Consider the following 142,916-nt stretch of genomic DNA (forward strand, 5'->3'; position numbering starts at 1 on the left):
GATGGACCATTGGCCTGGTGCAGCAGGCTCTTCCTATGCGCATATGTTCAGGCAGCAAAATCCTTTTGGATTTCCATACTATCCTGGCTTTTTCTCCTTTTCCTGTGCCCAAGTTAGTCTTGTGAGTTCCTCTTGTAGTCCAACCACATTAAGAGCATTCGAAGAGGAATTCTGGCATTCTACTCTTTTAGAAAAGTGCTTCTTCTTCAAGGTTGGAAGTTTTTAAGCCTCTTAAACCTCTACACTAGAGTAAGGGGATCAGCCTGGCCAGCTTTCCTGAGATGTGAATTTACAGGTCGATATTTGGGGGGAACTTAAAAACATGTAAGGTTGTTGGTTAATCTCTAGATCATCAGCCATTTCCCACAGATAGAGTTTCCTATCCGGTATATTTGAATAACTTATCTATGGCGGGCCCGTCCATTTCTAAATTACCTGCATTGCCAAGCATTTTTTCTTAAATATCATAACTCACATAGCAGCTCTTCATGCTTTCCCTTACTGGATGGATTGCAAACATTTTGCTAGTCGAAGAAAGTGTTGGTTGTGGGCTGATTATCAAGGGCCGACATTACCAGCTGCTACAGAGCCATGCAAAAACAAAAAGCTGATACTAGATAACACTCACTTGCCTATAGCTGAGAGTGCTCTCTGTCTCTTCCCACCTCCCTCTCCCTCCTTCTCCTGCAACGATTGCAGCGAGGAGGTGTGAAATATACAGGATGGTAGTTTTGAAATTGCTGTGGGGATCTTTACCTTATCTACCTCAGGTTAACGTGTCTTGTGTCAATGGGGCCAAATGCATTGGATTATATAGCTTGCTCTGAGTTGCCAGAAGAAAAGGGATGCTTCCCTAGAGTGTGTCCAAAGATTAAAATGCTACCCCTTCTAGTTTTGTATCCGTCTTAAAAATAAAGTAAAATAAAGTAGCATTGTTTCTCCCCCCCCCCCCATTTCCTTCTTAGATATTTAGTATGTGTAAATATCTTATGTAAATCTTTCTGGCTTATTTCCAGTTTTCCTTTCTGACGATTGTTTACAAACTTGAGGGTGTGGGAAATAGCCAAAGCATGTGGTGGGCATTTGCACCAGAGGGGCATAGAGGGGGGCACCCTCTTTGTACCTTGCCACTTTGCAACTTTGCCACATGAGAGCTGGTTAAGGGGTAGGGGGAATTTCCCATATCTTCCTACAACCAATGAGAGAATTGGACTTCTGAAATAACAGTGATTTATCTGCAAGCCAAGAGGAACAATGTTCGGGGGGGGGGGGATTGATTGCAGCTTCTTCCACCCACTAGTTTGCAGAATTGTTTTGGAAATTCTTTAGGTCAGTCTCCCAGGCCTTTTTTTTTTTAAATGACAAGATGGTTTCTAAAACTCTTCAGCTTGGTCTTGCAAATAAATCACTGCTTGGAATAGGCAATATCATTACCATTTTAGACAGTGATGGACACTATGCATTAGGGGCAAGCAGTGTGCATTGCAGTCAGGCTGGTGCCAAGTCTGCACTCAGGGTCACTGTGGAATAGGGAGAACTGAATGTATTGGGGGTGGGAAGGGTGGGGGGGGGGATGATGGCGACTTCTTGCGTGGCTACATGATTGTGTACTAGGAGACAAAACGAATGTAACTCCCATGTTTACTGCTAGCGACCAAAGCTTGTTTTGTGTCAAACTCTTTGACTTTTTATGAAGCGGGTGGGTGGATGGGTGGGAGAGGGTGGGGATGAGAGTGTGACTGTGTGGGGTTCTTTTTAGAGGGGGGAGGGTCATGTCTGAGCTGCAGGACTCTGTTCAAGCAAGCAGCTATCCTGCTGATTATGTCTGGTGGTGACGTCAAAAATCCCCACGACTGCATTCCCCTCCCCTCCCCAATTTTCATTTTTGTACCAGTTTTGGAAAACGATGGAAACCAATAAAGAATATGGATCATAACTTTCTGTGCATCTCTTCCTTTCAGCAAAGCATACCTTGAGGTGAAGGCAAATTATTTTAGAGAGCTAGATTGGGTTGTTCAACCTTGGATTTACTGGAGAAACTTCTGCAAGACCAATTTGTGAAAACACTGCTTGCTAGCAGAGGTGGCCCTACCTTGAGATGAGGTGAGGCAGTGACCTCAGGTGGCAGATTTGGGGTATGAACATGTCTCAGGGTAGGAGATTAGTTTAAGATTGGCCCTACTATTAAGCAAAGTGAGGCAAGGATGGGAGAGGCTCTTGTGGTATCCTGGCCTCTCACCTCCTTTGGAAAAGGCTCAGCAGTTATGACTAGGTTCAGTTTTTTTGATTAATGATCTGGACACACCATGCATCTGTACAGTACTTGCAATTACACACAGGTCCTGCTTACTAAACACAATGCATCCGTGGAAATCAGTCTTTAGACGAGCATTCACATAACGAGCCTACAATTTCCATTATTTCTCTGAAAATATTTCTAAACTGGGATTTGTCTAATCTCTCCCCCCCTCCACTTTTTTCAATGGTTTCTCCCTGAAATGGCTGCAGCCAATCAGGAAGAGAATCTGATCTCTCCTCCCTGATTTGTTTGATCTTTCCTGCTCTGCAGTGCATCCAATCTCCCCACCTTCCACCCTGGTTTCTGCATGAAAATGGCTGTCACCAGCCAGCAAAGCAGAAACAAGCAGGGAAATAAGGATGTAGGCAAACTCTGGATGTTTGGATATCTGAATCTGCAGTGTTTTTAGCAAAGCTTTGCCATAATGCATTACATTTAATTTTAGCAAAGTGAGTGGGCCAGTAGTGGGACTTGTGTACATTGAACACAATTCACAATAACGGACTGTGTTTATCATTTTTGGAAGTGGTGTTGCCTTTTTAGCCATTTACCAACCCTGACTCTGGGCAGATTCACACAACTAGCCATTGAGTGTTGGAAGTCTCTCACAGCAATGTCCACTTTGAGAATATCCGACAAGGTCCAGCTTGCAGTGGCCCCAAGGATAATGGATTGTTAGGTGATTAAGAGAGGATTTGAAGAACTTAATGGGTTTCTTTGCCATTATTTCTGATCTCCAGCTGGGGTGAAGTGTTTCTTTGCCATTCCTGAAATTTGGTACCTACAAAAGCTACTTACGGCACAATCTAAAGTGTGTCTCTCCAGAAGTAAGTCCCGTGGAATTTACCAGGACTTCTCCGTTAAGAGTGCATAGAATTGCACTGTGAGAGACTGTTTCCAAAAAAAGTCTGAGAACTGACCCATTTATAATCACTTCTTCAAAATGCAAGACACTAAAGCCCTATTCATTCAAAAGACTGCATGTGGGAAGAGACTGGAAGTCTGCCCCATACATCTGGAGTACTGATATGCCACTTTTATTGTCATGGTTTTCCCCAAATAATTTTGGGAGCTGTAGTTTCTTAAGGGTGCTGAGAGCTGTTAGGAGATCCACATTCTCAAAGAGCTGCAAATAGCAAGAGTTCCCTGCTGTGAGGAATTGACAGTTAAAGAACCCTAGGAATTGTAGCTCTGTGATGGGAATAGGGGTCTCCAAACAACTATCTTCACCCATAACAAACTACAGCTCCCAGGATTCTTTGGGGGAAGCCATGACTTTAAAGTAGTATTAGGGTTCTTTTAATTTTATGGCATGAATGTGGCCATGTTGTGCAGAGGTGGCCATGCTAGCCCCACACTTGGTGCCCTGTCTGTTCCATCCCCACCCTCAAACTTCCTTCAGTTGAGCATACAATTCTGAAGGGGAATTTTCCCCAGGTTTGTGTATTTGTGCAGAATTCCTGGTTGCGCCAAGGAGTCTAAACATGTTCAGTCAAACACATGAAGAATCTCTCCCCAGACTTTGAACCTCACTGCCTGAAAGTCTAGAGTGGAGCTAACAACTACCCAAAACAAAGAGAACATACATGCTCCAGTGGTTGCTAGTGCAAATCTATTAATGTGCATTTTGGAGTTAAAAAAACCCCACCCTTCTTTGGGAGTTTGGAATTCAAAAACATTTCATTCTTAAAATCTGACCAGAGCTAGCTGGAAAAAGTAGTAGGACCAAACAAAAGAAGTTTTTAACACCAAAACACATACAACTTTGAGTTTTTGTGTGTGTGGCCTTAATGAGTACCAGAGCCCATTCTCCTTTCTGTTTTGTATGGACCATCAGGCTAGGGCTGATGGGAGTTGTAGTTCAAAAACTTCTAGAGAGCACCAGGTTGGCAAAGGCTGCATTAAGGGCTTTAAAGGTTAATACCAGCACCTTCCTCTTGAGCCCATAAATTAACCGGTAGCTTTTCCTCAATAAGTTACCAGTGGCTGCTTTGTTTACTCTCGGCTGCCGTTGCTGGAACCTTATTATGACCTAATCCCTCAGCCACCACCTCTCAAATTCCTCAGGCACCTTCGCTCCAAAGTCCTTCCCCATCTTTCCTTGGGGGCTCTGAACGGCACGTTTGTCTCTAGGCTGCTCCTGACAAGGCGAACACTGCCCCCCTCCACCCCCCAAGTTGGAGAAATATCAGCCGGGAACTTAAAACCGCTCCCCTCTCCAGCGTAGGCCTCGGAGCCTGCCCTTGGCTTTGCTCCCAAAGCGGCACACCTGGATCTGTCAGCAGGTGTCACGCCTTTCACACCCGGATCCTCCCCAACAGGTGGGCCGCCTCCTCAGGCTGAGGGAGCGTGAAGGTGGAAAAGCAAAGCGCTTCTGGCTACAGAAAGAGCCACCCGGCTGGCCTTCGCTTGCAGGCAGGGTGTAGCGGCAGCCTCAGCCCGTCCTCCTCTAGCAGTTCATTTCCCTCAGGCCTGGAGGTCAGGACTCAGTTTGCCATCATGGCAAAGAAAGAGGGTCTGAAAAGGCGGCTTTCTCGCTTCTTCTCAAGGAGTGAGTTGAGCTTGAAGGAGCTGCAGCAGAGGCGGGAAAATGAAGATGAGGGTTCCAGGTTGGCAGGAGTGAGAGATGAAGGCGGCAGAGGGAAATGGAGGATGAGGCCTCGGAAGAAGAGAACCTCGGAAGGGTGAGTGTACTAGGATAGGCCTGGAAGTGCCCCTGGGTCAGGAGTAAGGATGCGGAGGGTGGGATCTGTCAACATGTGTTATCTTAATTTCTCCCCCCCCCCCCAGTCTTAAATTCAGTTTTTCACATTTCCACATGAATTGGAGATTATTATTTGTTAGCATCCTTGTGAAAATTCATATTTTAGTGCAATGTTCTTTGTATGCAGTTTTGGCTAATTACACATTTGCAGCATACCCTAATATATTGCATCTTTATATGTTATTTTCATGAATATTCTGTGAACCGCCCCAAGATCTTATGATGAAGAGCAGTATATAAATCTAAAAATTAAATAAATTTTATGCATTTTAATGCAAACTCCCCCCCACATTTTTGTAAACATTGGTTTGAGAGCTGCATTATGAAATTCAGTTAAATGTGCAGATGTGAAGATTCACCTTTATACCTTTGTCAGGACATAAGCTACGTACTTATTTATATACAGTAGGGTAAGGGTTTTTTTTGTTTCATTTTACAAATGTGTTCAATGAGGTGCTCAGATGTGTTTTTGAATTTATCTGCACATTTTTGTGTTGGGGGAGTATGCATAAGTTTATAACTGGGGAGAGGCCGTGGCTCAGCAGGAGAGCCAGAAGTGGCTCTCCTATTGGGAACCAGTGGCGGTAGACCCATGACTGTGCCTTCTCCAGGCAATTCTCCTCTTTTGAAGAACAGAGGAATGTATGCAATATGACATGCCCTGGCTCCATTAAACTAGCTTGCTTCTGTATAAGGAATGTGTTTGTCCTCTGCAAAATGTATTGGGACAGCCCTGCACAGAACACTTCTTTTGCATGTAAAAGGTCCCAGGTTAAGTCTCTAGGAAGGATAGGGAAAAATTCCTGGAGAGTCATTGCTAGTCATTGCAAACAATAACTGCTGGATGAACCAATAGTCTGACTTGGCATAAGTCAGCTTCCTGTACAGAGGTTTTGCAGGGAACAGCTGCAGATCAGTGATAGAATCATAGTTAGAAGGGACCACGAAGGTCATCTAGTCCAACCCCCTGCAAGGCAGGAATCTTTTGCCCAACATGGGGCTCGAACTCATGACCCTGAAATTAAGAAGTCTCATGCACTACTGAGTGAGCTATTCAGTAAAGTACATATGACAGGTGCACCTGAATGCCAACTTTTTTTTTTTTTTTTGACAAATAGACGTTTGGGTCATAATCAGCAACAAGAAGGACATTGGAGATTTGTCCAGGAGCCCTCGGCAATCCTTCCTTTCCACTCTGCAGCTTGCTGATATGCTCCTGTCCTCTGCTCTGTTTGCATTTCAACAGGAGCTGTTTCAGGAAACAGGCCACAGCTGAGTCATCCCAGGGAGCTCAGTAGGGATCATCTTTCAATGAACAATTAGCGTCAGATTCTAGTTTTGCCCTCACTTCCTCTCTCTCAGCTCAGAGCAACCACTACCTGAGCCCTCATCTGTTGACAATATTTTGAAGGACCAAATACCAAATATAAGAAAATATTACCTTTCTTGCTGGTGGCAGCAAGGACAGGCGATAGTTAAGAACAGCAAAGCATGAGTGAGGGGGCACAATTCAGGAAACCCCCCCCCCTCCAAGAGGGCATGCAGCCCTTGGGCTGTAAAAGGATCTCCACCCCTCATATAGGGAGTGGCTGGGATGGGCAAGTGCTCAATGAAAAAGGGAAGCAGAAGCAATTATTTGGCTGAGAGACAGTTAGCCTTTGTGGCCTCTTGTGTACCTTCCTTCTGGCTCCAATCCTTCTTTCTCAATTTCATTCCAGGGCAAGTGAGGAGGATGTAACCTCAGTGCAAGTGAAGCATGTTATGGAGCCCCCTAGTTGCAGTAGGTCACAGAAGCCAGCATCGAAGGTGAGCCCCACTGCTGTCAAAGAACCTGTGGAAGGGCCTTCTTTAGGGCAGGAGAGGTTGTGAGGAGTGCAAACCCAGCGGGACTTACTTCTGAGTATGTTCTGCCTCTACTGTTGGAGGTGGTATCCCTCTGTATTCCAGTTGCTGGGAATTACAAGTGGGGAAAGTGCTGCATTCTGGTTTGTTTGTTTATTTATTTAGAAAACTTATAAACCACTAGATCATAAAAATCTCCAAGCAGTGCAGAAATAAAATTATAGGTAAAGCATGGCTGAAACCCACAAACCAATTAAAAACAGGGGCTTGCATACTTTGTTCCCCAACCCTTTTCCAAGGGTGTGTCAGGGAAACAGGATCCAGTGAATCCAAAGCTTCCCTCAATCTCCCTCCAGCAACCTGGAATAAGATCCCTTTTTTTACTGTTACTGCCATTGGACAAATATGGTGAAGCAGCAATGGTGGCAGAGCTCCCTTTCCAAGGAGAGAGAGAGGGAGATTCACTCATTCATGCCTACCAAAGGACTACAGGATCGCACCTTAGTTGAGTAATCATTTATATCGATTAAAAATCCTTTGGGGTTTTTAAATGCTCCTCTAAGTATCAGATTTTCTAAATAATGGTTAATTATTCTTAAGGCAAATAATTACACATCTATGTGTGATAAGCATCTTCTGAGAAAACACACATGCATCCTACTCACACAGAAAGGCATTATTTATTCATTTATATTTAAAATGTCTATCCTGCTTTTTGTCCCCAAAGAAGCTTTCAAGTTAAAAACATAAAACATCCAATTAAAAAAACCTGCAATCAATACAAACAAGAAGCAAAGTCAGAAGTGTAAAATCCACTCAGCATTAAGGAAAGGCTCCTCTGAGGTAATGCTTGCTGTGACACCTGTGTGAAACAGGGAAATATATTTTCCGCCAGAACAACTGCAGATTTGATTGATTAAATCAGTTAAACTCATATGATCAATAAGTCAAAATTTAGTTAATCAATTGATAGGTAGTTCTCTTTAACTTGTATTTATTTAGTTTTGCTTTTAATAATATGATACACAATCACCTGAGAATTTGATCAGGCTTACTTCTAAGCATACATATGTATATAGGTGTTGGGTTGCTCTGAATATATGTATATAGGACAGCTATTTATTTATTGAAAATGCTTTAGGCCACCTATCGAAATAGAAAATACCTTTCCAAAGCAGTGTGAAAAATATACTGAAAGCGTTTTAAAACAAGCATTAGTATTCACAATCAAAACAATAGCACAGAAAGAGCAATAACAGAGCAACATACAGCAACCCAAACATTAAGCTACTCTCTTAATGGTGGTTCACTTGTGGCTGGGGGGGGGGGGCGGGCGGGAAAAATCAGCCATAAGAGGCAAGGTGCTTAACCCTTTGTCTACCCTCCAATTATGGATGGTGGAGAATAATTTTCAGTCTAACCCAACAAGGTGATTCTTAGTGGGATGGATAAGATGTGCTTTTGACACCTTCCATCTTTGTACTGTTGATTGAAGCATGTCGCATAACTCAGTCGCCTTCCCGTGACACACAGCTGATATACATTTATGTGTGCTGATTTGTGCTTGTGGTGGCCCAGCAGTTAGTCTCCTCTGTTATCACCTGTCAATCTCATCTCTATAGTTCACTGTCCCTCCAGGGCACTAAAGGCAGCAAGCACCAGGCTAGCCCATTTGATGCTCACAACCTAGAAGTAGATTAGGCTGAGAGGGAAAGGCTGGTCCATGATCACCTAGTGAAATTCAAGGATTTCAACCTGGCCTTTCCAGTCCAAGCCCAGCACCCTGCCTTCTATGTGGAAGGGCTATAGCTAGTGGCCAGTGCTCCTGCCTTGCATGCAGAAGGTCCCAGATTCAATTGCCAGGAAGGGCTGGAGTAAATCCCAGCCTGGAATGCTGGAGAACTGCTACTGGTCATTGGAGAATGTAAATAATACTGATCCAGATGGACCAATGGTTTGACTCAGTTTAAGGCAGCTTCTTATATTCCTATATTTTACACCACACTAAATCTGGAAATGACCCAGCCAGCTGTGTTTTGTGTGGGCACACAAGGGAACAGTTTGTTTTTAATATCTCAAAAAAAAGGGGGGGGGGACTTGGTCCCACAGTGCAATCTCTTTTGAGTGTTTTGGCCTGGCTGGACTGTGACCTTGAACAGAACAGAATGCACCCCTCAGCCGAAAAAGGCTCTTTCCACCTATACGCTAAGTCAGTACACATTTTGTTTAATGTATTTTGACAGCTATTCTCTCCCTCCTTTATTTCAAAATGATGTTGAGGCAAGTTAACAATAATAAATATGCCATTCAGCGATATAAAGACATGCATGTCAACCATGCATTAAAAAACAACCATGGAAGAACAGCATTAATTTAGCAAGCCGATAACACGAATAGTCAACAAAATATCTCACTTTGTAGAGCCACGAAATTTAATCTTAGGGTCATGGGTTCGAACCAAATGGTTCCTGCATTGCAAGGGGTTGGACTAGATGACCCTTGTGGTCCTTTCCAACTCTACAATTCTATAGTTCTATGACTGTCCATCGTTAAAAAGAAAAAGTTTTCAGTTATGTCAAGGCGCATACAGCTTCTTTTCCCCAAAGATAAGGATGCCCTCTGCTGGAAGCAAAGCACAACTGCATGGGCCTGTGCCTTTTGCAATAGAGTTCCTTTCAGTAAGTGTGGGCACTTCAAGGTGTCCCGTTTATTGAACTTTCATCCCAGTTGGTTTGCAGGGAAATTAGACAACATTGGCTCTTCAACAAGCATTCATTGGGATTTGTTGGGGTTTTTTTTTTGGGGGGGGGGACATTGTGCCAAAGCAAGTGTTAACTCCCCACTCTTTCCAATTCATTCCCCCACCACTTCCAGAAAGCCCACTTTTGTGGGAGAAGTGGGTTTGTTGTGCAAGAGCTCCAAAATAAGCTCAGTCGTGCAACCTGGATTTGCCAGTATGGGATTGAGGCTCACCTGAATACAGCAACAGTCTGGAAACACCTTGTGCCATGTTATCCCTCCTTACTTAGCACACTTCAACTGGTGTTTTTTTTTTGTACTCAGAATCAGAGTTCTTAAAGGGTGTGTTAAAATGAAGTATCCCGTCTCTTTCACAATGTGCTTCATTCATTCATTCATTCATTCATTCATTCATTCATTCATAGCATTATACAGTGCCTGTCTAACCAAGCAGATTGCAAACAGAATTTAAAGCATGAATTAAGACCAGCAAATTGACATTGGAGTGGAACCCTGATTTTCAAATCATGTTCACGCAAACAGTCACTTCAGTAAAACATTTAAGATTATTCCCTCTGTCTCCAACGTTCAGGCAGTGAATGCTGTTGCAAATGTAGCCAAAAGAGCGCCACACCAGCAAGCTTGGGGTTAGGTGAAGTACAAAAAACGGTAAGAAAAAATACCAAAGAGTGTGAGGAGGCAGTCCAGTGAGGATTGAACATGCTCAATGGACACATAATACTGACTTTGGGTGGAAAAACAGAAAACCAGGGAAGGGAAATGGAATGGAGACTGGAAACTAGAAGAAGCAGAATCATACACTGCAACATTTTGTTGCAGATCCGACTTGTAATTTATTTTGCCATTTTAAGACTTTGATTACATGTTTTAATCTCCAGCACCCTGCAGCAGAAGAAGACTTGCAAAGCTTGTCTTGCTTAACCTATATGTAGCCTGTGATCACGCAGTGTTTTCTGATCTAGCATCCTTCTTGGACTTGTTTGATGTAGCAGCTCAGCTCTTGCAAAGCACATCTTGCTTGCCTTTGAGTGAAGTATTATTTATAGATTTGGCTTTTGCAGAGTTCATTTTGCTTACCTTAATTGCTAACGTCTTTGAGTCTGTGCCTTTGGTTAATAAATAGTCGTTCTGAGACACCTTCAAAACAGAGGTATATCAGACACCACTCATTTTAATAGTGAACTTACCATAAGTGGATGAGTGCCAACAGCCCAATAGGATTATAGCCAACTCTGATAAGCAAGAGAAAGGCATCAGCAAGCTTAGAAAAGCTTTTGGATTTGTAGAAGTATAGAAATATATTTACGGAAAAAATCCTAAGGGGACAAAAAGGAGCATGTTGAATAACCAAGGAAATATGGGGCATGTGTGTGAGTGCATGTGTGTAGATGGTACAAACTGAGCCACAAGAACCAAAGTGTTTCACAAGCAGTTGTAGGGAAGGGGGAGCACAAAAAAAGAAGTTACTAAGTATAATCTAGAAGTGCAGCTGCTTTATATCTTGGTAAGAGTCCTGCAGTTCTGGTAAAGTCCCTTTGTTGCACACTCCAGTCTGCATGATACTCTGTTACTCCATTGAGAGAAGGGGGGGAAACGGTGTTATCCAGGGAAAGAGGAACAAGGATTTCCCCCGCTCTGGGGATTTATTAAATTAGGGGTGGGGAACCTTCAGAACCTTTTTCTCTGGCCACATCCTCCCCAACCACACCCCCTCTTCCCAGGCTGCACCTCTCATCAGCCTTGCTTCTTCAAACCCTCCTGGCATTCTTGCCTGGATGGAGTGGGCCCTTGAACTCTGGCTTGCCCACAGCAGGATGTACAAACATGTGTACAGTGGTACCTCGGGTTACATACGCTTCAGGTTACATATGCTTCAGGTTACAGACTCCGCTAACCCAGAAATAGTGCTTCAGGTTAAGAACTTTACTTCAGGATAAGAACAGAAATGGGGCTCTGGTGGCATGGCAGCAGCAGGAGGCCCCATTAGCTAAAGTGGTGCTTCAGGTTAAGAACAGTTTCAGGTTAAGAACGGACCTCCGGAACGAATTAAGTACTTAACCCAAGGTACCACCGTATTCACTATCCTACTGCACAAAAGTAAATTCCCAATGCCTAGTTGTCCTAGGGTTCTTGACGGGTATAAACAGGCCTGGAAGGTAGGATATTTTGTCCTATTAATTTAATGTGACACTCAAATTACTCAGAAGAAAAGTTTCTCCTTGGCATGTTTGTGGCAGTGTCACTGTCAACCGGTACAGGAACCTGTTGGAGTGGAGAGCTACCTTGAAGCCTCTGAGTTCTCAGGAAATGATGGCATGCTCCACTGGGAGTGAGCAGAAGGGCGAGCCACAAACTAATTCACCCAGGGGCAGAACAAAGCAACTCACCTGAAGCTTTGAGCACATCTAGCGAGCGAATACACCTGTGGCGTTTCCTCCCCCCTTCCATTACCTACACAGTTTAGAAAAGGAAATGTGTGGGCTGCAAAAATTCCCAACTGCTTCCCTTATGGTCCCTGAAGCCAGAGATGTCCACCCAGAAGAGATTCATCTGAGCTAAATGAGATCTTGCCACATAGCTTACTAGTAGGACACATGCTTAGCATGCAGAAAGTTCCCAGTTTAAGCCCTGGCATCTCCATACTGGACTGGGAACAGCTCCATTCTGAAACCCTACCAGTCAGCGTAGACAATACTGAGCTACGAAGACATATGATCTGATTTGGAAGGCAGGTTCTTGTGGGTTATATCCAGCTAAGTTCTGCTCAGTGTAGACCCAATGAACTTAGCACTCAAGTTAGTCACATGCATTGATTTTAAAGGGCCTGCTCTAGACCCATGAATCTATGATGCTTCCCCAGCACAAAATACATCTTGAACTACAGAGGAGGAAGTTGTTCTTTTGGCTATCACTCTCTCTCTCTCTCTCTCTCTCTCTCTCTCTCTCTCTCTCTCTCTGCTAGCTGTGGGTCTAGCAAGAAGCAGATGGTGTCTTCTCTAGTGCTTCCTTTGAAGATCGTAGGGTGAATCGCCCCCGTTTCAATCACAGCCATCTCTAGAGGCCAGCTTGCTTTACCTACAGTACATGGAGGTGGAGACACGTTTGGGTGGCAGCTGTAATCTCCAAAGGTGTGTGTGGAATGTGCACATTTGGCCGCTTATTATCTAGTGATTTCCTGCTACATCAGCAGCTCCTCTGGGTGGAGCACCCTTGGGCTGTTTTGCAGCAGCTGGAGCTTTGCTGTGAGGGAGGGCAGGGCCCAAATCCCAGCAGGGTTCAGCTGATACAAGTGGAACCACCCACTAGCTGGTATGTCAAGGGGGATAGTGAGGATTACATTAAGGACACAAACCGCCCTGCTGCTATGTGCCTAATCAGTATCACTACAAATAGCCAACAGTTGGCTGCAGGACTTAGGACCTGCCTCAGAAAAATCTGGCTTGGGGAGAAAAAGATACTCCAGTATAATTAGGCTTGTTGAATACAAAAAAAATATATGGATTCTTGAGAATCTCAATGCTAAATTGAAATTCCAAAAGCTATGTGGCTAGTCCTCATGGCTGTGAACCGACAACTTGAAAATAAGCGAGCAGTGTATTGGTAAAGGCTGCAAGAGATGGGACTTCTGTGCCTGGCATGGTGGCTTGTCTTGCCCTCCTTTTCGCTTTCCCATGCAGCCCTCCTGCCCTGTTTTTCTGTTCTTGCGACCAAATCTCCCTTAAAAAGTAATTGAAGCTTCTGAATATAGGGTCATACTTAAAAAGTATGGGGCTTTTTTCTAATAATTTTTATTTTCATTTCTAAATAAAAAAAGCAATAAAGAGAAAGAAAAAAGACTGAAGCAAGATAGGAAAAGGAACGGAAGGAAGGAGATGAGAAGAGAGGAGGGAATGGTAGTAATCCAGAAAACAACATTATAACTCCAGAAAATTATCTTTATTTTCAGGTAGCGTAGGGTTCGGGTATATTTTGTTAACTTTTGATTACTAATTAGCAAGTTGTTGTCGGGGTTTTTTTTAGCAGCATACATTCTATTGGTTTTATTTCAGTACAGAATTTTGAGGTTTCTTGGAACAAAAAGGGGACTTCCTATATTAGGATTCCTATAGGCCAATGTCCAAAAGTTGCCCCTCTTTTGGCTGCAGACTATTTAGTCCAGGAATTTCCCCCCCCCACAGCTAGGAATGTAAGGAGGCAGGGCTTTCCATTCCATCTTGTGTTCTTCACAGCCAGTGCTGTTTCTATTTCGCCAAAACCTACCTTGTCCATCTAGCTAGCTGCTATTCTGCTATGACCAAAACAAATGTAATTATTCCAATGGAGGGGAAATGTCAAAAACAAACAAACAATGCAGAAATCATAGTTATTATTTGCAGACTAAAAAAAACCAATAGAGAATGCCACTCACATTCCATCCTGACCCTGGACAAACACGTAAATTATGGCAATTTCTGCTCCCATTTCCGATGGAATTCTCTGACATCCCTAAATACAGCTGACTGTATAAAACTGCCCTAAGGGTCTACTCTGCAATTTAAAATCCTCTCCCAGGGGCCAGCAAAGGTTTGCTTCCCATTAGGCAAAGTGAAGCAGCTGCTTTGGGTTGCAGCTGCCAGGAGACTGAGAGAGTGCCAAGATTTTGGAGACAGAGTTGTGAGTGTCACGCGGCCTTCCCTGTGTCTCCTGAACCTGCCTTCCTCAGGCCCAATGGAAGATGCTGTCCCGTCATCAGTATTGTAGTAAGATTGGACTGCCAGCTTGCTTGCCTTTTGTATATAGAAAGAGGAGTGCTGTATTGTCCTTCTCCTCAGGCAGGAAAATATCTCGGCCATCCCTGTTCAGGGCATTTGCAGAACAGCAAAGCTAGAATTAGAGTTAATGGCTATTTGTTAGGTTAGGTTTATTGAACCAATGGGTAATTTCCCACAACAAAAAGGTCCTGAAGCAATTTACAAGACAACTAAAATATAGCAATAAAAATACATAAGCTTAATTAAAAACAGAGTAAGAACACTCAGTCTTTGGTGCTGGGAAAACAAAAGCATATTTCCCTGGCGCCAAAATGGCCACAAAGTTAGCACCAGGCAGGCCTTCCTGGGGAGAACATTCCACAGACAACAGAAACTACTACAGCAGAGGTGGGGAACCTCTTTGGCCTGGTGGGCCAAATCTTTTAACTTCTCCCACCCCACAGGCCAAAGATGGCAGGAGCGCAGGACCAGCACCTGTCAATATCTGACTTCTTATCGGCAGAATCCGAGACCAGGGAGAAGAGTCGGTGAAAGAAGACTGGAAGAAATTCAAAGACTACTTACAGAAACATTGTAAAATTAATGAATGTTAGAAGGATGTTGGATAGAAACTAAGCGGTTTCCAGCTGTAATGCTTTAAGAGATATGAAAAAAAAAGTGGTTTCACAAATGGGTAAAAGTTTAATGGGTAAGGATTTGCTGAACTAACAAATCGAACTGGAATACAAAGAAGGGAGGTATGAGGAGGTCTGAGGAAATAAGTGTATGGAAGTTATGTTATTGAAAATTAATGTGTGTTTTTAACTGTTTTTTATTTTGTATGTTTATTTTTCTTTTTTCTTGTTATATCTTAAAAACTTTTAATAAATATCTTTTAAAAAAATATATCTGACTTATCAGTGTCAGGTGATTAATAGGAGGAAAATCCCACCTGTCTGTCAAAATTGGCCAGTGAATGTGGGGGGATATAGTGACCAAGCGGGACTGAGCTCCCCATGCATCAGCTGATGGATCCAGTCAGAGGATCCAACCATGTCTAAGATAATCACCAGAGGCCCAGCTCTGAGTCCTCCATCCCACTCTAAGGTGAGCTAGGTAGTTACCAGAGACAGGGCTTTCCTGGTGGTGGCACCCCAGGTTTGGAACTTTCTTCCATTATCTTTTACTTTGTGCCAAAGTTTGTTTTTGATTGACTTTTAATGGCTTTTGGTAGTTTGAATGGCTCATGTTGTTGTTCATAAACTTGTTATAATGTGCCACCTTGAGAATTTGTGCTGAAGGGCAGTTTATAAATATTTTAATTAATAGCATAAAAACAATTTGTGGATAACTAGTTTCCATTTTTTTGTTTGATTGATGGACAAGATCAGTCTAAGTTAGACAAGTATAAGGCAAAATATTTATTATAGTTGGAAATTTTGATTCAGTGATTTTGGCTCAGTGTTTGTTCATATTGATTCTACATCTGGGATTTATGGGAGGGGGAGTTAATGCTGGTATCTATTCTTGCATTCTGTGTTTATGCATGCATTGTTTTGATAAAGACTGCAAAACTCATACTTTTTAAACAAGCATTTCCATTCAGCAAATAACATGCCGCCAAGCTTGTAAAAATACATCAGTCTAGTCACCTATGGTTCATAAAAATTGCCTCCAGGTAATCATGCTGGAAAGCTGTAGAACTGCTGGGCTTTCTCCCCTTTTAAGCCAAAAGTTAATAACACTGACAAATTCAGGGATGAAGGCTAGTAAAATATTATACAAGCTACTTACTGCTGTGGATCTTTTTGCAAAGCTGTAGGCAACTCAAACATATATAATCTTGTTCAACTGTTGCATATACAGGGTTTCTGTCCCACCCCCCTTTCATAGTCTCTGTCTTCTCACAGTTTCTTTTCCCATCCTGCAGACCCAGGCTCTCAGTTATTCGGAGCCTGATTTGTGGAGGAATGGCCTACTGCGCAAGTTTGGGAACCTCACTTGGCACAAGCGACAGAGTAGCCATTTTGAACTCTCTCAGCACCCTGGGCACCTGGCAAGCGATCCTTGGTCAATGGGGCGGCTTCAGAGACCAGCTGTTGGCAGTGACATGGATATGAGGAGCAGGGCTGATTTTTATCCTGCTGAAAATCAATCTGAAAAGCAGGAGAGACCTGAGCCTTCATCTAGGCTAAGTGAAACACACTCTCTAGGGACCAGCCCAGAACCCTCCACATCCTTTGACTCTTTGCTTTGTTGGGAAGATGGAAGCTCTTGGGAAGGGTCTTTCTCCATCAGTAATTCTTCTCTGTGCTGCCCAGCGGCTCCCGAAATGAAAGGAGAAGCCCTCAAGCTCCCATCAGTCCTGGAAGAAAGCAGCAAGGCCTCCAAGTCTGCCTCAGAGTGGACTGAAAGTGTATTTGAAGGGTATTTGACCACGGGGATGACCCACCCTGTTGTTACAGAACAGATGGAGAACCTGAGCTTCAGCAGTGGCCTTGGAGAGTCCGTCTCTGAGCATGTTGATGGTGCAGAGGATGCTAAGTCGGCCACAGCAAGCCCACCTGTTGATCAGCCTCTGGAGGTAGCAGATTCTGCCTCGGCCATTAAAATCAGCCTGGGCAAGACTGCCCCAAAGATCCGCTATGAGATAATGATTACAATGACCAAGGAGGCGGCGAGGGCTGAAGCAGAACCCACATTCAGTTGTGGTGAAAGAAGCCTGCCGTGTCACCCGTCTGGGGAGGAAACACTTTCTCTGGGGGTTGCTGAGTTAGAGAAAAGAAAGGAGCGACGTCACCAGGAACCAGCCAGACCAGCTACCCAGCTGTCAGCGAGCGAGGAATTCCAAAACTGCAGAGGGCTGCATGGGGTGGGAACCTGTAAGGTGTGCGGGCCAATACTGACTCTTGCCACTGGGAGCCCAGCTACGCTGCAGTGGGGATCGGAGACCAGCCCAGGAGTGGGTGAGGCAGACCAGAGTGAAACTGATCGACTGCACTCGGAGGATGGTGTGCTGGCGAAAGAGACAGACATCGTAGCAGTAGGATCCCCAGCCAACAGGTACGTGGGGGAACAGGTTTGGGAAGCCTCGCACTACAGCAGGTGTGCCAGCCAGCCCTGAGCTGCAGAGAATAGCTTGAGAGACATGTCTTGGCAGAGAGAAAGGGAGCCAGAGTGTCTGTTCTTTCCCCTGCATGCTTTGCTCTGCAGCAATGCGAGTGGGAAGTTTTGCATTTGAGAGAGAGAGAGAGTGGAGTCTTTGGAGCACGCTGCATGGGGGCAGGAACTTAGGGGGGTCAAAGAATGGCACTGTTAACAGCTTCTCTTGTTTGATGGTCCAGGCAGCAAAGTTCAGGGTCATGGAGAGGAAAGAGCAGGATTCAAGGCTTGGATCCTCTCTGACCTCCGTGCTTGGGCTTCCACCTTCATCTGACTGAAGGCTAGAGTAATGCCGTCATCCAGGGGATTTCTGTACCACACAACTGAAGGGGGAAAGAAAATTAATTGTGTTTAAAATGGTGAGGAAGGCTTCCTCTTTCGAAGGTTTTCATCAACAGGGAAGTTCAATGCAGCTGTGTGGCACACATTTACTCAGAAGTAACTCCCACTGAGTTCATTGAGGCTTGCTCTCTTGTAACTGTTTAGGATTATAGTCACTGGGGCAAGTTTGAAGCAACAGGTCTGCAAATGAAAGGTATGCTACTTCTTGTGAGGCTGTTGTTGTTTTTTGGAAATTGTTACTATTAAATTTTCTGTTCCGTCCTTCCTATCAAAGAAGCCCAAATACATTTAATTGGGAATGTAAATGAAAAAAGACAGGCTTTCTGTGTATTAAGTTATCATTTAAGAAAAAAAAATTACCGTATTTTTCGCTCTATAAGACGCACCAGACCATAAGACGCACCTAGTTTTTGGAGGAGGAAAACAAGAAAAAAAATATTCTGAATCTCAGAAGCCAGAACAACAAGAGGGATTGATGCGCAGCGAAAGCAGCGATCCCTCTTGCTGTTCTGGCTTCTGGGATAGCTGTGCAGCCTGCATTCATTCCATAAGACGCACACACATTTCCCCTTACCTTTTAGGAGGGAAAAAGGTGAGTCTTATAGAGCAAAAAATACGGTATTTCACAGTTCCTGAAGTAGCTTGGCAAGGCACCCACAATGAGAAGTTGGCTTCACAATATGTGAATTTATTTAACTTTAGGTTGTAATCCTATCCACCTGCTACCCTGGAAGGAAGCCCAATTGAAATGTATGGTACTTGTTCTGAGAAGACATATTCTGTATAGGATTGCACTGTTAATCACTTAAAACGTAAATACTTAAATCAGTTCAGTGTCTGTCCTGACTCCAGTCAGATTCACAAAAGCAATTATTTTGTTACAGTTTTTCACCATCTTTATTGCTTCCTCTGCCTACAAAGTAACTGGAAACTAAAGCAAGGTGAAAAGCACAGATATATTCTCCTTTTTCAGGAGAATGTGGCCCTGCTCTTTAAAAGTTTTTTCATTAGCAAGCATTTGTCATACACCCGGCAGGAGATATGAACAACATGCATGGGGAAACTTGTATTTCTGAATAACCTTTACAGGAGCACTAAAGACAATCAGGTAATTTACAACAATATAAAATACAGTGCAATATTAAAATCAGTTAAAACTGATTTCAGTCATTTCCTTAGGTGCACTCAAGCTCAAACATTCCAAATCAAGAGTAAAGGCTTTGCCTTGGGTCTTTGAAAGATGGGCAGGAAATATAGTCTGAAATAAGGACCACTTTCTCACATGACAAACACCTAATAAAGTCAGGGTCACCTGACTACAGACTCTGAGATGTAGCAATCAGTTGAAAAGTTTTTTGGGGGGGTTGTAGGTCATTTCCCCAGCTTACGCCACCAGAAGTCAGTTAAGGAAGAGACCCTGGACAAGGTGTCTTCCAGTGCCTTCTCCCAATGCCACCCTACTGACCACTTGATAGGGGCATAGGAAGCTGCCTATCCCACCTGCACAAGAGCAACATTCAGGAGCTGACCCTAAAGGCTACCGTTGCAGCTGCTAAGGATCACTGCCTTTGCTTGGAACCTGGAGTGCCTTGAATACATGCATAGATGACAACCAGAAAGCATGCCCTAGATTTTGCTAGCATGATTAACATTGCTGTGGGATGATGTTTGTTCACCCATTCCAGGTCATTGTGTTTGTTTACAGTGGCTAGGCCACTTCAAGTGAACTATATTATATATTAATTTTAAAACGTGTCACACATTATAATTTAAGTAACACTTCAAAGTTTGCCTTAAACAAACACTTCAAAGTTTATTCTTTACTAGATTTGCATCCTCCAAAAAGCTCAAGCTTCACGGTTGCCCCCGCCCCCCCATTTTATTGTCTCAGGAACCCTTTGAAGCAGATTAGGCTGAGAGTGACTGGCCAGAAAGGTTGGAAGGAATTGCCAATTTCAGTTCTCTCAGTTTCCCATTCTTAAATTCAGTTCTCCATATTTCTGCAGCAATTTACAATAGATTTGTCTTTAAATGGTGAACTGAATCAAGATTTTCCCCCCCATCCCTCCTGCCCGTGAGCTAGTCAAGAGCTCATCCACACTGGCCTTTAAAGCACTAGGGCAAAAAATAAAAAGGGCTTGGAGATGGAGTTTTAAAACGTGGACTTGTGCCTAGAAATGTGACAAAAGGAAGTCTGAATGAGCCCTCGGTGGTGATTTCAACCTTGGTCTCCTCTGTCTTAGTCTGACCCACTACATCCACAAAACAAAATGGAGGTGCCAATAATATAAAAATATCTTATTACTCCCCCCCACCATCATTACACACAGCAAGGGGAACAACACTGTGAAATACTACTTATATGCTAGCCCACATATGTTGCCTTGTGAGTACACAATATAATGCTGCCTTCCATTCTCTCTTCTCTGTACTTACGGTGCCTTCTAGTCAGTTCCTTTATTTTGCTTGCATTAGATCACAAACTGCTTTTTGGCCCAAAATGCTCCACAGCGGTGTGAATTGAGTATAATGACAATTGACTCTCAATCTAAGTTCCTAGATCGTGGAAGGACTGCATGCGGATGGTCCCTGGTTCAGGTAGTTCTAAGTAAATCTCCTGCCTGGTACCTTGGGGAGCCACTGCCAGTCAGTGGTGTCAGAATTGAGCTGTAGGGGCGAATGGGACACCTTGGTGTAAGGGAGCTTTCTATTATTGAATGGGTTTAGCTTTGCAAAAAAAGGGGGGTAGTCTAAATGGCCCCTGCGCCTCTTTCAACTCAGTGATCCTATGATATATTTAGGATGACACAGTTTACACATTGAAAAAGTCTCTGATTGCAACGAATGCCCTTCCTTTTCAGCAGGTCCTTGGCATTCTATTCACTGCTCACACCCAGCCCCACTAAATATTAATGCCTGAGCTTTCTCCCACATTAGTTAATTGCATATGTAAAAGCAGATTAACATGGGCTTCATTGCATGGCGGAGTAGGGCGTTGTAATATTGCTTGCAAACAGGCACAGAAATAGGTACCAGAGACCACGGAAATGGGATGCAGAAATTCATGGGCTACATTTTCTGCTAGCATTCCCCAAGGCCATGGAAGTATTTGCTAAAACGGTGGTTTCCAAACTGTGTCCTGTGGAGTTTGGGGACTCCTCTGAAGCTTACTGGGAGCTCCAGAGCAGACAAGCTTCCTAGGAGGATGCCTTGACTACTACTGTTAACCTTCCCTTACTTACCTCATCCATCTACAGAACAGTCTTGGCTGGGGGTGTTCCAGCTTAACACACTCAGTTCATGCAAAACAGTGGCGAGGCTCGAAAGGTCAGGACAAGGGTCTTCTATGAGCTGAGGCCTCATCTGCACTATACATTTAAAGCTGTATCATACTACTTTGAAAAGTCATCGCTTCTCCCAAATAAACCTGGGAACCATAGTTTGTTAAGAGTGCTATGTGTTGTTAGGAGACCCCTACTCTGCTCAGAGAGCCACAATTCCCAGAGTTTCTTGGGAAGAGGGATCAAAAGTTACAGCACTCTGGGAATTGTAGCTCTGTGAGGGGAATAGAGGTCTCCTCACAATGCTCAGCTCCCGTAACAAACTACAGCTCCTGGGATTCTTTGGGGGAAGCCATGACTGTTTAAAGTACTACGATTACTGCTCTAAATGTCTAGTACTGATGGGGTCTGCATGTAAGGACGAGAACATTTCTCCAGCATCCCCTGCAATGTTCTGAATGTCATGGAAGGCGTTGAGGACATAACAGCCAGGAAGCTAAACAAGAACTTAAGTACCTCTGTCCAATGAGAGCAGGTCAGACACAGGAAATACCTGACTCCACCCGGATGAAACTAATAAGTCTGGTGCCTTATTTATTATAACTGACCTGTATTACAACATTATCCATACACTTGGATAGTTTGTGAATAGCCCATTATAGTGTGTGCCTATTCAGAGGTTCCTCAGCTTCAGCTAGTGAATTCAGGGGTAACTGAAGGTAAAAAAAAAAAGAATAATTAAAGCCACAGTGCTAGAGATGGATGATATTATTTCTCCCTACTGTTTCCATATCACCTATTGATTTTTTCCACTTCACTAGCACTTCAGTATCCGGAAATCTGTAATCATCCTGATTTTGAAACATGGTTGGGCAACTTGTCTGATGCCAAAGGCCATATTAAATAGGAGACAGCAACCAGAAGTCTGTTGGCTCTATGGCATATTTTGCTTGTGCGTAATTGGCACTGACTTCATTTGGCAGGTGCCAAACTCTCAATGGCCATGCTTTTCCCCCTCTCACCACCTCCCAGCCAGCTCACAGGGCCAAGAGCTTCCATATTTCTAGCCCCCAATCTTCAGAATCATAGTATATCCTTTTTGTAAGAAAAGATTAGGGCATAAATAAGATATAGAACTAAGCAAGTGGGGGACATTCGTCCTCCAGACACTAACTATTCAGAACATAGAACCCTTGGGTGTTAAACCTTAAGGACTAGGAACCTACTTCATTTTTTTTTTAAAAAAACCAATAGCTTAGTATATATTAGTGCTTTAATTGTTCCAGTTCTTATGTCCCTCATTCCATATTTTAGACTATTGATACAAATGGGATCTGCAACAAAATGTTGCAGTGTGGACTGCTCCTGTTCAGCATTCCAACCAGCCAGATATACCCTTTTCCAGGATATGGCATTCATTCTCCCCTCTCCCCAATTATCCACACATACCATCACCATAGTCAGTCAGTATTCAGTGTCCACTGAGCATGTTCAGTTCTCACCGGGTCTTTCTGATAGAATCCTCCCTCCCGTGTTGTTTAAATGGTTGTGGTTTTCTGGTACTTCTGCAAATCTCAGGGCCCCTGAGCCTCCAGATGACCCCCTCCTGTGTGTATGTGGGGGGTGGGGGTGGCGTGCCATTTTGGCTACATATGCAACGACACCTAAATATCAGAAATGGAAGGTATGATGTAACAGAGACAAAGCAAACGTCCAAAAGGATAGCATTGATATTGTTCAACCAAGCAAGCCAGTCAAATTTTCTCCTGCAAGTAGAAAGGCTGTAGGTCACAGATATCACAGTCCTGGGAGTTACCTCTTCCTGAGACCCTGGGGACCTGGACATTCCTATGGGCTGTGTTACACATTCAACAGAATGAAGTGGCAGACTTTGACAAGGTAGTATTCTGGAGGATTAGAGGTCACATGTTCCCCACATAAACCGCTCACCTCATATAATAAGCTACCATTTCAGGGGGAAAGCTGACAGTCCCTGCATCTCATTCCTTAACGCTTGCAATTCCTCCACCACTGGAGGCAGTATGCCTCTGAATGCCAGTTGCTGGAAACTGCAGGAGGAGAAAGCACTATTGCACTCAGGTCCTGCTTTCAGGTTTCCCATTATCTGTTTGGCTATTGTGAGAACAGCATGCCGGACTAGATGAGCCACTGGCCTGACGCAGTAAGATCTCTTTTTTTGTTCTTGCATTCTTAATTAAATGGTGAATGATTTTAAACCAATGCTAGCTGAGCCTGCCACAGTCAGGTGATGAAGAACAGAAGGCTGCTCATTAAGAAGCTGGTCTTGTCCCGTGGTTTTACCTGTGGAAATGCTTTTCTGTGGCAACATTATATTTCTGTTATTATCATGTGGTTGGGCATAAGCTTTCGGTGTTGTGGGTAACTGCTGAGGTGCTACTTAGCCACGTTACACACCAATGAAGAGTGAGACATGGCAGTGGGACACCACAAGTGTTGAACCTACTTTCTTTTTGTTATTCAGAGCCACTCCAGTTTTAATGGGACAAAATGTCCTCGGGTACAGGAGCATAGGAAGCTGCCTTATGAGTCAGGCCATTGGTCCATCTAGTTCAGTTCTGTCTACACAAACTGGCAGTGACTCTCCAGAGGTTCAGAGACAAGTCTTTTCCTAGTCCTACCTGGAGATGGTGGGGATTGAAACTTCTATATGCAAAGCAGGTGATCTACTGCTGAGCTACAGCCCTTTTGCTGCCTGTGGCAAACGACAAGATGGCAGCCATGTGTAGGAGCCAGCTGGACGGGCAGTTGAATCTTACTTCAACACTGGCCATGTCCTCCACTACTCAGCTAGTGATCTTAGGGAATGAATGAAAGGCTTGTGGCGCACCCTGATATCTTTGGAATTCCCTTCCTCATGAGGCTAGACTGGCTCCCTCCGTGCCATTCTGCCAGCAGGTGAAGATTGTTTTATTCTGGCAGGCCTTTGGGAACTGGCTGCTTTTAAGGAAAGGGCTTTCAAATAGTGCTATGCTCTTTTTACTATCTCTGTTTTAACATATATACCTTGTTTTAATTCCATTGTAGTTCAATTACTGTTTAACTATTATCTTAGCATTTTTATTTTAGCCGTGATTGTTTTAATTTTTGTAAGCTGCCTTGAGTCCTGGTTCTGGGGGGAAAGGTGGAATATAATACAATATAATTAATATAATATAATATAATAATAATCTCCAACAGAGGAAAATGGCCAAAGGGCTCAGGATGAATGGCTTGGGGGCTCTCACTGCTGCCCATTAAGTTCATGCCTATTAAGTTCTGAAGGCAGACCTGCATGGGGAAGTTTTTAATGTTTAATGTTGTATTATTTTTTGTTTATGAGCCATCCAGAGTGGCTGGGGCAACCCATTCAGATGAGTGGGGTACAAATAAAAATATATATTAATTATTATGGTGGTTAGCACAGCAGAGTGCTGGGCTTCCATAACTCCAGGTACTTGAAGTAAGTTTTATTACAGGCCCAATGTGTTTCGGAACAAACCTGAGTCTTGATAGTATTCCACATGCTGGATGAAAATTGCTGATAAAAAAATGCCCCGAGGAAGAATTTGTCCCAAACACATCTGGAATAAATTGGACCTGGAATAAATCCTATTTCAAGCTCCTGGATGTTTTTCCTCCCCCAACCCTGCCAGTGGTGCTGTCCCGGTTTTGTGGTTGGTTAACATGTTGATGCTGGCCTGATATTTATACTATTTCTATTGTTAATTATTGGAATGGAAATGGAAATTACATTTCTGCTAGAGGAGGAGCAGCTGGAGGAGGCCAGAGCTGGCCTGTACGGCTTCTGATTGTTATATGTACTCTGTTTGTTATATGTATAAACAGAGGCCCTCAGCAAAACCCCTTTGGCTGAGCAGGTCAATCCAGTCAAAGGTTGATGGATCTAGGCTAGGGCAGGGCCTCCAGGGACCCAGCATCCTGGTCTGACCACTGCTTCAGGGTATCATTCCCTGCCTTTCCCAGCTGGAGCGGCATGAAAGTCCTGGAGCAGAAGGAAGGCATATGTAACATTGGGTTGCTCCAAGCAGCTTGTTCATTGACCATTCACCCTGATTTGCTTGCACAAAGCTTACATGGAGGTTAGACAATGCCTGGCCTGTACTGAGCATTTATCCTCAGTGGTGTTGTGACCGAGTGCTGTTGCCGTGGTTCAAGATGAGAGGATCCTTTCCTGCCTGCTTCTTTTTCACTGCAATATATCACCACACATTTATTACACTCGCAGAGAGAATTCCAAGGTAAACACACATCTACTGTAGAATCTCACACAGGGCAAATTACTAGCTGTTGCACTGGTCAGTAAAGATCACAGCATGTTTCCAGTTTAGGACCATATACTTTTGGAGAAGGAAGATTCATTCTTTTCTCTTTATAATAGGGCTGAGGAACACACCGCGGATTTCAAATGGCCATCCAGATTATTACAGGGAGGCTGCAAGCACCAGCATTTATGGCCCAGGGATTCTGGATAAAATCGTGGGAATTGTAGCTTTAATTAAAAGAGCAAAGCCATCCTTTCACCCTCAGGGGTACATGCAAGCATAACTGGAGTGCATACCTTAAAAACTAAGAACATAAATGAAAAGAACAAAGTGTTGTTGTTTTTTAATCATCCATTTGTAATCTAATCAGATTATTTGTGGTATCTGATTTTTGAACATTTGAGTTGTGCTGGCAACAGGTGTCTGGAGAAGAATAGTTGGTTTTCAGTGACTGTGGAGTTAGTCACAAAGAATTATTTATAAATTACACATCTGTAGCCTGCCTTTCTTCCAAAGAGCTCAGGGAAATGTATGTGGTTCTTCCCTACCATCACATCCTCACAACAGTCCTATTAGGTAGGTTAGACTGAGAGAAGGTTCCTAGAACCGTAGAATTGTACAGTTGGAAGGGACACTGAGGGTCATCTAGTCCAACCCTCTGCAGTGCAGGCATATTTTGCCCAGCGTGGGGCTTGAACCCACAACCTTGAGATTAAGAGTCTCATGCTCTACCACTGAGCTGTCCTCTTCATGAAGGTGTAGTCAAATCTGAGAACATTTGTCATAGTTTCTTCTTTACCTCCTTATAATAACTACTTCAATGTTACCATCAATCATTTTTTGTTTTTGTTGCTGAAGCAAAAGCGTTTTATGTCATGGGCATGCATACTAAGTGGATAGTGACATTACATAGTTTAGTCACTAGATGGCACTGGACTTGGCTGCTAGCTTTGTGGAGTCAGGTGTTTATCTTTTGTTCATGTTGCAGAGGGGCAATAAAGTTCTTGTTTGGGTTCCCGACAGGTCTGTCCTCAAGGGCTTCCATGATACAGTACATACTATGTACTAACAATCCCGCATTGTATAGAACCAGTGAGCCCATAAGAACAGATCCTGTGGAAAAATCACATGTGGTCTGAAACATTAGTGGGGGAATGATGTTTCCCACCCTTCCTAAGTGGAACCTCTGGCAGTGAACCATGTAGCTGCCTCAATATGTCTGTTACTTCTAAACAGACATGAACAGACATGTTCTGAAAGTGGGGAAGGCAGATACACGTAGGCCCTGAATCACTACCCCAAAAGTACCCCACAGTGCACCTGTATCCACAAGTGCCCTCTTTCAGTGTGTTTGCATGCAGAATGTAGAGGGTCACACAGGCATGCTGCCTCACCAGGCTAATAACATCTGCAGGGGTAAATAGTCCTAGGCTGCAATATTTATCCCATGCAATCCCTAGGATCCTTTGATATGGAAAGACAGCTTATAAATTAAAAACAAATAAGTTGTAATAAAATCTTGGTTCTTGCTGCAGCCTAGTGCCTGTTGAGTGAAACTCATTAGTGATTTCTTGTTATATATACATTTATGCAGCTTCGTCCATGTATATATATAAGCTTTGAAGAGTATCGTAAGCAGAAATGACAGATTTCTGCCTTGAATGAGCTTCCCATCTACATGTTGCCAGTGAGAAGATGGCAGAGGAAGGAGAAGGGGGTGTATGTTCATCTTGTATTTTAAGTTGAGGTTTGGGCTTAAATATATTCCAATAAGGAAACAAAAAGCAGGAAATTTTTTTTTGAAATTAGCCTGCAGGTGCTGTTTAGTCAAGTAGCCACCCAAACTCTTTGAAAGTGTTAACTTTGCAACTGGAAAGCGACAAAGATGTTGTGGCACCTTAAATGCTAATAAATCCATGCTGGCACAAGCCTTTGTGAACAAGGATCTAATTCTTGATGCATGAAGTGCTGTCCTCAACTGGCAGGCAATTTGTCATCTGTAACTCAGGCAAGGCACTTTATGCCTCCTTGCCTTCTGCCAAAGCACTTGGGGAATAATTAAGCAGACTTATTAAGACACTCATTACTCCGTTGCAAGTTGAATTTCAACATGCTATGCAGTGCACACTCGGTTGATGATCAGGTACGAGACACTCTGGTTGGCTGTGTTAGGTGTGTGCAGAATTCTTGCAGCTGTCAAGAAATGATATTCTTGGTCCTGTTCAAGGTATTAGTTTATCTACATCAAGCTGTCCTTAAGATTATAGCAATCTGACATTAATACTGTGTAATCTGCATTACTATTCTAACTGGCCTCAGTATACCTAAAAAGGGTCTCTCTCTCTCTCTCTCTCTCTCTCTCTCTCTCTCTCTCTCTCTCTCTCTCTCTCTCACACACACACACACACACACACACACACACACACAGTGACCAGAAGCAAAGGAAGGAAGGAATTCTGTACACTGATAGCCAGAGTGCAATAGAGGTTAGAGTGTTGGACTAGGATCAGAGAGCCCCGAGTTCAAATCCCTAGTCAACCATGAAGCTTCCTAAGGGAGCTTGGGCCTATCACTAGCTTTCAGCATAAACTACTTCCCAGGATAACTGGGGGGGGGGGGAGTCAGAAGGGTTTTATATAAGCATCAAAATGAAATTTTACATCACTTTGGAAATCTAACACACTGGGCAACACTCTCCATCCTCTCTCACCTAGAAATGTTCTTTTTGGGCCCCCGTCATGGTTTTGCTTTTTTCTGGAGCTGCCAGAAGAAGCTTTTTCTTTTCATGCTTAGAGAACGAGAGAGAGTTAAACATAGGGGAGTACAACCAGCGAAAAAAGTAAGCAACCGTATGTGCTTTCAAAATTCTCCCACGTACATTTTCTTTCCAAACTTTTGTTGAGCTATATAAGGAGTGTGCTGCTCTACCAACTCGCCATCTGAACACCACTCTCCCTGATACTGGTGGTTTCTGCCAAAGCCACAATTTTAATGAGAGTCGCTTTCATTTTATTTCTCACCTTCATGCCAGGAGCAAGGTACTTGTCAGCAAAACCACCAAAGACTTAATCACAAGAAAACAATGCAGACACCAAACTGGGGTAGCCAACCTGATGTTGCTGGACTACAACTCCCATCACTCCTGACCATTGATTACACTGGCTGGAGCTGATGGGAGTTGGGGTCCAACAACAGTTGGAGGACCACAGCTTCCTCATATCTATTAAAATTGCTCACCCCTCTGAACAACCCTGCATTAGTCATATATGGGCTAAAAAAAGACAGAGATCTAATCTTTGTCAAGCTTTTCTTCCTGGTTGCCTCGGATCCTCATATATTGTTGGACTTACAAAACCCACAATCCCTGGCTATTGGCTAAGCCATCTGGGGATGATTGGAGTTAAAATCCGAAAAATACGTGAGGATGAAAAGTTGAAGAACACTGATCTCAACTGCCCATTAAAACTCTCTTAATTCCCACTCCCACCCAGCAAATAGGCCAGGTTCTTGAGGCCATGTTACTCATTACACTTTTCAGAGAAGCAGCAATAGAATGATTTGGGGTGTTAAAAAGATAAATAGCAGGCACAGGGGACCAATCTTTATTGGAACACTTGCAGGGGAAGGAGTGTAAACACAACCACAGCCTTTCCCAGACTGCAGAGTATCTGTTGGGTGGGGAGTGTTAAAAGTACCCCCCCCCTGTTCAATGCTCCGTGTGTGTGTGTGTGTGTGTGTGTGTGTGTGTGTGTGTGTGTGGTGGGGAGTGGCTACACCTGCTCTTGACTCTTTTAAAAACAATTCACTAGGGTTGTTGAACTTTTTTTGCAAAACCGCAAAAAAGTCATTTCTGAGCTATTTTTAAAAGGAAAATCGGCAAAAACAACGTTGTCGACATGGCCTGCCATACAGCTGGATTTTCCCAGACTCCCCCCCCCCCTTCAATTTACTGGACCTATAGCAACCCTAAATTCACAAAACTGCTAACTGTCTGGTTTGGCCCTTCGACCTGACTTTCCTCAAGGCTGATACAGAAATAAGACTTAGTGCGCCACATTCTGATTCATAGGACGTGTAATGAAATTGAAAGCCATCAGATGAAATTGCACTATCACTTCTTGGGTCATCTTTGTGACAGTGACACAAATTAGTACCATCTAATTAGCATGCAACTAGTTGTCTTTGCATAAGGGAAATCTCTCTCTCTCTCTCTCTCTCTCTCTCTCTCTCTCTCTCTCTCTCTCTCACACACACACACACACACACACACACACACTCTGTTTTGGGCTGCTTCCCAGGAATGATTTGCTTCTGCTGGACCAAAGAGTCCTTATTTACCAAGCATCACCGAAGAAACTCAAATGTAACCATAGCTATGTAAATCTGATACAGATACACATTCAGATAAGGTATGTCCCATAAAAGGCTCCTTCATTCCCAAGGAGCAGTGATACTGGGCTGGGTATTCTTACTGGTTTTTAAAATTGTTATTAATCTACAGGCCAATCAAGACTTGCCCACAAAATCCACATTTAATGTACAGTGGTACCTCGGTTTACATACGCTTCAGGTTACAGACGCTTCAGGTTACAGACTCCGCTAACCCAGAAATAGTACCTCGGGTTAAGAACTTTGCTTCAGGATGAGAACAGAAATCGTGCTCCGGCGGCACAGCAGCAGCAGGCCCCATTAGCTAAAGTGGTGCTTCAGGTTAAGAACAGTTTCAGGTTAAGAACGGACCTCCAGAATAATTTAAGTACTTAACCCAAGGTACCACTGTAATGAGTTTGTCCCCTGGCAGTGGCAGTCAATGTTGTATATTTGAATGTGATTTTAATGCAGAGTTCTACATCCATGCTCCCCGTTTCCTGCTATTTGCTGTTTCAAGCAACCGCCCCTCTTTATAAGCTACTCCACATCAAAAACACATCAAAAATATAAAAAATAATAATGGACAAAGGCATTCATAGAAAGCTGGCTGGAGTGCTTTTAAACTGGATCAGATGTCTTTTTTGGGTTTTCCGAGGATAAGGAAACACTCGAGTTATAGGGAAGCAATAAATGAGCCAGTGTGGTGTAGTGGTTAAGAGAGGTGGACTCGTAATCTGGTGAACCAGGTTCGCATCTCCGCTCCTCCACATGCAGCTGCTGGGTGACCTTGGGCCAGTCACACTTCTTTGAAGTCTCTCAGCCCCACTCACCTCACAGAGTGTTTGTTGTTGGGGAGGAAGGGAAAGGAGAATGTTAGCCGCTTTGAGACTCCTTCGGGGAGTGATAAAGCGGGATATCAAATCCAAACTCTTCTTTGTGACAGCAGTTGTTTCCTGTGAGCGTTGTATGCAGAAGGGAGAATTAAAGGATTCGCAAAGAGCAAATGCTCCACATTAAGCTGAGGGGTGGTTGGACCCAAATTCATCTGGTTTAGAAACTCTGGGGCAAGTTAGCATTTTACAGATTAGCTTTTAAAAATCTGATTAGCTTTTGAAGAGTGAGAAGACCTTCATAGTCAAAATAAAAAAATTCCTTCCTGTAGCACCTTAAAGACCAACTAAGTTAGTTCTTGGTATAAGCTTTCGTGTGCATGCACACTTCTTCAGATACACAGCTATTCTTCAGATAGTGTGCATGCACACGAAAGCTTATACCAAGAACTAACTTAGTTGGTCTTTAAGGTGCTACAGGAAGGAATTTTTTTATTTTGACTATGGCAGACCAACACGGCTACCTATCTGTAACTAAGACCTTCATATTTACCCTGCTTTCTCCCCCCACCCCCAGCTTGTTGAGTGATCAAAAAACTGCTAAACACCCACACACAAGGATTATGGAAATAAGTGGAGCATTATCACATCATTCCCAAATTGCACAGGCACCCATAGGAATTACTCAGCAACTCCCACAGAGATGAACTAATCTCAGCCCTTTCCCAAAGTTACTGCAGAGTGCTGACACAGGGTTTCTAGGGTGCTGAGCCTGGGCGCAGCAAAATACACTTGATGGGGAACATCATGAAGCTTTAGACGGTGGGATCCACACATATACAAATGTATATGTGTCACTTCAACTCTGTGCTATAGTAACTTCTCCCCTTAACATTGCACAGGGTTAAAATGTGCTGCACTGCCCCCGGCTTGGGTGTGCCGCACTGGGGCCTCTAGGTGTCCTTTTTATTGTGCATCCAAGATTATTCATGCTCATGATGGTATATCAGGGCAGTTATACACAATGCAGCTTTCAGTACTGTTTGCCTGCAAAAGGTCTGGGACAGTCATACTTCTTCATTTCTGGTCAGTGCATGCTCCATAGCTTGCTCCTGAAATCATGTAACCTTCTTTACCACAAATGCTCCTTCCCAATTATTTTTTGTCCTGCTTTCATTGCACTATAGTGCACCATATGTTGATAATGCAACTACACTGAGGAAACATTGCAGTGCAACAAATCAAGCACAATAATATGTGTGCATGGTCCAGTATGAGTCCACCACTAAGGCAGCATTATTACATCAATGACATGTTGCAGAAACCCTGATGGTTGAGAGTCTGCTCTAATTCAGGGATGGGGAGACTTGTCAGAGCCATTTTGCTTTGTACCAGACCTTGAATATCTACTATCCAGAGACAGGTGCAAAGGCATTTAGTTGGAAGTAAAGAACTGGGTGCCTCTGACCACAATCTGAGCCAAGGAATTTGTTTTCAGTACCAGAACTGTTCACAGGCCTTTCACACAATAGTCCACCCCTGCTTAGCTTCCATCATTTCATCAGCCTCATTTAGGCAGGGAAAAGTTATATTGTCGTTGCTCGTGTTAAACAATCTGGAGTACAGTGGTACCTCGGGTTACATGCGCTTCAGGTTACATACACTTCAGGTTACAGACTCCGCTAACCCAGAAATAGTGCTTCAGGTTAAGAACTTTGCTTCAGGATGAGAACAGAAATCGTGCTCCGGCAGCATGGCAGCAGCAGGAGGCCCCATTAGCTAAAGTGGTGCTTCAGGTTAAGAACAGTTTCAGGTTAAGTACGGACCTCCGGAATGAATTAAGTACTTAACCTGAGGTACCACTGTAGTTAGAAACCCTTGCTGATCCTCTAGAGATCTGCCAGCAGCTCCTGATCTTTCTCCTGCCTATCTCATGCTCTGCAATGCTGAAGCATAGAGGATTCCAATCTTCCTGGCAACCTGAGATCTCGGGCGGCGAGGAGTGTTCCCTCTTTTGACAGACTCATTCAGAACTTGGGAAGGTGCTCTTATTGTTCTTCAGCCTAGAAATTTGGCAAGACTGAATGCTTTTCATTTTCTGTCCCGTAACAAGAAACCTTGGGAATCAACAGTTGACATTCATTTGATTCAAAGCCAGATGCCAAACCTGCTCAAAAAAACCCTCACGATTGTTGCTTCCCCACCCTGTTGCTAATGAAACGCCCAAAATATAACAGAATATTATAAATTGTAAATCAGGGGGTGGAGAGCCTTAGGCCCTTGAGACTTTCCCTAGGTCACAACTCCTTTCGAGTCACACCCCCTACTGGTTTCACTACATGCCTTCCTTGCATGTTTTTGCCAGGTTGGACTGTGCCCATGAGTTTTGAGTGGATGCTTGCCTGGATGGAGAAAAGAGAGGGGTGTGTGTGTAGAAACGAACCTATCATAGAATGGTCAATTTACATTCATTGCCCCACCCACTTTTGCCTCTGGTGCAGCCCCCTACTGGCATATCGCCCTCGGAAGATTGCCCAGAAGGGAATGCAGCCCTTGGTCTGAAAAATGTTCCCCATCTCTAATGTAAGTAGTCATAGGAAAGAGAGAGGATAAGGTCCGGTCCTCCTTTAATGTACTTTCTTTGGGTACTTCATTTACTACTGTAGCTACTCAGGCAGTGACTGAATATAAGGCTTTGCCAGTAGTGGCACCCCAGCTTTGCAATGTCCTTCCCAGCTACAAATGCTTAGGACCTGTTCTCATACTTATTTGCCTTTAAATTCACAATAGAGTTGTTTTTAGCTTGAGTGTTTTATTGAGAATTATTCTTCTGTTCCAGGCCCCAGCTGTGCTACACCTTTCAAGCTGCATCATACCATATTTAAAAAGTCATTGCTTCCCCCAAAGAATCCTGGGAACTCTAGTTTGTTAAAGTTGCTGAGAGTTGTTAGGAGATCCCAATTCCCCTCACAGAACTATAATTCCCAGGGTTCCCTGGGAAAAGAGATTGATTGTTAAATCACCCTAGGAATTGTAATTTTAATTGCAAAGCCATGACTTTAAAGTAGACTCATACTGCTTCAAATGTGTACTGTAAATGGGGCCATTGCATTTCTTGTTTTGTCTGATTGTTTACTGCCTCATGGGTTATTATTATTACTGGTATTATTTATTAGGTTTCTATACCGCCCTTCACCCGGGAAGGGTGAAGGTCACAATATAAAAACACAAACTGCATACCATATTAACAAACAAAAACAATACCTCCCACAGTTTAAAAGGCCACAAATTGTTTAATTAGCCAAAGACTGGGATAGATACTGGGGTGTATGTATGGGGGGGGCAGCAGTAGCCACCCTGCTGGCCATTCCTATCGGTTGGAGTTATACATGCCATCGGTCACAGCCAGCATGCGCAATAGTCAGGGATGATGAGAATTGACAAGGAAGCCTGACTTCAGAACATCTAATTTACTGGGTCACAACCAACCTTCTGAGTATATCAAAATTTCAAGGATGGGTGTTAGGCATTACCTTTAGTTGGACTTAGGGGTGTATGGGGTGTTAGGGGAGGGGTAGTACCTTCTTCTGGGGTAGTCATAACCACCTTTGGTCCCCACCCTACACTCTGCTCTCACCTGTGGCTTCTAGAAGCTGCCAGCATGTGACAGTGGCCACATCCCAGCAGACTGAGTGGATGAGACCAATGGTGGGTCCAACGGTTAAGAAGGCAGCTTATGCACGTGCTTTAGATAGAAGTGAGGGGCAGATGAGGCTCGCCAACCTGGAAAGGTAGCCCATCTAGGAGAAGGAAAACTGATCCTAAAACTCTGCTGCCTTGCAGGAAATCTTCAAGAAAATAAAAGGCTAAGGAGTTAACCCTACACAGATCCGGAGGGGAGTCCCTAAGACAGTTGGATGGCACCAGCTGGTGCCAAACGGATTGCTTTCCTTTCCTTTGGACCATATCAGTGAGGCCGAGAGTGGGGTCTTGTTATCTTGTGCACCATGGAAAGTGTCTTCGGTGCTGCTAACGCAGCGATTTGAGTTCACTCCCGGAGGCGCACTCCATTGTCTCTTGAGACAGACGGATGCCAACAGTTGGTCTTAATATAGGCATTACCCAACTCTTCCTTATGCATGCATGTCTATGTCTTTGGGTGTGTGTCTACTATGTTACGTTACTCCTTGCATTTTTGCAGTGGTGCACTTAGGTAATTTAGACTAGCCTTCTCCAACCTGGTTCCCTCCAGATGTTTTTGGACTACAACTCCCATCAGCCTCAAGCAACAAGGACTAATGGGAGTTGTGGTCCAAAACACCTGGAGTGCACCAGGTTGGAGTCTGTTTTAGACTCTGACTTTAATGCCCACATCTCTTCCCAACTCCTGCCCTTTAGATTTGTTTGGGGTCCCTCCCACTCATTCTGCCCCAAAGTCCTTCTCTAATGGCACCACTGCGCCTTTGAGCTTGTGGAGAAGAGCCAGATAAATTGCTTTAAAAAAACCTGAGAAAGTAGGCTTTAACCTATGTGTTGGTCTCATATAATATCTTTTTCAAAATTTCAACCAGTCCGTATCTCAGAACAGGAGGGGAAGTTTCCTTCCTGTTTCCATGGAATTATGTTTGGAACATTGTTGGTGGCTTGGCAGGGTGAAAGCACAAACCTGACTCACCCTGGAGATTAATGCCTTGTCAGACTAAGCAGGTCAGGACACATTGAATTTCTCAACCCCTGTCTGCTTGTCTCCTGTAGAAAGGAAAGGCTGAGTTGACTTGGCTCAGATGGCATTTACAAGCACCGGTCAGCAATTCAGGTTAGGAATAGAGCAACAGGTTTGCCACTTAGGTGTGCCTCCTTTTTTTCTTTCTGGGCAGGGATCCCAGGCCTTCAGCAGCTGCATGATAGGTAAGAATAAAACAGGTGTATTTCCTGCTAGGGCAAAAAGGTGGCTATCCTATCATTACATAATTTTAAAAAGAGAGGGGAGGGAGGAAGAGAGAGAGGGACAGGTGGTTCATCCCTGCCCTTTTAAATGTGCACAGTTTTGATTAAAACTTTGGGACCTGAAGGACACCAGAGAGGAACATTGCCTGCATACTACCACCCTACTCTGGCCAAAAGAGGGAACTACATGCAAAAACAACAATGAGCTTAATAACAATTACTAAATATACATTTTTATCAAAGATAAAAAACTAATCTAAACACACAAACCAAAAGGAGGGGAAAAAGGAAAAGGAAAAAGAACTTCTGATTCTTCTTCTGTCAGCTGCAATATAGAAAATTATTCAATACATCCAAGGTAACAACAATTCCACTTTCTACAAACCAATATTTTCTTTAATCCTCAAACCTAGATATTATAAATTCAATTTCTTTTTCATGCAAAAAGTCTATAAGTGGTTTCCAATCTTTAGTAAATATTGATAAGGATTTTTCTCTGATTAAACACATTAATTTTGCCATCTCAGCGAAGTCCAGTAATTTTAGCAATTCCTCCCTGGTAGGTAATGATGAATCTTTCCATCTTTGTGCATATAAAAGTCTCACCACTGTGATCATGTATTGAAATAATTATCCATAGTCTTTTTCTAATTGTTATCTATTATTCCTAGCAGGAAAGGTTCTGGCTTCAATTGAATGTAAAACTTTAAAATCTTCTGTATCAATGTATGTATTTGTAGCCAATATTTCTCGGCATTTCTACAAGTCCACCAAGCATGATAAAATGTCCTCTCACATTTTTGCACACTTCCAGCAAACATTTGGGACACCTTTATAAATTTTAATTAATTTCACTGGAGTTGGATACCAGCGAGAAATCATTTTATTTTTAAAAAATCTTTAAATAAACACAGTGCAAATTTTAGCCCTGAGTCTCATGGCAGTTTAAAAGACAAATTAATTTATCACTGCATAAGCTTTTGTGAACTACAGTTACTTCAATAGATGTATGAAGGGTTATCCTGACTTGTTGGTATATACATGGTTGGGGAGTAGAGAGAATATTATATAGTGGGATTCCTTTTTAAAAAAAGTTATATTTGTTAATTGGCTTACCAATGTCAGGATGTCTATGTTATCAACCACCTTTTTGGGTGAATGGCCACTGTTAATAATGGAATTATCATAATCTGTACTTTTCTGCATTTCATTTTCTTCAGACCTGACTGTTTACAATCCTCTAACCTTCAATCTAACCAAAAGGGATGCAGGTGGAGCTGTGGGTTAAACCACAGAGCCTAGGACTTGCTGATCAGAAGGTCGGCAGTTCGAATCCCTGCGATGGGGTGAGCTCCCGTTGCTCTTTCCCTGCTCCTGCCAACCTTGCAGTTTGAAAGCACGTCAAAGTGCAAGTAGATAAATAGGTACTGTTCTGGCGGGAAGGTAAACGGCGTTTCCGTGCGCTGCTCTGGTTCTCCAGAAGCAGCTTAGTCATGCTGGCCACATGACCCGGAAGCTGACTGCGAACAAACGCCGGCTCCCTCGGTCAATAAAGCGAGATGAGCGCCGCAATCCCAGAGTCGGCCATGACTGGACCTAATGGTCAGGGGTCCCTTTACCTTTACCTTTACCTTTAACCTTCAATCTGCAACTCAGGATAACACTTCACGCATCTAGTGAAGTGCCGCTGAATTTCCTGGGACCAATATATAGTATATGGATCAGGCCGTCTGCTGTACTTACAAAAGAATACGTAATTTTGCATTAAAGTTGTATACCCTTTGTCATATGCAAATTTATGCCTTCAATGGGGGTAGAGGATCCAAAAGTAAATCACGTCACAAACAATTAGACAGACAGACAGACTGTGAATAGTTGAAGCTTTCCCCATCACTGGATTTCCACACTAGAAAAACCTACCTGTTTGATTTCTGCCTGCCACACAGCACTGCTCTCCCCCAATGCCAACCATGCAAAGAACTCAAATTAAGAGCAGAAGCAAAAATAAAAATAAAAAAATGGGCACCTTATTTTTTTTTTTAATGAATACCTGTGACTAAGGCAATGAGACACTAGAATAAAAAAACCCACAAAAGAAAGCAAGCACCTCCCCACCCTTCATGCTTGATTTATTGCTGCATTCCACTCCTGCCACTTTAAAGCAAAAGACAAACACAAACCTGTTTGCCAACCTTGGTAAACAGCAACTAAACTACTCGAAGTGTGTGCAGTTTCGCATTTTAAAACCGCTTTTCTCATCGTTGGTCCCTTTTCAAAATTGTTTGGTCAGGTGAGATTTATGCTGCAGCACTGGCTCTGTATGAGGTCAGAATTCCCCAAATGCCAGGTTGCTATACATTTATGTGGGATATAATGAAGGTGTCCCTGTTCCAGTTGATTTTAGGAATAACACAACCAAAATGATTAACAAAGCAGGGGGGCGCTGTATTCTAGGTGAAGCATTTAAACTGATACCACTCCTTAAAATATTTGACCCCTAGTTGTCCTAGCTGGATTTCATGCTTTGAGGCTAACAAGGTTAGCAGCAGCTGCTCCCACCGCTAGGTATGGAAGAAATTGCCATGTTTTGGTTGCACCTTGCAAGTCATTGCATCTTTATTTGTGTAAGTTCTTATAATGACCAGCTTGAAGGAACAGGTGAGGTGGGTGGGCAAGTGGCGGCTGGTTTCTCAGTCAGGCCAGTGCAGTAGTAAGCCCTGCTACTCCAGGGGTGGCGAACCTTCTTGAATCCAAAGTCTGCATTTCCTTCTGCACACTCTTCTGGGGGCCGCATGCCAGTAGTGGGCGGAGCCCTGAGGTTAAAGTAAGCAGGGCAACAAATGCAACATTTATCTTTGCATACTGTCCAACTTTTGGAGACCCCAAACCAGGACATGCCTCTTCTGGGATGTGCACCCAGGTGAGTCACATGGCCCATGCCGTGCTTTCTTTGGGGCAAGAGTGCAGTGCAACAGCGAGCAAGAGTGCGACACCCAAAATGGCCGCCGCGATCTCACACAAAAAAACAGGATGTCTTGGTTTTTTGCACAAACCTATATATTCTCCAACTAGACAGGCAAGAGGCATTCTCAGAATTCAAGGACACCTTCCAACCAGGCAAAATCATGTGCTGTTTGTTAAAGGGGTAACCGCCCACACACTTCCGCTGTGCTTTCTGCCTGTGTGGTGGCACCTTCGGTAAAACTACTTCTTACTGTTTGTAGCAGAGTTTTCCCCAGGAGGCAGAGGACAAGAACAGGAGTCACACTCAAATTCTTCAGTCAAGAGCTTTTTTATTGCTTGACCGGTTGCACAAGCATTTCTGTTACAAGCTATTTACAGTCCTTCTTTATCTCTCCACCATGGTATAATCTCAGTGTTGTGTGTGTGCTTTCCTCGTGAGGAAATTGCAGCCTGCAACTTCCTTCCTTTATTTGCACCTCCAGCTGACACCAATCAAGCCTAGAGTGCCACTCCTACACACTAAAGATAGTGGTGGCCAAACTCGGCCCTCCATAACAGTATGAATCAAAACCAGTGAGGGGCATGGCCTGCGGAGAGTTCCCAGGGTCAGACAGAGAAGCCTGGAGGACCATATCTGCCCATCTCTGCTGCTCCATTTCTTCCTCTGGTGCAGCTGGGTGGAATGGCTGATACTAGATGACAGTTGAGAGAAGGAAAGAGACGAAAAGCAGCAAAAGGTGTGACTCCCACCTCTCCCTTTTATCTGGTCCCACGTTGATTCTGGTTGTGCAGCTACTGCTTCTTTTCGGCAGTGGTTTGTGTTTCCAGTATTTCAGTTGCTTAATTTTTTTAAATGGCATGCACTTCTTTTTATGGCTTACATCGCTCTGGATACTTTCTTAGAAAAGTGACTCATAAATAGTTTACATAAAATAAGAATGCATATGTAAACACACCCACCCACCCCCGGTGATGGCAAGATGGGCAGGGTGTGTGTGCACACAGGATGACTTGCAGAGTCCTCTCCTGTGGCCTGTGGTGGAGAGGAGGGCTGCTGGTGGGAGGGCATTCAGCCGCAGCAAAATCTTCAGCAGCAGGAGGTATGCTTCTGTTGGCAGCACTGCCACCGGCAGTCGGCAATAAAGAGCTCTGAAATGGGGGCTCTTTGAAGTGGAATGCAAGATGCTGGTGGTTTGGCATCTCTCTGCTGGATCCAAAGCCCCACAGATCCCTTGAGAGGCCTGGTCATCAGGCCCCTCAGCTGTGTGAGCTTAGAGCTGGTGCAACAAAAGAGAGTTGGGGTGGGGGAGAGAAACTGCCTGCCCACCTCCTTCCACTCTGATCAGGATGAGTACCAAGGTTTGGTGTGTGGCAATCAATCTGCTGCTTTGTTGCTCTCCACCCAGGCTTTGGATTTCTCTGTAGTTATTATTTTTTTAACTGGCATTAGTGATTTGAGAAATTGTGCCATGCCATTATGGTTCAGATCTGTTCCAAAATCCATATCGTCACCTGTACAATCGTATTTCAATCAAATGCTAGCACGTGCTACTGTGCTTGCTTATAATTAATAGGCACTGGCTGTGGTTCAATGAGTGCCTTTGATCATAAACTACTAGTTGTCTTTCAAGCCATTCAGAAGATTCCCATAGCCCCTGGATTGGTTCTAATCCACTGTTTTGCAATCACTGGGCTGGATGACCTTTTAAAACAGACCATCCCAGACCAAGTATGTGATGATTCTGCGTTCTCTGGAGAATGAGTGTAGATAATTGGGGCCCTTGTAAAGGAACACAGGTTTGTCGAAATAGTCATTTAAAAAGTAGGAAGTTTTCAAGGGGGAGGAGTATAAATAGAATAGAAACATGAAGGGATTTTTACATTGGCTCAGAGTGGGGAAACTTTGCCAACCCAAGGGCCAACTTTCTGAGGGCCACATGCCAGTGTGGGGTGGGGACAGGGCCAAAAGTGGGTGAGACAACAAATGTAAATTTTATCTTTGTACAGTAGGCTGGTCTCTACACACACGTGTGTGCACCCCTCTTTATCACCCATCCAGTCATGCAAGAGGCATTATCAGAATTCAAGGACACATTCCAGCTGGGCAAAAATACTCAAGAAGGGTGCAAAGCCGGATTGTGAAGACTTGTGGCCTGGGGAGAGGGTGATGGCTTCAGGAGATCCCGAAGGACTAAAGAGAGAGATTGGGGGGGGGGTTGAATTTGGCTACTGGGTCTGTGTTTCCCCACCCCTGCTGCAAAGAGTTTAATGAGTCTCTTGCCTCCTCTTGGCCTGACCATTTCTTTTGTCCTTTCTGTGCCCTGTCTCTAGCTTTTCTGAGTCAAGAGGACTCTCCGTGGCATCTGAAAGCGAAGGACCTCAGCCTACAGGACCATTTGACACTGGAAGAGGCCTCCTTTGCACTCAGTACAGAATGGAGGAGGTCGCTGGTGGGTCTCGCTCCGCTCAGAGCAGGTCAGGGGGATCCACTGCAACTGCCTCGCTCAGAAGGAAGACAACACCTTCTGATCTACTGAAGGAAGAGACCAAACCTTCCTTTGGCAAAGTCTCAGCTGTGACACAGATGCTGGAGAGAGGAAGTACCAGAACCAGAGGCAACAGCCCCTCCAGAGTGTCCGTGTTGCTCGAGGCCTGGGAGAAAGGGCTTGTAGGCACGGGCACCATTGGCCCATCTTCCTCAACAGGCATCAGGGACTCCCGTTCCCCCGTACCCACCAGGCGCAGCTTTTCAGCCAAAGATGCTCCCCACCCACTTTTCTCAGAAAATACCAGGAGTTCTCTTTCTCCCACAAATGCCAGGCAGCCCATTTCTCCAGCAGGTAGCAGGCGACCCCTTTTTCCAGCTGATACCAGGCGGCCCCTTTCCCCAGCAGATAGCCAGCGGCCCCCTTTTCTAGCAGAGACCAGAAGGTCCCGATCTCCAGCACATACCAGGCTGTCTTCCTCACCAGCAGAGACCAGGAACTCCTTCTCTTCAGCAGAGACCAGGCGGTCCCGATCTCCAGCACATACAAGGAGGTCTTCTTCACCAGCAGAGACCAGGAACTCCTTCTCTTCAGCAGAGACCAGGCGGTCCCGATCTCCAGCACATACAAGGAGGTCTTCTTCACCAGCAGAGACCAGGAACTCCTTCTCCTCATCAGAGACTAGGTGGTCCCAATCTCCAGCTGATATAAAGGAGTCACCATCTCTGGCAGACAGCAGGAACTCCTTCTCTTCAGCAGAGACCAGGCGGTCCCGATCTCCAGCACATACCAGGAGGTCTTCTTCACCAGCAGAGACAAGGAACTCCTTCTCCTCACCAGAGACCTGGCGGTCCCATTCTCCAGCAGATATAAAGCAATCTCCAACAGATATCAGGAACCCCTTATCCTCAACAGAGACCAGGCGGTCACATTCTCCAGCACCTACCAGGCAGTCTCCTTCACCAGCAGAGACTAGACGGTCCCATTCTCCAGTAGATATAAGGCGGACTCCATCTCCTGCAGATACCAGACACTCCTTCTTCCCATCAGAGACCAGGCGGTCCCGTTCTCCAGCAAATAGCAGGCGGTCTCCTTCACCGGCAGATGCCTTGTTGTCCTTCTCAGAGAACAGGCGGTCCCATTCTCCAGCAGATTTAAGGTGTTCTCCTCTAGCAGATACCAGGCTTCCTTTCTCCCCATCACAGACCAGGCGGTCCCGTTCTCCAGCAGATACAAGGTTTTCTTCACCAGCAGAGACCAGGCGTTCCCTTTCGCCTGCAAATAGCAGGACATCTTGCCTCATGACAGATACCCAGGGCTCAGCAAGTTCCCAGCCTTTGCCTCCTCCAGTAGAGAGCCGCTACTCATCTGCTGCGGCAGATGACCATCGCTCCTCTTCCACAGCAGATACACAGTGTTCATCTTCTTTACCAGTCGACAGATACTCATATTCTGTGGCAGATATTAGACGCTTATATTCCTCAGCCGACACCAAGTGTCCGTCTTCCCCAGCAAACACCAGGCACCCAGTTTCTTCGGCAGAAACCAAGCACCCAACTTCTCTGGCAAATGCCAGACACACGTCTTCCTCAGCAGACACCAAGCAGACATTGTGTTCAGCAGAAAACAAGCCCCCAACCTCCCCAGTAGATGGCAAACACACACCTTCCCCATCAGACGCCAAGTGCCTATCTTCCTCAGCAGAACCCAAGCACTCATTTTCTTCTGCAGAAAGCAAGCGCTCCTCTTCCCCAGCAGGTTCTAGAAGTTTCTCTCCCACATCAGATGGGAAGCCCTCCTGCTCTCCCAGCCCACGGAGAGATTTTACAGCTCACGGTCCTGTGTTTGCTCAGGTGTATACCCCAGCTTCAAAGCCAAAGAGCCTGTCAGGAACAGAGACACAAGATGCTAATAGCACCATAGTAGCTGGATCCCAGGCAGGAAACCACTGTGGTAGTGCTACTAACACCCCTCTGGCAACTAGATTTCAGAGAGAGAGCCTCATATCAAGCACAGATGGCTCTCAGGAGGAACCTCTCCCTGTTATTCCTATCAGCACTGGGGCAATGGAATCCCAGAGGGAAAGCCATGTGCCAAATGGTGCTAGCTCCAGTATAATCACCAGATCCCTGACAGAAAGTGCCCAGCCCAGTGCCATAATACTTAGATCCCAAACAGAAAACTACCAGTCACAAGTTGCCAACACTACTTCTTTGGGTGGATCCCTGGGGGAAAGTTACACGCCCAGCACCACAAGCACTAAACCTCCCAGTGGGCCCTGTGTGCTAAGTCCCTTGCCTCGTGTTGTAAGCTCCAGCACTGTAGCCAAATCTCAAACCCAGTGGTATGGCCCCAATGGCAACAGCATGGTCGTCTTTAGGTCTGAACGACAAGTCATCGTACCCCAAGCTGGAACCACCACTGTCTACAGAGCAGGGCAAGAAATTATCATGTCCAGCTCTGGAACAGGGAGTGCAAGCAAAGCCGTGCAAGGAAAGTCCCTCGTGCCAAGCTCTATCAGCTCCCTGCCACCAAAAGAAAACTTGCAGTCCCAGAGTGACCTCCCTGATGACAAGTCCCCACAGGGGAGCCCTGCATCCCTTCCAGATGATGTTTGCAACTGCTCCATAGCAGGATCCGAGCAAGAAAGCTGCATGACTCAATCCAGAAGTGCCGGTGTGAGTGACGCCCAAAGGCAAAGGTGTATGCTTCTGCCAAACCCTGCATTCACATCAAATAGAGATGCTACCACACTCAGGGAGGGAGTTGCTCCTTTGAGCACGTCCGAGAGAGACTGCAGCCCGCATGCCAAACCTGCATTCCAGAGGCACAGCAACTTGTTTACATCAAGCAGGTCTGAAAGGGAACAAAGCATGCCTGATCCAGATGGCCCTGTAACAAATGGGTCAGAACAGGAGCACAACCTATCAAGAGTAAAGAAGGCCAACACGTCTGCATCCCAAGGACTTTGTTGCTCATCGGATGCTGCAGAAGAAACCAACATGCTTAGATCCTCTGCTGAATCCCAGGAATCTGTGACAAGGGAACAAAAATCCACCGTCTGGAATGAGCTAAAGGAAGAACAAGGTTATCCCAGAAAAGATTCCCCTGTGTTTGCACTGGAACCAGCCATTCCCCTTACCGAAATGAACTCCTCCCATGAACCTCCAAGCCAGGAATCAGGACACAGCAGCAGGACAGCAGAAGAGGAACCTGAAGAAGCTGTGGACATGGAGCTTTTTGTAGACACCCTCCGTAATATGGAGCCCCCTGAACTCCACAAGCCCCTGAAGCTCCTCCCGAGGCCTCCACGTCCTTCCACATTTGCAAAGCACACATCCCTTCCACCTATCGATGAGGACCACGTCGCTCCCAAGTCAAAGCTTCCTCTCCCAGCAGCAATAGGTGAGCTTTTTGCTCTTACCGAGGAGAGGAACTCAGAGGGAGAAAAAGAAGTGGAGGAGGAAGAAGATGAGATGGAGGAAATAGAGAACCCATATCTTACCAAGGATGAAAAGTCATGGGAGAACAGTCAGGCCAGAGAGTCGTACCCTTGGGAAAACAAGACGTTCAAGACCGAGGAGGAGATTGGCTCTTTCCTGGGGAAGTTGCAGGAAGGGGCTGCAGACGCCAAGGCCAAAGCCACCGCTCCTAAAGCTATCGCCAACCAGAGTAACTTAATCAGAGCAAACATTCTCAAAGGGCTTACTCTTTTGTCTGGCTTCTCAGACAAGAAACCTGTGGAAGATAAGCCTTATTCTCGCTTGGACAACAGTCTCCTCTACAGCAGGTTCATCTCCCCAGAGAAATCTCAACAAAAAGTCCTGGAAAAATGGAAAGAAGGAAGAGATTTGCCCACACTCCTGGCTCCGGCTGCCCAAAAAGTCAACAGGGAATGCCAGACGTCTCCAAATGAGCTTCTGCTGAAGGCACCTGAAAATCTGAGTTCTGAATCACCGCCATCTGCGCTGCAAGCTGAGCCTGCCTTTGGGGTGCCAGGTGCAGACAATAGCTCCCAGCAGGTTACTCTTCTGTCTATAGAAACAAACTCTCTTCCCCAGTCGAAAGCTCAGGTAAGTCAGTCTGCACTGTGCAGTGAAGGGTTCCTTCCATCCTTCTTTCACTGGCAACAGCTGCAATAATGTCACAAAGAGATTTTGTTGTTTTAGGGCATTCAGGAAATGTGGACTATTTGGGGCCCGCGTGGGTGTGTAACAAAAGTCGGGTGCTGTAGCAGAATTCATGCCAATGGGTTCTGTTCCTAGAATCTCCACCTTCGACCTGAAGTGGAACTGGTGGTATAACATCCAGTTGATGCTGAGAGGGTTGACAAAACCTGCATTCATAAGGATAGTGATTACAGGGCCAAAACCACAAAGGTCTTGACTCAACTGTACAGTTTTTAGTCAAGTCACTGGGTGTTTGCACCTGGATGAAGAGCACAAGAGCTTAAGCTTCATTATGTTGTTGTTGATCTTCCCTAATGGCTGGTACAGAGTTGGTGATGCTCATTAAAGAAATTGAAGGGAAGCAGAGGGGTCCATTTAGGACAGGGATGAAGGCTGCGTAGTTGACAGATAATAATAATAATAATAATAATAATTTATTATTTATACCCCACCCATCTGGCTGAGTTTCCCCAGCCACTCTGGGCGGCAAATCTACAGTCATGTGATCTAACATTGTGATCTAATAAAGATCACAATGTTCAAGCTTTTGAGACCTGGGACCCACCTTTAATTACAACTTGCAATGTGGAGCCCATTATCATATAGGTCCAATCTTTCCCCCACCTCTCCCTCTCTCCTCTGTCGTTCTCTTTTCCTTCTTTTTATAATTAATGGATTAAAATGCTTATTTTAGCAATCATTTTAAAAATGTTGGTTTAAACACTTAATAAATAAAAACAAAATATACTTATTTTACAACAAAGGGAAAGGGACTGCTGATAATCATATTATTATTCCAAAATAGTTTAAACCATTTCCAGTCTTGCTCAAACTTTGGTTGCTTCCATAGGGATGGGTAAATCTGTCGATTTCAGTTTCTCATTTTTCCTAACTTCAGTTCTGTGCATTTCCACATTGGTTTGCCAATTCAAGGAAAAGTTCTCATGAAAATTCATAAGCATTTTAGTGCAAATTTCTTCTAATGCACAGGTTTGTAAACATTTTTGCCCATTTTTCAAAGCAATGTCCCCTAATATAATGCATTTTTTATGTTTCTTTCACTAATATAATGCATTTTCTATGCTGTTGTCACTCAATATATGCATTTTTATGCACACTTTCACCCAGTATATGCATTTTTGTACACATTACTTGGCTGCAGAATTGCATTGAAAAATTTGGAAAAGTGCAAATTTCAAAAGATGACTGTGTTTCATCTGTAGATTCATGACTGTAGATTTGCATTTAAATGTGGATCGAATCAGAGTTTCCCCATGTCCCTTACTTCCCAATGATCTGTTTGTTAAGCCTCCATTAAGATTTGTTTGCACAACTTTTGTGGAGAAGTTGGACACAATAAACAATTTACTGAGTGTTCATTATGATTTGCTAGTAGGAAGGTTGGGCAACGTTCTCTCAAACAATTGTTATCCCACACTTTCCGCAGCATTCAACCATCGCTTTCTTTATCTCAAAAAGTCATGTTTGTGGGGGATTTGACAAATCGCTAGTTGATGTTGAAATGTGGAGAACTGAATTTAAGACTGGAAAAATGAAGAACTGAAATTGGCACATTCGCCCATCCCTAGTCTGACCCAAATCAACAAATCCCACTAGTGCATTTGGGGGGGGGCTTTCTTCCCCCATGCCCCCTTCCAAATCAGCTCCGCAGGGTCAGGCAAACTTCCTGAACAGCACACAGGGGGAAGAGAAGGAAGGTCACTCTGTTTGGCAAACATAAATGCTTATGCTGACCAAACAATCACCTTAGTATGACACTGAATTCCCCCCAGAGGGTTTTTTTGTATATATGTGCGTGTGTTTTCCACAAACAAGCAATATCTAACTTACGATAAATAAATAAATAAATAGATTTCGTGTGGGATAGGCAAGGATTATTATCTCCATGTTGCTGATGGAGTGGGTGGGAGCTTTCTTTCCCTCCCCATGCAAATAGTGGTTTCAGAGCAGGAGAGGCATTGGGGTAACTAGATGTTTCTGAAATGTAACCTTTTTTGCACCCTTTTCTCATGTAATTTTCCATTCATGTTTAAATTGCAGCAAGAGGAAAAGAAGCTTCCGACAAAGATTAATGTGCGACCTGGAAAGGTATGGAGGGCGAAAAGGGGGGAGGGCCTGTTGTTGCCAAATGTCTGGGCAAGGGGCTGATATCCTTGCAGCGAGAAAGTTAAGGGCTGGGTGTTATTGCATTGGTGGTAATCTCAATTTCTGCTTTTCTCACTAGATCATTCTGTACTCTGAGGCAGGCTTTGGGGGTCAGAAGAGAGAAATATGGGGTGATATCACTGATGCCACATCTTGGGAGCTCTCCCACACCATCTCCATCCGAGTGATCCGTGGAGGGTAAGTAAGCCTCTGAGTGATTTGCTTTGGGTTGTGTTGCAGGGAAGGGCCGTGTGTGCTGTGCATATAGAGAAGGGATGGGGAACCTGTGTGGCCCAACAGATGTCATTGGACTCCCAACTCCCATCACCCCCAGGTTTTAGGGCCAATGGTGAAGGGGATGATGGGATTTGTAGTCCAACAATGTCTGGAGGACCCCAGGTCCCCATCTCTACTGTACAGGCAGAAAACACAGTGCCGCGTAGAAGTGAAATCAGAAGCAGATTAAGACCTTTCTCCTAATGCTTAGTCAAAATATGCTCTCCATCCAGTGGTCCTATTCTTGCCCTCTGACATCTTAAATGGTCAAGGGGCATAATTTCCAGGTAGGGTTCATTTATTATTTTATTTTATATATATTAAATATTTAACTTTCCCTTCCTCCCAAAGGAGCCCAGGGCAGCCATCAACAAGAGATAAAACAATAAAGAACATTAAGTACATCTTTAAAACACCTTAAAACAATTCTAATGCAGATGCAGACTGTGAAGGTTCCAAATATCCAAATTTTGTGAAGTGGTACTTCAACCAGCGTTTGCAAAACATACATATGTTAGGTAAAAGTGCACATAAAAATCACCACGTTAGTGAAAACAGCATACAAAAATGCATTTAAGAGACATTGCTTGCAAAAATATGTACATTAGTCAAAACTGCAAACAAAAATGTTTATATTCAGAGAAATTTGCACTTAAATGCTCAAGTACTTTCCATGAGGGTTGTAAAAATAAATAAATTGCAAACTGCGGTGAAAATGTGAAGAACTGAATTTAAGATTGGAAAAATGAGAGACTGAGATAACTGAAAGAGACAGATCCATCCCTACTCACAACTCTACTTGGAACTAACCCAATGTCATGTACTTGCCAGCTGGGTAATGTACGAGAAGCCACGGTTCCATGGGCGGAAGTGTGTGCTGGCAGAAGGGGATGTGGAGATCACCAACCCTTGGAGAATGTTCCACAAAGAAGGGGCAGCAGCTGAGAATGCTCCATTCCATATCGGCTCACTCAAGAGGGTTGTGCGGGTAAGCAGGACTCCTTTCCATTTGTGAGTAACGTCTTTCTACTTCTTGCGGAAGCCAGTTGTTTGGAAATGCAGGTCTCATACCAGCCTTCCTCAACCTTGGGTTCCCAGATTTTGTTGGACTACAACTCCCATCATACTTGGCCATTGTTCATGTTGTGTGGGAATATCATGTGGGGAAGGCTGCTCTATACATTGTGATGGATGGAAGGGAGGGAGGGAGGGAGGGAGGGAGGAAAACACAAGAATGGGGCAGAGAGCAAGATTGCAGTATGCCTATAAACTGTGGGCAGAGGCAGATTTTGAGGAGCACAACCAGGTCAGTGGCACTGGGGACCTTCTTCTCAACAATTTTGGTGGTTTGTTTCCTAAATAAAGCTCAACAACTTTGCGGGTGTCAGGAGTTTTGCTTTTTGAAATACGGCAACGCTTTTTCACTGAATGTATGCAAAGGGCTTATTTGAGTTGTTAGTGACCACATTTGGATGTAACACTAAACCATGGGTTAGCATTACATGAATGGGCTACTCTTCCCAGAGCTTGCACATTCTCCTCTCCCTCCCACATTACTGAAAGGAGAAGCCTAGAAGCTTTTTCTTCCAGTTTTAGCAATTGTGACCAGTTGGGGTGGTTGAGAAGGCAGTGGCACATCCTCCCAGCGGTAGCAGCAATGCATTCATCAGGATAGGATTCGAGCAAGGTGACACCAGTGAGGTCAGGGGGCTGCTGCATCGAGTGGCATTGATTTCGTTGGTCCTTATTTGTGTGATCTTGGGCATTGGACTTCAGCCATTATATTTGCAACCCTAATGTCAGCACAGGCCTTTGGAACTCTTCCAAGTAAGATATCTCTGTCCCCTGGCAGTGTAGTAATTGGACTTTGCGCTACATTTCTGGATGCTGGAAATCAGTTTGGCGAGAAAACAAAGAGTTCTGTAGTTTTTTTGCCCCCCTTTCACAGGCCAATCCTCTCTGTTTCAGGATTACAGGATTCCTGAGATCAGTTTGTTTTCTGAGGAGAATGGAGAAGGCAGAAAACAGAAGTTCACAGATTCTGCAGAGGACACACGAATTCACAACGAGCCATTGCAGGCAGCTTCTATAATTGTGCACTCTGGCCTGTGAGTGACAGCTTTTAAATACTTTGAACATTCATGATGTGAGAAGTGATCTAGAACTAGGGATGGAGCAGAAAATCAGTTTGGTTTGGATTTTAATGTAAACTTACTTAATTCGCAATCAAATACAGAAATGGGTACGCTAGCGGAAAGTGTGCACAAGAATGTGTATATGCATACAAAATGCATTATATTATGGGAAAGAGTTGTGTGTGCATATGTATGTGTTTCCTCATTTTTCAACACAGCACAGGTATTTGATGGTCCGGGGAGGTAGATAGACCAATAATCTGATTTTTTTGCACAGGATCACAGCCTGGAGGATTATTGTGCAAAGGCTAAATTGTGACCGGGACGCACTTTGGCCTGGCTTGCCAGTAATGCAAACTATGGTTTGTTTGTTTATTTGTTTGTTTGTTTGTTTGTACAAACACACTCCAGCCAGCCAACTATGGTTCGTTTGTGGCCATCAAACCAGAAACTATGGTTTGAGATTGGCTTATAAATTTCAGTTTGTGTTATTCTTGGTTTCTCATGACACTGAACCCACAATTCTAGTTTAATCCTAGTTTGTTTCAGCACCTCACACAACTCTGGCAACAGAGGTGCAAGTCAACAGCACTTAGAAAAAAACCAATATTAGATTAAGCAAGCCATGGTTACTTTGCTCATCTGCAAACCACAAAAAACCATTGCTTTGTGATACATGTGAACATTGCTATATATTTATTGAGAAGTGGAACTATGGCAAAGCAGTTTGGGTCATATGTTTCTTTCATATTACAATCTTCTTCCTAAACTTGGTGGGGTTTTTTGCCACGTCTGGGGGACAAGTTGGCTATACGCAGCAATGATTAGCTAGGGCTTGTGGCAATGCATCTCTGAATATCAGTCCCTAGGAAACAACAGTGGATGAGTGTTGTGGCGCAGGCTTCCCAGAAGCATCTGGCTGGGCACTGAGAACAGAATGCTGGACTAGATGAACCTTTGGTCTGAACCAACAGGACTCATCTTATGATCTTATCATGAACCTGCCTCCCTAGGATCAGTTTTTCACCTCTATTGCTGATCAACTGCATTTGTCGAAACCACTGAAAAGCTGTGGGGGGAGCTAAACTTGTTCAGCAGGAGAAAAAAACAGCACTAAGTCCTCTTTTTAAAGTACACACCCTGAGTTGATTTCAGCTCAGCCCAACCTGAAAAGCACCTCTGGCATAGGTCCATTTAATTATTTTTTTTATAAACATATCTGTTATGTGCAAATCCTCTCATGACTCAGTGGTAGTTAAAGGTTCATGGCTTCATTTGCATAACTTTCCAGCTAGCAAGTATGTGTTCAGTCTTTCTTTTGTACACATATTTGTAGCAATTTGTAAATCTACACTTGACCTAATGGGAGGGATGTGCAATAGCTTGCAACACTGAGCTTGGGGTTAGATTTGATAGATGTATTTTAGTCAAGTGACAAGTGGGACCTGCCATCCTAGTGCTAGAGGTCTGAGTTTGGGGGCAGGCTCTCAGCTTGGAACCTGAACATTTTATTTATTAAATTGAAATTATTTAACACGATTCATATACCGCTTAAGCATCAAAGGCTCCAAGCAGTCTGCATAAGATATACATTAAAATTACAGATAAAATATAAATAAAAATCAGATGCTAGAAAGAAGTTAGGCTAAAAACAATCCAAATAAAAATCAGCATTATGAAGCATTTATATTATCTCTTTATGTCATAAAATGTGTATACCACAAAGCAGTTTACCAAAAAAAAAAAAAGATACAACAATAAAATTATCACTAAGAAAAATGAACAACAATGATTTAAGACATTCAAAAAATTAAAATAACAATAGGCTAAAACAGATTAAAATACGCATCAACTTTCTAAACATCTGAGTAGGCTTGTCTAAACAAAAATGTTTTTTAGCATTATGAAATAAAACTACTATTTGCATAAAATATATATTAAAAGTAGGGATAAAACCAGTTAGGCTTTAAAAAGCAAACAAAATCAACGGTTTTAAAATATACATTAAATAATAAAATTATGTATTAAAATACAATTCAAATTTACATGGCTCCCTTAAACAAAAAGTTTTTAGCAGGTGCTGAAAACAATACAGTGAAGGCATCTGCCTAATAATTGCTGCAAAGGAAGTTCCAAATTATTGGTGCTGACACACTGAAGCGTCAATTCAGAACAAACATGTGGTTTTGCTGGTATTTCTATTTAACTGGGTGAGGCTTGAGAAGAGGGAAGTGGGAAGTGTGTCCTTCCTTTCCACTCTGCTGGAGCTTCCCTGTATACAGGGAGGGGAGCTTTTAAACCCCCCACCCCACCCCCACAATATGTGCTGTTAACTGTTAGGGGCTTGAGAAGGTCAGTTCCCTCCTATTCTCCACCTCATCCTGGAATATAGAAAATGTCTCAGAAGCACAGAAGTCCCTGCCTTCAGCTGCTGGAGACAGAGCTAGGGGCTTAATATTGGTCTGAGTATTGAGTGGACTGGACTCTTCAGACCAAGATGATACACAAGACCAGACTCCTGCTTTTTATATCTCACCTGGCCAATTCAGAAGCCTCACTCTGGCTGCATCATGGTAAACTGTAAACTATGGTTTACCATGCACAAGCAAAATGGCACCTGTTTCGCACCTTCCAGCTCCCTTCTCCTGGCACTGGGAGGAGACGAACCATGTTCCCTGGCTTAGCATTATGTTGAAACCTGGGATTGTGGTCTGCTCACTCGGAATGAACTACATTCTGTAGCCAAGGCTTATTCTTCACTTGTAGAATATGGCTTGTTGGAGCAAAACCATGATCCTTAGTTGGGATGCTAAGCTAAGGGATTCTGGTGTGTTTCCTCCCAGCATATACTTTATGGTTCACCATGATGTTCGAACATGACTGCTGTCTTTCCAGTCACAGGTTATGCATTCCTCTCTTCTTCCAGGGCTGTCGCTAGGATGTGCTTTTCAGTTCATTGGGCACATGACACTACAAAGTTTTAGCAGTCGTTCATGGTTCTCTCTATGCTCCACAGGTGGCTTGTTTACTCAAAACCCTTCTTTGACGATGATCCTTATGTCTTAGAACCTGGTGGGTATCCCAGTTTGCGAGCCTGGGGAGCCAAGGACCCCTCAATCTGCTCCATGCATCCAATTAAGATGGTAAGTGTTTCTTGGCAGCATCTTCCTCCTGTTTTCAACCTTAGGTAAAGGTAAAGGGACCCCTGACCATTAGGTCCAGTCATGACTGACTCTGGGGTTGTGGCTCTCATCTCACTTTATTGACCAAGGGAGCCGGCGTACAGCTTCCGGGTCATGTGGCCAGCATGACTAAGCTGCCTCTGGAGAACCAGAGCAGTGCACGGAAATGCCGTTTACCTTCCCGCCAGAGCGGTACCTATTTATCTACTTGCACTTTGACGTGCTTTCGAACTGCTAGGTTGGCAGGAGCAGGGACCATGCAACGGGAGCTCACCCCATCGCAGGGATTCGAACCGGTGACTTTCCGATCGGCAAGCCCTAGGCTTAGTGGTTTAGACGACAGTGCCACCCTCGTCCCTTAGCCTGGCATAAACTGGGATCATTATAAGTGATGGACAGCTTATAAATCTAAATCATAAATATATGTTGGGGCATGAGTGTCCAAGCTATCCATTTGCTTGTGGTTTCCTGTTTACACTTTAGAAGGCAGGCTTGAACTGCATGAAGACAGCAAATATTTTTTGGAAAGAATGACATTTTATATTTGAAAAGCCCCGCTACGTCAGATCTAACACACATCTCGTCCACCATCCTGTTCTCGCGATGACAGAGTGGTCCATGAAAAGGAAGACGGAGTGGACAGATCCACTCACAGAATTCTCACTCTGGCTTATTCTTGTTTTAGGGCTGTCCTGTTGTGGAAAAGCCTGGCGAGCCCAAGGTAAAAGAAGGAAATAATTGCTGCTGAATTTGATCCTAGGGCAAAAATACTTCCCAGCAGAAAAGGGGGCTAGAGGACTTAAGCTAGCTCTAGCATTGCACATTTCAGCAAGAGGCATCAGCAAATCTTTGTTTGGAATAAGCTAAAGTCTTTATTAATTTATATCCACTGTATTGAGTGGAAAAAGACATTAGACAGTTAATCTACCTAGGGAAAGAAAGCTTAAGTGGTCTTCCTGGGTTGTGAGTTCAGTTTCTCTTTTCTAGTTTCACCTTTCCTCCTTCCTTCTGCCATTACCTGTAATTCATCAGGCATTACTGAGTAAAATATGTCATTTAAAGTTTGCAAAAACACACTCTACAACAGGCATTTCACATTTTGGAGCTCAGAAAAATGAAATGTTACATGTAGAATAAAATGCAGAAAATACGCCAATGCGTAGTTTTCGCAGAAACATGTCCAACAGGGATCCTTTACTTTGGGCTGTTGGGGGTGGTGCTTATAGATTTTAAAGGAATAAATAGCAAGTGGCTACAGCCTACAGTAAAATGTAGATGAATAGAGTGGCATGCAAAAGGAAGGGGGAGAGAAAGCAGTGCTTATGGACTTAGGAACTCTTCCATACTGGAGCTTTTTCCAGACATGAGCTGAATGTTGTTGAACACAACAGCCACAAAAACTAGGAATTTGCTCTTTTTAAAAAAGAAATCCCAGACATTTAAGGAGTCCAGATTGTAAGCTTTCCTCAAAAGTGAGTTGCTCCAGGCCCTCATTATTTTGGTTGCTCTTTTCTTTAAAAGCAATAAAGGTTCAAAAGTTTGTGAAAAACACCAGAAGGAGGCGATATCCACCATTTTACTCTCATTGTTCTCCATGTTTCATTCTCTCTTTCTCCCTCTTCCTCTGCAGGCTCTAATCTATGATAGGCCACATTTTCTGGGTCATAGCTGGGAAGTAAGCAGAGACATTTACAACCTGAAGAAGCCAGAAAACAACCAGGACTCCAAGATGTCTACTGCAGGCTCTCTGAAAATCCTGGGAGGCTGGTGAGCAGATGGAAGAATGAATAAGTGTTGTAGGGAAAGGAGCCATCTAGGCAGCAATAATTGTCAGCTGACTCCTACACGCCAATCCCTGATCACCCAGGTCTAGAAAGCCCTTGACGCAGAACTGGCCAATTAGTCTGAGCATGAGCAACATTCACTGTCTTTTCTGAAAATTGACCTCAACCCAGCCACTTCTCCTTTGGAGCCTGCTCCATCCTAAACCTTGCCTGTTTAGCCCACCTGCTTTCCTCATCTCCTGGCATCCAAGAGCATTCTGGGCACTGTAGTTTGCTAAGGGTTGCTGTGAATTGTAACTCTCTGAGGGGTAAACTACAGTGCCCAGAATTCTTTGAGGGAAAGAATGTGTTTCAAACGTGCTTTAAAGGCAGAGTGTGTTCCCAACCATGGCTCTAACAGCTGATCCCACACCTTCTGCCCACCCCAATATAAACAGTACTGCTTGTTGCTGTCATTTCCCTGCACTTCACCCTAAGGTCCTAGTGCGGGTTATGACAATTAAAATACAATGTATGTCTTTAACATTTGCACCTGGCACCTTCACTAAACATCTTTCTGCGAATGTTGAAGACACAGCTCATTACACTGGCTTTTGACATCTGAGATGGAGAGGAAGCTCCACGACGTAGGGGCTGCCACAGAGAATGCCCTCTCCTGGGCCACCATTGACCCCAAGCCTCTGAGGGCAGTGGGACAACCAAAAGAGCCCATGAATTATTGGGGATGGGGGAGAAGAGAGATGGTTGTACATCTGGAAGGAAAGGGAGAGTAATTTGTCTTTTGTGCTACATGCACACTCTCTTATTGTCGGATTGTTTCACCTTGCTAGCTGGATTGGTTATGAGAAGGAAGGTTTCCGTGGGCACCAGTACCTGCTGGAAGAAGGAGAGTACAATGACTGGACACAGTGGGGAGGCTACAATGAAGAACTGGTGTCACTTCGGCTAATTCGGACGGTGAGAAAACCTGTCTGCTTAACAGGGCAATGGATGGGAGATTTATTGCCACGAGGGAAGAAAAATTTCCTGGCTTAAAGCATATGCCGAGTTCCTAAAATAAGAAGTGTTAAAGGTCAGCCGTATCAGGGAGAAACAGGACTAGTTCAGAAGTATTATTGGTTTTATTTCTTTTAACTTTCCCTTGACTTCCAGTGTTCCGGCTAATGCTTATGTAACCAAACCAGCACTACCCACACACGAGGCAGGTATTAGCAGACTTGGGGGCACCTTCAAAGTTTGCAGAAGGACAAAAAAAATATTTAGGAAAAGAGCTTGAGGGAGGTACAGCCTCCAAAACTGCTGGGTAAGAATTGAGTGTGCTTTGTGGCCATGGAATAGTGACTGTATCGGGGACAGGCAATGGAAACTACTGAAAATGCAATTATAGGTCTTGTTTGTCCAGTGTGAAAGCAGGATGCAGGCGGTAGTTTCCCAATTATTTATTACGAAAGTGAGGACAACGCCCCCTTGAAATCTAAAGAAATCATCCTAGTGTACATTGCACATGACTATTTCACGTGTGTCTGCACTGAGGAAAGGAGCACTGGGGGTATCCCATGTATTATTATATTTTATTATTATTAACTGCTGCTATTATAGTAATTTTCCTTACTGTTCATTTGTAGTTTCATTGCTGCTATTTTTTGAATGGTCAACCACTTGAGTATGGTTTCTGTGAAAGACAGAACAAATTTGTTGTTGATGATGATGATTTTGCCCCCCTTCTCCAGCATGTTACAACAATTTAGAATTCAGAATTAAAAGCAATTAAACAGTATCTGTAAGCGTGTTACATGTTTTTAAATTAGTTATTTTTTCTCCATGCCACAGTGTTTCCAAATGCATCTTTAATTAGCAATTTCCTGTCAACAGGCTGTTTACTAACTCATTTCCTTTTCACAGCCTGAGCAATTGCTTTTCTGGTTGTTGTCATTGTTGTTATTAAACAGTTAACAAAAAACAAAATAATACCTACACAACATCCACAACAATCCCTAAACCTTTTGCTATCACTTATGGTGTGTTCACATTACTGACTTAGAGTGCTGTAAAGCTGTTTCCTCCCTGGTGTGTTTCACAGCTCTTCCCCTCCCCCACACTGTAGCCTTTCACATCAGCATAGTTTCATTAGTGTCAGATTCATTTCTGTTTGTGTACACACCAAGGGTCATTGACCAGGGGGTGGGGATGTTTGCACCATACATAAAGATGCTCACAACCTGGCAAGAGACAAATTGGGAATGGCTTAAATATGCCATTTGGTGTGAAGCTGATTCGAGAAACAATGCATCAAACAGTAGTATTTTCTGCATATACATTTTGGATATCATGTGAATATGGATTAAAAACTCAGTACTAGAAACATAGTAAACAAGAATGCAAAGACAGCCTTGCTCCTCTCCTCAATCCATCCCCACTGCCTTTCCTCCTTTTCTATATCTCAGGTCTGTAGGATGTGAAACAAGGCTCCTTTTTCTTGAAAATCCATCTGCAAGGAGATGGGTTGCTGCTGGGTGTGCTGATACATTTTATTTTTCTTCACTCGGTAGGACTTCTTGGACCCAGCCCTTGTGCTGTTTGAGGCCATGGACTTTGAAGACGGGCCCAGCGTTGAGCTCAGTGAAGCGCTGCCAGATGTTGAGCTGGCCAGCTACGGGACCACGACACAATCCATCCATGTCCTCAGTGGAGTGTGAGTATCGTTGTGTTCTCTGGTTTCTCAACCCCAAATGTGGGGAGGCCACATCAGGGCTTCACTGAAAGTGGGGTGAAGCATGGGGCACATGATCCCTGTGACAACATAAATCTCCACAAGCTTCTGCACTGTGGTTTGATTCTGTATAGGGAAGGTTTTTTTAATTGTTTCATGTTTTATTATGTTTTTATATATGTTGGAAGCTGCCTAGAGTGGCTGGGGTGACCCAGTCAGATGGGTGGGGTACAAATAATGAAATTGTTGTTGTTTTAAAAGTTTGCAAATGAAATAACTTTGTGTGGTTACATTTGTTGCTTGCACTGTTTAATGAAAATAATAAAAATTACGAAGGAGGGGGAGAAAGGAACAGTAACATAAGACCTCCTTTGTTTAAGCCAAATAAGAGGTCTCTGAGAAGTACATGAGCTTTTTGAGATGATTAAAACTGTTACACAGTCTGGATACTAAAAAGCAAGCGAAAGGATAGGTGTCAGGGAAAACCCAAATATGTGTACACACTCTACCTTCCAAGCACATTCTTTCCCTCAAAGAATTCTGGGCATTGTAGTTTGCTAAGGGTTGTAGGGAATTGTAACTCTGTGAGGGGTAAACTACAGAACCCAGAATTCTTTGAGCGGTAGAATATGTTTCAAATGCAGGCAGAGTACGTATGTGATGGGATGATTAGCTGCTTGTGCGTAAAATCGTGGTCCCTCAGAGTTTGTGCAACTCCACAAACCTCTGTGTGTGACAGAGCTCCTCAAACATGTCTGCCCTAGTCACTCGTAGATTCCGACAGTGGTTGTTTTCGGAATCGTTTCCAGCATAAGAGCTCCTTAACGGAAACCCGCCTTCTGGACTCACGGCATGACAGTTTCTGGCGAGGTGTGGGTCTCCCTATGGGAGCTTCAGATACCTCCCCACTGTTCTCGCTGGAAGTGTCTCTGAGCCCTCCCACCTGCTCGCATTCCCTCAGAGATCCACTCCTCCCCCTGCTGGTTCCTGCTTCAGCTGTTGAGTCTCTGTCTACCTCCCTGAGCCCCTCCACCACCTGTTCCTCCGATGGCAGTTCCCTGACATCCACCTCCCCTCCAGGGCCCCCCTCACCCCTTCCCGTTTCCTCTCCTCTGGGAGGTGAGGAGGTAAAACCCCGAAAAGAATCTTCTTCATCTTCAGACGTCTCGAACAATTCCCTCCATCGATCGCCGTCCTGGCTCGCTGAATCCTCCTCCTCCTCGGAATCTGTGAACCCCTCCAACTCCTCTTCTTCGTCGGTGGTGGCAAAGTATTCCCTCCGGAACCTCGCTACAGGCTGAGGTTTACGTGGGAACCTCTGATGAAAAGTTTCTATTAAAACCTCGTCATTGACATCCTCTGCCCTGACCCAGGTGTTTTCCGACTCCGGTTCCCCTTCCCACATTACCAAATACTCTACTTGATCTCCCTTCCACCTGGAATCGAGGATCTCCGCTACATGGTAGCTTTGTTCCCTTTCCTCCATTGCTGGTCCCCGAGTGACCCTCCCTTCTCTGTCCCCTTTATACAGTGACAGCAATGACCTGTGGAAAACTGGGTGCAGCTTCATGTGGTTCGGTAACCGGAGCCTGAAAGCCACTGGATTGACCTGTTGTGTGATTTCAAATGGACCCAATCTTTTGGGTCTTAACTTCTTACAACCCCCTTTGAAGGGTAACCCTTGGGTTGACAGCCACACTTGGTCCCCCACCCTAATGGTTTCACCTTCTCTCCTGTGTTTGTCTGCCTGCCTCTTATATTCCTCCTTGGCCCTGTCTAAGTTAAGTTGGAGCTGGCGATGGATCGCTTCCATTTCTTCTACGAACTGTTCGGCAGCTGGAACGCTCCATCTCTCCCCTCCCCCCCCTGGGAAAGCCCTGGGATGGCACCCGTAATTAGCCAAAAAGGGGCTCATCCCCGTGGACACGTTCTCCGCATTGTTGTAGGCAAATTCCGCCAATGCCAACTTCTCCACCCAATCATTCTCTCTGTCATTAACATAACACCTCAAATATTGCTGGAGGATGCCATTGGCTCTTTCCGCCTGCCCATTGGTTTCAGGATGCCGGGCAGTCGAGAAATTAACCTCTACATGCAGTAAGCTCATGAGCTTCCTCCAGAACCTGGAAGTAAATTGTTTCCCTCGGTCTGAAACCACCCTCAAGGGGGCGCCATGCAACCTAAACACATTTTCTACAAACAATTTAGCTGTTTCTTCTGCCGTGACCGCATGTGAGCAGGCTATAAAGTGTGCCATTTTGGTTAACAGGTCTACCACAACCATGATGGCTGTTTTCCCTCTGGACCTTGGCAGATCAGTCATGAAATCTATGGCCACTGCTTCCCATGGTCTTTCTGGTGTGGGTAGCGGTTCTAACAACCCTGCCGGCGCCCGCCTTTCCCCTTTGGCTCGCTGGCATTGGTCACAACTCCTCACATACTCCCGCACGTCTTCCCTGACCTTAGGCCACCAAAATTCCCTGGTCACCAGCCACATGGTTCTGTGTTGCCCAAAATGCCCCGCTGTGGGGCTATCGTGCAGCTGCCTAAGTACCTTCCCCCTCAACTCTCCTTCAGGTATATATAACGCTCCCTTGTAGTACAACGCCCCGTTTCTCTACTCAAAACCTCCGGGTTTATCTCCCTCCCTCCTGAGTCCCCTGAGTTTGTCCTGTGCGTATTCATCGTTCTCCGTTCCCTCTACCAGTTCTCTTTGCCCCACCAATGCCGCCCCACACACCCAGCGGTCCTCTGGAATGACATGTCTCTCTTCGGGTGCTCCCTCCCCCTCCAAATATTCAGGTTTACGTGAGAGAGCGTCCGCCCTAACGTTCTCTGGGCCTGGCACATAACAAATCTCAAAGTTAAATCTGGAGAACTCCTGGGCCCATCTCAACTGCCGTTGGTTGAGCACTCGTGCCGTTCTCCAATACTCTAGGTTCTTGTGGTCAGTGCACACTTGCACCTTATGTTGTGCGCCAATTAGCAGGTGCCTCCATCTCCGAAAAGCCTCATGAATAGCAAGAAGTTCTCGATCGTACACCGTGTAGTTCCTCTCGGATTTGTTCAGCTTTCGCGAAAAAAAAGCACACGGTCTCCACTCTGACTCCTCCTTCCCTGGCTGCAGAAGAAGCACCGCCCCTATGGCTCTGTCTGATGCGTCTGTTTCGACTCTCATCTTTTTTTGTAAATCCACATGCAGAAGCTGTTCTTCAGAGGCGAAGGCCCTTTTTAGCTCCTCAAAAGCTCGCTCCGCCTCCTCAGTCCAAACAAATTTCTTCTTACTGCTGAGACAGTCCGTTATGGGCGCCGTCAGGTGGGCAAAGTTTCGGATGAACTTACGGTAAAAGTTCCCAAACCCTAGGAACCTCTGCACATCCTTCTTTGTTTTGGGTGTTTTCCATTCCAGCACTGCCTGGACCTTGCCGGGATCCATAGCCAATCCCTTGTCTGACAGGCGGTACCCCAGGAACTCCACCTCCTTGGTATGAAACTGACACTTCTCCAGTTTCACCCACAGCCGGTTGGCTAGCAGCCTGCGCAACACTTCTCTGACGTCTCTCACATGCTGCTCCTCATTCTCAGAATACACCAACACGTCATCCAGGAAGGCCACACAATTCTTGTAAAGCAAAGGCCCTAGTACGTGGTTCATCAGCGATTGAAAGCACGCTGAGCCTGCTTGTAATCCAAATGGCATAACGAGATATTCAAATGCCCCCAAAGGGGTGAACATGGTGGTTTTCCATTCATCCCCTTTCCTTATACGTATCAGATTGTACGCCCCCCTTAGGTCCAGCTTGGTAAAAATCTTTCCCTTCCGCACCCTGTTCAAAATGTCATCTATTCTAGGCATGGGAAAGGCCAATGGTTCTGACACTGCGTTTAAGGCCCGAAAGTCACACACAAGTCTCGGCTTGTCCGTGTTTTTCTTATCCACAAAAAACACTGGACTACCTCCCACCGCTCTTGACTCTCTGATGAAACCCCTCTTCAGGTTCTTGTCAATGAACTCTCGTAACTCCTGCATTTCTCTGTCTGACATGGCATACAACTTGCCTGCGGGGAGCTGCACCCCAGGCAGTAAATTGATTTGACAATCGAAGGGTCTATGCGGGGGTAGTTGGTCAGCTTCCCTTTCGCTGAACACATCACTGAGATCTGCGTATGGTCGTGGTACCTTCACCTTCTCCGTTACTTCTGTCCCTGCTAGGGTAGCTTGGGCTCCTGCTGAACCCTTTCCCTCCCTGCAGTGTTCTAAGCAATGTGCGGAACCAAAGGAAACCACTCTCTGATGCCAGCCCACCAGTGGATCATGTAACGCCAGCCAGCTCATCCCCAAAATAATGGGAGCCCCTCCCAAGGTGGCCACATTAAACGCTATCAGTTCTGTGTGCCTTGCCACCTTCATTATCATTGGGACGGTCTGCAAGCTGACTTCCCCTCCCAACAGCTCCCTGCCATCGATCGTGGTCACCTGTAGGGGGTTGCTTAAAGGGATCGTCTGTATCTGGTGTTCAGCTGCAAACTCTTTGCTCATGAAATTGCAGGAGCTGCCTGAGTCCAACAGCGCCTTAATCTTCAGAGGGTATCCGTTTTGCAACTCTAGTGACACTTCTATCACTAGGGCAGGTTTGGGAGGTTCTGGCGTGGGCACTTTCACTGCTCTTTGGCCTGGCTGCTGTGCCCCGACGGTGGCAGCCAGGCGTTGGCTTTTACTTGCTCCGATATCTCTTCCACTCCTCCCTCAACAGCTCCCACCATCCCTTGCCATTCCTTCCTCTGGGGGCAGACTCTGGCAAAGTGACCTGGCTGTTGGCAGAGATAGCATTTCCGGGCGCCTTTTCCCTCCTTCCTACCCCCTTCATTGGGCTTTGAAACTGCGCGCGCGCGCGCTGTTCCGATTTCCATCGGCTCTGCCGGCGGGAAAGCTGGCTCAGAAATGTCTGGAATGCGGAACTCCTTCCAACGTTCCCCCTTACCTTCCCGCCTCTCCAAGGCTCTCGCCTCCTGGCGCGCTCCTATGGTCAGCGCAGATTTGGTCAGCTGATCCATAGAAACCGCTCTGGGGCTCCGGGACAGTTCGTCTTTCACAGCCGAAGAAAGACCTTCTTCAAATAGCATCTGAATGGGTGCCGCCGATAAATCCCACCCCAGTCTGTGAACCAGCATGGTGAACTCTGTCCAGTACTCACGGACAGATCGGCTTCCCTGCTTGCAAGCCATTAACTGTCTGCGCACCACTCCCTCCTCAATATCGCTGGAAAACATGAGATCCATTGCACGAAAGAACTTCATGGTGTCCTTTAGGACGTCATTATGCGTTGCCATCAGGGGTCTAACCCAGTCCCTCGCCCCTTTTTCAAGATGCCCAATCACAAAAGCCACTCGCGATTCCTCGTCAGGGAATTCATCAAACTGCACATTGAGGGCATATTGCATCTCTGTTCTAAAGGCATGGTAGTCCTTGGGGTCCCCCCCAAATTTCTGCACCAATCCTGGTACCTTTCTGGTGAACTGGGTGGCTCTCCCCTTCTTGTCTGCATCCTGAGCCCTTCTCTCCTCAAGCCTAGCCGTCTGCAGCGCCAATTGGATTTCCAACGCTCGGTACCTTTCTTCCAAGCTTGGACCAGCTCCAACCCCTGCTCCTTCGGTTCCGGCTGGGTCGCTCATGATGCCTTCTCCTGCACAGGCAGCGTACAGAGACTGTCGGAATGCTGTGATGGGATGATTAGCTGCTTGTGCGTAAAATCGTGGTCCCTCAGAGTTTGTGCAACTCCACAAACCTCTGTGTGTGACAGAGCTCCTCAAACATGTCTGCCCTAGTCACTCGTAGATTCCGACAGTGGTTGTTTTCGGAATCGTTTCCAGCATAAGAGCTCCTTAACGGAAACCCGCCTTCTGGACTCACGGCGTGACAGTTTCCGGCGAGGCGTGGGTCTCCCTATGGGAGCTTCAGATACCTCCCCACTGTTCTCGCTGGAAGTGTCTCTGAGCCCTCCCACCTGCTCGCATTCCCTCAGAGATCCACTCCTCCCCCTGCTGGTTCCTGCTTCAGCTGTTGAGTCTCTGTCTACCTCCCTGAGCCCCTCCACCACCTGTTCCTCCGATGGCAGTTCCCTGACAACGTACATATCCAAAATCTGCTGTTTGAAACAGTTTGATAGGTAATGGAGGAGGTAGTATCTAGACTTTACGAGGATGAGTGGTGATTATTGCAACACGGTTGCACCAAACGCTAGAGGGAGAAAGAAGCAGAGCAGTGTTTATGCTCATTAAGAACTGTAGGTCGAAATTTCACATGATAGATGTGTCAGCAAAACACGCACATTGAGCTGCGAGTGCTCTGGGTGTCAGATCGTGAATATGGAGGTTTAGATAATCCATTTCCATTTTTGTGGCCAGGTGGGTGGCCTATGAAGATAAGAATTTCTCAGGGGAGCAGTATATCCTGGAGAAAGGAGTGTACCGCAACTGTGAAGACTGGGGTGCAAGCAGCTGCCAGATCTCCTCAGTGCAACCTATCCTACAGGTGAGAATAAAGAACTCTGCATTCATGTGTCCCCAGTTCAGAAACCATGTTCTCAATCCCACCTGTCTCCAAGAAAGAGCTTTGCTTATCCTTCCGTTTTGTGTTTCCAAATAGGTTTTTGTGCAAGGCCAGATTAAAATGTTTGGGGGCAATTCTCAGAACAGGGCCTGCCTCCCCTTAAAAGCAACACATGAAATTGACCACCACAAAATACATCTTGTCTTAACGACTAACAAATTTATTATAGCATAAGCTTTTGTTGATTGCAGAAAATAATAATCCTCTAAGCCTTGGGAGTTTCACAACTCTCAGCAAAATACAAACATTTTGCCAACCCTGTTAAACAAGAAGAAAATATTCAGAATATGGGCTCTTGAAACCCATTATTGGTTTCGCTCGCTGCCTGCCTTGGGCCGGTCACCATCTCCCAGCCTCACCCACCTCAACATGGCTGTTGTGAAGATATAGAAGGAAGTTAGGATGGCTGCAAATGGGAACTTAGTGCTTATATCAGAAGATGATGGACTTCATTGGAGGTTTTTAAACAGAGGTTGGATGGCCATCTGCCAGGGATTCTTAAACTGTGGTTCCTTTGTTGCAGGGGGTTGGACTAGATGGCCCTTGGTGTACCTTCCAACTCTACAATTTTTTATTCTCAGATCATAGACATCAAAATTTGGTTTGTTTAACCAGATGGATGCATTTTCCTGGATCCTCCCCTCTTGGATTGAATAAATGATCTCAAGGACCGTCCAGTCAAGCACATAATTTTTATCTTTCTAGGCTTGCCTAAAGATTATATTGTTTACCACTTCTTTTTCTTCTCTCTCTCTTTCTTCTAGGTTGGGGAACACAGTCTACACTTCATTTCTCAGGTGAGCAGGTGGACTTCAGAAGCAAAGCATGAGGGTGGTTCTTATGCCCACCACACTGCTGTTACATGGGTACTACCAGACGGGCTGCTGATTCACACAAAATTTGGTTATCCCATACTTCCTAATTTTTTTTTACCAGTCTGTTCTGACTTCCACCAAAGAATCCTGGGAATCGTAGTTTGGTGAGGGTGCAAATATTTTTCAGTTAAAATATTTTTCTATCCCCCCCTTCCAGAACTACAGCTCCCAGTGTTTCTTTGGGGAGAAGAAATGACTGTCAGGAAACACATTGGCAGGATACAGATATTTCCGTCTGCCGCAGGTCTGATTCCTCCATGTTCATTATTTCCTCAGTTTGATCATATCTGACATTTTCTTGACTCCCCAGATCCAACTCTTCTCAGATCCAGACTTCTTGGGGAATTATGTTTCTTTCAAGGAAGACCAAGCCTCACTTCCAGAGAATTTCATCCCACGCTCCTGCAGGGTCAATGGAGGCAGGTAAAGTGATGCTTCCTCAGTACAGCAGCTGAATGTAAATGGTATGATGTGAAGAACTCATCATGTTGGCTCTAAAGATTTAGGGCAGGGACTGCCAGCATGATGCCCTCTCCAGATGTTGCTGGACCAGTAGGAGTGGGGAAACCTTTGGCCCTCCAGATGTTGCTGAACTACAGCTCCCATCAGCATACATCTGGAGGGCCAGACTTCCCCCATTCCTGGTCTACAGCTCCCTTCTTCCTTGACCATTGCCCATGCTGGCTGGAGCTATTGTGAAGGCTTCATGTTGGCTACTGAGGCTATCCTTGATTCTTTGTTCACCTGAACAAATAATGCTAGGCATGAAAGGTCATGCTGGAGCAACTGTCTTACTTTTGGATTTTGAAACACCTGAGTGGAGAAAGATTTCGAACCAGATCTACAACCCTGAACATGAAATTGCTGCCACTTGAGCGATGGAGTCAATCACGTCTCTGTCTCATTTCAGCTGGATTCTCTATGACTGCCCCCAGTTTGATGGAGAGCAACACATTCTCTCTGAAGGCGAGTATCCAACACTGACCTCCATGGGCTGCCTCTTCACCACGTCCATCCGCTCGCTGAAGAAAGTCCCCATTGTAAGTTGGAAACATCTTCTTGGCTCTAATACTGGTTGGCAGTAGGTAAATGACAGGCAAAAGAAAGTGCTTCTTTCACACAATGCATAGTTAACTTATGGAACTCTATGCCGCAAGATATGGAAATTGTACCCTAAATTAAATGGTGGTTAGAAAGGATTAGATATACAAGAATTTAGATAGGACAGTGCATTTCCACACTAGGGGCCAATTCATTGCCAAAGAAGTTTGGATGGATGCAGCAGCTACAAGATTCCGACGTCTCTAGGTTGTTATGGTACCAATTTAGCAATCAAACGAAAGAGGATATTAGAACAGGCAACAAGAAACCTGACCTCATTTGAAACACTGATGCAAAATTTGAAGAAAAAGTTAGGCTTCACAAATTTAGTATATACAGTACCGCTAGATATGGTATCCTTCTGGAGTGGCTGTCCAAGTTAGGAGTGTATGGCACTACTCCTTCTTGGATGGTCGTTTCCAGAGGGTGATACTTGGGGAGTGCTCCTTGGCACCATGGAGCCTTCAATGTGGAGTTCCTCAGGCTTCAATTTTATCCCCTATATGTTGTTTAATATCTACATGAAACCACTGTGGGGGGGTCATATAGAGTTTTGCAGTACATTATGCAATATGCTGATGATTAGTAATTATTTGAGGCATCCTTCATTTGACCACCCCATCCTTAAGGTTAGCCTTCTTCTTGTTCCTCGAGCTCAGTTTCATCCCTGCCCTTCAACTCTGTTTTCCTTTTTTTCTTAGTTCTTCTCGGAGCCCTCCATCTTCCTACATGGACTGGAGTGTTTTGAAGGGAAGGAGATTGAGCTGAACAGTGAAGTGCGCAGCCTTCAGGCTGAGGGATTCAACAACCATGTCCTCTCTGTGCGGGTAAAGGGTGGAATGTAAGTAAAGGATGACCTGCTATCACACATAACGACCTGGGCCATTGTTAGGGCTAAGTAGGGATGGACAAACCCATTCCACATGGGGCAGAACTGAGTCTGCCCCTTCCTGTTTCTCTGCTGATTTTAAAGCTGCATTTCCCCAAAGTCCTCCAGCCAGCCACAGCCTGGAGGACTGGAGACTTCTTGCTACCACACACTAGGAATAGAGTAGAGGAGCCATTCCCCCTGGGAGTTACGGGACTTGATGTTCCATCACTCTCAGAGGGAATTGTATGGCAAAAACATCGCTGCCCCTGGGGAATTAAATGATTTGTGGTGGTGTGCAAATTAAATGAAGAATTTTATCTGCGTTGATTTGGATGAGAAAGTAGATGGCTTGCCTTCTGACACATTTTAATTCTAAATTTACACCTATTGCTTGTGCAAATTTTGCGTCTTTGGGTTTGTGTCCCAAAGTCTTTGAAATGTCTAGTAACAACTGGAGGTGTCTAGGAGACCGTATGTGGCCATCATGAACACTAGCCAGGTCTGTAGCGTCAGCAGCAAGCAGGTCCCATGCTCCTGTTTTTGATTACCGTTTCCCAATTGATGAAGGGCCAAAGTGATCTGTGCTGCTAATGCTTTTTCTTCCATTGTTTGTTGCTCTGCCAATTCCCTCATACAGTTGGGTGCTGTGTGAACATAGCGACTTCCGAGGCCGCCAGTGGCTCCTGGACTGTATGGAGATCACCAACTGGCTGACATACAGTGGACTTCAGCACATCGGCTCCCTTTACCCCATCCGGCAGGTGAGTGCCCAGTGCTCTGGTCTACTGGGGAGGGGTTATAGGCAAAGGATTACTGGTTAAGGAGCAGTTTAACCAGATGTATGTGGCACATTTGCCCTATCTCTCTGTCCCTTGCCAAGCTGCTTAAATGTTCAAGTGGGCCATTATAAATCTGAGGAGCAGGTAGATGTCAGAATGCTGGCTATTCCACCATACCTGCTGCCCACTGAGGCATACATGCAGGGTGGATATGATTTAAATCACAATTTAAATCACTAGTCAGTAAGACTTGATTTAAATCATTTTTTACAGAAATGTTCAACCTTGATGGCATCCTCTTAATATTTACAACCTGATGAAGGTTTCATTTTTGGAATAATAAATTTTCAGAGTAGTTTTTACAGTTATATCAAAAATTACAGGTTTGGTTATACTATCAGAAATACATAGACGTATAATAATGAAATTATTTATATTTGGACAACTTTTCTGCTGTACTTTATTGGAAGGAGAAAAATAATCATTTCCTCAATAGCAATTTAAACAATTTATTTAACTAAAACAATAACTTTATAGCATATGCATCCATGTTTGTTAACCAATGTGGTTAAATGATTAAAAAAAAAACTTAGACTGAGTTTTAGCACACATGAGAAACTTCAAACAAATCCTTATTTCCTGATGAATAACCTTTGGACTATAATGTAACTTAAATAGAAAACTACCTTTAGAAAGATTTTTCCTCCAAAAGCATTTTATTTTAAAAGTCCGATTAAATTTTTTTAAAATCTGATTTAAATAAAAAATTCCAATTTTTTAATTATTTTTTTAAAAATAATAATAATAATTGATTTTTATCCACCCTGCATACATGCATGACTCTGAGAAGGGACCCTGTGGTCAGATTGCTCCATAGCATGGAACTTGCTGAGCAGCTTAGATGAATGCACAGTGATTGTCTTTTCTGTCTGCCTCTCCCCTCCCTCTCCCCAGAGACGCATCTACTTCCAAATAAAAAACGAAGAGTTGAAGTCCTTCCTGTCTGTCCCAGATGACGTTGAAGACATGAAAGCTGGGCGAGTTCTGGTCTCAGAGCTCAATGGCAAGAGCAGCTCCATCTGGTACTATGAAGAGGGGCTTATGAAGAACCAGGTGAGGGCTTCTTTCTCTTCCTCTTGTGTGGTTTACAGGGACAGAAGCAGCTGGGGTGCATCCAGGCCTGCTTCAAGAAGACCCCATACGATACCCTCAAGTTTAAATAGTTCCGCTCCCTCTATTGTCCACATAGTATTTGGGTAAGCCAGGCAAAACTAATATCCAAATCAGTTAATCATGAATATAATAAATAGTTAAACAGATGGATGAGATGGCTGCTTCACATAGAAAATGTCACTTACAAGGGTATATGCTGGGCTGGTATAGAAGAAAAGTCTGTATTTAGGTGCCATGGCTCAGTGATGGCGCTCATGTCTTGTATACAGAAAGTCCCAGGTTCAATCCCAGGTATCTCCAGATAACAGGATATTGGGTATCAGGTAATGAGAAAGATCTCAAAAGGCCACTGCCAGTCAGAGTAGGCAGTACTGGGCAGGATAGACCAATGGCTTGACTCAGTAAAAGTCAACTTCAGCTTTAGATGTTCACTGTCTGTATGCAACACACTTTCATACAACACTGAATTGGCCTCTCTTGACTTTCAGGTTGCGCCCAACATGAGCCTGCAGGTGATTGGTCCAGCTGCAAAAGGATCCAAGGTGGTGTTGTGGTCTGAAAGCCGACTGCCCCGGCAGACCTGGCAAATCGATTCTTTTGGGAGAATCTGCAGCCAGATGTTTGAAAACAAGGTCCTGGATGTGAAAGGTAAGGCATTGGCTTTTGTTGTTGTTGTTGTTTTGTTTTGTTGTGATTCAGATTTAGGCTCATGAGGGAGTTCTTGAGGCCAGGAAGCAAGTAATGTGGCTGTAGAAGGGATGACATTTAGCTAGAAATGCTTCATTCTCAGTTTCCTTTCACCTTTTCCCCACGTCACCCACCATTCCTGGAAATTCCTGTTCAATCTTTCTGCACCACTATTTAATCTTAACATGTGTATAGCACTCTCAAACATCAAAAGCACTTCTCATGCATTATCTTTTCTAGATGTAATGCTTACAATCCAGTTCCTTCAGCCTAACCTAATAGAACTCGCTTTCTGTTCTCTGAGCTTATATCAAGGTGAAGATCTGGTGATAAAAGTCACTTGGAATGTTTATGCACAGCATACTCTAGCCTAGTCCAGCAATAGTGAAGGAGACATCTATATATCACCTATCTATCTATCTATCTATCTATCTATCTATCTATCTATCTATCATCTATCACAATTATCCATAGCCTGCTTTTCAGGATTCAAATCCTTCTTAGGGCAGCGCACAAACAACATCGATTGGGTGAAATGCCCATTTTCTTCTTCCTTTTTTCCATGTAGGAGGCCGAACCTATGACCGGGACCATGCCATCCTCTGGGATTGTTCGGAGGAAAGGCCTACACAGATCTGGGACGTCCGGGTGCTTTGAAGAAAGCAGGAATTGGAGAGCCATGTCACGTGCAGAACTAGAATTTAGCCTGCAAGTCACAGACGTTTGTCCTTTTGTGACCAAGCTCCATCTTTGGGGATTAGCTGCTGAAATGGATAAGTGACTGGGTGCTGCATTTGGTTAGTAGATGCAATCCTTTCCCCACAGATTGCAGCCCAGAAAGAGGAAAATGTTTCTGTGAAGTACAGAGATTGGTCTCCTCAAGGAACTCTGTAGAGGAAAGGAGGCAAAAGCTGGTTCTTTTCCAACAACTAGGAGCTGAGCCCAGCAAGATTGAGATTATTGGCGAGTTCTGATACGCGGATCATTCATGAATGGACAAGGTCAAGCAGCTCACCTGTATGAGCACAGGAAAGCAAGCTGCCAAAGCCTCACAGGTGTCCCCAGCCCTGCTGGTTTAGGCTTATATATGAATATCTAAAACTAACACACACATACAGCATGAATGAGCCTTTTGTCCTTGCATGCAGCCCATTCCCTTTCCCCTGTGCTCTTCTTCCTAAGGGGATGGGCTACCTTGTAAACTCTATTTATGTACCTGTGTATGATACTATGCCTTTTATAAATCCATCTCTCTGGCTGGTGTGCTGACTCCATTATTTGCCACTAGGACATGTTCATGGGGACACTGGCTTCAACCACAGGCATAACATGTAGGGATCTTGCCCACAAGTGTTTTGGGTGGTGGAGATAAATGCCTGTAACAACAACAACAATTGGCCAGCTGGGATCATAAACAAAAGAAAAGCAGGAATGGTATTACACTAATGTGGCTGCAAACCCCATATTATAAGGAACTGGTGAACATTAGGTTCTTGCAAGTCTACAAAGCTGTGCTTTTTCACTATCTGCATTTTAATAGAGTTGTTTTTATATTGTTTTAATTCTATTATAGTTTAATTACTTTTAAACCTTTTTTTGCCAAAGTTGTTGAGCTTTTTGGGCAAAATCTCTCAAAAAAAGAAGCTTTTTAAAAGCAATTTGTGCCTGGACACTGCTCCTAATTTTATCTGTGTTATTTTAATTTTTCTAAGCTGCCATGAGTCCCAGTCTGTGAAAAAGGCAGGGTATTAATTATGCTGCTGCTGGAATGGCTGGCCTGTGGCCTTCCATATATTATTGTATTACAGTTCCCACCACCCCTCACAACTGATCATGTTCACTGGGGCTGATGGGAGTTAGACGCAACAGCATCTGGAGAGCCACAGGGTAAACACCCCTGCTATAGTTTGTCAGAGATCAACCTCAGCCTATGCTATTCTCAAGCTTCTCTGCAGTGCTGGTGGATTATTATTATTTATTAATTTTCTGTACCACCCACCAGAGGTTTACATGGTGATTTACAATATAAAAACACAAAATGCATAACACAGCAACAAACAAAAACAATAACCCTCACACAATTTAAAAGGCCATAAATTGTTTAATTAGTCAAAGGCCTGGGAGAAGAGGAATGTTTTTGCCTGGCACGTAAAGATATGTAATGAAGGCACCAGGTGGGGAGCCACTGCAGAAAAGGCCTGTTCTTTTGTTGCCTCTCAGAGGAGGCACATGATGAAGAGCCTCAGATGAGGATCACAAGGTCCAAGTCGGTTCATATGGGGAGAAGCAGTCTTTGATGTGTCAGGTTCTTCTGCACTGTGTAAATTCTGCTCCTAAAGGAATCCATGCTTGAGTCCTTTGGAATCTGCTTCCATACCCAGAGCTTCATGAATCAGTAGTCTGACTCACTATTAGGCAAACCCCCATATTTATTCATCACTGACACATGTTGCATTGATGGTTGTTAAACCAGGACCAGCTTCTTCCATGTGCTGGTTCTCAGAACCCTTGCCTCACTTTTCATAGCCCCAGCTTTGGGGGCTATGGGAAAGACATCTATTTGCAGTGAGGAATTGTTGCTGCTATTTCTCATTTCCACCACTAGAGGGTTCTGTTTTCTTCAACAGCGCGTTCTTCCTCAGGCTTTTTGTGTGAAGGAGCAGGGTTTCGTCAGGAAGCCATTTTGCATGTAGATATCAAATAAAGGTGCTTACACTTTTCACTATATGTACATCCCACAAAACTCAGCAGAATCAGAGCTAGCAGTGGTTCCTTGGATGGATGTACACATTCTGAAAATAAATGCATGCATCTTCCTCCCCTCTTTATGGGATTCGTTTGTGGCACATACTAAATCTTTTAACAGGCAGTTGCTAAAAGTATGCAGTCGTGCATTAGGAGTTTAACAAGATCAATTATTTAACCAATGTGCAGCTGGAGGGCATAGTGGAAATAGCAGCGGCTTGGCATAACAAATTGTCCCTCCTGGAAGTTTTGTTTTTATGTGTGAAGCCAGCCCATTTTCTTGGATGCACGCAAGGGCCATTGATTTGTCTAGCCTTCTTTGGAATATTTTTGCATGTGGTTATTTCTGGGTGGGGCTTCTCCATGGGTTTCAACCGTTGCTTCAGTTCCCAGTCAAGAAAGGAAGGCAAAGGCGCAAGTCCCTTCCCACTACTCAGGTAGGGGAAGAAAGCCCAGAATGTAGGGGGTGTGGCCTCTGGCAGACGGTCAGGACTGAACTTGAGCCACAACTTAGTGTGACTGGGCCCCAGAGCCTGTTATGCCCAACAGGGGTCAAGTGCAGAACATATAAAATATTGATGTGCTTCCAGTGCCTTGGGAAGGTCAAATCTCCTACACCATTAGGAACAGTTTGGGATGTGGAATAGAACCTCTCTCCCTCCTGGACTGTGTTGTCCCTCCCAGGAAGGGAACTCAGCCAATGAAGAGCATGCTTCCTGATGAGTGGCATAGCCCAGAAGTTAGTTTGCTAAAGAGAATGTGAAAGAGGGTCTTGTGTCACCTTGACTGCTAATAGGGAAACTGGTTTTCCCGCAGCATAGCTTTTATGCAAAGCTTTGCCTGGAAGTGTCACAGGTATCTTTGGACAATATATTTGATTTGGTCCGCATTCAAGGCTGAATCTTATCAGATTTGCACTTTCTGAAACAAAGATGTGAACCTGTTCAGAAAGATGACTTACCGTACCTCGGTTACAACAGGAAACCCACACTTATCTGCATGCAATCTAAGACTGCAGACTGTGGCTTTCACATGTTTAGAAGGGAAATGAAACATTGGTGTCTAAGCAAGGTGGGTGGGATACATAGGCGCCGACTCCATGGGGCCTGAGGGGGCCCGAGCCCCCTCAAAAATTCGTTTGGGGGGCTCCGCCCCCCCAATAATCTCGGGCGCCCCTCCAGCAGAGCACCGCCGCCGCCCCTCCCCCAGCCCAAAATGCACAGGGTCGGGCTGCATGCCTCCTGCCCTCCCTCCCGAGCAAAAGCTCCACCCATTTTCCTTCGGAGCTGATTAATAGGCGCAGCACGCTCTCCCCTATTCGCTCACGAGGAGGCGGCGCCACTTTATCTGCATATTCATGAGCTTATTTATTATTCATGAGCTTTCCCAGGGCCCCCCCCCCCAATATTTTTCATAAGTCCGCGCCCCTGGTGGGATATATGAGTATCCTGTTTTAAGCAGAAAAATAAAAGATTTTGTTCAGGTGTAATAAAGCAATTGTTAGCTTTACTTTGGGGGGGGAATGCCCTTTTACAGTTTTTCAGCTAAATGCAAACTTACTGTTGTAGCATTTTACTCAAAGGGGCATAAACATTAATTTGAGACAGCAGATGCTAAAAGGGAACCCTAATGCCCAGGCCTCATTGCCCTAATACACTACATCAGCTAACATGATGCTCTACCAATGTTTTGGACGACAACTCCCATCAGGCAAAAGACCTGGCCTTTTTGTGACTAGGGATGTGAACTTTTGAACCAATCTCAAAACAGCAATTTAATCTGCACCATCTAGCAGGTTATCATATTTAGCTCCGTTTGCCAATGACATTTTTTTAAAAGCTTCAACTTTTAGCATTTGTATCTTAGGTAAAGGTAAAGCTAATTTGTATATTCAGCCACTGTTGAACAGGAGCCAACTACTCTGAGCCCCACCCCAAAATAAAACCCCTCGGCCACTGCCGTTCGGGAACCTATTTGTTCTGCTTCAACCTGATCTGCGGAAATCAGTTCTGTTTTTGTTTTTCATGGCATGGAGTTGATTGCCTACTGATACCTTGTAAGCCAAGCTGCGGCTGAAGGTCAGAAAAAAAACAATCCCTCTCACATACGAGAATGTAAGAAGAGCCAGCTGAATGAGGCCAATGGCCCATCTAGCCCCGCATCCTGTTCTCACAGTGGCCACCCAGATGCCTGTGGGAAACCTGCAAGCAGAATCAAAGTACAATAGCACTCTCTCCTGTGGCTTCCTGCAACTGGCATTCAGAAACATCATTGCTTCCAGTGAGTAGCCATCATGGCTAGTGATAGTCTTGTCCTGAGGAAAATAGTGTTCATGTGCATGCACACACACAACTGCTATTTGCATTGGGAAGCCTCCTTTGGCACCAAAAGGGCACTTTAAAATATAGCTTTCAACAGGAATTAGACAAATGTATGCCAGAGAAGTCATTCCTATATAATATAAAGGTAAAGGGACCCCTGACCATTAGGTCCAGTCGTGACTGACTGGGGTTGCGGCGCTCATCTCGCTTTATTGGCCGAAGTACAGCTTCCAGGTCATGTGGCCAGTATGACTAAGCCACTTCTGGTGACCCAGAGCAGCACACCGAAACGCCGTTTACCTTCCCGCTGGAGCGGTACCTATTTATCTACTTGCACTTTGACGTGCTTTCAAACTGCTAGGTTGGCAGGAGCAGGGACCGAGCAACGGGAGCTCACCCCGTTGCAGGGATTCGAACTGCCAACCTTCCGATTGGCAAGTCCTAGACTCTGTGGTTTAACCCACAGTGCCACCCGCATCCCCCCTATATAATATAATCCACTATTAATTTTGGAAAATTACTTGCCTATGCATGTGGACACCTCTTAAGATATTGTAATCAAATTTTGCTCATTGGCACCTGAGGTCAAGGAGCAGGTTTTTGTCTATGTTTGGATACAATTGGTCGCCGTGTTTTTAATCAAGATGGTGGACTGAGCCTTTCCAAACTGCATTGATTTTAATCACTGATTTCAAACCAGCATTGATTTTTTTGGTTTCTTAGAATTCCTGAGCAATGCCAGTTATGAGGCTGCTAATGTATAATAACAGTGACCTCATTTTTAATAGTAGATCCCACGTTTCCCACTACAAGAGGAAGGAGTCAGCAAACATACTTGGGCAGAGAGCAGAAGCAGTGTTTTTATAAGCACAAAAGGTGGGGGGGGGCTAAAAGTGTGGGGTGGAGAGCAGACCTTTAAACACCTCAGTGAGGACTGAGCATACTCACTCAGAGAGCAAGAAGTGCTGACTCGCTGCTTTTTTGGTGATAGGAATGGGGAGGAAAACCAGAATGAAAAGGGAATGGAATGGGATATTCTATAATGGGACATGGCTGGCTGGCTGGCTGGCTGGCTACAGCCCTGCACAGGAACAGTCTAGACTACAACAAAGGCAGGCTTTCCAGCCAATAAGCTTTTATTTCATTCATTGACCCACCCTGCGTGGGGGATTACAGAAAACAGAGGCAGAACATTTGCAAACACTGCTTTTTATCTTGCATGGTTTATCTTCCTGGACCATCTTCAGCCAACTTCTTGAGGTTTGCCACTTCAAAGGGTTGACAGTCCACACCTGAATTTGCTGCGATTCAAGAGGTGACATCCTGAAGACCAGGAAGCGACCTCAAATGATTCCTGAAGTTGGGTGGGTGCGTGGGATGCTTCACACAGGATAGCATGGCAGGCTGACAGAAACAAGAGGTGGGTGGTCATCTTCTGGGACCTTGGATGACAGATTTAGGATACCCATTGAGGGTGGCAGACTAGGAGGCAGAACTGAGCCACAATGCCTCAGGACAGTCTCCTGACAGAACTAAACAGGAGCCTTGCAGTGCTTATGCACAGTTCCTGTTTCTTCCTGGAGGGCCTGACCGAGCAAACATCCCAGTGGATTTGTGCCTCTTGTTAATTAGTGCACATGAGTAGGTGACACTTGGGTTGCCTATCTCAGGGAACCGATATGTCTTTGTGAAGATGCATTCTAGACCTGCATGCATCGCCTGCTGAGCAGACCATCTGAGCATGAGCCCACACATCTGGATCAAGTTCAAGAAGTCCTTCTGGTTTGCCTCTCATTCTGCAAATAAAGCAGCCATTGTGGTGAAGATGAAGCCAAAAGCCTTTGGACCATGAATATTGCCACATGGCCCAAAATTGTGGGTTGGTTGTAGCTGGAGCATAGATGCTGGCTGGATCATCGGTGGAGGGAAGGTTTCCCTAAAGGCAGAAAATAGATGAATTCACCCTCTAAGGAATACCCTCATAGGAGTGACTCTCCAGGCTTAGTAAACTCAGAGGAGATGAATCACAACCATCAGGAGTGGTAGCAGAAAGCAAGCTGGGCCATTGAGGGACATGGCTCTGGAAGCTGGTGTAGAAGCAGGAGTCGTGGTTTTGGGAGTGTTTGCTGCGACCTGAAGAGCAAATGAGAACAGTATATGATACGGGGTCAGAGAAGTTCTCAACAAAACTGAAGGTCTGCAGGGTACTTTGTTACGTTAGTTGACACAGTTGATACCTTACCAACATAGGAAGACTCATTATACCAAGTCAGGCCCAATGATCCATCTTGCTCAGTATGGTCTACACAGCCTAGCAGCAGCTCTCCGGGGTTTCAGGCAGGGGACATTTCCAGCCCTACCTGAAGATACCAGGGATTGAACTTGTGATCTTCTGCATGCAAAGCAGCTGCTCTACTACGGAGCTACACCCCTTTCCTTCAAACAAAGCTCTCTTCCGCCTTGCATGAGAAAACTGCTCTCCCTGCATTCACATGCATCTTGACATGCTTTTGTTCTTTTCTGGACCAAATAGAGGAAGTGCTGTTTACTCGCATTGAAGGGATCACAAACTTTTGAACTTTGCTTTTGACATTATGCTAGTGCAACAGCCCTTACACTGGCAGTCAGAGAACGCTGAATCTGGGCCAATGGGTTGTTTCCAATGCTAACCCATTTAAATGACTGAACATGACTAAGTTAGGGTACATTACTTTTAATGGGAAAACTCTGCACAAAACTTACTTGGATGCAGCCTAATGGTCTTCCCAGATTGGTTCTCTTTAGATTGGGGATGGGGAACCTGATGCCCTTCAGATGTTGTGAGACTCTTACACCCATCACCAGGCTCCCCCCTTGTAGAATGTTCTCCCCAGGGAGGCTTGCCAGGCGCCATCATTACATAGCTTTAGGCGTCAGGCCAAGGCATATCTGTTTCACCAGGCCTTTGGCTCTTAACTATCTGTGGCCTCCTTGAATGGGTAAAATGTTTCAATCCTGCCTTTTAAAAACAGGATTGCCATTAGGCGTTTTCCTTGTTTCTATTCTGGTTTTAATGTGTGTGTTTGTTTATAGATTACAAGTCCCCTTGCATTACCTTGGTCAAAAAGGGGACCAACAGATTTCATAATTAGAACAACAACAACTGGAGAGCCTCAGATGTGACATCAGTGTTATGTCAAGTACAGTCGCACCTTGGTTTTCAAACAGCTTAGTTCTCGAACATTTTGGCTCCCGAACGCTGCAAACCTGAAAGTGATTGTTCCAGTTTGGAAACTATTTTTTGAAGCCGAACGTCCAACGGGTTTTCCGTGGCTTCCAACTGGCTGCAGGAGTTTCCTGCAGCTAATCAGAAGCTGCGCTTTGGTTTCCGAACGTTTTGGAAGTCGAACGTACTTCCGGAACAGATTCCGTTTGACTTCCAGGGTATGACTGTACTTCAAAATGCGGACAGCCAAACCCAAAACAGACCTGGAGACAAAGGCTGGTGAAGCAACAGAGGTACATTTCCCACCTATGTGCAGTAGCTTGTGGCTACACCCCCCCCCCGTCCTTCATCCAGAGAAAAAGACATTTTTCAGAGTTCAAGAACACATTCAGGCAGTGGGGGAGCAGGGCCTGTAAAGGATGAGGCCTCGGTAGAGTCCACAGGAAGTCCAAGGCCCTCATTTTGTTCTCAATCCTAAGGTATCTTACTTCTGTTTTAGATACCACAATGAGAAAGATACCACAGTAGCATGGTGCCACAGAAGTTTGCTGCATATGTAATGTTCTCACCCTTATAAAAAGTTATTTTTCACTGCTATCTAATCGGCACCTATTTCCTGGGAAGTTTTACAACTGACTGACTGCCTCTCCCCAGCCGGCCCCCAGCAGCTGATGTTCTGGGCCTTGAGGTTGGCAGGCAAGCAGTAAAGAATGACAGGCCCTGCTCAAGGCAGTGCCAGCACCTGAAACCTGTTTCCTGTTATTCTAGCAGAGAAGGAAACCCAGGCAGAAAGTGATGCAATGTTCTGAGAACTGCAGCGGTGGCAATGAGACCGCGCCCCAAATACCAGGGAAATCGGATCTAGCTAGTACATCAGCCTTCTGCAACCTGGTGCCCTCCAGATGATCAGGACTATAATTCACACCAGCTCCAGTCTGCACTGGTTATACCCTGGGAATAAAGTCCACTGGACTCAGTGGGACTCCACTATATATTTAAAGCAGCAGCATGCAACTTAAAAAAGTCATGGCTTCCCCCTAATAATCCAAGGAACTGTGGTTTGTTAAACGTGCTGAGAGTTGTTCCCTCTACAATTCCCAGAGTTCCCTGGGAAGAGGGATTGTTAAAGCACTGAGGGAACTTCAGTTCTGTGAAGGGAATAGGCGTCTCCTACCAAGTCTTAGTACCCTTCACAAACTACAATAGTTTTTCTAAAGACTGAAAAAAGTAGCAGAGGTGTGGAACAAAGATGGCAGTGTATAAAAAACTTGCTGAAATAAAACAGTGTTCCTGTCTGTCTGAAAGCAAGCCAAGGAGCACCTAGGCCTCCCATGGGGACAATGGCCACATTCGCCCCATATTTTTAAAGTGCTCTTATACCACTTTAAACAGTTATAGCTGTTAAAGATATCTGTTGCTATTTTCATGCATGCATGTTTTGCACCATGACTGTCCTTAAAAAGCTAGCCTGCATCTCGTTCACCACACACTTAACCCATTTTTATTATTTCCAGGGGGGAAACCTATAAACAAACATTTGTTGCCAATGACCCACTTCTGATCTCTTAAGGAGCTTCCTAGGCAGGAAATTAGAGAAAGTTGGTTGTGTGAGTTAAGTGAAGAAATGTGTTGTTTGTGATAAATTGCATCTATCAGAATGGCTGTGGTTTTAAAGCAGCAATCTGGTACTCACCCATGTTTATAATCCTCAGCTGGTCATCACCCATAAACCACAAGAGATGAGTTTGAAGGGTTTTACAAGCATTGACTTTTCCAGTTTAGATTTTTAAAATGGCAGATAAACAGCAGCTTGCTTTATCAGCCCTCACAAGGGGCAGTAGTGGAAAACTGCTGTTTAATCCTGTGAATGTACCTTGTGGTCAGAAGCAGTGCCCGGGCAGAAAGCAGCAAAATGTCCGGGACATTTTTAAACTGGCCAGTGTGCTTGTGACATTAAGAACAGATTGATAATGCTTTGTCTCAGAGATGGGGAGGCTGTGGCTCACCAGATGCTGATAGACTCAAAAGCCCATCAGCCCCAACCAACATATCCAATGGTCAGGGATGATGGGTTTTGTAATCTAGAAAATCTCTGAAGGGCCACAAAGTCCCCCACCTGTTTTATCTCCCAAAAGATGGAAACATTTTGCAGGCATATTTTTACACATGAGCTTTTTGTTAAAGGTGTAAAAGTAGGCTATGTGGGATGGGTTGGACAGCTTCCCCTTGGTCAGATGGTAATCTTCACAGATATGTCTTCTTCTTTACACATATTTTTGTAAGGATCAAAGAAACATATCTCCCTTTGAATTCACCAGGGGTTATTTGTAAGGAGACCTGCACATTTATGTGTATGTGCCGTGTTAAAAGTCCAACCCAACCAAATACACAGGACTCGCTTCCAAAAAAAGCGGGGGGACTTTGGACTACATTGTACATTGGACTACAAATTTCTGACATTTTGAACCACTTAATTTCTCCTCCATCCCTATCAGTTCACATTTAGAGTCAAACCTATCTAATTTTCACTTTCCATAACAATACACGAACAAAAACACAACCACCCCTTGAAATACACACGTCTCTGTATTTTGCAATGCAGTTCTCCAGTCAAGTAGTGTATACAAATATGCATATGCTGTAACAACATTTACACAAATGTGTATACTATTGAAAATAACTCACCAAAATGCATTATATTAGGGGAAATTGCTTTGCAAAAATGGGTATGTTAGGCAAAATATATTAGGAGAAATGTGCACTAAAATGCTAACAAACTTGCATTAACTTCTTTTTTAATTGTAAATGTGGAGAACTGAAGTTAAGCTTGGGAAAATGAACAACTGAGAGAAACCAAAATTGGCAGAGTTCGATCTACAGAAACCAGCAGAGTCTAAGAGTACTTAACACTGGCTGGAGCATGCCTTTGCAAAATAAAAATTCCAAGCTTTATATCCATGGTCCTACTCTAGAATTGCTTCCTACATCCAATGTACAACTCAGTCTGCATTCCCCATGTGAACTCACTTGGGACAGGAGTAAGCACTTTTGAACTCCGTGCAGGACATACATCCAAGGAAATATGCACAGGATTGGGCTTTACATTTCAGAAACAGGTGGCATTAAATATGTTCAATTCCTATGTATGAATGCCGCCTCCACTCCCCCAAACTGCAGCCACTACATAAACACAGCCTTCTTTCAGTACCCGAAATCAGGGTTTTGAAGCAACTGAAGATTCTCATTTCAATTGTCACATTCAATAAGACCACTCCTTACCTCAGTGGCAACAGCCAGAGTCAGATTCATCAGTAGCACAATACCAATGATCAGGATGGCCTTCATGGTGAAGCTGTCTCAGAGCTCTGATGGATGGAACTTTTTGCAAGGGGAGCTGCCTTCTCTGAGATAAGACACTCAAGAGGTTTCACACTGTAGATGGAAAAGAGGCAGGAGGAGTCCACCAATCACAAACTCCTCTGCTTGCTGCTTCCTACATGGTTCTCTAACATTAGCTGGTGATGTGTGTGTGCGTTTGTGTGTGTTCTTTATAATAGATTTACGGGGGGGCCTCCAAAATTTCCTGTAAGACACTAGAATTCTGCTAACCTAAATGGAATATAATACAGTAGCAGCAACTCGGTGCTCTGAATTCCAGCAAATGGATAAAAAAGTCTCTGATGCGCAAGAGGGCTCCTTTGATAGTAGATTTTAGTTTTATTTGTAGCCTGTCCTAGTGGGACAGCTCCAGCTGTTCAACAACAACTCTCTCTTCGGAGAGCTCTATGTACTGCTGCTAATTCTGGGGTTTTTGTCTCATATCTATAGCACTTACGTTCTGAGCTTTGCCATCATGCTTCTTGTTTTGTACAATTGTACTTTGCCATCAGCCAACATATATACTGATAACTACCGTATTTTTCGCCCCATAAGACGCACTTTTTCCCCTCCAAAAATGAAGGGAAAATCTGGGTGCGTCTTATGGGGCGAATGCAGGCTTTCGCTGAAGCTTGAAGAGCGAGAGGGGTCGGTGCGCACCGACCCCTCTCGCTCTCCAGGCTTCAGGAAGATATCCGCAGTCTAGGCAGCCCTGTGGGAGGTCCCACAGGGTTGCCTAGGCTGCGGATAGCAGCCTGCTTCTCGGAGCGTCGGGCGCCCTGAAGGCAGGGTGCGCAAGGCTTGGGGCGGCAGCGGACTGCTTGCGCGCACCTAGAAGCTTGGGGAGTGCTGAGGTCAGCGCGCCCCAAGCTTCTGCATGCCGGCAAGCAGTCCGCTGCCGCCCCAAGCCTCCCGCACCCGGCAGGAGGTCCCGCCGGGTGCGCAAGGCTTGGGGCGGCAGCGGACTGCTTGCCGGCATGCAGAAGCTTGGGGCGTGCTGACCTCAGCACGCCCCAAGCTTCTGGATTAGCGCAGGGGTCCGCTAGCCCTGGGAGAGGCGCCGGCTCTCCCACGCTAGCGGAGACCTTGCCGGCACGCAGAAGCTTGGGGCGCGCTGAGCTCCGCACGCCCCAAGCTCCTGGTGTAGCGCAGCGCACCTGGGGGGGAAATAAAATTTTTTTCCTTCATTTCCCCCCCTAAAATCTAGGTGCGTCTTATGGGCCGGTGCGTCTTATGGGGCGAAAAATACGGTACATCGTGTTTTATTTAGCAAGGTTGTTGTGTAAGCGTCTGAATGCTCCCTTTTCTATTGGGTTTGTTGTAGTATCAGGATGGTTATACACAATTCTGCTTTCAATTCTTGTTCTGCTTGCAAAAAATTCTGGGTGGCCATACTGCTTCTTTTCCAATCAGCACATGTCCCAAAACTCCATGTTGCAATCCTGTAACAGTTTACACCACAAATGTTCCAGTTTAGCTTTTTGACCCACGTTTGTTGTGGCAATAATGCAAGGAGCGATCAGAAGTGGTGTCTGCAACAAGATACTGCAGTGTGGAGTGCTCCTCTTCAGGCAGCAGCGGGTGGCATGGTGGGGCTGAGATATCTTACCTTACCTCCTGATGAGTCAGTCGTTGCTGCTCACTGGGGGTTGGGGAGCAAGGGAGTGGAGGAGTCAGTGCAGTGCAAACACACCAGCAGAGCCATTTAGGTGGTCCTCCTAATGTACTTGCACTACCTTCCCAACTGCTTCACTTCTCTCCTTCCCTGTAAGCAACAGTAATGCACCTGCAGGGAAGTCAGGTAAGTGTCACTGGCCCACTATGCCATTCACTACTATGTTCAGTGTTCCAGCCAGTTGCATCCTCTTCCAGGATATTCCATTCCACCCCTCTCCCCAAGTTTTCTGTTCTGTTCTGCTCTCCCTCTGCCCCTTCCACTCAACAGTAAGTCGGCATTCCCTGGCCATTCACTGAGCATGCTCATTCCTCTTTGGGCTATTTTTAGTTGCCTATCCTTAGGGCAGAGCTTTCCAAACTGTGTCATGACGCGTCAGCGTGTTGGTTGTAGTGTGTAGGTGTGCTACGCAAACTCTCCCCGCGCTCAGCGTTAGGGTTTCCCCCACCCAGACTGCTGCATGTCTGCAAAAGCTCGGGGGTTCCCCAAGCATGCTGATACCTCTCTTGTGGGTGGTGGCATTTTAGGTGGAATTCATCGTGCTAAAACCATTGGTCCATCAACACAAGCATTTCTGCTTGCTAGATGGAACAAGCTCCCCTCTCTTGCCCTATGAGCTATTCTGGAAGTTCTCCCAATCTTCTAGAGTGTATCTGGGGGAACTGGAAGGAGCACAGGGGGAAAGGGAGGTAGGAAAGGCCTGTTGTGCTAGCAGGAGTTATTGGCTGATTCCTGCTAGTGCACCAAGTTCACTGAATCCAACCCTTTGGCCAGGGCCATTTTTAGATGAAGAGAAGCCCTAGGCTACTCGTGAGGCCCCTCCCAATCCCCCACCCCAGTGGTGTAGCATGGGGGGTGCAGGGGGGCCGGCCGCACCGGGCGCAACATCTGGGGGGGGCGCTCGCACTTGCAGCTCTCTGCCCCTACCTGGCTCACTCACTCTCCACGGGTTAGGGGGTGCAAATTACTTGCCTTGCCCCGGGTGCTGACAACCCACGCTACGCCACTGCCCCACCCTCACGACTAGAAGAAAATGGAAGAGTGCTATAAACAAAACTGAGTGAAGCCAAGGATGATGATGGGTATTTAAAATTCTGCAACTCACAATTTCTCCTCTAAAGGACATCAGAAAACTTCATCAAAATTTGTTTAAGTTTGTCACTTCCAATGTACAGATTGCTCAGTGTGGACAACCTCTTGAGACATTGTGGCTCTTAATTCATTTTTAATTCTTTTGAGTCTTGAAAAACTCCTCTCTCCCGGGCAGTTAGTGACCATAAAGCTAAGAAATAGCCACAAAATTGCTTCCATGTTAAGAAAGGCCATCTGAATTTGATAAAGGTCTATATGAGAGAGTGCTCTGCTGTAAGCCTATGGCTTTGTCTCACATACAGGTGAAAGTGCAAAAGTTCATCAATAAGTTTCAGGTCAATATCTTCTGGGTATGCTTCCATCAACAGTTCAACACCCTGCTGAATTTCTTGCTTAGATGCTATCAGAATAGCAAGGACGGAAAAACAATTGTGCAACATCACTGTACACAGTACTTCTTTTTAAATTGGCTTCAAGTGCATCTAATATAGAAATAAAGGATTTATCCTAAACTTATCTCTTGAAGAAAGTGCATCTAAGGCATCAGGTGCACTTCTGTCATTTCTTTGCCGTTTCCTCACTGTTTCCTTGTTTTGTAGTTAACATTTGGCAAGGTGGCTTTTGCTTGTTTCTCAAGCTCATCAAAATATTCTCTAATTTTCCTTTAAAAATCCAGAACTGTACAAATTTGCACAAGAACTCAGTTACAGGTCTGATTTCTGAAGGGCTTTGCCGACCTTGTGAAAATGACCTAGCACACAGATTTATATCTCTAAGATTCTGCAGACTTTGGCTGTGAACTAGGGCCCCACAAAAATATTTCAAGTTGGGCCCCAGAGTTTCATATTGGGCCCCACTGGCTGGCTCTGAGTCTCATAGTTGCTGGGTCCGAGTTGCCCTGCCTTCACATGAAGTCTTGGGTTTGCAATTTTGGGAGAGGGGAGAGCCTACGTAGCACTGCCTTTGGCTACATATGGAACAACACTCAAGATGATTGAGCTTGCTGTTAGTACACATGATGCAGCGGTATTAGGAAGGAGGAGCACCTTAAGGTCATTCGTTTTTGACAGGATTAGATATGGTGCTCAGAGTTGCCTTATCCATTTCAGTGATGAGGAAGTGGTGGCACTCAAATGTTCCTCATTCCTCATTCCTGGTAGCACTCAAAAGACAACAGAGTCAATGCTAGGCAACCTTGCTTGGGGATGACACTCTATAAATGGATCTTTACTGCTGACAGACAAATATATTGAAGCAGCTCAGTTCTGATGAAGATGCAATTTGGCACAGGGTGGTGGCAGATGAGTTTATTTTTAATATGTTTTTAGTGCAATTTAAATTTACAAATATCCACTCCATTAAAGTTCTTAATATAGGTTAATAGCAGCCAATGCTGCTTGAGAATTGTAAGAAACCAAAAAAATCTGTGCAGGTTTGAAAATGGTGGTTAAAGTCTGCAGTTTTGAAAGATTCAGTATGCCATCTCAGTACGCCACCTTGATTCAAAATGGTGTCCAGCTGTATCCAGATATAATTGAAAACATGCTCTTTGATCTCCAGAACCATTGTGCAAAATTTGGTTATGATATCTTAAGAGGTGTCCAAATGCACAGGGGGAATTCCCCCCCCCCCGCTCAAAGATGATTGCTTCTCAGTATGCTACAATTTTACTATAGTCTTTAGTAGGCCTTTGATATCTTACCAGTTTCATTAGACTATTCATTTTAATAGCAATTTCCCCCCTGGTCTGGCAGAATTTTTTCTTGTACTTGCAAAGGTAATCCAGCAGTTGTTATTAAATATAACATACAACCTTGCATAGAACTAATTATCTTAACATGCTAGTCTGGGATGAGACACTCCTTAAAGTACCGTATTTTTCGCTCTATAACATGCACCCGACCATAACATGCACGTAGTTTTTAGAGGAGGAAAATCTGTAGGCATGCCACCCGTAGGCATTCCCTCCATAACACGCACAGACATTTCCCCTTACTTTTTAGGAGGAAAAAAGTGAGTGTTATGGTGCAAAAAATAAGGTATTTTTATGACACATTCTTACACAAGAGAAATGTCTACATAACAAACATCAAACTGACCCTACTTTTTGTCTGAATAATGCTGGAGGGACTGTGTGCATAGAAGTCTCTATATTTTCAACATTCAAGTTGTGAGTGCCATTGCAAATGTAGTCAAAATGACACCATCCGCATGCAAAAGAGGGAAGTATCAGCAAGCTTTGGGGAACCCCAAAGTTTGCAGAAGTAAAATAAATAAGGAGGGAAGCCCTTTAGAAGTGGGTGTGCATGTGGGAAGCAAATTGGGGAAATGTAGTGGTAGAAATGGAACATCCTGAAATAGGGCATGGCTGCATCATAAGAAAAGCCAGTTGGATCACACCAGTTGGCCCATCTAGGCCAGCATCCTGTTCTCACGGTGGCCAACCAGATGCCAGTGGGAATCCCACAAGCAGGGCCTAGGCACAAGGACATGCACCCCTCCTGCGGTTTCCAGCCATTGGTATTCAGAAGCATACAGCCTCCAAACATAGCGTATCTAGTAGCCACTGGTAGCTGTTACCTCCATGAATTTGTCTAAGCCACCTTTGAAGCTATCCAAATTACGGGCCATCATTGCCTCCTGTGGAAGTAGGGTTGCCATACATCTGGAATTTCCCGGACATATCCGGAATACTGCAGTTGCAAGCAGTGTCTGGGAGGGAATTGGTTAAAGAATTGCCCAGGAAAATCCAGGTGTATGACAGCCCATGTCGGCAGTGTCATTTTTGCCGATTTCCCTCAGAAATGGCTCAAAAACATCCAAAAACCCAGCAACTTTGCAAAACAACAACAAAACCTCAATAACTTTTCTGTCCAAATTTTCATTTTTTGAAATCTGGGAATGCCATGGTTTAGCTATGTGCTGTAAGAATATGTACTTTCTTTCACCTGTCTGCAATCTTCCAACATTCCTCTTCCTTGGCCACAAGTTATAATGTTCTGAGAGAAGTAGAACAACTTTTCTCTAGTCACTTTCTCCATGCCATGACACCTCTCTCCTGTCCCCTCTTACTCACCTTTTCTCTAAACTAAAAAGCCCCCAATGGATTTGTAAAAATGTTACATGGGGAAAAAATACGAGGCATTACACTTACTTCTGTAAAACAAGAAAATCCTTAATAAAATATTAAGGGGGGAAAAAACAACAACTAAAAAGCCCCCAACGCCACAAGCTTCCCTCACAGGGGAACTTCCTGAAGACCTGAACATGTTGCTGTCTGCCCTACTTTTATGCAGCCTGAAATCATATGCTCACTTGCCCGGAAGTAAACCCCACCGAACACAAGGGGGGCCTTATTTCTGAGTAAACATGCATATAGCATTGCGCCGCCAATTTGAAGGGCAAAGAAAGAAAGAAAGAAGAAAGAAAGAAAGAACTGGTCCAGGAGCGCTGAATCCTGGGAATTGTAGTCTCCTGGCTCTCCCTCCAGGCTCTGGCTTGGAGTCGTTACCTAGGCAACCGAATGTAAACAAGATGGCGGCGCCGGCCTGAAGCCTCAAGATGGGCGGGTGAGTCCCTTAAACTGTGAAGATCAGGCAAACTGTTAAAACGGGTCGGGAGGCTGCTTTTCATCCTCACAGGCGCGGCTCCTACCTAATTCACCCAGGAACCCGCGCTAAGTCTCTTGCAGCAAAAACAATGCAAACCTTCTTGGCACTTTAAAGACAAATTATGCCAGCCCACGTATTTTACTCAGAAGTAAGCCCCACGGGATTCAGTAGGAATTTCTTCTAGGTAAGTGGGTAAAGGATAGCAGCCCCCACAATCCTGTGTACATGCTTGCTCAACATCCTTGCCCCACTTAAATTTAATGAGGTTTTCTTCTCTGGTAAGTGTGCAATCCTTTGGCTGCCACCCCAATCCTCCTTACTAGGGAGTAAGAGTGAGACTTACTGCTGAGTAAGCATATACTGTATATAGGTTTGTGCTACTAAACTGTAATCCCATGTGCATGAAGCGGGGAGCTTGTGGTGCTCCCAATGTCCTTGGGCTTCACCTGCCATCGGTCCCAGCCTTAGGATCCAAATCCCATTGAAATCAGTAGGCTATACTGCTGAATGAACAGGGTTTTGCTGTGGAAGATTCATATGTCAGAAGCTTTCATGGGCTTCCTTCAGCCTTCTTCATCAAATGCAATCTTTCTCAGTGGGCAGATATGATTGGGGCACTGTTCTTGTATATTTTTGCACTCTGCAGACCCACAGATAAGCATAAGAAGAGTTCCTCTGGGTGAGACTAACAGCCCATCTAGTCCAGCTTTCTGCTCACACAGGATGTCTTTACACAAGCAGGACATTAGTGCAACAGCAATTGCCAACTTAGATTCCCAGTTTCCCAGAAACTGGGATTTAGAGGCACACCACCTCTTAATACTGGAGGTGCTATATAGCCATCATGATTAGTAGCCACTGATAGTCTCATCCTCCATGAGTTTGTCTGATACCCTTTTAAAGTCATCCAAGTTGGCAGCCAACTGTGGGAATGAATTCCACAGGTACAACTTTAACTATGTGTTGTGTGAAGAAGTACTTCCTTTTTGTCTTCTAGAATTTAATTCATTGAGAAACCCCTGAATCTTGTATTACTAGAGAGGGAGAAAACCTCTATCCACATTCTTCACACCATGCATGATTTTATATATTTCTACCATACGGTATCACCCTTTTTCTTAACTAAAAAGCACCAAACATTGTAACCTTCCCTCATAGAGGAGTTTCTCCAGTCCTTTGATCATTTTAGCTGTCCTTTTGTACACCTTTTTCTACTCTGCAATATACCCTTACAGTTTTCTTTGTGATTCCTTTTCTAATGATCTACCACTTACATTGCAGGTCTGGCTTTACTGTACAATATCTCCTCCTCTCCACTGCCCTGTATCTGTGTGTATGGTATGATATGCCACCTGTGGATAACACTTCATGCACCTAACAAAATGACCCCAAGTCCACAAAATGTTACGCTCTGTGTTCCTTTGCATCTGGCCACATAATATTTGGTGCTTTCTCCCCAGATATTTTTCCAGTGCTGCCCCTCCATTGTTATTTTGGCACATTGGTGCACGGCCCTTTCCTCAAGGAGCTCAGGCTGGAGTACATCTAAAAAAATTCTCATTTTGTGCTCACAAAAACGTGAGATAGAAACAGATGCAGCCATATTTGTAACTGACTTGAGTGCTCTATGGGCTGTCAGGCAGATTCAGATGGTATTTCAGTTTGGTACTAAATCTTACAGTCAGGAGTGCGAAGCGTTTCTTTGGCAAAAGATTGTATCGTTGTAGTTTAGACATTCCTTGAGCTGGCCTTGCAATTGTCAAGTCAGTCATGTGGATGGATAGAGTGTTGGCCTAGGTTGACCCCTCACTCCATCCAGTGTGTTTGGACTGTGAGTTCAGAGATGCTGTAGGAGTCTTATCACATCTTCAAAAATTAGCAATGTGCAGAGATGTGTGCATCATATAGATAAACCACATGGGCAATTCTGAGTTGCATATGTATGCCACAAATTGTAATGCATTTCTATCTCTCCCCCCCCCCACCTTAGAATTTAAAACTGTAAATTCATGGTAAATGATGACGTCTCCTCTTTCCTCTCTGGGGAAGATTCGCAGGATGCCACTCCAGTTGCAGACACCAGGGTAAGTGAGGGCTCATTCATACAACCACCTGGACATGTGGGAGCCACAGAGAAAACCAGGGCCTGTTAGTTTTCTAACAGAGAATCCAGCTTTCAGGTTCATAGAATCATAGAGTTGGAAGAGACCACAAGGGCCATCGAGTCCAACCCCCTGCCAAGCAGGAAACACCATCAGAGCACTCCTGACATATGGTTGTCAAGCCTCTGCTTAAAGACCTCCAAAGAAGGAGACTCCACCACACTCCTTGGCAGCAAATTCCACTGTCGAACAGCTCTTACTGTCAGGAAGTTCTTCCTAATGTTTAGGTGGAATCTTCTTTCTTGTAGTTTGTAGTAGGTTCATTCCAGCATTGTATGTACCTCACACCAGAAGTTGAAACTAGGAACGGTTCTATGTGTTTACAGTGTAGTTATCTAGGGGCTTTGTGGCCTTTACTCACATCACGCTCTTGAAGTCACTCTTTTCATTATGTGTGCTCATATCAGAATACCAAAGGGCTGTGGCATGACTTCCCAACTGTGGTGTAAAATTGCAAGCATGCTCTTTATCAGTTATGTTTGAAGTATACATTTACATGGATTATCATTGATTTCTTGCCTGTTTTATAAGTGAAAACTCCTGATTTCTTCTGGATTTCAGAAAAAGGACAGCACATTTCAAAGAGAGCATTCAGAATGGTGAGTGGTAAGATCCATGTCATTGCTTTGTTTACCCTGTTCCAAATAATTATGTATATAGCAGTGTATGATCTTTCTAATTTCTCATCAGTTCCTACATAAACTTGTGGATTATTCTTTCCCCTTTACAGGCAAAGAATTAGGCTGAGAGTGTATGAAACCTAAGGCTACCCAGGAGTCAATGGCAGAGTTGGAAAATCAACTGTGCTCCAGTCAGCTGGCTGTGAGATGGGGGTGCCTGTTGTCTTTACAAACCTTGCCTCATTTGGCTGTGGTAACTAATGAGGCTCAGGGCCTCCCCCTCACCCCCCCAGCAGTTACTCAAAAATTTGTCTATGTTTTAAATATACCATTAGAGATATATGAGCATTTTTACTAATTCTGAAAAAAAATCTAGTAAGCTGCAGTTTCTGGGTGCTATTAATTAAAGTGGAATAACTCTAGAGAGCTCTGGATAGGTTCCTCAGGGGAAGTAGAAGATGTAGTTAGTCTTGACAGGATCTTGAAGCAGGATCTTACATTGAAAGTCCACCAGCTTATGTTGATCTAGAGATTGGCTCACTTTTTTTTTACAGCTTACTTTACTTCTTGTCAATTAGCCTTCTCAATGGAAACTGGTACAGTTGGCAAGTCTAGCTACTTTGTCTCCTCAAGGCAACAGACATTTCTGCTTGCACACACATACACATGCGTACACCCACCCACACAGCAGAGGAAGTCCTTTTTGTGCTCCTCATAATGATTTGATCACTTTTGTTCACAGAGGATGAAGCAGCAATGATGGATGAAATCCTGGGGCCCAGAGCTCAGATTCCAATCAGCAGGCCTTCATGCTCAGATGGAACTGCAGAAAAACCAACGACATTGGGTATGAGTGGAAGGGCTGGAGATGAGATTGGTTTTGGGTAATGCCTAACATCAGTCATGCAAATTCAAGGTCTGGGATGGTAAAGGCCACAGCACTTTCCACTATTTCCTGTTTTTCTGTTTCCATAGCTAACTCAGACATTGTGTGCTCTATGTTCTCGTTACAAGGGCTGTTTGTCTTTTGTGGTTCCTCACGTATAGATCACATTGGGTAACTGGGACAGAATTTGAACTCATGACAACCTCAGCTTTGAGTCTCTATTACTTCTAGCACTAAGGATAGTGGAAATACATTTGAAAATGTCCAAACTCAGGGAACTCTGGTTAGTAAACATGCTGGGATAATAAACCATGCTTTAAACCTGGCTTCTCCAAACTAACCATAATTTAAACTAGGGATGGATAACCTATGGCCCTCCAGATGTTTCTGCACTATAGGTCTCATCATCTTTTGCCATGGTGGCTGGGACTGATGGGAGTTGGAATCCAGTAAGATTTGGAAAGCCACAGGTTCCCCATCCCAAACTAAATAATAGTTTTGCAGTTTGTACATAATGGGGAACTCTGGTAAGTTTGAAATTAAAAGCAGAAGCTTTAATGTCACCCTACAGTGTTTAGCATTAAATCGGACAAAATCCAGTGTTTTTCTTTTCAAGGTTGAAAGCCTTGTTGTTCGTTGTGTGAAGTCACACAGGTTCTACAGGAGTTTATTTTAGTATTTTTTAAAAACCTGCAGAACTTGCTTTTGACCAGAGGCAACAGTGGGGCAAAACAAAGATAAGTACATGTTGTGGGAAGCAAAACCTCCCTCCTACCCATTTTCAGTTCTCTTAAAACCCATTGTCTGCCTGTAGCCTAAGTTTAGAAAGAACCATGCATACTGAGAAAGTGTGTGCAAAATCTCAGCACAAATGACATTGATTTGTGTGATGTAGTTTGATTGATTATTTAGAACAGAGATGGGGATCCTTTCTCAGCCTGAGGGCCACATTCCTGCCTTAGCAGCCTTCCGGGGCCACATGTCAGTGGTGGCTGGGAACAGAGACCAAAAAGGGCAAAGCAATGAACACAAAGTTTCCCTTTATACAGCAGGCTAGTTTCTACACACACCCCTCTGTAGCCTCCATTCAGGCCTCATCAGAGTTGAAGGGCACATTCCAGCTCGACAAAAACATTCAAGGAGAGTAGGGCTGCGGAAGGGTGTGGTTCAGAAAGAGCCTCAAGGGGCCTTGATCTAAAATATGAAATTGATTTGCATAGAGTATGGACAGCATTGCTGATGAAGATGTTTTTGCTCCCACGCTAGGCCAAGTGACCCACACTAACGTTGCCTCTGAGAGTAAAGGATTTAGGTCCTTTAAGCGGAACTGAATTCTGGGACCTCACACATGTCTGTCCAATAAGCAACACTCTTCTTTGCCAGCATCAACACACTTTGCCACATGCCAGTGAAGCCACATTTACAGAGTTTTCCAAGTTCACCCTCTTGTTTTTTTCTGCCCATGACAAATTCTGCGCATAATTTCTGCTTCTTTTCTTAACCAGGCCCTGAAAAACATTTCCTTTTATTTTTAGTTAATCAGGTGACTAATGAACAGATAGAACAGATAGATGTTCATGCAGCACATTTAAAAATAAAAAAACCTCGCAGCCCACCAGAAGGATTGGGGGGGGGGGCTGCTGAGTCAGCAGTGCAACAGCCAGCCTGCACATCTCTTACTTAAGTTTAAAAGCCAGGAGTAAACAAGATTTTCTCTGTAGATGGGGGATAAAAATTAAATAAATAGGGGTACTCAAAAGAATTAAGATTGTGCAGCTGGGCAATGTAGGATCTATGTCAAGACAAATGAAATTCTGTAACCTGTATAAGTTATGGAAACAGAACTTTTGCATAACTTATTTTCTTTTGCATATTTTTCTTGCACTTTTAAAAACAAAGTTGCATGTTTTTATTCTGATTTTGCTTGTCACAGGGGTTGGCAAGGAGCTTTTCAGGGCACTAGGTCTCGATCTCCAGCCACCAGAATTATTATCCAACCACCTCTCACTTCAACATGCCTTGCTCACCTATACACTTTCAACCATATCTTTGCAATCACAAGGTCTAGAAACTTTAAAAAAGCACCAAAAACCAAAAGCTGAGACTCTCAGGAAACTGAATTCTAGGTCAAATACCTGTACATTCTGTTCTTTCTCTTCATTCCTTAAGAATCAAGGCATACAGTGGTACCTCGGGTTACATATGCTTCAGGTTACATACGCTTCAGGTTACAGACTCTGCTAACCTTGAAATAGTTCCTCAAGTTAAGAACTTTGCTTCAGGATGAGAACAGAAAACATGCTCCAGCGGCAGCAGGAGGCCCCATTAGCTAAAGTAGTGCTTTAGGTTAAGAACAGTTTCAGGTTAAGAACGGACCTCCAGAACAAATTACCGTAAGTACTTAACCCGAGGTACCACTGTATATGTGAGTTGCATCTAGCTCCAGTTGTATCCATTCCTTCTTCTCTTTCCTTTTTCGCTCTTTTGGGTATCCAGAAGGAGGAAGGGAGGAGTTAATGCCACGGTGAGGAACATTGTTCCCTGGCTTCCTGTATGTTTTGATCCTTCTGAGTACAACATAGAAAATCTAGGGTGGTTGGCAATAGCCATATTCCCATCCTAGAGAGAGAGAGAGCATCTACAGATGTGTGCATTTGGGCAGAGAATCTGTGGAAAATAGAGTTTACCACCTACCACTGAAATGTCAGCCTATGTCTGGGATCCAACATAGCTGCACCTCCACAGTCTTCCCCCATTGGCGACCCAGATACTAGTCCTCTGTTGTTTCCCCCAAGGATTTGGGCAGAGAGCCGACACAGACGACATACCAAGCATTCTGGCCCTGTGCTCCATTTCCAAGGAGGACAACATGCCATTGTGGGGTCGGCATCTCGATAGAACATTTGACACCAAATTGTTCTCACGATCTGTTGACTTTGTGCCTTTAGGGTCTGCTCCCAACGATATGGAGCTGATGGCCTCCATGATGCAGAAGATTGCTTCCTTGGAACATAGCATCAAGAGCCAAGCACGGGCAATATACCACAAGGTGAAAATGCCAGGCTTCAAAGGAACTGCATTAGCGTGGCAACAGTTCAAACTGGTCATAGTTGATCTCAGAATCATGCTAAGATTTTATTTATTCAAGTGTTTATTATTTAATTATTTTTTCCTATATTGCATAAATCAGTCTGGGTGGGTGGGTGTCTCACAACATGGTATGCAAAAAAATATGATAAAATTACAATCTGATAAAATTACAATCATTTACACTATGTATAGGCTGCCTTATAACAGAGTGATCTGTGATTGGCTAAAACAGCAAATTTTTAAAAAGCCATATGGGACTAAGAATGCAATGCCTCAAGTAAAAACACACCAGATAAGGACAAAACTATACATTAAAAAAAAAAAAACAGATCAGAAGAATAGAGAAAAACAATATTGAAAGAAACATAGCATAATTTTAAAAGCCTTGGAAAATGAAATGTCCTTGCCTAGTGTAAAAAAAGAAAAGAAAATTAGCAGAGCAATCCAAACCCACAATCTTCTGCTTTTGTCCCTGCTGCACTGCTGAAAATGCAGGCAGGCACTGGCTGTTGTAGGCAGTATCCTTGCTGGCGGTCAAGAATCTTTGGATCCTAAGCTGATCCAGATACCAGCAATGTTCCAAATTTAGACCCCTCTGGTACACCATCCTGGAGCTGTTGCAGCAGAAAAAGGGGCAGGGGAGGAGGATGAAGCTGCCCTCCATCTCCCACCCAGGACAGTATAAGTGGAGGGGCTTCAGGTATGGCAGTAGCTCCAACTGTTCTGCTTACAGACTCCAAAGAGTACAGCTTACCTGAGGAGGACATTCCACAGCCGGAGAGCCACGATGGAGAAGGCTCATTCACTCCTAGCCACTACCAGTAAACTCACAGTGGGAGGAAGGATGGACTGATCAGTCTGTTTCTGATCATGTGTGTTGATTCATAGCAATATATGAATCCTAGAAAGTATAATTTGTTAAGGGCGCTGAGAGTTGTTATTCCCCTCACAGAGCTACAATTCCAGAGTTCCTGGGAAGAGGGATTGATGGTTAAACTACTAGGGGGATCACTCTGCAACACAGAAGGGGGCAGCACCTAACATGAAGGAATCTTGCCTTTATTGTGGCAGCACCTACTCTTTGGAACCCCATGCTCCTACATATTAGACACGGGTCGTCTCTAATGTATTTTTAGCGTCTGTTGAAGACTTTCCTCTTTGAGCAAGCTTCCAGAGTGGAATCTTATCCCAGTCAACATCTGTATTGGTTTTGAATTTGGTTTCCTATATATGCAATTGTTCTGCTTGTATTGATGCAATTATTTTGTATATGATTTTATTCTGTTGTGAAATGGCTTTGAGATGCTTCATAGGAAGCAGTTCATATATGACATGGAATTAATAGTGACTGGTAATAATTTTTGCCTTTTATATTTGGATCTGCAGGATAAGAAGATCGAGGAGCTTGAGGAGCAGATAAAAGTCCTTAAGAAAGGAAAAGGTAACATTGTGGCACATGTCTCAATGCTGCTTCTTTTTCTCTTCAACAAGAGGCAGGTGCCAGGTTTTGCTAGACTTGAGGGATGTGTCGCTGAAGGGCAGCCTCCAGGCCACAGCAGGGTGTGTATGAGCATGTGGAGAGAGCAGCTTTTGAGGCCTCACCTTAATGCAGGTCATGTTTTAAGCTCTAAGGCACCAGTAAGTCCAGAACCGGCCAGAATTGCCCATTGGAAGGGTGTTCGAAGGTGAAACACTAACCTTCTCTTCCATTCTGAGTCAGAACATTAATTTATAACAGAGACTTGGACTATTGCTGCTCTTTGTGCAGTTTAATATTAATCAAAATGAGGAACCCCTACATATCTTTGGGTGTTTTTTTCCCTCTGCAAGCTGAATCTTCTTGGGTGAGCAGAGCAGAGGAACTGGAAGTGATATGCCTTAAGTTGCAGCATCAGGTCTGGGAAATGGAGGTAAGATTAATGGGAGAGACAGATTATTATTATTTCTCTATGAATCTGAGCTTAATTTCTATTCATTCTATGGGTGGCTACTGGGTTGGACGTGAACAAGAGCCTTTGAAGCATCCAACCTCTCACCATGGTTCCAGGCAGAAATGGGAGGGAGGGGAATCTCTCTTTTGCCTTTTTTTTTACTCCTTAACACAAGGAGACAATGAGAAGTGGGGGAAGTAAGATCTCTAAGTTCTGGTTGCCCTCAGGTCTTCCAAATCCCCAGGGTTTGAATATGAGTTGGACTCTGAGGAACTTTCACATCATCCTTATTTAAAATTGATTTAATTGGGTTGCAGCCTTAAATAAAAGTTCCTTTTGGGAAAGTAGCAATTTTATTTTTCCTTCAGCATTTTTCTATTCTCACCATTGGTTAGGCTATCATCCTTCCTGTCTAAATTGTCCCTATTTCCCCCTATGCAGCTGTTTCTGAATGACTATGGATTGATCTGGGTTGGAGAAGGGACAGACTCTTTGGGAGAAGTGGCGGCACAAAGTGATGAAAGCAGTGAGCTGTCAAAGCGTTACTGGAAACCAGGTTTGCCGGGACAAAAGACTGCCCTGTTTTAGATACCTTAAGACAACAGAGCATGCTTTACTTCCATTTAGACTGTAAGCTCCTTGGTGTAGAGACCACTCTTTTCGTTTACAGAACTCAATAATATGCTATGTACATTGATGGCATTGTATACATCATAAATTATCCCCATTGTCATTCATTTAATAATCTTACAAATCAGCATTACCAATATTCTCATAGCAAATAATGCCAACTTGTCAGGCACAAGTGGTTTTGGAAAAAAAGTTTTCAATTTATTAATTTTAATTAAACTGTTTTAGTCGTACCATAAGCCAGTTTCTGAAAGCTTTTGCCTTGAAAAGCAGGGCATAAATGGAGAAAAACTCCTAATAACTATCCTGAACCTTGAGGTATCATGTACCCTGCTTTGCAACAACTCCACACCTAGATCACAAAATCCATATTTGTCCCTATGGGTTGTACACAGTGTATGACCAAGTAACTTGTTACTTTAGCACAAGGATTTATGCTTGTACAACAGAACTCCTCCCTCTCATTTCTGTTTGTATTCCCCAAATTTGTAATAATAATAATAATAATAATAATAATAATAATAATAATAATAATAATAATTTGTTCTTGGGGGTTTTCCAAACCCTCCAGAGCAGATTTGGGGAGGGCACCGGGCATGTCCAGGAGGAGGAGAGGGTAGAAAGTTCATTTGAACAAGCCTAAGTCCTTGCACTAACAGAGCAAGTGCATTGGATACCACCCTATGTAATCCAACACTAATATTTGAAATATTGTCCTATTGACAATATTCCTCTATTACTTTGTCACGGAAATTGCTTTTCTTGATGCTGGAAAAGATTTTGCAGTTAAAATGCAGTGTTGAGAGTTTCCCTTCCCCTTAGTCATTTCTCCTCCTTTTGTCATAGGTGAATCCATCGTTTCAGAAACCAATTTTGATTTAATTTTTGCAAACCTGAAAGATTTAAATGCTTTGGCTGGGGAAGGCATGTCCCAAATCGAGCACACGGCAGGGGGTGCTAGGCTGAAGCAGCTGGACTCAATCCCCCTGACCTTCTATCAAAATGGGATTGTCATGTTCAAAGGGCCTTTCCGGTCATATGAAGAACCTTCCACGCAGGTATGAATCAATACTTAAAGAAATTTAATCACCAACTGTCTGGTTGGCTGGCAGGTGTACCCATAGCAATGGCTACATGATGACAAAGCAGACATTCTTGTGTGTGTTTCCTGATAGCACAAAATCCCTGCTTTCTGCCCAGAAATAAGTTATAGCATTTATGACTCCTTCCATTTTCTCGTAAGAAGCCTGATAAGACGACGAGATTATATACAGTTATGCATAATTAGGGCAGTCAAGGTTCAGTGGAATTGCACTCATTCACTTTGGACGGGTGCAATCTTCTCTGAAGGCTAGTGCTCAGAGCTTTGACTGGTTCTGCTAGTTTCTAGCAGAAGCTGGCTGTGCATAGTGCTGATTAGCCGACATCATGAAAGCACATCTCCCACTCTCTGCAGCAGTTTTTCTTGTCTAAAAATGATTGACTTGTAATAATAGTAATAATTTGGCACAAGCATAGACCAAATTGATGCTTTTGCAAGGTGCTTGACCTTTTTAAAAAACGAAAGCCTGCCTGAGGCACGGGTGAGGGGAAAACGAGAATAACCATAACTGGATTCAGATGCAATACCTATGTAATGTGACGGATTTTGGGCTTTAACATTTCAGTGACACCCTGTGCAATGCCAAAATTCGGCACCTCCTGCCTCTTGCCATCCATTATTTACCATTGTTGCAGCTCCCCCTGTGGAGCCCTCTCGGCTTGGTGCCCAATGTGGGCGAACTTGTTGTGCTCCCCTAAATCCGCCTCTGATGTGAGGTGGGGATGATGACAGCCAAGCTCTTTTTACAGTAGAAAAAAATATATGCTGCCTTATGCTTGCACATAACATCTGTATGCACCACAATTTTCAGGAGCTCAGGTGGATGGTGAAGTGGTAGGCTACTAAAGTTTGCTTTCTAACAGACTCCAGCTTATTGGCTAAATGGGGAATCTGATCACCTAAATCCTAACAAACCAGAATCAGTGGCTTCTACAAAATCATAATCTGGGTAAACATGGGATAGGCCATCTCAGGCCCAAGGGCCAAATGCTGTCTTCTAGGCTTCCCTATATGGCTGTCAGAACTCTCCCAGACCACACACTCTGTCCCTAGGCCACACTGCTCACTGGCCCTTCTGTGCTGGAATGTGTCCATGAACTCCAATGCCTGGATGGAGAATAGAGAGGGCTTTGGGAGTGTGTGTTGAAACTGGTCTCCTGTACAAATGATGAAATTTATATTTCATGCCCTGCCCACTTTTGCCTCTGGCCCCACCCAGCACTGGCACGTGGCCCTCAGAAGATTGCTCAGAAGGGAATGCGGCTGTCAAGCTGAAAAGTTTCTCCGCCCCTGGAACTGACCAGTAAATCATGAAGAATTAGGGGCTGGGGCAGGAAGAGTATAGCAGGGAAGAGATAAAAGAGAAGGAAGGTATTGAACCTTGCAGGGTAGGGACATGGTGAAGGAAGCAAATAAAGATTCAGAGCTGCAGCATAACCCAATTCCCTTTCCATTGCAGAGGGCAGAGGAAAGGACTGCCAGAACGAGTATTCATAGTGATCTTGAAATAAGAGAAACTATTTAGCATCTGTCCATGAAGAGACAAGAGATGAGAATTCAGTCTCTCCCAAGGGAATTGTGCTATTAGGCTGGAGTGGGCAGGAAGTATACTGTGGCCCGTTGGCCCACTTCCAGTGGGTCGCTTAGTAGCAGCTGGATGCTGAGATTCTTGCAAATAATGTTGGGCTAGATAGACTTTGGCTGGATCTTGAACAGTATCTTACGTTCTTAAGTGGGAGTGCGTAGTCAGGGTCACTGAACACAGATCTGGAGCATGCACTCTTGCTTTATAAATTTAAAATGTGTGATTGAACCATGAGGTTCATCTCATTTTTTTAAAAAAGAAAAAGGTAGACTACAGAATCCGGGAGTCATCCTGCCCTGATCTAAGGCGCTCCTTCAGAAAAATGATATGTGCCTCCTTGAAAGATGCTACCAAGGCTCTTCAGGCCCATGTTAGCAGCATTTCTATGTGCTGCTTGAATATATTCACAAATCACACAGAAAGATGGGTTGGGTGACCAAAAGGGAAATGAGGGGGGTGAGTGCAGTACCCTCTCCTGCCCGTGGTCTGCCCTTGCCACAACCCCTTTCTCTGGGGTTTTTACTTGAAAATTGTATCCCGCATCCCTCTCTGTGTATGCGATTGGCACAGTTTCAACCTGAAGGAAGTGCCCCCATCATGCTTACTGTGGCCATCATTCTAGAAATGAGTTACAAGTTAAGGAGGAAGTAACGGAAAGCAAGAATGAGCACAGGGCTGTTCTGCTTCTGACTTTGAAACCATTCCAACTTCCGTCCTCAAGCACAAAGTCCCACCTGCTGCCTCTGCAACTGTTTGAAAGTTGTCCTATATAACTCACACATGGGACCTTTCTGTTTGCGGCCATTGCAGCTCCCTATGCATAATGAGCAAGCTGCTGGACTCTTCACCACATGTAAATCCTTGAATTTTGAACGTCCTTCTTCAGCCCCCACAGAGATGGTTTGCAGCAGCAAGCAGGTTGCCAGACTTTCCTCCCAGTGAATGAGTCAACTATTGGCTGAACATTTTTAAAAAGCAGTACTGGGTATTTTTGAACACTCAGTTTTGTAACTGCCCAGTCTCTACAATTTTTTACCAGGAGAAACCTGTGGTGAAAAGGGTGCAGGTTCTTTTCTAGCAGATGCCTGAAAAAAGCTTGATTTTCCTTAAAAAAAAAAAAAAGTTGATAGTTCTTATGGCTGAAGAGAAAGTTTAAGCTTAAGTCTCAGTCCCTGTGAAGGGAAGACATGGAGTCTAGTGACTCACACCCTCTTTTGGGAGAATGTACTTATTTTTAAGAGATTTCAGGCTGTACTCCAGTTTACACAACTTTCAGACTTGCACTGTGTGGGACTGAGTCATAGAGCCACATGTAGGGTACCCAAGCAGTGTCTCATCTGCAACTTGACCAGGCCAGACGGCTTAGCTTCTGCAAGGTAACTGGGCCATGTGCCTTTAGATCATACCCTAGTACCTAGCTTGGTCTATATGCAAGTGTTTTCACTTTACAAAGATCTGAATGGTATAGGTGAGCTATGTGGAAGCCAGGGAGGTCTGTAAGCAGAGTGCTGGATGTGGGCCTGGCTTCAAATCTGACTTTTCATAATAGGCTCATTGTATGGTCTTGGGCAGATCTCAGTGGCTTCCATGCTGCATCTGTAAAGATGGGGTAACAACAATTAACCTTTGTGGTGGTGGTAATGATAAATGGAATAAGGAAAATGAGCTGAGTAAACCGAAAACTAATTTGCTCTTCAAAATGATCTTCAAAATTATTTTCTGAGCATTATGATGTAAAATGTTCCCTGGCTGTTCCCTGAATATTTGATATCAGTATTCAGTGATATTAGATAACTGACAAGGACATGCAGTGAGATTTAGATGTTGTGTTTGACACCTGCTAGAAAGGAAAGCTGTCTGGAGATACCTCCAGATCTAAGGATGCGTCCCCACAATATGAAATAGAAGGCTGCCCGCCTCCCCAAATGGCAGCCCTGTATTGAGTTCCCCCAGACCACCATCCCATAACCTTTGCTGTATCCTGGTATCATTATTCTCAGCATTAACGAACCCCAGTTGATGGTGTGAGGATAGGGAAATATGCTCAGCTTTGTGGTTGTACCCCAAGGAGGAGGAAGTGAAACCCGACAGTGTTATGACCCAGACTGCCAGCAGCACCCTGAACACTGACTTGGGGAGAGTAGATAGCTGAACCAGGAAGCATTGATTGGGGCCCTGACGTAATCTGAGTTCTGCCGTCAAGGCCCTTCTAAGCCAGGCATGCCCAAATCTGAAATGTTTGAGCCACTGACCCCCAGTGGCTGCAGCTCCAAGGCCAGACACCAGCAACCTAGTCTCAAATGTGCCTCCAAGCCTGCTCACCACAACAGGCAGAGGTAACGGAGTGTCAGGCTCCAGGCAGAGGACTGTCTCTTTAAAACCTATCACCCTCTTGACTAAAATGTGCTGGGTCATCTTGAGGTGGAGAATGAAATCAAGGAGGCATCCAGAGCAAAGGGCTGGCGGGACCTGGTTTGTACCTACACTCAGGCCCAAGGGCTATAGCTCAGATAGCACCAGCAGTCCTTGGAGCAAGTGGTCTACCCCCTAAGACCTGTCCAAGGGTCTGAAGGTTGTGGCTCTGATCTGCCTGTCAGTCCCCTGCTCTTGCTACCTGCTACAGACCACTGCCAGAATTGCTGCCACCAGATGCTGCTGTGGGCTCATGCTCACCAAGACTGGGCACTCAGAGCTGCCTCCCAAAATTGTAGTCTGCTTCTTCCTTATTGTGGGTTTCTCGTCCCTGAACTGTTTTGAATTTGAGCTACAATTTCTCTTTCATATTTAATATTTTGCAGTCAGAATTGGATTGGTGAAATGGAGGTTGTTGGCACATTTACATTTCTTTATGTGCATTTTTTGTTTCACCTCCAGCTCTGGTAAGAGAGTATTCTGTAAATTGAAATAAATGAGAGGTATTCCTTTATCTGGACAGCTTATTGTGGTTGTTCAATCACCAGACAGCCCTGGGGCCTCTACTGTGCTATTGCACCCTTAACCCTGCCCTCCTCCTCTCTTATCACCTGCCAAAGCCTCTGTTCCTCCCAGTGTTTATTTTTACTTCAAAATTTTATTTTATTTCAAGCTTTTTTGGCATGTTCTTTTCTGGCTGTTTGGTTGGTTCCTTTTTCCATTTTTATCTTGATTCATTTTAGTTCTGAGGGGGCTGTAGGTTTTTTAGTTGTTTCAGTGTCCTGAGCATCACCAGTTGTTCATCTGTGAAATTTGTATTTTGTGGTTCCCAGACCCAAAAAATGTTTAGGGGCACTACCACCCTCAGTATAATCTGACATGTGGGCCCTGCTTGTGGTTTCAGCAACTCCTACGAGATATCATGGACGGTTACTTCCCTTCTGAGCTGCAGAAGCGTTACCCAGATGGTATCCCATTTCAGGTATGCCACCCCCTGCTCTCCTACAGCTTCTTGTTTATTGAGTTCTTCATTTGCAGAAGTTTCATTTGCTTATCAAAAATGTGGTCTGAAGTTAGAGCAGCTCCATTGTTTAAGCAGAACTGAGAACCTCTCTTTACTCTAAGCAGTTATAATGTTTTTTCCTCTTTCAGGAACTGATTGTTCTATATATGAGGAACTAAGAGTGCTTTTTGCTTAAAAAACTGGAACAGTTTCAGTTCTTAAAAATGGAGATTCCCTCCTTTAAAAAAAAAATATTTTCTGCGATCATCATTGGTTGTTCTGTGTGCAGTAATAGATTATCACTGACTGTGTGGATGAACATTCTCTGGAGAAAATGAGTCTGTGTTTCATTTTGAGACCCAAGAAAGGAAGAGGAGTGGGAGAAGAGAGCTCTCAGGCAAATGGGAAGAATAATAGGACATGATCTCTGAGAAAAGGGCAGACCAAAAAGCCAGAAAATGTTAGACAAGATGTGGGGAACCTGTGGATCCCCAGATGTTATTGGACTCCAGCTCCCATCAGCCCCAGCAAGCATGATCAATGGTCAGAGATGATGAAAAGCATACAGGTGCAAGTTACCACAAATTAAGAAATATGTTATGTTCTGCAAAATGACAGTGCCTGAAAGTGGTTATCATATTTGGTAGGCTTGTCCCCAAGTTGTGTTTGCTTTATGGAAAGTTGAAACTGTGATAATAAATGATCTCCTGTTGTGCACAAATTCTTCTTTTAGATTATGCCCAATATTATACAAGGCAAGTAAAGAATTAGAGATTAACTTGCTATAAACAGCCAAGTTCGAAAAAGCATGTGACTGGAAAGTTGCTGCTTTATCTATTGAGAATTGATTAGAAGAGGATTAAATATATCACTTGTGGTAAAACCTAACTGATTAGGGGGCCATACTAAGCTCCCCGAATGGTCATTGGATGTTGTGGACCTCCCTCTCTGACTACAGAGAGGGAGGTCTGCGAGTAGAGAAGGTCTGCCATTGGAGACCTTCTTGGGGGAGCCATGGAAACTACACTAGGTAAAAGGTAAAGGATCCCTGGATGATTAAGTCCAGTCAAAGGTGACTATGGGCTTGCAGTGCTCATCTCGCTTTCAGGCTGAGGGAGCCGGCGTTTGTCCACAGACAGCTTTCCGGGTCATGTGGCCAGCAGGACTAAACTGCTTCTGGCCCAACGGGACACCAGGACGGAAATCAGAGTGCATAGAAATGCTGTTTACCTTCCTGCCGCAGCGGTACCTATTTATCTACTTGCACTGGTGTGCTTTCAAACTGGCAGGAGCTGGGACAGAGCAATGGGAGCTCACCCCCATCTGTGGGGATTCAAACCGCCAACCTTCTGATTGGCAAGCCCAAGAGGCTCAGTGGTTTAGACCACAGCGCCACCCACGTCCCACTCTATTAATGCTCTGATGCAACTGAGGAAAGGGTGTGTGTTGGAGGTAGATTGTGGGAGGCCCTAGCTTCACAGGATACAAGGCCTTTTGTTCCCTGAACATGCCCTTGACTAGGAAGTAATACTATACTCTTGAAGCTGGTGTAGTTCTTTCCTTTTCCATTGAAACCAGTTGCAGCAGGAATGGGGGGGGGGGGAGAGAAAAAGAAAACAGAGAGGGACTGCCACCCATCCTTTGACCAGGCCAGTGCTAGCCCAGGGGTGCTCCCTAATAAAGTGGGGTCTCTTCTCCCACCCCTACCACCTTCCATGGGATTGCTGTGCCCTTCTGTTTTAGAGAAAGAAGGGAAATGAGGAAGTCATTTATCAATAAACTATTTTTAACTTTCTAGAGTAGTGTATTCGGGTGGAACTACTGATACAGCATTTGTCTGATCCTTGTCAGCAGAAGTGACTTATTAAGATGGTGTGTTTGCTTTGTTTGGAGGCAACTGGAGCAGTTTCTTCCAAACAGGTGGGAGGAAAGTGTATTGCTTTCTTGCCCATTATTCGTAAGTAGGTGGAGGAAACTGTGTTTCTTTGTTCTCATTATTCATAGATGAGTGGAAAATGTTTTACATAAAAGAGAAAAGAACAAGAACAAGGAAATGTGGTCTGGGGTTTCTGAAACCAGCCCCCATGAGGCTGCTGAAGGGAAGCACCTGCTCCCTTTCCTTTTGCAGGTGAAGTGTGGGGATTGCCAGAACTGAACAGTCAGTTAGACTCAAGCAGGGAAGAGTGCACAAGCCGCAGGGTCCAAATGTTAGCTGGGGCAGAGGATCGTCTCCAGAGGATCATACAGTTAGAGATCCAGAACACGTGACAGCTGGGCCTCTTTGGCTTCATATACCTTTCTTGTTTCCCATTTGCTCTCACCTTCTAGTTTCTGAGAGATAGTTATAGAACCAAGTAGTGATGTATTTTTGTACGATACTATGCTGGGTTGCCAGAGGGAATGTCTGTATGTCATGGGAGAAAATTCACAGCACAAAGGAAAGTAACGCATTATGTAGCAGGATAACCAGAAGCCTTTCTCCCACCATGCTTATTTTCGGAGCACATGCAGAGTGTTTTTTCTATATGTGTGTGTTTCTTTCTTTTTCTAGGATAATGTTTCAAATATGCAACCCACTTCTTCTTCCCATAGCCCAGATTGGGGCAGCCTGGAAATGAGCTGCCACTTGATTTTGTGGATTGCATAAACTGGCCCTGAGTTTGCTTCTGGATTTTAAGTGGTGGCTCTCCGATTAGATTCATATAGCTTTTCTGATAGAAGGAAAGAACAAGGGGTGGGACCCTCTTTTCTTTTATACAGCAGCTGGTCTGGTAGAGGCAGTGGCACATCTTGGATCATTGAGACTCCTCACACAAACACATTGGTTTATGATGGCTGCAGAAAAGGCCTTGCTTGTGGTGGCTCCCAGCCGAGGGTTGTATCCAACCTAAGTTTTACTCAGAGTAGTCTCTTGAAATTACTGGACACTACTTAGACATCCCAGTCTACTCGTGAGTAGGACTAGATTTGAATACAACCCTGAATGTTTTGCTTTGAGTGAACCTTTTTTGACCCATCTCTCTCCAAGTGTGGTTTATTGAGTTTTGATCAAGCATTGCCGGCTTGATAGGCAGTGCCACTGTGGCAACCGTCCTACTGATCAGGTTGAGGCATCCCTGCTGACTGATCATTTGTTTTGCAGTTTTTGCACAAGGAAAGGATGACTTCTCTTCCATCCTCCATTTGTCACTGCTGCCAACATTTACTAACACTTCTTTGCCTAACACTGAACTCTGGAGTTTGGGGTTAGGTAGGGCATTGAATAGCAATACGGGTCTCTTCCATAGGTCACCGACAAGAGAGACACCGTATTTCAGGAGAGGAGGCTGCAGCACAAAAGTTTTCCAGGCCAGGGCCACGTCATTGGCCTTGCCAGACCAAGCGGATTAAAGGAGACAAATGAGATACCAGGTGAGATGGTGGTTAATGGTGAGTGTAGGAAGGACCCTAACTCAGCAGCAGTATTTGCCTGGCATGCAGAAGGTCTCAGATTCAATCCCCAGCATCTCTAGGTAGAGCTGGGAACGGTTCCCTCTCTGCTGCATAGCTGCTGCCAATCAGAATAGACAGTACTGATGGACCATTGGTCTGACTCACTATAAGGCCGTCTCCTATATTCTTGTTCTTCTTTGTTTGATTTCCTTTAATCTCTCTCTCTCTCTCTCTCTCTGTGTGTGTGTGTGTGTCATTCAGTGTTTTAAAATTCTGGTCCTCAACTTATCTCATTATTTTCTTACAACCACTCAGTTAATCATGGCTCCATTTCATGTATGACAAAACTTTTGACATTGCATTGTGTTGAATGACATTTTGTGTTATATGCTGCTTGTGATGGAAAGGACCTTTTGTTTTCCCCCACCAGTCAAACATCTTGACAAGAAGAGCTTCAGAAAGGCTTTTTGGAAAGAAGTCAATTACTAAAAATGAATGAATGAAAAAACAATGTATATACTACTACTAACAACAAAAATAGTGTAACATGCTGCACTGGGGTGGGGGGTGAGACAAAGAGTGGTTTCCAAAGTGGCTTACATCAGTAAAAGGTACAATTCAGAGCTGATGGCAGGCACTGTAACTAAATCAAAACAAGACGCAGGCCCAACCCTCAGGCTCCCAAATGAAAATGACAAAGAAAAGAGAGTGGAATAGAGGACAAAGACAGAGGAAGAAGATCCTGTCTGCCAATGCCAGAAAGGAGGGATGAGCTGTGAAACAGGCATTTATATTGACTGCATTTATATTGGCTGATCTCCCCTTGCTGGCTTTCTTACCTGATGAGAAGTAGCACTTTGGCTGGTGGCAGAGATGGGCTGTGCTTTGGTCAGCTGTCATCAGTTTCAGGGCAAATGGCTTGGAGCTCTTTCTTTTCGTGGCTGGCAAGCAGAGAGTAATTGTCTCTCACTTCTGCAGCCACTGGATGACAAGATCTTAGTGCAAAGTCCCAGAGCTATGCCTAGGGCTCTTTCTTTGCCTATCTGCTAAACCAGGCATATCCAAAGTCCATTTTGGGGGCCTAATCCAGCCCCCTGAATGGTTTAGTCCAGCCCCCGTGGCAGTTTCTTTCTTGGGGTAAAATCCAAAAAAAAGCTCAACAACCTCAACCCTAAAAAAAACACATCTCAACAACTTTGGTCGGCCCACTTCATCAAATCTGGCCCTCTCTGAAAAAAGTTTGGGCACCCCGTACTAAAGCATTTACTCCCACAATCCTCTGTTATGGCAGGTCCTAAGCTCACCATGGAGCAGTTTTTGAATAAGCTTCCAAAGTCACGGATTCAAGATGGGCAAGTGATCGATATCCGAGGAGAAATTAAAAAAACCCTCCAGGTAGGATGCAACTCCTTCTCCAGCCTGTATGTAATGGGGTTTGATTCTGGGGTTCCTTCTTCTGGTCAGCACTTCTGCTAATAGCCAATACTTTGCAGCAGTATGGGCTTAGGTACCATATCCCTACCTAGAATCCTTCTCCCTACCAGAATTTAATTTCATGACCAGGATGTGCCAAAAGAATATAGGATGCACATGTGGAATACCTGCCCTTTTAGGGTCTCCTTCCTTGTCCACCTAAAGCCCAGCACAAATGATACGCAATGATAATTGTTCCCCTTCTGCCTTCATTTTGAGAATCAATGCTGACATGGTAGCCAAGGTTAGGGGGGAAAGCACACCTCTAATCCCAAGTATCAGAAGGACAGGAAATTGGGGTTCATATGGTCATCTTCTCACTTCCCCAAAGGCTATATATTATTGGCATTCAAATAGTGCCATCAAGCTAGTGTGGTGTGGTGTAGTGGTTAGATTAAGGGTTGCCAGCCCATGGGCAGCTTCCCCAGACTCTGAGCTTGGAGTATGAGCTGAGTTTGGAAGTTTTAATTAACAGCCAAGGACCCAGGACCAAACCCTTCAGTTCTAAACAGTACAACAAAAGACAACTTTGCTTCGTCACTATGTTTGGATGTGCTGAGATGAGCAGGGCAGCTGATTCTGTTTACATTTCTCAGGACAGTCAGATTTTGACACAGATTTCCTCCTTTGGTTCCAGGGCTCAGGTGGAAAAAGCCACGAAGTGATTGTGGTGGAGACCCCTAGTATTACAGCAATGAAGAAGAGGTAAAAAAGAAAAGGCAATTTCCTCTCTTCACATTAATGGCTGTGGCATCGTGCAGTCTCCTCACGCTGCAGTGCAGGAGGGGGAACCTGCAGCACTTCAGATGTTGCTAGACTACAACTCCCATCCTCCCTGACAACTGGCCACGCTGGTTGGGGCTGATGTGAGTTGGAGTCCAGCAGCATCTGGAGGGCCACTGTAGCACTTTCTTTCACGCTGATGCCCTTTATTCAGAGCTGCATTGAGAAGTATGTGATTTGGGTTCTCATAATTCACCTCTGACAGGGGACAGACAAGTCCCTTACTCACCTGATTCCTTGAGGGTTTAAGACCCATCAGCTACCTTCACTTGGTTTAGCTGGCCAGTTGAAGCCACTTCCTGGGGTTTGGCCACTGTCAGCTTCTAGGAGCCACAGGTGAGAACTAAGTGCACCAAAGGCGGTCAAACTACTGCACAAACTGTCCCCCACCAGACATACTGCTCCTTCCTTAATACCCCATATGGGTCAAACAAGTTTCTGCATGTTCTGTTGAGGGAAATGAGGGGCAGATGGGGCTCGTCAACCTGGGAAGGTTTCCCCACCCTCTTCAAAGAAAGCATTGTCCCTTCTCTAACCAGCTTTTCTGATCTTCAGGTTGGAAGGGAATGAAAAAAAGGCCTCCAACCCCAATGTCGCAACTCTTCGGATAAAGTCAGAGAATGGGGAGAAGACCTATATCATCAAGATGCCATTCACCGAGACCATCGGAGACCTGCGCCAGCATCTTGCCCAGAGCAGGTAGTAACAGGGATCATTCTAGCAGATAATCTTTTGTAGAAGTTTCTGGACCTTAAACTCCTGATTCTGCAACTAACATCAGCAACAAAAGTCTGTGCTCACTATAAACAGATAGGGGGAAAGTGTGTGTTTTTGCTTAATGTTGCCAATTTATTCAGATTGATCTCCCACCTAGAATCTGGGAGGACCAAGCCTCTGCAATGCAATATGGGGAGTAAATGTTTGGGGGCGAAGGGCAAATAATAAACACTTTCGGGGTTTTGATTGACTTTCAGGTTATTGGGGAGGGACAAGGTAGGAAAGATCCCTTGGCTTTGGGGGACTTGATCTATCCCATCATACAGGCATCTAGGTTCCTTGCTCACCTTCCAGTTAATTTTTCACCATTGTGTATCCTACTCCTCACTATCTGCCCTTATTTCCTTCTGGTTTTGACCTCTGCTGAGTTCTCCAGTTTCTGCCACAACTCCATAGTGGAGTTTGTACAAGGAATAAATAAAAGTGCCTGTGAGATCACATACCACGTCAGCTTCTTCCACTTTGGCATTGCTCTTGTATTTTTGGTTGGGGTCATGATACCATCAAAGCAGGTAGGACTACTGCCAAGGGATAGTAGTAGTGAGGATCCTGGAAAATCGTGCCATAGGCACTGTTCATTCCATGCCCAGTATGTGTGGTTGAACCCACAGAGACTGTTATGACCACAGGAAACAGGGTAAGCTGCATTGCTCAGATGTAGAGGTACTAGGGATCATGCAAAGAATATTCATTCTTGAATGTAAGGAGCCTCTCTAGAGAATAAATTGAAGTGCGGTGTTCTGCTGTCTTTTCCTTAGAGAATCTTCCAGTGGTATTATTGTCTAGGTCCTGCAGTGACATAGCATAGTTTCTGAAATGCCTCCCAAAGCCAAAGCAACAAAGATGCCGATAAATTTAAAACAATTATTCAAAAGGTGTATTCAAATTTTAAATTTTTGCATTAAACAAATTATTTGCATTTGAATGTAAAATTCCAAATCAGCTTACTTACAAGCACTATTCTGCTCATTCCTAGGGGAGAAGAAATGGAACCTTACGAGATCATCAGCACTTTTCCTTATCGAGTGTATAACAACAACTTCATGACGCTGGAGGAGTGTGGGCTGGTCCCCAATGCCTCACTTCGGCTGCAGAAAAGGGCCCCGTCAACCAAATCACAAGGGCAACAAGTGTAATGGTTTACAGTGGATGATTCATCAGGCTTGGCTGCCACTCAGCTAGGGAGTAGTGTGCCTTCTTCAGGAGAGCCTGTGCAAAAATGACATCCTCTAGTCAGAGAAACAGGGAAAGACTGACCTTTCCACTTACCCAAGCTCCAACCTTTGCGGCTATTCTCAGCACTTCAGTCAAAGGAGAAAGCCGGGGTTGGGGTGTAGTTGGAATACTGGGCATAGACCCTCCCTTTGTTACCAGCTTGAGTGGGGCTTAGCCCCAGGTCTAGGTTATCATTAGCCTCAGATGGATGAAGAGACTCTGGCCCTTGTAGAGCTCTCATCAGAAACACCAAACCCTCACTCCAAGAAAGAGCACACAGTTGGGCTACTGGTCCTAGCATGAAGTTTCCCTTTTCTAAGCTGCTGCATCACCAAATGAGCGCCAAGTCCCAGACCATGCACTGGTGCACACCATGTGCTTGATAGCACCCACCCTGTTCCTTTAGCCTACAAGGGACTAAAAAATGGGGTTTACCAATTAGTTGGTGGGGTTAGGGGTACCTGTGATGCAAGCCTGTTAATTCATCTAATGCAGAGGTGCAGAAACTTCAGCTCTCCAGATATTACTGAACTGTAATTCCCATCATCCCTGGCCACTTGCCGAGGCTGATAGGAGTTATGGTTCAGCAACATCAGAAAGGCCCATGGTTCTCCACTAGTTCTAATGGGAAAGGGAGATGAACATTTTTTGCCTTTCCTGAAGCTGAAAAGGACCTGTGCACCCAACCATTGAACTTTGTGTGGCCACAAAGGCAACTCAGCCACATATAAGCTTCTTTTCCCCTGTGCAAGAGGCTAAACAGGGAGTCCCAACTTCAGCCAGCCCATACACTGTGTGTAATGCCCCAAAGCTTAGTGAGAAGTGCCTCCCCACCACCACATAGCGTGGATGCAGTACCAGAGCAGCCCATCCCTTGTCTTTGGCAGGAGTGGGGAGTCTTTGTCCCCCTGGATATTGCTGAACTACAACTCCCACCAGCCCCAGTAAGTCTAGCCAGTGGTCAGGGATTATGGGAGTTGTAGTTCAGCAAATGCTGGAGGGACTAGGTTCCCCACACATACACTCTGGCTATGGCCAAACATGGATGTCCTGCAGTTAAAAACCAGCCAGTGTGTGGGAGAAATTACCTCTAGCAGGTCTCTTTTGAGGCCACAACAAAACACAGTTTCTCTTCCTCTGGCGAGTTATATGCAAAGCTGACCACCTTAACAGCAACCCACCTTGTTCAATACAATGTCCCTTGTTATTGTTTCCCTGTTTGCCCAAGGCTTGCAATATTAGGTAGCGAGTTCTCCCACCCCCTAACTGATCTTTGTAGTTGTTCAGTAAAGAGGGCCTTGACAGCCATGTTTCAGGGTGTCATTCCCTACGCCTTCTGGGATGGAATTTGCATGTTTCAGTGATCAGTCCATGTCAAAACCTCCCTTCCTCCAGAAAATTAGCTGACCAGAGAAGGGTTTTTAAATAATTATTAAGCCACAATTCTGCTAAAAAGTGGTGTACTGAATGGGCTCAGCCTTTTTTTTTTGACATGGAGGAAGGACTCAAGCATATCCAATTCCTCTTCTTCCCCACCTTCTTAATTGTGCCCAAGTTATGAAGTTGTACTGTTCTGTGAAGACACCAGATGCTTTTTCTGACCTGTTAAATTGGTTCTTAGTGCTTACTAATCCATGACTGCCTTATCTACTTAATTGTTACTGGTTGCATGCCACAAGGAGAGATGTCCAAAGTTTGGGTGATCTGCACCTTTTCAACAGGAACGCCAATGCATCTGGCTTTCCCTCTGCATAACACAGCACCTCTCACCCCTTAAATCACCAATGCCCAGGAGGTCCACAAATCTCAGCTATTTGTGCTCATTGTAAAACTCTGCCCCTTCTGATTTGAAGCTTTGTCCTGAGTCTCCACAGCCTAGCACCAATACAGAAACAAGACCCCAATCTCCCCTCCTTGGTGCCAAACTGGGAGATGAGGACTACTTTCCTGCCAGACTTAGGCCCATCTGCACTATATATTTAAAGCTGTATCCTGCCACTTTATACTGCCAGGGCTTCCCCTAAAGAATCCTGGGAACTGTGGTTTGCTAAAGGTGCTGAGAGTTACTAGGAGGCTGCTATTCCCCTCACAAGGCTAGCTTCCAGAGTTCCTTCCCTCTGGAGAGGGACCAATTGTTAAACCACTCTTGAGTACTGAGCACTGAGCACTGAATGCTGAATGATTGATGGGGAAGAATAAAAAACACAAAGCCTGGGGAAAGTGGGAACATGAAGGCATATCCCGGAAAAGAGCATGCTGGCTGGTTGGCACCCTGAGCATAAGGAACACACACTGCAACATTTTGTTGCAGTTCCCATTTGCAGTCTCAAATTAAGAAGAGCTCAAATGAGTAAGCTGACATTTTACACCGGCTTACTGCCTTCCTCTGTGGGAGGTGAGGGGAACTCCACTTAAAGAAGTAGTGCATGATGAGTTAAGGGCCTCTTCTTGGTGATCACTATCAAGGGCATTTTTCCCTACTAGCACCTTCTGATTGGTATTGTTTTCACTGGCAGGTAACCCCACACAATGAATGAATCAATCTTGCCACTAAATAGACAAATCGCAACCAAGCCTGCTTCCTAGAGACAACCTGACTGTAACTAGAAACAATTCAGTGATGCCACAGCTCCCATCATACATCCACGGCAAAACAATCCTGGGTTCAGTGCACAAGTCTTTACAATTTACGCTTTTGTGATACATCCACTTCAGTTATTGAGGAAGGGTGCAAGGATACTATTTTAGAAATTTATGGGTATTTGATGCAACTGTCCTCAAACCATCTCAATATAGCCTACAGGGCTCTGCAACCTGTCCAATGCTTGGTCCGGGAACAAATCGTTTTGTGCTGAGGAATAGTAAATGTGATCAACCCAGCTATTAGGAAGGCTGGAAAATGGATTTCTGAATCAATAATCAGGATGGTGCTCAACTTTTATCTTCCAGTTAAAGATACACACAAAGCCACAGTTGAGGTTTTTAGCAACATTTAATAGCATCTCAAATGAGATGGCCGTTTTTACAAATTTTGCTTTTAGCAAGGAAAAAAACCTGAAAATGCACTTGGTCCATATTTGCAAAAAGCCAGTTGTTGTTTTTTTAAAAAAAGAAAAAGTGTGAAACAGCTGATGCAAGAGCAGACCTAGCATTCTATATACGTCCCATATGAGTTGGGGTGGGAACACACTAATGGAGTACAAGATCTGCTCTCACCATCCTCTTGGAAACCGCTTTTCCTAGGAGAGTCTGAGCTGCACTGAAGTAATTTTTAAGACACACGTACAACCCTACCCCATCTCTCTGTCAGAAAATGAAATTTCAGCGCATCATCTTGTGCAGTACTTTTGCATTGGTATATAACAAAGTAATATTAATTATAGCAGACGGCTGCTGCTCTCATTTCCTGGGTAGGAATGAAAGAGGAAGTGTGGAAGCCAGCATTTGCAACTGGTTATAAGACAAGAGGCAACGCCTCCCCTTGTTCTTATCTCAAGGGCAGGCTCGGCACAAGGGGTGGGGGGAGGAGGTTTGGGGAAAGCTCTGCTTTCCAATGTCCTTGACTGGTAGATTTCTCATCCACAGAGGCACGAGGAGCAAGGCCCAGCAGCATTCAAAGGAATGTGCAAAGTGTTTTTCTTTTTGACCATGCTGAGAGGGAAGCAGGCAATGAAAGGGAGCTGGAGAGGTGTCTGGTCACACAGGGCCAGGCTGGGGCTGACAAGGACATAGGAGGTTGGGTAGTGATCCATTTGGAATGCAAAGTCCAGGTTTGGGGTAGGGCAGAGGGTCAAGGGGCAAGGAACAAAGCATGCTCAGGCTAGCTTGAGGAACTCCTGCAGGGTCTTCTGTTCCACTGCTTCCACAAACAGTTCGTAGTCCTGCCGGATGGGAGAAGCAAGAAACAAAACTCAAATACAGAATCAATAATAAGGCAATATGTAATAGAAAGCTAGGAGCCTCTGAGGCCCCATCTGCACTATAAAGAAGTCTCATGCCACTATGAATAGTCACGGCTTCCCCCCAAAGAATCCTGGGAGCTGTAGTTAGTTAAGGATGCTGTGAATTGTTGGACCACTTATTTCCCCAGAGCTACAATTCCCAGAGTTCCCTGGGAGGAGGGGATTGATGCTTAAACCACTCTGGGAATTGTGGCCCTCAGAGGGGAATGGGGGTCTCCTAACAACACTCTGCACCCTTAACAAATTACAGTTCCCAGGATTCTTGGGGGGGAGCCATCATACCTGTCTAAAGTGGTATGATACTGCTTTAAATGTATAGTGCAGTTGTTGAGTTTCTTGCTACTAGGGCAAGAAGCTCAACAAAACTCTTTTCTCATCAAGGCACAGGAACATGACACAGGAAGCCTTTGAACAGAGTACTCAAACAAAAGTCAAGAGAGTTGTATGAGGAATCCTGCACCAACCACTGAAGAAGCCTCTGTGCTCCCAAATTTAGCTTGCTCCATTCTGCAACCTGCTCACACACTCAAGAGGCTCATCAGAAGCAGAAAGAGTTGGGACCACAGTTAACCAGAGGCTCATTATTAAAATTTTGTTTCAGAAAAAGTGGTTGCTGTAAACAGTGGACATCACTTCCTGTCAGTAAAGACAGGCAGAGTTTAGAACAGATGAAGTGACCCAGAGACTAAGCGAGCACTGGTGTACGGTCAGGAACAAGGGTTGCGGAGGGAGGATAACCACAGAATCAAGCACCTTGGCTTCAGAGTTTTCAAAAAACCGTCCAACAGAAAGCAACTCTCTTTCAAATCTTTCTCACCCCCCAGTCCTAAAGCATAAAAGTCATTCAGAACTTGGCCCAGGTACCACGCTGGAAATCTGTCCCCAGACAGAGAGGGTGAAGCTTATTTAATGATATATATGACACAATCCTTATGGGTGGCTCATGGCTGAAAAGCCCCTTTTCACCATACAAGGCTTCCTATTAGCTGGGTATTACAAAGGGAGCTTTCACAAGTGACACAGGAAATGACTTCTGATCTGGAATCTGTCACTTCTGGGTGTTGTTAACATGGCAGGGAATTACAGCCTTGGGATGGGACAACACAGGCTGATAGATGGTCCTTTGGCACCTCCAATGAAGGAGAACCAAGCACTGTCTGCAGCAGTCTTGTTTCCATTTATAGAGGCTCCCCATACCTTGAGGCTGGAGAACCTGTGGCCAGGATAGGGCTGACAAGGACTTAGGAGGCTGGGAAGTGATCCATTTGGAATGCAAGTACAGCTATCATCATCCCTGGCCACTGAGTAGGCTGGCTGGAGCTGATGGGAGGTTCAGTAACCTCTGGAGGCCCACAGCTTCCCTGTCATATCAGGGAATCCTCAAGGTGGGGAGGAGAAAGAGGATCCTTATGATCCCAAGATCTATTCCAGACAGGGAGGGCACAGTTAGCAGTCCACTGACATATCTACCTAGAAGAGGCTCAAGAACAAAGTTTTGTTTTAATATTTAAAAACACAGCTTAGCCTAGCTCTGATTCAAAAGGGGCCCTGTTGGTCAACTAGATGGCTACGGGATAGCTACAAATAGACCCAAGTGCAACAGCAACTCTTTCCGTTTGTAATTCCCAGCAGCTGGTCTTCAGAGGCACATTGCCTCTGATTCACTTTTATTCCCTGACTTGACCCGCTGCTCGCCACACATTCCGAAGCATTTTGCAACAAGCAGCTGATGACAAAAGGAGGGCACGAACCTTTGCTTGCTCCCAAGATGTCAGGTGGCAACGGCATGTCACCTCAAAAGAGCAGCACCCCAGGGATGTCATAATAATAGCAAATGCCATTTTAAGTACACAAATGTCCACAAATAGCCAGGGTAGGCTTTTCACCCAAGGGACATTCAAAAAAGCCCATTTGGGGGGGAAGGAGCCCAAAAGCTCAAATGTTGGTCAACTTGCAAATCTCTAAAATAATACAACGCGACTGCTCATATACTACATTTGTAATTTTTGCAGTGAGCTTTTACACCAATGAATAGAAAAAAGCATGAGACTCACATATAACCCAACTCACACCTGAGCATTATACATGCATTACCCACAAATCCAATTAGGTCCATTCAGGCATATGGGGCACCACCCCATCAACACTAGCCTGCCCTCAGCCAGCCAGCCAGCCCTACCTGCCTGCTGCATTCTTACTTACAACCAGACATGGGGTGGGGGCTCTGCCTGTCACTGGTCTCTAGCCCCACCTAGTGTTAGTCTCCCTGCCTTCCATCCTACCAGTCACCACAGCCTGCTAGGGCATAACCATGGACAGACTACAATAGGGCTAGAATGACAAAGCAGGCCTTGCCTTTAAAAGCTGTAAGTGCAACTCATGCATAGGGCCATAAAGAACCTTGTACATAAACCAGGGTAGGCATCCATTAAGCCACGTTTGTGTGTGTTTGTGTGTACGTGTGATCTTTTCAGATTGAGGGCCAGAAGAAAAAATGGGCAGGGCAACAACAAGTTTACACATATAGCTCAGTGTCAGAGCATTGGCCTTGCATGCAGAAGGTCCCAGGTTCAATCCCCAGTAAAGTAGGGAAAGTCCCAAGGACCGGGGGGGGGGGGGAGGCCTGGAGGCTTGGATTTGGTCCCTGACTTAAACAACAGGCCTACTCTTTTAAGGCACACAGGCCTACTCACACATGTATTTGCATACATAGGTCTGGTCTGCATTCAAGGCTTCAAACTAAAGGCCTCTTGAAGGCCATTAAATATATGAACGGTCTTACAGGTTTCAGATCTATAGTTATATATTAGAATTTGTCCTGGGGGGGGCACACCAGTCACACCTCTTGTGAACAGCCAACTCTTCTCTTCACTACTAGCCTTGACCAGGGAGCAAAATAACTTTTTCTGCACCAACCACTCACCCCACAGTAATGGTCCCCATTGAATATCTGGGGAGGGATGGCTTTTGGGTTGCCCGATTTGGCCCTCATTTCGTCCCGCAGGGCGTTATCCTGGGAGATATCCACCAGGGTGTATTTGATGTTCTTTCCATCCAAAATCCTGGTCACTTCGCTCTGCTGAGATTTGATCTGCAGAACACACAAAGGGGGAGGGGGGTGAGTGGGAGATTAATCGCCCTGTTCTGGGATTTGATACATAGGGAAGAAGGTCACACATGGGAACACAGCCGGCTCATATTGCTCAATGCAAAACAAAGAGCCAGAGGCAGGGATTGCGAGACCAGCCATGCTTTGTGAGGGAGGAGGTTCCACTTCTCTCCAAATACAGACCAAGCCCAGTAGGTACAAATGCCAGCGCTGGCGGGATTCTAGGCATCAAGGAGAGGGCAGGGCCGCTTCAGAAATGCGGGGGGGAGGGAGCTGCTGCTTCAGACTGCATCTGGAAGGGAGGAGCCACCTCTAGAAAAAACTGGTCCCCTCCAGATGTTCTGGACTACAGCTCCCATCAGCCTGGCGTTGTGTTGTTCAAGGAAGACACTGGGCTGCGGGGAGAAATCCTCTTTCAAATGGGAAGGGAGATCTGGACCTCTCATTCTGGTTCGTTCCGCCATCAGAGAACTGGAGGGGCTCCCAGTTTGGATTCCCCTCCGGTTTCTCATAGATCATCCTTGGGGTTTGTGGGGGAGAAAACAAGATGACTGTAGCATCTGGATAGAGAAAGAATCCCCTATGGAAGAGAAGCCCGTCTAGCGAGCTAGAAGGGAGGGAGCAAGAAACGGGGGGCTCAATTCAAGCGGGAGGACGGGAGGATTGAAAAGGCAGCCAGCTGCATGGGGGCGGGGAAGGGAGAGGGAGCAAGAAAGGGGAGCGCACGCTGCAGAGGGATGGCGGAAAAGCTCCGCCTCGGAGTGCCAGGAGGGCGGGGGAGAAGCGAGGCAGCTCACCTTCCCTGGCGCGCCACTCACCTCTCTGGAGCCTGTCACCGAGGTGCTGTAGACCGTGAGACTGGCCATGATGCTGGGCTTTGTCGCCGCTCCCTCTCTGCTTTGGCTGCTGGGTGGGTGCCTGGAAGGAAGCGGAGGAAAGGGGTGGAGAGGGAATCTGCTTCCTTCCCAGCCCCGCCCAGCATGTGATCGCGGAGGCCAATGGGGTCTACAGCCGCGGGCATGCGGGGCGGATAGTCTGCGATCCGGCCGCCAGGCGATGCTTGGGAGGCGGGTCGCTCGTTGTCCCCATGCATTCGGTTGGGACTCGCTTTCCTTCAGGAGGCGCGGAGCCTCAGCCCAGAGGCTCTCAGGAGGAGTGTGTGTCTCTGTAGATCTTTCACGATCCACTTGCTGCTGGTCCTGGAAGTCTTAACTTGGAAGGAGGCCCCTTCGCGCGCAGACTTGCTCTCGAGGAAAGAACGCGCAGCCTGAGGTTTACCACCATCGACAGTGCATTGTTGGACAGCAGAAAGTTGAAAATACCAACCATTACTTTCCACTATAGTTTATGGTCCATGAACTACATTGTATCGGTCCTTTATCAGTAAGGAAGAAACGTTTAATTGGTTTAAAAAGCTCGACTTAAAAAGCTTCCCCAGTTAATCAAGGAAGAATGAACTCTACAAGCAGGGATAAAAGTGCTCATAAAAATTCCAGCTGGCAAACGCCATCGTGGAAAGAGACACTCCCTGCTTTGAGAAAGAGAACACCTTTTATGATGCATAAAGTATGGCAACAAGTTTGCCTCGGAATTCATACACATATTAGTATTTACTCAGCTAATAATTTGTTTTCTGTGTAATACTACCCCTGCAAACATAACAACTCTAGCACTGCCAGCATGTACATTTCTGTACACCCACACCCGATATGTGGGTTTGCTTGAGCAACAAAATAACACCTGAAGTTATTTCATTGTGTTAGCATTACCTAGACCAGCAAGCGTGGCCCAGGCAGGGATGATGGAAGGTGTACTTTCAGTAACACCTGGAGGGCCAAAGGTTCCTCACAGAGAAAATGGTATGAATACAATAAATTAGTGCCAAATTGGATTAGTCTATTACTCATGAAATGGGAGGGTAGCAAGGCAGGGCGAAGGCGAAGTGTGGCAGAGGTAAAACTCAAAGAAGTCCAGGATAAAGGCACTTTTTAAAAAGCAGAAACTCCACTTTATTTTGTAACCAAAATACTAAGTACCAAGTAGCCTGGCAAAGTAAGCTTTCTTTAGGTACAAAATCAAAATCTGTGACTCAGATATTTTAAAATTATAACCAAGATTAGATTTTTCTTTCCGGTAAACCTGTGGTATAATAATAATAATAATAATGTTTTCTTCCTTTGGCATTTTGTAGTGAGTTTGCCATGACAACAAAGAAACTATCCCTTCACTGGCTGGAGTCACACAACTCCCACTTCATTAGGAAATAGCTTTGGCAGGGGTAGCAGTTGCCAGTGGGCAGAATGTCATGTAAATGCCACATTTCCATTAACTGTCAGAAATTCAGCACTTTCATTATTTTCTGTTGGTTAAGGCTCTTTGTGTAGCAGCCTAGCATCAACAAAACTATATTCTTGTCCCAATACACAACTTTGGATGTTCCAGCTTTTCATGCTGACAACAGATTCCAAACCTGGTACAGTAATACCTCTGCAAACGTCTGCCTCGTCTAGCGTCCACTTTGGCGAATGTCTGCAGAAAACCTGGAAGTACCAGAACAGGTTACTTCCAGGTTTGCCACTCGCACATGTGCAGAAATGCAGACGCGGTGCTTTGCCTTGCATCCTTTTCAGCTAGCGGCTGGGGCTCTGGAATGGATCCTGGTGGCAAAACAAGGTACGACTGTACTTGATCAATCCATTCACTAACCTAAAGCTGTATTTTAAATCCATTTTTTCAGCAGGCTTAAAATGATTCCTCCTGGGAAGAAGTTACAGCCACAATAAACTATGAACAAAATATTCAATTTCTACATTATCTGTTCTCAATAACAAACAGATCTAGGCCTTTGAGATGGGTTGTGTGTGCCCAAAGTTCTGCAGGTTCAATACACAGACACCTACCCTTTTCACACTGAAGCCTAGATAGATGGCTACCAAGTTCCTCACTTTCTACTTCACAATGCTCTCTCCTCCTCTCTCATATACCGGTACATCTTTATTACTAGTTTACTCAGTTCTTTATGAATGATTTAATGCACCTCAGATGGATTCAGAGATATGTAACCCACCACTTTAGATGAGATAGGAACTTTTAAGAATGCATACATAGAAAGGGACCACTGGTGGGATGTTAGTCAGCCAACTGCATGTTGAGGCAGATTTTTAAAAAGTACGCTTGCCGTTATATCCAGGGAGGTAGGGAGAACAGCAGCTAGAGGCAACAAATGCTCTTTGTTAAGTTTGTAGTTAACTGCTTGTTAAGTTGGCAATTCCATGTGTATTCATAAACCTTAGAACAAGTACATGCATTGCACCAAGAGCAAAAAACATCTGGGCTACATGACTGAACATTCTTCCATATTATAAAGTTCCCATCTGTGTAAAGAAAGAGGCATAGGTTTCTTGCCAAGATCTTAAATGTTCTAATCGGAGGTTTGATGTTTTATTTTGAAACATGAGGGGCATTCAAAAACTCCTCCTCTACCTACATTCCTTAACTTGTACAGATCAGCTTAGTCATAATAACTAACCACTGATGGATCTCAGTATTTTTGCCCAAGTCAGATCCACATGATAGATGGAAAGAATCCAAATTCTGCAATACAGCCACACACCTGTTAGAATGCAGCTGATCTCAGACAGTTTATTTCTAGGAATTAAGGCACACAAGTATGAAAATCCACACTTTGGAATATATAGTATGTGCATAAAGAACAGAGACATACAAAAACAGTTTAAAAGGTGCATTTGAATGGGAACATTTTAACCCATTAAAACAGGCACTGTGAAAGGCCATTTTACTGATGTAGGTTATAGCCCCCCTGCCCCAGTTAGACATGTGGAGAACTAATAAAGGCTTTTAAGACCAGACTCCTTGGTAGCAGCTGTACTTATAAGGCTTTTGAGAGTAAAGGCTTTTTAGAACTCCCAACATTGTACTCCTGCTTCTTTGGGGGTCCTTTCTAAACCCGAACAGTTCAGAGTACTGAAGAATTTCAGAACATCTTTATCCAGACCAATTTAAATGTTTCTACACATACGCTGACGTAGTGGCTCCTCAGTCTTGTGCGTTTCCACAATTGCACTAATATTTTTTTTGCGTAAGCTGCAGTAAACAGTAGCCAGAGTGATTCCTATGACTATGGTATCTAGAAAAAGTGCTGCTGCAAAAATCACAGAAATGATTGTCAGCTGTAACCATGTACTACTCCATTCACATACTTCCTCATGAAATTGCAGGCTACAAGCTGAAGAGAGGGTGCATTTACTGGCATGTGATTGCAAGCATGAACTAGCCCTGGAACTGCAATTATGTCACTGCTGAGAACTCACAGCTGGAAGGACCAGCTATTTGGTAGCCTGCCCAAAATCTTAACCAACTGCAAATAAAAGGGAAGTGTGTGCCAAACACAGACATTTTCTTCAAAGAACCTTCCTGGCAAGAGAAACACTTTGATTTCTTGGTGCAGGAAACACGCTCCACTTGACATCAAATCAGAAGTATAATATATTGAAGGAGCTTTGGAAAATCCCACCCTATAGCAGCTTTCATGGAAGTGGAATCTTAGTCCTTGGGTCCCATCATTTTGCCTTCATTGCGTGATACAGTTATCCCCCATATCCTGTGCATATCTGTCAGAAATAGCAGTCCGTAAATCTTCAATCTCTTTGCGCAATTGTTTTACATCCTCCAGCTTCTTCGCTATCATGCCCGGTTTCTGTAAGTCATCCTTTTCTTTAACTGAACAGTGCACAGCTGTGATATTGGAGAACAAAATTATAGATGAGTGGGGTAATATTCAGGGATTGCAGATATCCCATTTAAGGCTAGAAACAGGTTTATCCCCCCCCCCCTTTAAAGCACATTCTAGCTCTCACTATTATGAATACACATTTGGGTATGTCTCCAAATGGTTAAGAAAGTATACTGAGAAGTGTTGAATGTCAATGGTCTAGTGATTCTAAAACGGTATTGCAAGTGAAGCAAACATAACTGAATGATTTTGATGTCAGCAAAACAATTCACAAGATATCCTCAGCATAAAACCCCAAGCTGCCAAAATGGGGGCACCATGACACTCTTTTCCTACAGACTTTCCTACAGACTTTTCCTAGTGCCCCCCAATACTCTCCATAACCTTTGTCATTAGCAGGCAAGGGTGGAGGAAGTGAGCTACCCTCTCCTGCATTTCTTTTTTCAGTTCCATAGGCTTTTCAAGGCTTCAAGCAGCACCCAAGCAGCTAAAGAGGGGGGGGGGGCTCGGGAGAGAAATTAGGGTGCTGGAGTCAGGAGGGAGAGAGGAGTGCCAGGGAGAGCATGTGGGTGCACACACATGTAAAATGGATCCTCTTGAAATTGCATAACGTTTTTTCAGTTCATCACAGATCATATGTCCATTTAATGAGCCATAAGATTCATGGATCCAGTGTTTTCCAGCACTGCCATGGTGCAAACACATGGATCTAAGGCTTATGGATCATCATTTTTTTCAAGAGATCCCCTTAAAGTCACCATTGTGTGTATGATTAAAATTTGTGATTTGTACCCTTATTTAAGCAGTGCTGGCAAGCAGCTGGTATGTAATTTTTACTACACAGGCTACCAATGTAAGCTTTACTTTGAATATGCTTTTTGAGAGCTCTGTGTAAGTAAAATCAGGCAAATTTATGAGGCTGTTTCAGTTCTACTGGATCTCAGTTTTACATAGACCTTACAAAAAAGCAATGAATTTGTTTGTGCTCCTCTGTCCATTGTGGGAGCAGAATGACCCAGGGGAGTGAGGAGACACGACTAAGCCCACAAAACTATCTCAAAACATCAAATATGCCCACAGACCTAGAAAGTGTTGGCAACCCTTGTGCTATCAACAGGCAACCAATAAAACAGGAGAAGCATTACATCTTCAGAGCCCCAAAGAAAGAACATTCATCTACTACTAGCTGCTGAAAAAACTTATCGCTTTACTTACTGCAAATCCCCAACAATAATGACAAGTTGGGATCCTTTCCTTGAGCCCTTTGAGTTACAACGCTATAGACAGACTGCAGGTCCTGCAGGCAGCTGGCTAGCTCTCTATGCAGCTCTTGAATAAGGTGGGCTGTTTCATCAGACAGTAGCTGACCCGGCTCAATCTGCCGGAGGTGCTCCTGAAGAGTCAGATTTTTTTCCATCAGTTCCTGGTTCTGTACAGAAAGCTAAAAAGGAATGGGGAAGAGAAGCTGGAGCATTAGAGAAGATCTCTATCACCCCCTAGTGTGAGACTGCAATTCTACAGTTTGTCTTCTATTTTGGAAACCTTCAGATTGGCGGCAGCACCCACTTTCTAATGTCGTTATAAAATATAAGAGGTCATTGTGTGATATCAATTCTAACCATAATTACTGGGGAGGTGGGAATAAAAGAGATACTAGATCCTGAGCTACTTGATATTATGCTTTTGTAACCAAAAGCCGCCGCAAGCTACAAATTGCTGTACAGCCCTAGGAGCACCAAAAACACTAAACACTATTTCTATATGGGTATAACAAACCAAGGGAAGGTGGATTCAAATAAGGCTACAAATCTGAGAAGTAAAACACAGACTTATTAGGCAATCAAGGTACTCTAAAGGAAAAAAGGGAGGGAGGGACTAGGAATGGAGATCCTACTACAGTGGTACCCCGCAAGACGAATGCCTCGCAAGACGGAAAACCCGCAAGACGAAAGGGTTTTCTGTTTTGGAGGCGCTTCGCAAGACGAATTTCCCTATGGGCTTGCATCGCAAGACGAAAGCCCATAGGGAAATGCTGGCGGTCGGGAGCAAATACTTTCGCCCACAGCCGGCCTTCAGAAGAGGACCTCTTCTGAAGGCCGGCGGAGGGCAAAAGTCTTTGCTCCCCCCCCCCCGCCTGCCTTCCCCCCGCCTGCCCCGGGCGATCTTAAAATGCTGGGGGTCGGGAGCGAAGCGTTCGCTGCCGACCCCCAGCATTTTAAAATCTCCCCGGGACACCTGCCCCAGCCGCCGGGCTTCGTAGCGCTGCTGCGAAGCCGGGCGGGGGGGCGGGAACACCTTCTGAAGGCGGGCGGGGGGCTTAAGTCTTTGCTCCCCCCCCCGCCTGCCTTCCCCCCGCCTGCCCCGGGCGATCTTAAAATGCTGGGGGTCGGGAGCAAAGCGTTCGCTGCCGACCCCCAGCATTTTAAAATCTCCCCGGGACACCTGCCCCAGCCGCCGGGCTTCGTAGCGCTGCTGCGAAGCCGGGCGGGGGGGCGGGAACACCTTCTGAAGGCGGGCAGGGGGCGAAAGTCTTTGTCCCCCCTGCCTGCCTTCCCAGGGGCTTTTAAATCGCCCCGGACAGCGGAGAAGTCCTCCGCTGTCCCGGGGCGATTTTAAAATGCCGCCCGCCAGCATTTTAAGATCGCCCGGACAGCGGAGAAGTCCTCCGCTGTCCCAGGGTTTTTTAAAATGCTGGGGGTGAGAAGAAAAGCCCTTGTCCCCCCCCCCCAGCCTTCAGAAGAGGTCGGGGGACAGACTGTCCCCGGACCTGGTCTGAAGGCGGTTTCCCTAGGAACGCATTAATTGATTTTCAATGCATTCCTATGGGAAACCGTGCATCACAAGACGAAAAAACCGCAAGACGAAGAGACTTGCGGAACGAATTCATTTCGTCTTGCGAGGCACCACTGTACATAGTTGTTTGACTGGTTAATCTTTTTAACAGATGCCAATATTTAAAAGGGAGACTACCTCTTTCACTGCTATGCGCAGTTGTTGCATTACATTCTCCTGCCTCAGTGCTTCTACTTTGAGAGCTTGACCTGTGTCTTCCTCCTGAGCAATCCGATTCTCTAGATCCTGGAATACAAGAACAAACAAGTGCTGATTATCCTGTTGATGATTTGGATACATGAACATATATCCAATCCTTCAATCTGAACTCACCTTTACTTCTGAAGATAACCGATTCATCTTCTTCTTCTGATTATCCACAATCTGAAAAAGATGAAAACCTTCCCATGTATTTATTAGCACCCTTAGATGTACTCTTAGCAAAATAATAAAAACTGAACGTTTATTGCTTTAACAAATGCATTTATGAGCACTGCACTACTGTGTATGACCCCCATATTTGCAATTAGAGAGATTACATTCTGATCTTACTCTCAACCCCAAATCGTTTGTGGACTCTTCAGAAGAGATCATTCGTCCTCAAATATAACTATTCACAGCAATACACCACTAATTCAGGACCATACTTGCAGGAAGTACTAGATTGTTGATCTTAAGATTTCATTATTTAAACTCTTCCCTCTTCAGATGCTTATCTGTAACCATGGTTCCTCACGTGGTCATCTGTGCAGTCACATATGAGTTCTGTGCTAGGGTCGGGCAATATATCAATATATTGTCTTATATCGATATAAAGAGCAAATTGTGATAACCATTTTTTTAAAAAAAATCTGGCAATATATCGTAAATTGTGTGTGCGCTTGTGTGCAATAGTCAAAAAGCACAACACTGCAAAACTCAGGAAGCCGATGCTTCTTCCTGTCCTGTGCAGCCGTTACTATAGCTAACTCTGCCTCAGATGCTCTTCTGTGCCTCCTATAGCAGCAGCTTTTTCGCTTTTTGAGAAATTGTGTGTGAACTGCAGGGTAACTCTCTGCCTTAGTTCTCTATCTCCCCTGCCTGCATCCTCAGCGGCAGGCAAAAATCATCCTTGAAGGTATCGTGTGTGCGAGTGAGTGTGCAGCCTAACGTCGCCTGACTGCTCTGTCTCCTGAGCAGGTGGAGCTCAACAGCGTGCAAGCAGGAACTTCCTTAGAGACGCCAGTCTCTTGCTGAAAGGTAGGCACCAGGCTGGTAGGTGGCTTAGGTAGAAGGCGTGGCTTCCGCAATCTGGAGCCCCTTTCCTCCTCCTGTTCTCACATAAAAATATAAACTGGGGTAATAGTAAAAAAGAAAAGAAAATTAACAAACAATCAAACAACTGTGTTGTGAGATGCACACATTCAACTAAGACTCAATAGTGAAATATATTTGAATATCTAAAAGTGTGACTGTGATTGTGAATTTTTTTTTTCTTGTTTAGTAATGTAATCAATTTTTCAGGAAACATTATCTCACCATACCTTTGATATCTATGCTACTGAATTACTTCTACAGCTTTAATTTTAGAGAAAATGTGCTAATTAAACATTATCTGTACAGTAGTACTATAACATAACAGTTTTAACAACATGTTAAAGGTAAGTAAAAATTTATCAGTTTTGGAGTTAGACCCGTACATAGTACCAGTTGCCAGGGCATTACCACTTTCACCTCTATGTAGTTCCAGCCTTATTTCAAACATCGTGATATATCAAAATATTGCGATGTTTTGCTGGTGATATTGTGATATTGAAAACCAGATATCGCCCAGCCCTATTCTGTGCCTGCATGAAACAATTTTTGGAGCTTTCTAGAACTAGACAATAACAATTTTGATGGGAAGCCTGCTCCCAACCCTCTCAGTGCATATCCTGGAGACATGGCTCCTGCCTTCCTGCTCAGTTCCTAACATACTGTTGCAGGGACTATACAAGAAGTACTCAAGTGACTGCAGGTCCTAATGGCATTTGCAGTGATGAAGAAGGGTGCAAGCACACAATGACGCCTCAGTGAATGACAATCCAAGCTGTTTTGTTATTCTTTGTTATCTCTGTGCAGTTTCACAAATAGGAGAATACCTAGAGGTAGGAGTGTGATGTTAATCACTGAGCTTGGCACAACCTATCTAAAAGAGATGTCTATCTTAGCAGATACAGAACCCATATGTGGGACTGCACAAAGAATATGATCCAATTGCCAGAGAATATGAGATCCACAATAACCACCAATTCCCCACTGGGAGTAGGTTACCTTCCTAAGGAGATCACATTCATTTTGCAGAGAAAATTTTTCTTGTTTCTCTTTCTCCAACTCCTGGGCAGTGTCGTCTGTTGCTGAATTCTTCCCACGCTGCATTTTATCTTGTAAACTAAGAAACAAGATGCCAATGCTAAATGGAATGACCTCAACAAGTTCACCCCTTGAAGATGGATTTCATAATACTCAATCTGAACTACAACCACCCCTTGATCCCATATTGACAAAGTAGAAATCCTACTCTGCTCCAAAAGCATACACTTTAAGTAACAAAAAACACATTTTAAAGACATTCTTAAGTCATAGTCACATTTGTGTTAAGGAGACAAGGCCACATTTTTCTGTGAAAGAACGAAAAAGCCAAACATTGTCTTGTAGCTCTTCCCTACTCCTCATCCAACATGGGAAGAAACTGACAGCCTTACATAATCAGCATGGCAAGTTCCCTAAACTTGTTCACCCTGCCTTCACTGGATCCCAGGAGAGGCAGCAGACCTCGGAGCCTGCTCCAACTGGACTGTCCTGTCAACTCCCCAAATACAAGGCATTGTGGGAAGAATTCTGATTATTTATGTTTTTATATTGTTTATTGTGATTCTGTCAATGGATTTTGATGGTAATTGTGATTCACATTGGAAGGTTTGTATACCTAGAGAGAGAATATAAACAGCTACAATTTTTTAAAAAAGATATCCCAAGCAAGGACACCCAGTTGATGAGACAAATGCTGGGGATGGGGAACAGATTCATGGGCAGGAGGAAAGACTGTGTCCCCCCACCCCCACTATAAACTCCCTTTACTGTTAATCATTCAAAACACACCCCTCTTCCACATAACTGGGTAGTTTAAATAAAACGGATCTGCCTCCATCACATGCTACTAGTGTTTTAAAAGCAGCCCAAAGCCCAGTGCCAAATTATCTCCTCTTGATTCTGAAGCCAGAATGTTTACCATAATTTGGAAGACAAAACTGACATGACACACTTTTAATAGCAAGCTCACTACATGCCTATAGCCACTATTTTATCTATCTATCTATTGCATTTATATACTGCCTTTATGCCAAGGCACCCAAGGCAGATTTGGCCAATACCCATATACTCAGCTCCTGTGGTGTCTGCTCTTCCATTGTCCATTTTTCTCTCTCAAGCATCACGCTAACTCCAGAGTCCACTCTTTGCCCCCAAGCTCTGTTACTCAGTTTTATAGTTTTAAAAACTGAATGTTGTGCCTCTACACAGCAAGCTGAACACGATCTCTTTCCCACTCGACCGCTACTCAAGTTTACTCTTCTACAGCTATTCCCACCTCTTGCTCCCACCCTCATTCCCGAGGCTTGTACTATCATATTGTCTCTCACTGCATCCCTGATAGAAATGCATTATAGGGAAGTTCCACCACAAGCACTATACAATATAAGACTTTGAGACCACACCAAATAACATTCTCTTATTTCGTTCTGTTTCTTCACTCACAGTTCCCAAGAGCATTACCTGCGCATGGTAGAAAGCAGTTCCATTTCTTTGCGTTTCTGCATTTCTAGGTGCAGCTCCTTTTCTCTACAATTGGCACGAACATCTGCAAGCTCTTTCTCAAGAGTGGTCACTGATTCCTGCAAAGCTGTAGTTGCCTGCTGAGATTCTTTTAACTAGAAAGTAGAGAGAACACTTCAGAACCAACAGAATTCTTTCCTAGCAGTTTTTCTTTCACGCAAAGCATATGTCTCCTACATCTTCTTACAGTTCCAAGCAATTTGAATAGATCAGAATATTTCACTTCCTGAAAACAGATTGCCATTCCAACCAGCCATGCACACTCAGTAGGATGCAAAGACCTGGCACAAGTGCAGCTGTATCCAGGAGATACTAATATACCTGATGGTGGAGTTTCTTATGATCTTCCAACATTGGAAGGTCAGCAACGTAACGCTCCAGAGTCTCAATTCTCTGCTGTTTCTCACGGTTCTGCTCAAATTCTTTTTGGCACTTCTTTTTCAGGTGCTCAATATGTTTATCTCTTGCCTTTACCTGCACAAACAAAGAACAAAAGTAGGGGCTTTCTTAGAGGACTGTTTTTCACTCATTGAGTGAGTGCATGTATCAGCTTTGAGGGGCAAACACTATTTTAACCTACAAGCAACAAATAAAATATACATTAGAGACTTCATTCAAGCAGAGTATTTCAAGACAGAATGGGCTATCACACAGAGCAGGCTAATCTCACTCCAGGCTACACAAAAGCAGCAACATGATGTCAGGGGATAAGTTGTGTCAGCTCAGTAAAAAAAATATTCTCCTTAAGACATGCTGATGAAGAATGCAACACATTTTACATGCAGAGCACAGTTAAAGCTTCATATTGAAAAACCGTAGGATTTGGATGCTCATAGAAACCCAGTCCAGTACTGGTGCCACAGTTTTGGAAAAATCTTGATGTGCTCAGCTTTCTGCCCATTGCATTTCATTATTTAGAATCTTCAACGCTGATGTGGGGTTTTGGTGGAGAGGAATTCTGATACCCCAGAGAGCAAAATTGTTTAACATGTTTATTTTATTTATATTTAGTAAATAAACTTTGAATTTGCTAAGCTTGCCTAATAAATGTATTGCAATTAGCATTCATTCATTGTTACTAATGAAACAGTACTATTTCTAACTCACATTACTGATCTTCAACACAGAAACCAATTTCCAAAAGGAATGCTACATGATGCAAGATCAGCAAGCAAGAACTGTATCAAGACTCCAGGTTTAGATGCCAGAAGAGCAAAGTACTAGGTTTTCTTTGCTCCAGAGTCAATCCTTCAATATAAACTCATGTGCAAGAAGCTGTTGTACTCTTGCCTTAACCCTAAAATGCATGAGGGGGAGGATTCTGTATACCAACAGAAAATATGTATTCCTTGCATATTTTGTGATAATTTATTCTTACTACCGGCAATGTCCATAATCAGAAGCAAAACACTCTGCATATACCATGTGCCCATGTACTGTTTTCCTTTTGTAATCATGTGGAAACCGGGAGATACCTATTGTATTAATAGAGACAGCCCACCCTTTCATCTTGCTTCTTCAGCTCTACTGTATGCTTCTGTATAGACTCCTTATGGACCTCCTGGATCTGTTTTACACTTGCTTCTAAAGCAGCCAGTTTCCTCTCCAATTCAATCTTTTCCTTCGTAAGAGATTCTGTTTTTTCAGTAAATTGAGCTCGTAAGAATATGTTCTCCCGCTGCATTTCCTGCAAAAGAGTTAATGAGGATCATACTAGCTTCCAAGCATTCTCAAAATCCACACCAAATATTGCACCCCCAGAAAAGCAGCAATTGCAAAAAAAGAAAAGAAAAAAGACCAATGGTATGGCGGATACTGTCGGATCCAGAGCTTCAGAAGATCCTGAAATGGTAGATGACTAGTATGGCATTTCCCTAATCCAACCTTCTTCACCCAAGCATTATTTCTATATCTCTTACTTCAGAAAAATGAAGGAAATAGAATCTTCAAGTCACACCAGCCATGAATTGATGGTACTTACCTGCATTCTGAGCATATACAAGTCCCCATAAGCAGCAGGATGGCTCAGGAGGGCATTGTGGACTTGCAGCTCACTTTCTCGTACTTTCTGTTCCAGCTGTGAAATGTGTTGCCTTTGCCTTCAAAAAAGGAATAACCCCAACACACATATTTACATTTGCAAAGTCAAATATTCAGAAAATTTTCAGAATATTCAGAAAGTTTTCATTAGTAGGATGGACTTTATACAAGTTTTAAATGGCATTTACCAATGCCTGCTTATAATCTAAAGACAGGAAGCAAAGGTGGGGGAGGGAGAGTAATGGAAAGGGAAAAGGTAACTGGGGATGAGGCTACCTTCCATTGTCATCCCTTAATTTAAACAATAAATATGTGTTGTCTGAAAGTGAGACAAAACATAAGCCCAGGTTTGAATATAACACTAAACCAAGTCACAGCTTAGTGTGACAACTTAAATGCCAGAACCCCCATGTTTGCTCATTCATGCTAAACTATAGTATGGCTTAAAATAAAAAAAATCCTTCCTGTAGCACCTTAAAGACCAACTAAGTTAGTTCTTGGTATAAGCTTTCGTGTGCATGCACACTTCTTCAGATACACAGTATAGTATGGCTTAGTGTTACATGTTAATTACATGCTAACTGAGCGACAGTCTCAGACTTGATAGTTGGAAATCTAAAAGATTATTTCCATTTCCTACCTGTCAATGAGGATTTCTTTCTCCCTGAGCAGGTTCTCATTTGAATTTACAATACCAACCCACTGGGCTGGATCAACAGTGTGCAGTGAAGTACTGCTCCCCAAGGGATGGTAGCAAGGAGCTTTGTTTTGCAGCTGGAATCATGAGGGTCAGAGAGAAATAAGGCATTAGGTTCAGCTCAGACACAACTTTTAAGAGGCTATTCGCTTCCATGCACCAATACATAGAAGACTCATCTTACACCCAGCTATTCCAGACCCACATCAAAACACTATGAAAAAAATTGCTCCATAAAGAACTGCACTCAATAATTTTAGATCACTCTCTGTGTTACAGAGAAATGATACACTGGACCAACCATGAAAGTTCCCTTTCTGCAGGGAATGGAGGGGATTTGCTCTAAGCCACTAAACAAAGATGGTTTCATCTCACTAGAAGAGTGTGGATTTTATGACAAAGTTTTAATACAAAAAGGCAAAATGAATCACAGTCATTTTGCTAACTGTTACTTGTCTGCAATTTTTTCCATACACAGTCAAAAAGAACTCATGATATATAGCAACAACATTTGGAAAAACAAGGCTGGAATATGCACTTTGGAGAATCCCTAAACCCCTTAAAAACTAAATACAACAAATACAGGACTTCTCACTATGCATACTCATGGGCTGCCCATTTTTTCAGGAACTTCTCCTTGAAAAATGGCACAGTGCCACCTCTCCCTGTAAACTAAAGCACCACATAGACAATTCTAATGATTATCAATTCCACCCTCATTAATCATTAGTCAAGGTAGCAGATTACCTTGTACTCTTTCACCAGACAAATCCATACAATAGCAGTAGTCATTGACAACTGTATATTTTATTTCTATTAAACCACTATCATAGAGATTAAAGCAGAAAACAATTTAGAGAGGAAAGACTCACACTTAAATAGAAAGTGGAAACATATATATTTCAGAAAAATAAACATGCAATGGAATAACTCCGCTTATATGCAACTGTGAATAAGGGCTAAAAGTGCTATTCAACTTTAAACTCTTGTTGCGTCCACACACTCTCTTAAACTAAAGCAGATTGTTTCAAAAAGACCTTTTACCTGAATCTGCTCCAACTGCAGGCGAACACGGTCCAAGTGCTGATTCCAGGCACTAAGCGCACAATTCTCATGCTGATGTAGTGTGCAAGTTTCCTGCTTCCACAGCTGAGACTGAGCAGTTGGGCTGGGGTACATAGTAGCAGGATTAAGCCCAAAGGGTACCTGCTTTTCACAGACTCTGTTGGTTTCTGTTGCTGGTTTAACATCTAGCAGCACTTTGCATGGGTCTTTTTCTAGGCCAGTAACAGCAGTATCTGAATTACACATTTGAAGCTGGGACCAAAGACCAGCAGACTGCTTATCCAGAAGAGGAGATTGGTTAAACGTGAGTTCAGCAGCCAATCTAATGGGTTTCTGAGCACATTCCACACTTGTTTGGTCAGGAGCAAGGAAAGAGGATTGGTTACAGCCATTTTCCACTGAAGTTTGATAAAGATGAACAGGGTTCCTGTGAAACACCTGGGAGTGCCTCAGAGTATCAGGATCATGGTTGGACATCAGCCCTCCTGTGCTACTTGAAGAGACTGGCAGAGAGGACGTCAGGGTGGTCCGAAGCACATTTGATTCACCCACTGAACAAGAAGACCTATCTAGCATGGAAGGCATGACATGAGCTGTAGGGATGGCCACTTGGGTTTTGATGGGCTGAAATGAAGAACCGTCACTGGAACTGCAGAATGCTGGGAAAAGAAAAACAACTGGTAGATTAGGCTCAAAACATTACACTTTAGAGAAGTGTAGCTTATCTCTACACTACGCGGCTAGGCACCTCACACATTGCAGCAGAGCTACTACAGTATATGATAAAAAGGAAAAGCCATTTTCTCATAAACAATAGCTATATTTCCTAGCTTATTTACCTCAGCCTCTGGACACAATTCAAATGTGAACATGAAACCAGACTAACTTTCATTTGATCAAATGAGATCTTAAAAGAAAAGTGGAACTTTTTAGCTGCTCATAAAAAACATATTGAAGTGTGGCTTTATAAAATGCTAACACTTACTCAGGACCGAGGAGCTGAGCTTTTGATTACGTTCCCAGCCCACAGCACTGCAATTCTCATTTGCTGCCGGATACGTCAAGTGAAGTTGGCGACTACCCTAAAGCAGCAGTAGATTGGAACAGCTCCTAGAAAAGTGAAGCAATTGCTGCCCTGTTTGGCATTAGCTTCCCCCCAAAATAAGCTTTGATTCTCCCCAACAGCTGTACAGAATAAGGCTGTACAAATGCTGAAAATACTGACGCAGAAGTACCAGATCTGACTAGATGGAAGTGTGAAGTTATTCTTAGCAACTCTCAGGTTTCAATACAGGAAAAACAACAGCAGTTCAACCAAACAGCAAAGCACCATATTGACTAACAATATTTATTCCTCTCCATATTCTTGGGTACCTTTGCATGAATTTAAGTCAGCAAAAATACAATTGAAAAGTTTGTCTCTCTGGGATACAGCTTCTTTCCTGTTTCAGAATGATGATCTCATATTGCCACATGTTTGCAATACCCAAATGCTGATATGAAGAGGAATGCAGGGCCCTAGTTTGATTATCACAGGATTGATGCTATGCATGGCACAGTTAAGCATCTACTGACAAGATGCCAATATGAAATATGTCAGGAGAATTGGTCTGCTGATAACTCCTCCAAGAACTGAAATTTGATAATGCAAGAGCTAGACACATTTCAAAAACAGGAGGGCAACACAGTGTTGTTTAGTATTTATTAAGCCAATCATATGAAGATGTGATGGCTATATACTAATCAGAATACTGGCACTAGGAAACAAGTTCTATTAAGAGCAGAACAAAGCATGACTCTGCATGTATGAGATCCCACATTAGTTTTCTAGAATTTCTTATTTGCAGAATGCAGAAGTGCTGGGGAAAGTTATTTAAGACACCCTGGAAAACTAAAAGCACACATGCTGTCTCTTAAATTAGGGGCACTTGGACGTGCCCAGAGAATATTTGAATAGGAAAATTCACATCTCAGCTAAGCCACTCACCTTGGTGGCCTACTTCGCACATGGCATTTACCCATCAAGAGTGTAGAATGGTGTTGAGAGGCAATGCACATATGCAGGCTATGCAACATCTCCATAAGAACTCCTTATGAAAGATGAAAAGAGGGAAGTAGACTAGGGGCACAGCTACAGATGTGGATGACAGGGAAAGAGAAGGCACCCACAGCAGCCAGGAAAAGATGGAGCAAGTCATATCCTTTCTCCCACCTGAACTGCTTCCCCCTGGCACCTCATGAACAAGTGCTTGCTCTCCTTACCGGGACACTGGTTAACAAGTCTTTAGTTCAGTGCCAGCAATTTGGATCTTGAAGTGATGAGGCAAGTGCTTGCTTCCTTACCAAGGGAGTCTGAGTGCCTGAAGTTTGTAGGATACAGTTACAGCTGGACACTCTGAAATGTATTTAGGGTGTAGTCTACCTTCTAAACCAAGGAGACAACTTCATACAGTGCAAAAAAGAAATGGACACTGCATATGTGACAGGGTACCAACAAATTACTTTTCAACTGATGAGTATATAAACAGCAAAATAGATGTTTCATTAACATCACACATAGCATGCACTAAGCAAATGCCTTCCCCCACATCCCATACTAATGTATATCTGTGTAGGGAAAGTTTTATATGCAAAGTTGCCCACTGCAAAGATAAGCTAAAGGGCATATCAAGTTTCCTTATACGGTACACAGTCACATCATGGATAATATTTCTACAGTCAGAAGTCCCCAAAGGCCTTAGCTCTGTAACCTTTGAAATTTCCTAAAATGGAAACAAATTTCAGTTCAAAGGAACTTAAAAGACCATGTGCAGCAAGAAGCTGATCTGTTTCCTGGTTGACATAAAGTCTCAGAAAAGGGAGATAAAAAGTCAACCAGACTGTGGACGCCTATTTATTTATTTTCAAAATCTGTATCCATTCTTCAGCTAATATACGCAGAGCAGCAGAAAACAACTTATTAAAATAGAATAAATTAATATATTGATAAAACAGAGAGTGGAGGCAAAACCAGCAATTAATATCAGCCAGTTTATAGCCTGCAAGTCTTGGACAACAGAGAACACATGTCACCAGGGGGGAAAAACAAATTTGGTGCCAGGATAATTTTCTAGGAAAAGTTCTTCAAAAGCAGGTTATCACCAGCTGCCTAGCCTCCCAAGGTAGTAGTACTCAGAGAAATTAACATTAAATACTCTGGAAATTAACATTAAATATCAGACAGCCATGTGTAGGAGAAAGCAATCCTTCAACGAGTCAGATCACACATATTTAGGGTTTTACAGGCAACAGCCAGCACTTTGAATTATGTTCAGAAAACAGGCTACTAGCAAGTGTAGTTTTAAAAATGGCAACATCTGATCCTTGCAGCCAATCCAAGGCAGTTTCTGAACAGTCTTCAAATGAGTCCCACATACAACACACTGCAATAGTCCAATAGTCAGGACTGAACTTCAGTTTATTGGTCCTCATTCAGTTCATTACCAATCCTAAATACAGATTCAATTCTGCCACTGTCTCATCTGAAAAAGTGTGCAATAATATGAGAAGGAACAGTAACCCGGAATGTAAAGGATTTGTATTGGAACTTAAAAATGGAAACTTACCATCAGTTCTGTTCGAGGAGGAGGTATCAGTTAGAGTGTCCCCAAAGGCAGCCATGCTTGGAACTATGACCAAAGTATCTATCTGGAATTTTAGATAAATACCAAATTTACAAGACTGTATCTAGCCAATCACTCTTCTAATCTTACATAAAGCTTTATATCTATAAGAATTCCTAAACCAAGTGTAAGGAACACATCCTATTCCACAACCTATAGACAGATCTCCAGAGCATATTCTCATTCTCTTGTGTATGGTATAAAGATATCACTACAGTATGTGTACAAGGTATACAGACAAATAGGCAGGCTCTAGAAAAAAATTCAACGGTAATATGCTATGAAGAGAGAAAGGGTGTAAGATCAGGCTTAATTCTTGTATGTTGAGTTAGTCACACTCCCTCCCCCACTTCACCCTTCTAAGGTATTATGTACTCTGTGTGTGTGTGTGTGTATATATATATATATATATTTGCTGTAAGTCACTTGCAGACCTTCAGGTGACAAGTGACTAAGTCTAATAAATGAATGAATACATAACACAATCCTTTTAGTTCTGATTTAAAGGCTAGAATACACACCTAATGTCTTTCACATTCATTCCCAACAGCATTCAACAGCAGCAAGAGTTCAACAGTTCTCTGTGGGGCATATTCATGCAAAATCTGGAACAATGCCTTTGAGCCTCTCTCATACGACTTGTGTTATGTGTGATATATAGAAGATCATCCATATTTTTGCCAAAACATGTTTTATTTTCACATTTTAAAAGCACATGTATAATACTTTTATCCGGTTCCCTTACCTGGGAAGTTTAAAAACAACAACACCCCTTTGCATTACCAATGCTGTGCATGTTTATTTGAAAGTCCTGTTAAATTTCATAGGACCTAATCCCAAATGTGTGAATAGGACTACAGCCATTGTGCATATTAAGAAGGTAGGAGTCATGTAGTAGCACACTTAAATTGCCTGTCACCTAATGCATCTACCAAAATTAACTTCTGGGTTTGCCAAAATAAAGAATGCCACATTTCTTTTTATCTCTGCTCTTTACCTGAGCAGGAACTTGTGGTTTCATTTGAAGTGTGTGGGAAAGAACAGGTTTACAGACTGGGTTTTGCTTTTTTCAAAGAAATGGGGGCAGCAGCCATTTTTTGCTTCTCTATCCCAAACCCCCAAGTTTGTAAGCCAGTATCTCAGCATCTGTGAGGGACTCAGCTTGTAATCTCCATTTTAGACATTAACTACAAGCAGATCTTATAGTGAACATCCAGGGTAGTTTTTCTGGTTTTTTGCTTATTATTTTTCCTCAGCTAACCACCCCCAATTTTGTGTAACATTCTGCCCAATCAAGATTTCTATAGATCTCAAAAACTTTCCATTTTTGTGGCATTTTGGCTGGACGCAATAAAGGCATTACCCAACTGCAGCCTCTAAATATATATTGCTTCTGCTTGCAGCTGCAATTCTACATGTTTGGAACGTACCTGGAAATAAGTCCTATTGCACTCAGCTGGACTCACGTCTTCAGTGCAAACACCAAGAAATACACCTTAAGGCATAGGTTCCCTGTACTGTGGTCTGTGGCCCAGCAGTGGCCTACAAGCTTCGTTCATGTAGTCCATAGCATGTCCACATTAAATATTCATTTCGATTTTCAATTGTATTTTTATTGCTTCTATTTCTTGCATTATATTACAATTTGAGTTCTATGGAATGCAAATTGCAACACAATGAAATACAATATAAAAGAATGAATAAAAATACAACTAAAAAGCATTCAGCATCTAGCAGAGCACACTGCAATTACTACAATGGGCAGAAGAATCATTAAGTGGTCTATCCATTTTGATGGCGTTCACTTTCAAGTAAGCCTGGTTTTGAGTTTCTAGCCCATGACTTATTTAGAATCCTCTCAATCCGCATCATGTGTACATGAAGCGCATCTTTCCTTCAAAGAGCCACCAAAGGGGGGGGGGAGAGAAATCCAGCAATAGTGTTTTAGGGGGGAGTTATGAGTGTATTTTAAGGCTAAATAGTGCCTATCTGAGGGCACAGAAGGACACCCATCTCCTCACTACCTCTCGCTCCACCCCGGTTTCGGATAAAGCCGTGGTGGTTTATACCGAAGAATATACAGTATTCCAGGGTTTCTGAGCGGCGAATTAAATGGGGTCAGGGCTAAACCCACAAAGAGGAAAGTTATTTATTATTATTATTTTACCTCTAGCGTACAAATGACGGGTCCGCGAACAAAGGTCCCTTTGAGCGAGTGCTGAGGTAAAACACATCCGTTCACAACTCGGATAAGAGCAGACGACGACGAAATCTCCCCAGGCAACTCCGGGAAAGCAGAGAGCCTTAGACCTCCCGCCGCTCACTGCGCACGCGCAACGACCGTTGCACGCGGGTGAATAGAGCGTCGCTCACGACGCTCCACCTTCTCCATTGTTGCCACGCCCACAACCTCGTAGACTGACCGTTGAAGGCTCGCGCCCTCGGCCTCGGGGCGGCGCCGCGCCTCTTTTCTCCGCCAGTTGCCAAGGGAGGAGTTTCCCTTTCCCTTCCCATTGGTTCACAGCCTCCGAATGCAATTGGCCGGCGAGCACCCAATGAATGTTCTTTTCGGACTCAAGTCCCCTCTCCTCGAATATTCAATTTTTCGTAAGAAAAAAATTGTCCCTTCTCGAGAACCGTAGTGAGGGCAGAGGTAGTGGAGGAGAGGGCGGAAATACCTGAAACCTCATTCCATCAAAACGGGGTTGTAGAGCCTTTCCACCGTCAGTTGTACTGTACAACCAGCAACTTTTAATTCATCCCTAAATTTGTCCATTACAGCTATTCACGGCAGGTCTCTGTAACCTGACAGCAGAAGTCTAACCATGTCTATTCAGAAGTAAGCCCTACTGAATTCAATAGAACTTAAAAAGGTAAAGGTAAAGGTACCCCTGCCCGTACGGGCCAGTCTTGCCAGACACTAGGGTTGTGCGCTCATTTCACTCTATAGGCCGGGAGCCAGCGCTGTCCACAGACACTTCCAGGTCACGTGGCCAGCGTGACAAGCTGCATCTGGTGAGCCAGCGCAGCACACGGAACGCTGTTTACCTTCCCGCTGGTAAGCGGTCCCTATTTATCTACTTGCACCCGAGGGTGCTTTCGAACTGCTAGGTTGGCAGGCGCTGGGACCGAACGACGGGAGCACACCCCGCCGCCGGGATTCGAACCGCCGACCATGCGATCGGCAAGTCCTAGGCGCTGAGGTAGAACTTACTCCCAGGTAAATAGGAGCCACCATTAATAATAAAATAGTGTTCATCTATAGTTGCTATATGTTCCAGTAGTAGATAGGTAGCCGTGTTGGTCTGCCATAGTCAAAATAAAAAAATTCCTTCCAGTAGCACCTTAAAGACCAACTAAGTTAGTTCTTGGTATGAGCTTTCGTGTGCATGCACACTTCTTGCTATATGTTGTTGTTGTTTAGTCGTTTAGTCGTGTCCGACTCTTCGTGACCCCATGGACCAGAGCACGCCAGGCACTCCTATCTTCCACTGCCTCCCGCAGTTTGGTCAGACTCATGTTTGTAGCTTCAAGAACACTGTCCAACCATCTCATCCTCTGTCGTCTCCTTCTCCTTCTCCTTGTGCCTTCAATCTTTCCCAACGTCAGGGCTTTTCCAGGGAGTCTTCTCTTCTCATGAGGTGGCCAAAGTATTGGAGCCTCAGCTTCACGATCTGTCCTTCCAGTGAGCACTCAGGGCTAATTTCCTTAAGAATGGATGCGTTTGATCTTCTTGCAGTCCATGGGACTCTCAAGAGTCTCCTCCAGCACCATAATTCAAAAGCATCAATTTTTCGGCAATCAGCCTTCTTTATGGTCCAGCTCTCTTCCGTACATCACTACTGGGAAAACCATGGCTTTAACTAAACGGACCTTTGTTGGTAAGGTGATGTCTCTGCTTTTTAAGGTGCTGTCTAGGTTTGCCATCGCCTTTCTCCCAAGGAGCAGGCATCTTTTAATTTCGTGACTGCTGTCACCATCTGCAGTGATCATGGAGCCCAAGAAAGTAAAATCTCTCACTGCCTCCATTTCTTCCCCTTCTATTTGCCAGGAGGTGATGGGCCTAGTGGCCATGATCTTCGTTTTTTTGATGTTGAGCTTCAGACCATATTTTGCGCTCTCCTCTTTCACCCTCATTAAAAGGTTCTTTAATTCCTCCTCACTTTCTGCCATCAAGGTTGTGTCATCTGCATATCTGAGGTTGTTGATATTTCTTCCGGCAATCTTAATTCCGGCTAGGGATTCATCCAGCCCAGCCTTTCGCATGATGAATTTTGCATATAAGTTAAATAAGCAGGGAGACAATATACAGCCTTGCCATACTCCTTTCCCAATTTTGAATCAATCAGTTGTTCCATATCCAGTTCTAGCTGTAGCTTCTTGTCCCACATAGAGATTTCTCAGGAGACAGATGAGGTGATCAGGCACTCCCATTTCTTTAAGAACTTGCCATAGTTTGCTGTGGTCAACACAGTCAAAGACTTTTGCATAGTCAATGAAGCAGAAGTAGATGTCTTTCTGGAACTCTTTCTGGAACTCTCTAGCTTTCTCCATAATCCAGCGGATTATGGATTGCTATATGTATGTTCCATTAATAAATTAAAGCACTGCGTTTTTGAGAAGTACCTCCACTTTTCCAATTCTTTTGAAGAGCAAAGGCCATAACAAAAAATCACTCACATCTACAGTTGAGCAATAGTTTTAGTTTGTGAAATTTTCGTTTGTCTTAATAAAAGTATTTCACAAACTAAAAATATTGCTCAACTGTAGATTTGAGTGTGTGTTTTGTTATGGCTTTTGCGTGAGGGAGTGGAAGACAGAAGTACCTGGCGTGCTCTGGTCCATGGGGTCACGAAGAATTGGACACGACTAAACGACTAAACAACAACAACAACAATAAAAGTATTGCCCGACTGTGGATTTTGGATTTCTCTTAAATGTTTGATTTACTGCGTAAATCTCCTTTGCACATTTATCTGAGAATGTCTGTTTCAAAAACCAAGATAATTGCATATACATAATTACTTGCATATATATAAACCTTGATTTACTTACTGGTATGTTTTGGTTAGGGTTGGACTAGATGACCCTTGGGTCTCTTCCAACTCTTCTTTATAATGCTTTCTGTGTATTACTGCCGTATTTTTGAAAATAAAGGAAATCCCATTCTTTATGTTGCTAATAACATTAATATCATCCAGCTCATGGATGTTATCTGCTTTAAATCTAGGGGACAGGTTAGGTCAGAGACAGCCCAAGCAGCAAAGCCAGTGGTCAGGACTGGGAGAGTTGCAGTCCAGAGTTGCAGTGAAGGATACCACATTGGCTAAATCCTAGCTGAGGTTATTATTATTTTTAAAAAGTTTTTTTATTAAAGTTCGAAAAGAAAAACAAAGAAGAAGCAATATACAAATGTTAACATCAAGCGCCAAGCGTTTTAGTTTTTAACATAAAAACTAAAGAAGGGGAAAAATGAAAAAGAAAAGACTTGTGGGTTTATGACTATCAGCTTTATAAACTTATGCAAAACCCTTGCTCCGTAATAGAATTCCAACTCTTCTCCTTTCCATAAGCCAACCTTTTTTCAGTCTTCAAACTAAAGCTCATTTTCCTTTTTGTGCAAAAAGACCACAAGGGGTTTCTAATTATTAATCAGCAATGATTTTTCTCCAATTAAACACATCAACTTGGCCATCTCAGCCAAAGCCATTAATTCCAATAACCATTCTTCCATAGTCGGTAGTGGTGCCCGCCCTGTGGAACACCCATCAGATGTCAAAGAGATAAACAACTACCTGACATTTAGAAGACATCTGAAGGCAGCCTTGTTCAGGGAAGTTTTTAATGTGTGACATTTTAATGTATTTTTAATTTTTGTTGGAAACCGCCCATAGTGGTTGGGGAAACCCAGCCAGATGGGTGGGGTACAAAATTATTATTATTATTATTATTATTATTATTATTATTATTATTATTATTATTATTATTATTCCATCTCTATGCATATAAAAATCTCACCACAGTGAGCATATATTGAAATAATATTCCATATTCTTTTTCTGGTTATATATCATCCATTAGTCCCAACAGGAAGAGTTCTTGTTTCAGCTGAATATTAACTTTCAAAATCCTCTTTATCAATTTGTGTCAAGTATTTTTTAGCTTTTTGAACATACACCAAGCATGATAAAGTGTCCCTTCGTGTTCTTGACATTT

General features: G+C 44.2%; 4 protein-coding genes and 1 long non-coding RNA gene across 10 annotated transcripts; 2 read left to right on the forward strand and 3 right to left on the reverse strand.

The window, feature by feature from the left end:
* The first annotated feature begins 3,974 nt into the window (after positions 1-3,974).
* Positions 3,975-70,856, forward strand: CRYBG2 (crystallin beta-gamma domain containing 2). The gene is made up of 22 exons (XM_081202742.1): positions 3,975-4,983; positions 6,782-6,869; positions 16,326-17,458; positions 40,928-45,155; positions 47,313-47,360; positions 47,497-47,615; positions 48,525-48,681; positions 49,662-49,801; positions 52,845-52,971; positions 53,696-53,731; positions 54,641-54,777; positions 55,625-55,751; positions 57,344-57,486; positions 63,910-64,036; positions 64,879-64,911; positions 65,300-65,412; positions 65,900-66,029; positions 66,792-66,931; positions 67,599-67,722; positions 68,695-68,853; positions 69,402-69,561; positions 70,169-70,856. Exons 1-22 carry the CDS (start codon positions 4,799-4,801, stop codon positions 70,255-70,257), a joined length of 7,743 nt encoding a protein of 2,580 aa, XP_081058868.1. The 5' UTR covers positions 3,975-4,798; the 3' UTR covers positions 70,258-70,856.
* A 4,928-nt stretch (positions 70,857-75,784) lies between these two features.
* On the reverse strand, positions 75,785-81,526 carry LOC308592217. Its single transcript, XR_014010446.1, has 2 exons — positions 81,151-81,526; positions 75,785-76,799 (listed from the first exon to the last, which is right to left on the reverse strand). It is a non-coding gene; the product is annotated as an uncharacterized lncRNA (long non-coding RNA).
* Positions 81,527-87,497: 5,971 nt separating this feature from the next.
* On the forward strand, positions 87,498-113,824 carry UBXN11 (UBX domain protein 11). Of its 3 annotated transcripts, none has more exons than XM_081204074.1 (15): positions 87,501-87,585; positions 89,618-89,711; positions 90,351-90,388; positions 91,152-91,256; positions 94,244-94,344; positions 95,772-95,826; positions 96,216-96,295; positions 96,758-96,872; positions 97,793-98,004; positions 102,950-103,027; positions 106,336-106,459; positions 107,772-107,875; positions 108,591-108,658; positions 109,292-109,435; positions 110,490-113,824. In XM_081204074.1, the coding sequence occupies exons 2-15, from the start codon at positions 89,644-89,646 to the stop codon at positions 110,647-110,649; spliced, it is 1,452 nt and encodes a 483-aa protein (XP_081060200.1). In that variant the 5' UTR covers positions 87,501-87,585; positions 89,618-89,643; the 3' UTR covers positions 110,650-113,824. The 3 variants fall into 3 exon arrangements, with proteins under 3 accessions (XP_081060202.1, XP_081060200.1, XP_081060201.1); XM_081204075.1 differs by lacking the exon at positions 87,501-87,585 and adding an exon at positions 87,614-87,811; XM_081204076.1 differs by lacking the exon at positions 102,950-103,027 and having other exon boundaries at positions 87,498-87,585.
* On the reverse strand, positions 113,702-118,777 carry SH3BGRL3 (SH3 domain binding glutamate rich protein like 3). The gene is made up of 3 exons (XM_081204125.1): positions 118,618-118,777; positions 117,614-117,781; positions 113,702-114,609 (listed from the first exon to the last, which is right to left on the reverse strand). Exons 1-3 carry the CDS (start codon positions 118,663-118,665, stop codon positions 114,544-114,546), a joined length of 282 nt encoding a protein of 93 aa, XP_081060251.1. The 5' UTR covers positions 118,666-118,777; the 3' UTR covers positions 113,702-114,543.
* Positions 118,778-121,391: 2,614 nt separating this feature from the next.
* CEP85 (centrosomal protein 85) lies at positions 121,392-139,047 on the reverse strand. Of its 4 annotated transcripts, XM_081204061.1 has the most exons (13): positions 138,868-139,047; positions 136,644-136,725; positions 133,018-133,697; positions 131,917-132,050; positions 131,218-131,335; positions 130,738-130,923; positions 129,558-129,710; positions 129,177-129,331; positions 127,677-127,794; positions 125,718-125,768; positions 125,523-125,630; positions 123,768-123,993; positions 121,392-122,554 (listed from the first exon to the last, which is right to left on the reverse strand). In XM_081204061.1, the coding sequence occupies exons 2-13, from the start codon at positions 136,696-136,698 to the stop codon at positions 122,391-122,393; spliced, it is 2,148 nt and encodes a 715-aa protein (XP_081060187.1). In that variant the 5' UTR covers positions 136,699-136,725; positions 138,868-139,047; the 3' UTR covers positions 121,392-122,390. The 4 variants fall into 4 exon arrangements, with proteins under 4 accessions (XP_081060187.1, XP_081060188.1, XP_081060190.1 ...); XM_081204062.1 differs by lacking the exons at positions 136,644-136,725; positions 138,868-139,047 and adding an exon at positions 134,024-134,182; XM_081204064.1 differs by lacking the exons at positions 136,644-136,725; positions 138,868-139,047 and adding an exon at positions 133,925-133,948.
* Positions 139,048-142,916: the final 3,869 nt, after the last annotated feature.

This window comes from Podarcis bocagei (genome assembly GCF_964188305.1).
Source record: "Podarcis bocagei genome assembly, chromosome: 7".
NCBI classification, from domain to species: Eukaryota; Metazoa; Chordata; class Lepidosauria; order Squamata; family Lacertidae; genus Podarcis; species Podarcis bocagei.

Excerpts from the sequence above, each read along its gene's own strand:
- UBXN11 (XM_081204074.1), top strand. The coding sequence starts at position 89,644 with ATGATGACGTCTCCTCTTTCCTCTCTGGGGAAGATTCGCAGGATGCCA. Across the intron at positions 103,028-106,335 it reads CAGATGGTATCCCATTTCAG|GTCACCGACAAGAGAGACAC; the intron begins GTATGCCACCCC and ends TCTCTTCCATAG. Across the intron at positions 108,659-109,291 it reads ATTACAGCAATGAAGAAGAG|GTTGGAAGGGAATGAAAAAA; the intron begins GTAAAAAAGAAA and ends TCTGATCTTCAG.
- CEP85 (XM_081204061.1), bottom strand. The coding sequence starts at position 136,698 with ATGGCTGCCTTTGGGGACACTCTAACTGATACCTCCTCCTCGAACAGA. Across the intron at positions 131,336-131,916 it reads AAAGAAATCCTCATTGACAG|GCAAAGGCAACACATTTCAC; the intron begins GTAGGAAATGGA and ends CCTTTTTTGAAG. Across the intron at positions 125,631-125,717 it reads GGTTATCTTCAGAAGTAAAG|GATCTAGAGAATCGGATTGC; the intron begins GTGAGTTCAGAT and ends CTTGTATTCCAG.
- SH3BGRL3 (XM_081204125.1), bottom strand. The coding sequence starts at position 118,665 with ATGGCCAGTCTCACGGTCTACAGCACCTCGGTGACAGGCTCCAGAGAG. Across the intron at positions 117,782-118,617 it reads CGGTGACAGGCTCCAGAGAG|ATCAAATCTCAGCAGAGCGA; the intron begins GTGAGTGGCGCG and ends TGTGTTCTGCAG. Across the intron at positions 114,610-117,613 it reads ATGGGGACCATTACTGTGGG|GACTACGAACTGTTTGTGGA; the intron begins GTGAGTGGTTGG and ends CCCATCCGGCAG.
- CRYBG2 (XM_081202742.1), top strand. The coding sequence starts at position 4,799 with ATGGCAAAGAAAGAGGGTCTGAAAAGGCGGCTTTCTCGCTTCTTCTCA. Across the intron at positions 49,802-52,844 it reads ATAATTGTGCACTCTGGCCT|GTGGCTTGTTTACTCAAAAC; the intron begins GTGAGTGACAGC and ends TATGCTCCACAG. Across the intron at positions 55,752-57,343 it reads CACTTCGGCTAATTCGGACG|GACTTCTTGGACCCAGCCCT; the intron begins GTGAGAAAACCT and ends TTCACTCGGTAG.